Raw genomic sequence first — 144,179 nt, 5'->3', positions numbered from 1 at the left:
TCAACAGAACTTGCTGCACAGACAAATTTAAAGGCACCTCACTTCACCTGCTTCTCCAATCTCAGCTCCAAATCATACACTCCATTCTATATCAGCCATCTTTCTGTCCAACTTAATCAACCCTCATCTCATACTACTCCCCTACAAGACATCTCCGAAGCTCATCCCAAGATCTACCAAATGTTTACAAACCCAAGTCAAAAACTGGGGGCAACTTGTATAGTTACCACCCCTCTATTGCATGGAACAATCTCCCACTACAAATTAGGACCCTTACACACCCCAAACAATTTAAGTCAGCCACCAAAGAGTACTTTAAAAAGCATAGAACCTGCCTCTGTACTCACCCTCTCTGACCACAACTATCTTACATAACAACCATCTACCTCCATTACTCCTTACTATCCTTCCCACAATCATCCTATCTCTGCAGACCTAACTGCACTATCCCTTTTCCCCTAACTACCTCTAATTTACTTTCTTATTTCCATATCTATAAATATCACTGAAGTTACTCTAATTTACTTTCTTATTTCCATACCTATAAATACCTCTGAAGTTACTGTAACAATTTATGTAATGCATAATCTGAAGGCTATACAACTTACTCTCTATGCTCTTGATGTAAGTTAATAAGCCTTTGTTACCAGCTAATTGCTCTTAGATTTGTAAAATCTGTTTATTACCTCATGTTACTTACTATGCTTAGTTGCTATCTGTCTTTCATTTTTATATTTCTAAATGTTTGTAACTACTGTAAGTGATTTTAAATTACCATGATATTTCTATGCTTTTTTAAACTGTTTGTACTACTTGGAGCTTTTCTCCCTGGGCCTCCACTGAAAAAGGGCATTAGCTCACTCAGACATTCCCAGTCAACAAATGTAAAATAAAATAAATAAATAAAAATAAATGTGTCTTAGAGAGGTTGCCCCACCTTTGGAACAAGCTTGCTATTCATGTTAAACAAAGCCCCTCAATGGCCCTATTTAAGCGCAATTTGGATGATTCGATGGGTAACCAGAAATTCACCCCAGGAGTTCCACCTGTGACCCTCTTGGGCAGGGGCAATAGGTGCTGATTTTAGCATCTGCTTGAACCAGACACCCTTGAGAACTTGGATTGAATTTGGCTAGGCTTGTAAGGGCCCTGGGGCTGTTAGCTTAGTAACCTCCTATGATCCTATGATTGCTTGGATTTTAAGGAAGACCATGTTTTTCATGGCCTAGAACTACTTCTATTGTTATCAATGGGAGTTCAGTTAATGAGACTATTGGTAAATCAAGTATGCCTGCCATGGAACAGGCCAGTTTGTCATCTTCTTCTACCGATAAGTTGACTGGTTCCAGCATTACTGAGGAGCAACAACCTAAACAAATGGCTGTTCAAAGGAAGACAGCTCCTGTGGATCAGGATCAGGTTTTTCCATCCCTATGGCTGCCTATCAGGCAGAAGAGATCAACTATGAAGGATCATTCTCTAAGCAGAGGAAGAAAAAGAAGGAAACTGTTTCTCAATGTGAATTCACATAGAACCATCAAATGGATGTTGCAGCAAACAGCAAGTCCATAGTATGGAATACATCCAGTCAAAGGCTATCTGATTCAGAGGTCTCTGTATTACAGAGAAGTCTATCTTTTATCCCAGCTCAGAAAGCTGATGTAAGTGATATTGTTATTGACTTGAGACTTTTCATTAGAAATGTGATGCTTAAGACTATTTTTCCATAGAGTGCTGATGTTAATGTCTTTAAGGAGCCTAGTGCTTTTAATGCCAGCTATGCATCTGCTTCTGTAGAACTTTTTCAGAACTTGTAAGAATGATTTGCATATGAGTTTGAACAATGATAAATGGAGTAAAAGGTTTTTTCACCTCACAAGAGCTGAAGAAGAAACATTGACTGCATTACAGAATGACTCTGAGATTATTGTGCACCCAGCAGATAAAGGGGGCACAGTTGTTGTACTGGATCATGAATTTTATAGTTCAGCAATTAAACAAATGTTATCTGATATTTTGACTTATGTGCAGATTGTGAGAGTCTATATTGAGTTGATTGTTGGTGTTGTGCATAGAGCTGCTTAAGGCTGTCTGCTTAGCAGATTGATTACATTAGAGTTTTCGGAATATCTTACTGTTGAGTTTCCTTTGGTACTAACTTTCCAAGGGCTACCTAAAATTCATAAAGATTTGTTCAAGCCACCCTTTCAACCTATAGTTTTGAGTAAGGGATGACTCACTGAGCCTTTTTCCATATACGTTCAGAAACAACTGAGGCCCATATTGGATATGTCTGAGACAGCATTAAGGGATACTAAGCATTTTTTACAAGATTTGTTTAGGTATACTAGTGAGAGTCATTTAACAAAGAATTGCTATATGGTGACCATGGACATTGTTTCTTTGTTCATGGTCATTCCCAACTTACAAGCAATACAATCAGTTAGATTGTATTTAATGTCCAATAGTCAAGTGGCAACACTTATATTGATTTAATATGTTTGTTTCTGGAGCTCATTTTAGAAAACAATGTTTTCACTTTTGAAGGGCATTATAATCTGCAGAAGTCTGGCATAGCTATGGCACTCTTTATGCCAATAGCTATGCCAATATGGTTTTAGCCCAATGAGAGCATAGCTATGTGGTGAATATTGAGCAGTTTTTACCATATATTAAATTCTGTAAGAGGTTTGTCAATGACATATGCATATTGTGCAAAGGCACCTTAGATCTCTTGGAAGAGTTTATAAGATATCTACATGGCACAACTAATTATTTAAAATTATGCTTCATTATTCTATGGATTCAACTGAGTTTTTAGTTGTAAAGATTAGACATTGCCTAAAAAGGGTACCATGGGGATGGATTATTAGATTGCAATCAGACAGTGGTTTGAGTCTCAATGGGAAGTTAACTTTGAAACCTGTATTGAAATCAAGGAATTTGTTTAAATGATTCCTGCTTGGTTAATATGTTTCTAATTTTATGCATGAATACATGTATATAGTTTATGTGATATGACTGGTGCTGTTTGAGCATGTGATCTTTTATCTTTATTATTTACTACATTTTTATGAATGATTTATTGGAATGGAAAGTCTTGAAATTGGTATTTTTTGATCATATGATTTCTGACATTATATATATATATATATATATATATATATATATATATATATATATATATATATAAATGTTTGTTTTTTAAATGATTTTTGGTCTGAAGAAGTGCCAATTCAAGGGCATGAAAACACTTAGTGTTTGTTTTCATATATTAAACTTTCACTTTTAGCTGTGCCTCAGTTTCCAGTTTCATTTGTTCTTGTTTCATTTTTTGGATTTTGGGAATGGTTTATTCCTGAGGAAGACTTCCTCTTAAACATAAATGGTATTTGCTTTATCACCACTTCTAGTTTGGTGAAGGAGTTCAAAGAATGCTGGGTCACATACTCTTTTGAGCCATAACTTGAAAGTACAGAAACAAAAACAACCAACATCAATATTCAAGAAACTTATAATACAGAAGTACAAATGCAAAGTCAAATGGTTTAAAAGCTTGTGTGACAAACTCATGCTTGTTGCAAATCATTATGCTAGTTACAGAGCCTTATGTACAGAGAAGCATTGCAGATAGGGAGTTAATAGTAAAACAAAGTTGTTGATAGTATTTAAGTCCATTTTGAATTTTAAAATTTCAGGAAATGAGGAGGTCAACATCTAAGATAACAATTAACGAAAGACTCTTGTGCTAGAGGTAACTTGCTATTAGAATTCAACATTTCACTGTGGCTGTCTTCCTGGAAGAAGCATGCTGTTTGATATATAATACAAAGCATGTAAGTATCATATATAAAATATAATTCATAATGAAAAATTGCAGATATCCATTTTTAGGGATATTAAGGCACCCAACTTTCATTTGGGTTTATGCCTCAACCCCCCTGGGCATGCAATAATATCTATACTGTGTACACTTCCTTGTGCTTATTACCCACAACCACAACCACAACTACAACTACAACTACCCCCCCCACACACACACACACACACACACATGCCCATATGTTGCTGCAACCACTCAACCATCATCATTTTGGAAGGTGAGAGGAAATGAATACCTGGAGAAAAAAGCACAGACAAAGTGAGAGTGGAACAGACAAATCTCCTTGTAGTCAGTAATAGGACTGACTGCTGATCCCTGGAGCTGTAAGGTTAGATCTTGCTGTGGCATCCCCACACTGGGCCAGTAATCACGGAACCACTGACACTGGACAGGGATGTTTACTTGGAATACAAATGGATACACTCAGTATTTCCAGATGCAGACCTCTCTGCATCAAGCACAATTTTCCTTCAGAGCACACAGGGAACACACTCTGCCCAGGATCTGGGATTCTCTGTCTCCCTCCAGGTCCCCAGTAAGACTCCCCACTGGCAAAGCTGTAGAGTTAGGTCCTCAACTAATTGTCCAAGCCAAGTCCTCCAGAAGCCTGTCTGTGAAACCAGTGCTTCATGTCCCTGCTCTCAGTAGCTGATGCACACTCTCTTTTAGATTTAATTTTCACACACACACACACACACACACACACACACACACACACACACACACACACACACACACACAAACACTTGGGAAAGGGTGGAACAGACTACCCATTATACCAACTTTGCCCAGACTATAAGGTAGATTCACTGCCACCAGTCAGTTACTATAAGGCTCTTAAAAGGTATCCAATTATACTGTTGACCAAACAGCCGGGCTTCAGGAATGGCCACAGTTATCACCAAATAAATATATGCAAATACTCTCAAAGCTTAAATATATAAAATATAAACAAAGAGAAGTTTAAATATATTTAATAATAAATAATCAAAGGACATGAAAATACTAAATATCTATTTATAGTAAACACCAGAGGTTCAGACACAGGAAATATAAAAAATAACACAGCTGGAAAGATTCACACAGTTACAGGAAAAACAACTATTCTCACTATATTTTCCTGACTAATCTAAAAAATACTAGTCATTGGTCACTTACTAGTGCAAGGCAAGATTAAGTGGGTGAGTGGTCTTACTCCTTTGCCAGGTTCCAAAAACAGACTGCTCCTGAGACTTCATTCTCATCTAATATCAAAACATTATTTCTGTACAGAATGACATCAAATACATTAAATACATCTGCTCATCTGACTTCTGGTTCCCATGCAACCCCCATTACTAGAAGCTGTCAGGATTTAGCACCTATGTGTTACCATACACACAGATAGGGCTTTGTTCAGATCTGCTGCTGCTACTAGATATCATAAAACCATTTCAAACCTTTACCCTCCCAGAGTAGAAAGGCTTCCTAATAGTTTGCAAGACATGTTGTCTCTGGCTGCAACCAGAACTGTAAGATACAATCTTTATGGATATTTTAATTTCAACTATTTTTCAGAGTTTCTGCAGCTGGATTGTGATTAACCTCTTCTTTTCTAGTATCCTCTGTTAAAACATATACATTAAATTCAGCTGCAATAATCATGTACATTTCTTTTCTTTCCAGCAGGACACTGTTGATACATGTTAATACAAGTTTACAAATACATTTTTCAACACAAGCATCTGTGCAAACGAGATTGATATACAAATGACATATAATTCTTTACAAAATTCCAGCTAGCTGTGCCGGCATATGTTACACATCCACTGCCCTACTTCTCCTGGCATAGCTGGCAGCACCTCCTATCATCACACTTACCATCATGCTTTGATTATTTATTGTGGTCTCATTAATAAAAACATGGCAGCTCTTTCACCTTAGAATCTTGAATGAAAATAAATGCAAAAAGGTTCTCATATGACAGAACACAAGGAAGGTGAAAAAACAGTTCAAGACAACTAAATCATGTTTTAAAACTAATGCATTGATACAGCTATGTGCACTAAATAGATGATTATTTTAAAACAGTAATTCTTAACTAGAACTCACCTCCTCCAATCATTTGAAAGGGAAATGCATTGAAGGAAAATGAGGTAGCTCAAAGCCTGAAGATGTGTATTGGTGATTTAGCACAGAAAATAAAATCCGGGAGGAACAGTCCTGCAAACCTTTACTGTATAAACAAAAAGACTACAATAAGGCAAGGCATTGCATTAATAAAATTTGTTCACTCCACTCTGGTCAGTTTCATTCTCTTGCTCAGAAAAATTGTAACATATGGTTGCTGTGGGAAAAAGTGATTTTCTATTTAAAACAACATTTGTCATCTTCTGTTTATCTATAATTCACAGTTGCCTGATCCTATTTGATGTTTTATTTAACAGGATTCCTGTGAAAAATGGTTTCACCCTGCAGAGTATGAGGGCAATCATATGAATATTAACTCCTGCTCTGGACTCAGTGACCTGCTTAAAGTATAAGGAAGGCTGTTAATTGTTCTTGTCCTCAACAAAGTTCAGTGTGATTTCATGGAGCATGAAGGTGAGGGATGACAAAAGGGCTGTTGTGTTGTCTGCAGCAAATATGTCAGTGCTTTGCCAAGACAGTGACATATGCAAATGTAAATGGGTTTTAAAAATATGCCTTTTAGGCAGCAGTAGAATGACAATTTACCCTTTTCCATAAAAGAATGGTACACATTCCAAGCCTGAATTATTGGCCAAAGGAGCATGTGCGAAGGGTAGGTTTATTAACATAAATTATCATATCAATTAAGCTATGGGCTTGATCCTTTACTTATTGTAAGCATTTAAACTACCAATGAATTTGATAATCTGCCAGCAAAAGGAATTGTTTTGTTCTAGGGGCTAATTCCAGACTGAAACAAAAGAAGGCAGGAACAAAGTAATTTCACGTGTAATGAACAAATCAATGAGTGAAAAACTAAAGGCGTTTTCCCAAGCTTTTTTCATTTAATACTAGAATTGATGGCTCTATTTCACAGATCGGTAGTTCAAACAGGTTTTTCCCTATTGACTGACTTTTAAAAAATATATGTAGGTATTAGAATGCACCATAACTCTTGAATAATCATTTAAGAGAATATGTGTCAGTGCAGAAACTTGTTTTAGCTTTTGCTTCAGTGAATGAGTTGTTTGCAGGTGAAAAAGTATGCTGTTTTGTATAGTACTAGTTCTGGAGAGGATGTCATGGCTTTTTTAAACATTTTCTGAAAGGTATTATCAAAAGCAGTTTAAAACAAAAGCAAACTTTTTTAAGTTTGGAAGATATTAACTTCACAGGGCATAATCTAGTCAAGAGAGAGCATTTTTGCATTTTTACAGTGCATGTTTTGTTTATTTGTTTATTTCAGTTAGTTTTAATAAGCAGATTAGTTAGTAACTGTACCAAACACTCAGTTACAAGGAATATCCTGACATATAAGCGGCACTGTATAAACTAAATTTGGGGTAGCTAATCAAATTAAGCAACACTGATTGGATACATGTATTCTATGACTGTCCTATTCAATTGTATTGGAATAATATTGCAGATTTGAGTTTTTAAGAGAAATGACAGGGTTCAACCCAACCAAAGTGCAATAGAAGATCCTCACCCTGGGGAACCACCTTTTTGATCATGGCATCCCCTCTGCCAGGTAACCTTATGGTTAAATTCCTTCTCTTTAACAAAAGTTTGAGTTTTATTTAATGTCATAGAATATTACAGTAAAAGAATGAAAACTGCTACCTATTATGGATAATTTTTAGCTGTGGTAAGAAAAAAACATAAGAAAATATTACAAAATCTACACCACCTCAATTTGAAGAATTCCTGACTTCTCTTTGTGAGATACCTGCCAGAGAAACCATAATAATACAAACAGGATATACCCTGGAGCATTCACCAAAAATCCATGGTCATAAGTCTCATCTCCAGTTGATTTTTTCAGTATGATCTCACCTCTACATACCAAAGAATTATAAAAGATACTTAGCAATATTTTGTCTAATGGTTTTTAAACTGCTATTTACAACTTTAGAATTTGTTCTGTATATACTTTTAACCATGTATTCATTTCAGGCATGAAGTAATTATTGTAAATAGTTAACAAAGTTACTGCCCTGATTTCTTACATGTTTTACTTTGATCTGTCTTATTATGATATATATAACTCTTTAATAATCTCAATAAAATTTTGCAGTAAATCAATCAGTATCTGTTTTGGATGTGGCAGTAAGATGGAGTATCCAAATAAGGCTGATATGTCCAGGAAGAACAAGCAAACTGTATAAAGACAACATTAAGAAGGCCAGAGCTATAACCAGCACCCTGGAGCTAAGAGGCTGGTTGTATCTCACCAGGGGAAAAAAATTCTAAAGAGGTCATGTTTCTCTCCTAAAGTTGAACAAAGAATATGTTGCTAAAATTTGATATTCTTATGTCCTCAACATATTAATCTGGAATTTTAATAACATTTATTTATTTATTCATTTATTTATTTCCAGACTGATGACCGGGGAGGTCCACTGGGCTCAGGGAGCCCGTTTTCAGTGGAGGCCCGGGGAGAAAAGGTTCGCATTACATAGTTTAGTTACATATACAATCATAGTAAAGAAGACACAATTACAATTTAATTTCATGCTAGAGAACAGGAATAAATTATTTGGTTACATAGTATCTAAATATTTAGGATGGCAGTGGTAACTTAATTGACAGGGAGAATAAAGACTTAGAAGGAAAAGAGAGAAAAAAGGTGGGATGGGTTATTTATAATACGCACAATTATGTTATTTACAATGTGTACATTTATGTTAGGTTAGCTTGTACTCAAAGTTAGTCAGGAGTTTAAGGGGTGGATTGATTATTAGGCTAGGTGGGGAGAGTGCAGTTGCATTTCCTGTAGGAGGAAAGGAATTTACTGTAAATGAAATAATAAGTGATTATCCTGTAAATGAAATATTAAACCATTGCTCCTTCTATGTATCTGCAGTGACCTTCAGGTAGGTGTTAGCAGTTATTTGAAATGTATCTTAAGATTAAACGGTTAGACTCAGTTGTTTATGAACCAAGTCACCTCTTCTTTCTTAGACTAGAGGCTGACGTCCTTTTTTATTCTTTTGGTAAATTGGTTTATTGGATGCTTACTGTTATAGCAATATATGGAGTCTATCTATCATTATTTATTTATTTATATTTTTAACCAGAAAGCTTCATCTGATGACATCCAGATAATAGTGTGTCCAAGAACAATGCATAAGGAAAAACTGTTAAAAAATAGGTGTACAAAAGCACAACTTTACTATAATGATAACACAGTAATTTGCTATTAACGAAAGTGTCTAGTATACATACAAACTGCAATTTTGCAGTGATACAGCTGAAATCAGGGAATAATCCATAATAGCAGTTGTAACAGAAGTTGCACAGGTTATAACTTAACAGCAATATCTGCAATAGTTCAATAATCATAATGCGAGCTAGTTACACTAACAGGTAATTTAAACAGGTAAGGACAGAACGTGCTAAAAATGCATTAAAACATTGTTTGCTGTTATTAAAGTTTGGAAGTATTTGCAAAATGCACAATTTAAACTATGAATGATATAACCAGGCAAGATGTCAGTTATGTAGAAACTGAGAGATGCTGAGAGAGGACAATGAAAAGAACCAAGAAACCACGGAGTATAAAACAAAAACAACAGAAACATAGGAAGGGTGCATTTGGGAGGGGCGTATAGGAGTATGGAAATTTATATTGCGTTGTAAGTAAGGGGTGGCATGAGAACAGGACAGGAGGATAAAACACAGAGGGAGCTAGAGATAATAATAAGAGGACAAGAAAGGCCTAGGAAAAGAAGTAAGACAGTGAACAAGGAGTGCAAAGTGGGAAATGAAGAACGACAAGGAAAGGATGGAAGGCAAAGAATAGCAAAGAGAATAGAGTTTTAACTAATGAGGACATATAAAAGGAAGAGAATTCCAGTATCAAATGGGTGGAGTTGATAGCCGGTAATGGGTATCAATGCCAGCATGTGACAGTCATGCACCAATCCCATGGCAGAGAAGGATAAATCTCCAATCTGATCCACAGGATTCTGGATCAATTAAAAACATAGCTCAGAAGAAGCTGACCATGAGAGGTGGGAATGAACGGCTGACATCAGCATGCCCATACTGCGGAAAGCAAGGTGATCAACTTCACAGCTTTACTGACACCTTGTGGAGATGAGACTGCAAAACAGGGTAGGACAGGAACCAAGGCATGTTGCCCAGACTGTCAAGTAGACAGTAGTGGTGCATGTAGATTTTGGCACATACAGGAAAGAATGCACATGTCAATAGGCCTTTATTGCAGACCCCACCTTGGTGATGCACATGTCAGGCACTTAAGAAAGGGCTAAAGACCAAGCACAACAATCCTTTTTCTCTACAAAGGTGATGACCTTGTTTCCCTGCTGTCACCTTCCTTTCTCCATGTTTTCAGATGCTGGGAAGGCAAAATAACCCAAGTAACAAGTCACCATCACATAATATCACAGCTGCAGGACCATTTCTTCAGTAAATGTCTCACAGCAGCATACAGGAATCCCAGTTTAGAGGCATTTTGCTGGACCCTAAGGGGATGTTCATTGCACATCTTGTACTAATACTGAAAAACATGAATTTCCATACCTTTTTTTTAGGAAACAAGCATCTGTCTTGAATAAAGCAGGTTTTGGATAAATGGTATATATATAAATGGAGCATTCTACACTGCGTGTAATCTTCAGAGGTGTCTATCACTGCAAGGTTGGCTGTCCTGAATAGGTAGCAAGCTTAGCATGCTACACTAATAATCAACACTCATACTGTCAATTACTGAAATGTACATCTGGGAATTTCACTGTGAATGTCAACCTGCAATGTCTCTTCGATTTTTATTTTCCCCAAGATGCGCTGATACCAGATTTAGAATAATAATAATAATAATTATACAACACCCATTACTTAACTAGCTAGGCTAACTGGGCTCACAGTACCTTTCAGGGGCAACCTGGGAACAATGTCTTGTTAAGTGATTTGAATAAAGTTATACAGTAGGCAAATAAGGGATGAGGGAATCAAACCGTGTAACACAGAAACTCTAGCTTAGTCTTAACCCTCTACACCAACTGCCAGACAGATTGAATCATCTTTAATTAGCAGGGGATATGAGGGATGCAGCTATCTATACTGGGGATAATGCATAAAGGGTTTGTCTCAGTGCAAAAACATCTTGTGTTTTATCAGTCTCAACTGTGGCTGGCAGTTGTGTGATTCCAAGATTTTGTGTTCACTGTTCTGTGACTCAATCATAAACTCATCAAAGTTTAATTAGGAAGCCAGGATGGGCACTTTGGAGAATGAAGAAGTTCATTAATTAGCATATACCCTTGGACTACTACTATATGGTAATGTAGCTGAATGTTCTCAAATTTCCATCATGGTGTGAGCTCTTGATAGCCCTCTAAATGCAAATCAAGCAATGTTTCTCATACTTTGCAACACTGAGGTTGGTAAAGGTATAGCAAGCTTTTATTTCTTAACTAGTCAGCCTACAGGACATAAGTGTTCTTTGCCAGAGCTAATGCAGGAGCAATGACTGATTAGGAAAGTTGTATAACAGAAGACCAAGTGAAGGAAATTAATTAATGGGTAAGCCCATTCATAAAGGAGCTGGGTCTGATAACCATTGATATTAGTTTTAACAACAAACATGTTTGTGTGTAAATGAGGTATGAGCTCCCTATCAGTTCTAAGGTTCAGCAATTTGACCATGTTTATTTTCTCTGTGATGGTATTGTAAGGCCATGAGTATAAAAGTAAAAGGCATGAAGCAGCTTTACTTATTACGCAATATATGGTTCAAGTGTTGGGATCAGAGTTCAGCAGCAGCTTCTGGATCTTATGAAAGTGTGCTGCAAATCATTTTCAACAAAAATTATGTTGGTAGCAAGGCAAACAATGTCAGAGTCATCAGAGTATAGGACTAGACTTGATGCAACACAGTATTCTGATGTATTATTTACACAGGCTGCAGTTAGAGTGAGGATAGGCATGGAAATTCTGTGGAACATTGCATGTTAGTGCTCAGAGAGGTGGGGTTCTAGATTATTACCACCCAGCAGGTAAAGATTAGCCTTCAACACAGCTTTATACAACCATTAGACAGACCAGTGTTTGTACACCTACCTGAAAGAAGTGGTTGAAAGTGTCAAAAACCTTGGGTAAATCAAGGTATAACGTACTGATAATGTTATCCAGATTTAGTTGATTCCACATACATTTTCTAACTTCCTAGAGAAGAGTTCCTGTGCTGTGTCCTGGCCTGAATCTACACTGCAGCTGAAAGAATAACTTACAGGTGTTTAAGAATTGTAGTAGTTGAATTTGAATAAATACCTTGTGGGTTATAAAAACAAAAAGAACAAAACAATAGGGTAGAACTTACTGGCATCATATGCTGCACCACTACTGTGAAAAATGGACTGAGTCACTTATTCCACAGAAATGTACCCTGTCCCAGCAAACAGTCACAGATATGGAGTCCATCCCAGCAAACAGTTACAGATATGTACCCTGTCCCAGCAAACACTCACAGATATGGAGCTTGTGCAAGCAAACAGTCGCAGATATGGAACCTGCCCCAGCAAACACTCACAGATATGGAGTCTGTCCCAACAAACAGTCACAAATAAGGAGTCTGTCCCAGCAAACAATCACAAATATGGGCCTGTGCAAGCAAACAGTCACAGATATGAAGCCTGTCCCAGCAAACAGTCACATATAAGGAGTCCGTCCCAGCAAACAGTCACAGATATGGAGTCCATCCCAGCAAACAGCCATGGAGTCTGTCCCAGCAAACAGTCAGAGATATGGAACCTGCCCCAGCAAACACTCACAGATATGGAGTCTGTCCCAACAAACAGTCACAAATATGGAGTCTGTCCCAGCAAACAGTCACAGATATGGAGCTTGTGCAAGCAAACAGTCACAGATATGTACCCTGCCCCAGCAAACAATCACAGATATGGAGCTTGTACAAGCAAACAGTCACAGATATGGAACCTGCCCCAGCAAACACTCACAGATATGGAGTCTGTCCCAACAAACAGTCACAAATATGGAGTCTGTCCCAGCAAACACTCACAAATATGGGCCTGTGCAAGCAAACAGTCACATATAAGGAGTCCGTCCCAGCAAACAGTCACAGATATGTACCCTGTCCCAGCAAACAATCACAGATATGGAGCTTGTGCAAGCAAACAGTCACAGATATGGAGTCCATCCCAGCAAACAGTCACAGATATGGAACCTGCCCCAGCAAACAATCACAGATATGGAGTCTGTCCCAACAAACAGTCACAGATATGGAGTCCATCCCAGCAAACAGTCACAGATATGGAACCTGCCCCAGCAAACAATCACAGATATGGAGTCTGTCCCAACAAACAGTCACAAATAAGGAGTCTGTCCCAGCAAACAATTACAAATATGGGCCTGTGCAAGCAAACAGTCACAGATATGTACCCTGTCCCAGCAAACAATCACAGATATGGAGCTTGTGCAAGCAAACAGTCACAGATATGGAGTCCATCCCAGCAAACAGTCACAGATATGGAACCTGCCCCAGCAAACAATCACAGATATGGAGTCTGTCCCAACAAACAGTCACAGATATGGAGTCCATCCCAGCAAACAGTCACAGATATGGAACCTGCCCCAGCAAACAATCACAGATATGGAGTCTGTCCCAACAAACAGTCACAAATAAGGAGTCTGTCCCAGCAAACAATCACAAATATGGGCCTGTGCAAGCAAACAGTCACAGATATGAAGCCTGTCCCAGCAAACAGTCACATATAAGGAGTCCGTCCCAGCAAACAGTCACAGATATGGAGTCCATCCCAGCAAACAGCCATGGAGTCTGTCCCAGCAAACAGTCAGAGATATGGAACCTGCCCCAGCAAACACTCACAGATATGGAGTCTGTCCCAACAAACAGTCACAAATATGGAGTCTGTCCCAGAAAACAGTCACAGATATGGAGTCTGTCCCAACAAACAGTCACAAATATGGAGTCTGTCCCAGAAAACAGTCACAGATATGGAGTCCATCCCAGCAAACAGTCACAGATATGTACCCTGTCCCAGCAAACAATCACAGATATGGAGCTTGTGCAAGCAAACAGTCACAGATATGGAACCTGCCCCAGCAAACACTCACAGATATGGAGTCTGTCCCAACAAACAGTCACAAATATGGAGTCTGTCCCAGAAAACAGTCACAGATATGGAGCCCATCCCAGCAAACAGTCACAGATATGGAGCCCATCCCAGCAAACAGTCATGGAGTCTGTCCCAGCAAACAATCACAAATATGGGCCTGTGCAAGCAAACAGTCACAGATATGAAGCCTGTCCCAGCAAACAGTCACCTATAAGGAGTCCGTCCCAGCAAACAGTCACAGATATGGAGTCCATCCCAGCAAACAGTCACAGATATGGAGCCCATCCCAGCAAACAGTCACAGATATGGAGTCCATCCCAGCAAACAGTCACAGATATGAAGCCTGTCCCAGCAAACAGTCACAGATATGGAGTCCATCCCAGCAAACAGTCACATATAAGGAGTCCGTCCCAGCAAACAGTCACAGATATGGAGTCCATCCCAGCAAACAGTCACAGATATGAAGCCTGTCCCAGCAAACAGTCACAGATATGGAGTCCATCCCAGCAAACAGTCACATATAAGGAGTCCGTCCCAGCAAACAGTCACAGATATGGAGTCCATCCCAGCAAACAGTCACAGATATGAAGCCTGTCCCAGCAAACAGTCACATATAAGGAGTCCGTCCCAGCAAACAGTCACAGATATGGAGTCCATCCCAGCAAACAGTCACAGATATGAAGCCTGTCCCAGCAAACAGTCACATATAAGGAGTCCGTCCCAGCAAACAGTCACAGATATGGAGTCCATCCCAGCAAACAGTCACAGATATGAAGCCCATCCCAGCAAACAGTCACGGATATGGAGCCCATCCCAGCAAACATTCATGGAGCCTGTCCCAGCAAACAGTCACAGATATGGAGCCTGTGCAAGTAAACAGTCACAGATAAGGAGGCTATCCCAGCAAACAGTCACAGAACCTGTCCTAGCAAACAGTCACAGATATGAAGCCCATCCCAGCAAACAGTCACAGATATGAAGCCTGTCCCAGCAAACAGTCACCTATAAGGAGTCCGCCCCAGCAAACAGTCACAGATATGAAGCCCATCCCAGCAAACAGTCACAGATATGAAGCCTGTCCCAGCAAACAGTCACCTATAAGGAGTCCGCCCCAGCAAACAGTCACAGATATGAAGCCCATCCCAGCAAACAGTCACAGATATGGAGCCCATCCCAGCAAACAGTCACAGATATGAAGCCTGTCCCAGCAAACAGTCACATATAAGGAGTCCGTCCCAGCAAACAGTCACAGATATGGAGTCCATCCCAGCAAACAGTCACAGATATGGAGCCCATCCCAGCAAACAGTCACAGATATGGAGCCCATCCCAGCAAACAGCCATGGAGTCTGTCCCAGCAAACAGTCAGAGATATGGAACCTGTCCCACAAGCAGTCACGGATATGGAGCCCATCCCAGCAAACATTCATGGAGCCTGTCCCAGCAAACAGTCACAGATATGGAGCCTGTGCAAGTAAACAGTCACAGATAAGGAGGCTATCCCAGCAAACAGTCACAGAACCTGTCCTAGCAAACAGTCACAGATATGAAGCCCATCCCAGCAAACAGTCACAGATATGAAGCCTGTCCCAGCAAACAGTCACCTATAAGGAGTCCGCCCCAGCAAACAGTCACAGATATGAAGCCTGTCCCAGCAAACAGTCACCTATAAGGAGTCCGCCCCAGCAAACAGTCACAGATATGAAGCCCATCCCAGCAAACAGTCACAGATATGGAGCCTATCCCAGCAAACAGTCACATATAAGGAGTCCGTCCCAGCAAACAGTCTTATGGAGTCCATCCCAGCAAACAGTCACAGATATGAAGCCCATCCCAGCAAACAGTCACAGATATGGAGCCCATCCCAGCAAACAGCCATGGAGTCTGTCCCAGCAAACAGTCAGAGATATGGAACCTGTCCCACAAGCAGTCACGGATATGGAGCCCATCCCAGCAAACATTCATGGAGCCTGTCCCAGCATACAGTCACAGATATGGAGCCTGTGCAAGTAAACAGTCACAGATAAGGAGGCTATCCCAGCAAACAGTCACAGAACCTGTCCTAGCAAACAGTCACAGATATGGAGCCTGCACAAGCAAACAGTCACAGATAACGAGCCTGTCCCAGCAAACAATCACAGATATGGAGCCTGTCACAACAAACAGTCACAGAACCTGTCCCAGCAAACTGTCACAGATATGCAGCCTATTCCAATACGCAGTCACAGAACCTGTCCCACCAAACAGTCATGGAGCCTGTCCCAGCAAACAGTGGGCAAAGGGCAGGGAAACAGCCCTAAATGGGATGACAGCAAATTGCAGGATACACACACACACACACACACACACACACACACACACACACACACACACACACACACACACACACACACACACACACCTATAGGTGGTTTGGAGGATTACCATTTCACCTATCTGCATGTCTTTGGAATGTGAGAGGAAACAGGAAATATCAAAACCCCATGCAACACAGTGAGCACATTACACAGGGAACACCTCAGCTGGCAATGCAACCAAACTAGAAAATCAAATACTGTGAGGCAGCAGCAGGGATAGACAAGCATAGTGCTGCATCACCAGATAGCAGAAACATCTAGCATTTGGAAACATGGAAGCAGATATCAGCCATAAAAGAGCATGGCTTGAGCTTCAACATGAGATTCCATATAACACAAAAAAGAGAGGCCTGAAGCAATGTAATGACAACAGACAGGAAACATGTTTTCATTATCTTGCCTGAAGCTTGAAATGAAAAGCTTAGGAATTATGCAGATGAAGAATGTGATAAACTAGAGTGAAAATGTGGAATAGGACACTGTGAAAGTGACTAGACTGCATAATTTTTGCCTGGATGAAGTGACTGATACCTATGCAAAATTATTCAAGTTTGCTATTTAGTAATTTTTGAAAATATTCTTCTTTTGTTAATAATGGAAATATTTTGTGATGTTTAACGTTAGCCAAGGATATTAGATACATTATTTTATGATACTTTTTCCAGTGTTTGCTTCTTCTGGACTTCATGACTTTAATATTCATAGTAATCCAGAACAATGTTGCTGTTCTTGCCTGCTGTTTCTGTGTAGGTGTCATACTATCAAGGATTTAAAAGATGTCTTAATAAAATAACGTACTCTCAAATCTAGTAGAAGAGAGTACAGTAGAGACCGGTTTATACAGCATTGAACTGCTAGCTGTCAACATTCCTTGTGTATACACAAATATCATGCTCTGTTGTAGTTGGCAGCAAAAGCTGTCAGGTAAATACACTGAATGAGTCAGGCTTCAAACTGACCACAGTGATACTACCAGAAATTCGGATCTATAGTGTGGTCCTCATCAGAGGCCTTATCAGTCCTAGAGGTAAGTTGAATGAGCTGGCTGGTAGCATATAGCTGACATAAGTGATGGGAATTGCTCACTGGATAGTTTAACTCACCCATGGTTATCTTATTTTTAAACAGTGTTTTTAACTATTTGTTTTGAGGAATAGTGGGGTCACATAAATAGAGAACAGAATTATATTTTTGCTCTGCTGCTCTAGGATGCAACAAACACAGAGTACCCCTGCATTATGTGATGGAGTGGCAGGGACCATAGGGAATGCCTAAGACATTCATGGTGAATGACTGATATTTCTTGGCACTAGTAAGTTTTCAATCAATATACTGTGTCAGGTGACAGGATGTGAGTCATAAGGATGTGCAAACAAAGCCAAGTTTCATTAACAACCAAGTATGGCTTGTGTAGAAGGAGTCATCCTTTGTGAAGTTTTTTGTTTTATTTGCAAAAACTGAGTGCATTAAATTGTACCGTTTAAAAGCACATGGCTTGGTCCAGATATCATGCTAACAAATCTGATAAGATACAGATGTCTAGGAGTGACCAGAAATGGGTTGCTATTTACTGCATAGCATCATCAAATCACATCAGTGTAAAAAGTTAACTTATACTTGAATACACAGTGTCTAAATGGGACAGTGCTATGTGTCATGATCATCTTGGTTCTAATCCTTTTTTCTATACTTTTTGTCTTCTCCCTGCATACTGACTATCAGCCCTTAGCAATCAATAAACCCATTCCTTCCCAGTAGGACAAGAGCCAGTTGCAGAGGTTGTCATTTGTGCAGTCATCTGGGGGGTTTCTGTCAGGCCCTAACTACACTCCTATCTCTTGTTGACTGTCATGGATGTTGATATCAGTGTGAGGACATACTATGATCTCCTCTTGCATGTCAATGATCCCATCCACAAACTAATGAGGGCTGCCACCACTGGCTTGGCAAGTGAAGTCCACATCTCTGTCTGTTTTGCCTGTATCCCCTCACTTGTATGTTGTAAAAAAAAATACAGACCACCAGTAATTTCCCACAGAGTAGTTGTGCCAGCATTTGCCGGTGACATCTCTCTTCCACTGTCTGGTATTTTCAGCTACTGAGCTGCTAACTGCACTCTGGTAATCTAAGAGTTGAACCTAATCTTAGTGTAGGTGGTATGAGGGTTTAACAACTTTTGTCTTGGGGCTTCATTGTATATATATATATATATATATATATATATATATATATATATATATATATATATATATATATAAAGTTCAGGGGGTTTAACAGAAGGGAGGTTTCTGGAGAGATGGTTAGGCACAGATATGTAGGTTGAAAAAAGTCAGCAGTAGATGATATCAATCCGAAGTTACAGGTTTTAAAATATGTTAAAAATATATAGCGTGTGGTAACTTGCTGGAGAGGGATGGAGTACTGGCTATGAAACTACATAAAGAGAAGCCTTTCTGGTTGGTAGGTTGGTTGGGAGTGAGGATGGGATGAAGAAAGTAGACATGTGCCACAAGTCTTTATTCGACTGATCATTATAGCATTGATGATTGCATCACTGTTCTTGACCACAAACTGTGGAAAGTCATCCCCTCCTATCTCAAAGATAACTCCTCTTAACCCACATTCCACTTGCAACGTAAAACTCATCTCAAGTTAAATGTAAGTGGTCTCCTTTGGGATATACTAAATAACTCAGACAATCCCTACACTCAGTGCTCTCCTTTGGGATATACCACCTAACTCAGCCACTCCTACCCTCAGTACTCTAATTTGGGATACACCTCCTAATGCAGCCAGTCCCTACCCTCAGTGTTCTCCTTTGGGATATACCACCTAACTTAGCCAACCCCTACCTTCAGTGCTCTCCTTTGCGATATACTACCTAACTCAGCCAACACCTACCCCCAGTGCTCTCCTTTGGGATATACCACCAAACTCAACAAATTCCTACCCTCAGTGCTTTCCTTTGGGATATACCACCTAACTCGACCAATCCCTCCCCTCAGTGCTCTCCTTTGGGATATACCAACTACCTCAACCAACCCCTACCTGTACATACTGCTTCAGTATCTTATTCTGTCCTCAGTATTGTTCTGTATAACTTCAAAATAACTTTTACTCCTGCCTCCTTCATCTGCATTGGATCATTCCATGGATGCATAAATACTGTAAATAGTTTGCTGCTATGTGCTATTATTCCTTCTTTTACTTTTATTGTTTTATGTACTTTGTTGTTGGGATTTACTTGTTGCACCTTGTTTTTTTTTGTTGTACTTACAGGCTGAGACTGAAATTGGTCCACAGTTATCAGTTCTCTACCCTGGTTACCAAATTTAAAATAAATGAATTATTTAAAATAAAATGAAATGTGTGCACTTCTTTGGAGCAGCAACAAAATAGATTGTCTGTGCCCTAATGATTTAACCAAAATCGGGGAACTTATACATCCTGTATGGCTACTGTAGCTCAACTGATAGATTTTGCCAGTGGAAGAGAGGTACATAACAGTGAATTATCTGCCTCTAGCAGCTGATAATGTTTTTGCATTTCTGAATGTACAACGTGTGATTAGATGTTTTTAGTTGAAAACTTGTTTCTTTCTGGGTTTTCCAAATAGAGACTGAAGGGCCATTGCTTATTATTTTCTGCAGCAATGCCAGTTTGAGTTTGTATTTGTGGGTAGTAGCAGCCATCTGGTTAAGTACAGATATCCCTGTAGGGTCTACTGTAAGGATCCCTACCTGGCTATAAGAGAAAGGGATACCAACAAAAAGTCTAAGAAAAAGGACTATTGATATTACTTAGTTAAGAGATTATAATGCAAATATAACACCACAACAGTGAAGTGAATAAAATGATGCAAGATCCGACTAGTGGATTTAGAAAAGAAAATAGCACAAGTATTGCAGGGAGATAAACAAATCCAGCACAACAGACGTAGGTTATTGGAAGATTCTAGCTACAGATGATCAACTTAGACATACCGTATAGTAGGAGAAATTCCTAGGTTTTCTTTTAAAAAACAGACCGAATTTAAAAAGACTTTTGTGTTACAAAGGAGGAATTGATCAGAGTGAGATGACTACTGGAAATGGTACGTATCCATGTAGAAAATGCAAGGCCTGCCAGTATATTGAGTCTAGCAATTGTTTTATTTATTTATTTATTTATTCATTCATTTATTTATTTATTTATTTATTTTGACATTTGTTGACCGGGCTAGTCTAACTGGATATATGTCCAATTTCAGTAGAGGCCCGAGGAGAAAAGCTCCGAGACAAACATAATTACACATAGAGTCCACAATAAAAGACAGTGGAAACAACAATTGCATAAGTAAGAAGCTGATTAGCATATGTTTTAGCAACAGTTATAAGGTTACACTTAAGAAGACATATTGTTATTATGCAGAACATTTTATGTACATGAGTTTACGCAGGGCAGTAAGGAAGTAAAGAAGAATTAATTAATTCCAGCACAATGTAGAGAATAGAAAAGTATCAGAAAAAATGTTTTTAGTTGAGAAGTATTAAGACAAAAGGAGAACAGTATCAGTCTGGAATGGAGCAAGGGCAGAGCCACTAGTTTTTCATGAAGATTCTCAAATGTTTCTTGAAAAGGTTTGTGGAAGTAAGGGATGTTATTTCTCTTGGAAGTTTGTTGCAAGTATTGCCAACAGCATTAGAGAACAGACAGTCCCCGGATTTGTTGTTGGATTTTATGGTGGCTACTTGTAGCTTCTTAGCGGATCTTAGAGTTGGTAGATTTTTATAGAAATTGAAGAGGTTACAGAGTATGGGAGTATTTGTAGGATGATGTAAGATTTTGTGGATAAAAATGAGTTGCTGGAAAAGTAGTTGGTTTTGAACCTTCAGCCATCCTAGAAGTTTAAGATTATGGCAATGGTGGGTTCGAAAAGGGGCACCGGTGGCAAATTTGGCTATGTTGTAGGAGGTTGCTAGTTTATTCAGATTGCTTTTGGATAGGTTAGTACAGACAGGGGAGGCATAGAAAAGGGTGGAAATGAGGTGGGTTTGGGCAATAGAAATCTTAGCTGTGGCTGTGAGAAAGGGCTTTATTCTGTAAAGGAATCCAAGTTTTCTATTAACTGATTTAATAGTTGAATTAATGTGTGTGTCAGAGTTGAGATTGTTATCTATTGTTACACCCTGGAGTTTGGTGGTGGTGTCAGGAGCAATTTCTGTGCCATTATTTGATTATTTTAGACATCCCTTTACTGGATATGAGTACCATTTGAAAACCTACATGGACTGTGAAACAAGAAATATCATATGTTACCATCTGTGACAAATGTGAAGGGTTCTATGTTGGGAAAAAAGACCCTTTAAAGTAAGAATATTATGTCATCTTAGTGATATCAGTCTCAAAGCACACACTAATGCCCTTTCACAGCATTTACAGAATAATCCTGGACACAAGTTTCATTTCCTGGCCTTGGAAAAGATCAATGATAGTATAAGAGGAGAGGACTTATCAAATAGAACTGAAATTAATGAAACAAGTTGGATCGCTGACTTACAAGCTGACAAGAGTCCTGGAGTAAACAGGATAGTCCCTTTAAAACCGGTTCTTAAGGGCAGGAACCTCAGGAGATAATCTAATAATATGATTAGATGAAGCATATTACATAAGATGTAGGCAGAAAACTAGTTAATTAAGGATCTGATGAAGGCATACCCAAAAGTGCTTATCACTACTTCATTTTTTAATATTTGAATAAAGAATTTTATGTGATTTTATCCTGCTTTGAGCTTTAGCATATCTCTCTGTGGTGATACTGCAAGCTTTTACTTTGTTTGTGTTTCTTTTAGCATGGCAGTCTTTAGTGGACGACAAGTCTTTATTTTGTTCTACTTATTCTGTTCAGGGATGTGGGGGATCATTGGAGCCAATAGACTATCTCATGTTTCTTAAACTGCTGCAATTGTTAAAACCATGAGGAAGGACCTGTAACTTGAAAAAGTGAAGAATAACATTTCTCTGTTTACAACAAACCTATTGACTAACCTGTAGACATCACTAAGTGAAACAAAAGTTTAAACAAAACAAAACAAAATACAAGGGTCACAAATCATATGTTAATAATATAATACAGTAAGTAACTTACAGTAACATCGGAGTGACAGGGATCTATCTATATCTCATCTACAGACATTACATAAGTATGTGTGTGTGTGTGTGTGTGTGTGTGTGTGTGTGTGTGTGTGTGTGTGTGTGTGTGTGTGTGTGTGTATGTGTGTGTCTTTTAGCATGGCAGTCTTTAGTGGACGACAAGTCTTTATTTTGTTCTACTTATTCTGTTCAGGGATGTGGGGGATCATTGGAGCCAATAGACTATCTCATGTTTCTTAAACTGCTGCAATTGTTAAAACCATGAGGAAGGACCTGTAACTTGAAAAAGTGAAGAATAACATTTCTCTGTTTACAACAAACCTATTGACTAACCTGTAGACATCACTAAGTGAAACAAAAGTTTAAACAAAACAAAACAAAATACAAGGGTCACAAATCATATGTTAATAATATAATACAGTAAGTAACTTACAGTAACATCGGAGTGACAGGGATCTATCTATATCTCATCTACAGACATTACATAAGTATGTGTGTGTGTGTGTGTGTGTGTGTGTGTGTGTGTGTGTGTGTGTGTGTGTGTGTGTGTGTTGAAAACATACATCTGAAGAGATTAAATGATCAAACCTTCATTTGACTGCAAACAAATCCTATCCTTTTGCGATCAGTTAACCAAAACCCTACCACTAACTTCAGACAGACCTTGTCTGAACAGTGGTAGTATTATGAGAAGGTTTTTTTTGGTAAAGTAAGGTGTAGGATTATGGTTAGTGGCAGGGACAGGGTAAGGGCTGGGGTTATCACGCATCAGTAATGATGGGCAGATGAGGTGGAAGAATTTCAATAGGGCTGTTTAATGCATGTTTAATAAGAAAATCATGCTAAACCGATAAGAATTCTTCTATACTGGGATGGTAAACCGGACCAGAGAAATATACCCTTGTTGAATTATGCACTCAATAGTACTTCTTTGATTTGTGAATCTGATTTTATGTATCACTGGGTAAAAAATTAGGTGGTCTGGGACTTGTTTAGAAATATTTACCTCCACCAAAATACACAAAATGGAAATTAAAATGCCCATAAAAATAAAAACTAAACTGCAGCTGAGTTAACATTAATAATCAATGGTGATAGTTTGAACTGTACACTGCTGACTCGTGTTTTTTTTTTCTTTAGACTTCTGAGACTTAATCCCTGATATCTTACTCCAGCAGTTGTGGGTAAATATGGTACAACCCACAGCAATCTGATACATACTCTACTTACTCTGTCATATACTTTTCCCAGCCTAAAAACTCCTTTATGACTTTTGGGAACATTTCTGAAATCAGTTTCTCTAGTTAACACCTTCCAACTTCCACAGGAAGGCTGTTCCAAGCATTATTCTCTCTTCTGTGAAAATACTTTCAGTGAGTTGTCACTTGTTTTACTTCTAATAATTCTGTACTTTTGCTAAGGCAAATTATAGGTGCCATTTCAACTCTATTTATTTACTTTATGTACTAATATTTGTTAGCACATTCTCCTCTCAAGAATATATGCAAAATGTTTTAGTCACTTTTTATATGACTTGTGATACATACAATGCAAAACATATGATATGACTTGTGATACCAAGCATACACCAATCTTTGACTGCTCCTTAAATGGCTTCATTTTGTCTATGTCCCTGAAAAGACTATCACCTGGATTCAGCAAGCTCTGCATGGAGTGTAGGAATAGTGCAAGAGCTGCTGCATGCAATATGGTCGACAAACGATCCAGAAACGAGCTCCCAGGATGTGCACGAGTGCTCCTACACATTCCTGCACAGACACCACTGCTATATGCTAATTACCTCATTTGCTGGTGTAAACCATGCAAATGAGGTGAATTAGTGATTCAGGAAGCAGACAGGCATCTGTGCAGGAATAGTGTAACCTGCAGAAATGTATTCGGTTACTAACCAAATACATTTCTGCAAATTACAAAACGGAGGCATGACAGCTCCAAAGAAAGCATGTATTCAATGTAGTAGGCATGCCAATGGCCAAATATATGGCCATTGCCATGATAAATAGTTTCAAAATTATAAAAAAAAAAAACTTTTATTTTTTTGGCCGATTTCGGATGTTTAAGTATAGGGCAGCAGTGCACAAACGGGATTGGCCCAAAAATAAGAAAAAAGTTGGAAATAAGCTTTTAAACCCAAATCAGCATTTTGCCATAATAGTCAATGGCATGCATAAGACAACAATACCAGGGAATAGTGGTTGCTAAGGGGGAAAGCTCAGTGTGAGTGTAGTAACTATGAATTAGCATTCTGTTTTATGCAAATGAGAGGACTGATACTGAATCACAGATTTCCACTCAGGGTTAGCTTGTACCCAACCGTGTAGGTGCAGCAACACCATTGTATAATTATAAGAGGTGGATGACCTCATAAGGGGGAGTGTCATGCATCCTGTAAGCTTATTGGATCTCTGTGGCCTGTGTTTCCCCTTAGCTAAGCACAGCTAAGGAAAGGGGAGTGTCTGAGGTTGCCTAGCAGTGTTTACATTGCATAAACGGGTTTTAAAAAAAACAGGAAATAGCAGCTCTGTTCTCATCTGAGCACTGGGTATGTGCGCGTGCCTTGGTGCTTAAACGGGAAGGCAATGGGAAGGGAAAACAGCAGTAGGAAGCCAATCAAGGAGAACTAGCATAGCTGGCAGGAGAAATGTATCAGAATCAGCCAATTACACATGGAATAGCCTAGCACACTACTATAAACTATGCAAACACCTTCCAGTCTGGATTTTCCCATAAACTCTACACCACCGGTGTACACAGATGGGGAAATTTTACCTGACAAAACTAACAAAATGTTAGGGGCTGCAGTTGCTCTCATACATCAATATGTGCAAGAGGCTGAGGGTGGTGAGGATATGAATGCTGATGGCCAACCCACAGTGAGGAGAAGGAGAAGAATGTACAGACCCAGGGTAACCTACCAGGGGCTACATGAGTTGGAGCTAGTGAGGCACTATAGGGTGGACAGGGACATTCTACAGCAAATTGTTGAGCTGTGCCGGCCACGCATCACACACAGAACCAACAGAAGGGAACCCATCCCAGTTGATACCAAGGTATGTGTAGGCTTAAGAATACTAGCCACAGGTACCTTCCAAAGGGCAACTGGGGATATCATGGGGATCTCACAGGCATCAGCTTCCAGGGTGCCATGTCAGCACATGCCGGTGAGCACATATATTTCCTCAACACCTGTGCGGCGTTGACCAGCAATATGCATCTCTTCCACCAAATAGCAGAATACGTTGAGGTAGTGGGTGCTATAGACTGCATGCATATACACATCAAAGCACCACCCGGTGAGCAGGGTAGGGTCTACATAAACCGCAAGGGCTTCCCCTCCATCAACTGCCAGGTTGTGTACAATGCCAGGGCATTATCTTGAATGTGTGTGCTGGCAGCCCTGGAAGCTATCACGACTCCCACATCTGGCATATGACACAGCTGTACCAGTCATTTGCCAGTGGGGACATCCCATATGGCCACCTAGTGGGGGACGCTGGTTACACACTGGAGCCTTGGCTGATGACACCCATCAGAAATGGACACACACCTGAACAAAAACTCCATAATGAGGCACATGCGCAAACCAGAATCATAATAGAGTGTGTGTTTTGGATGCTCAAGTCATGGTTCTGCTGCTGGACATATCTGGTGGAGCCTTGCAGTACTCTCCAGCTACATGTACACAAATGATCATAGTATGTGCCATGCTACATAATATAATCCTGTGCAAACAGCTGCAGCAGGAAAAGCATGGGGCAATTCCACACAGCCCCCCTACCATTGCCATGGCCATCACAGGCACAGAGGGACTTGGAGGAGGAATAACCTGAGCCTGCCTATGTTGGCAGAAAAAGGCGTGCCCAGTATGCCCAGGCTTTGGCAAAGAAGAAACGCATAGCACATACACTGACACGGTAGGGACCCAGGGAATGACACCTCTCTCTGACTCACACATACAGTAAAAGGGATGCCAAACATGACACTACCTGTGCTTTACCGTGTATAGGGAGTGTACTATGTGCATCCGACATACTCAGCCCTCCAGCACCTTTCTCAATACTGGCAACCACAAGGTAAGTCACTCTTCCTATCAATTGCTGAATAGAGTAGTATGTTCTGATAGTTGTATCTGTGGTATGGACGTGAGCATGCAAGGGAATCAGGTGGCTGAATGGGATGGCAGCAGATAGTGGACACCTATATGGGCAGCATGAAATCTATAACAAATACTGCTGTCAACATACTAGGCAGTACTAGACAAGGTGACAAATCCCACTGCAGTACATGTTGCGGCCCAAATGTGTGTCCATAGGACACACACATGCATGTCAGTGAGGACACATACCCACCACCAACCTCAGCCACCTAAACAGGTGTAGATGACCATAAAGAAAGGCTGGGCTAAGTCCTCCATTGATGAAAGCGTTTAACAGCCCCCCTCCAAACCTACACAGACAGACTACAACAGGTCTGGCAGTTGTATGTTAGTTCTGAAGGGTAAGAAGTCTGAAACTAAAATGTAGGACAATAAAACCTAAGATATATACTCTACTGATATGCCTCCAGTCTGCATGATAGGTCAGAATACAATATGAAATGGAACCCAACAGAGTACCTAAAATACCAGTACAGTCATAGCAAATGTTTAAAGTCATCAGGTGCCCCCCCCCCCCCACAATCCTGTGTAGAAATGCAGTAACATGTACCTTAAATGCACAACCATTGACTGGAATTAGTGAAGTTTCTAATGTCAATGTGAATATCAATGAATTTGTGCCCGTTGAGGAGAGATTAGGGGCTAAACGGAAATCCAATGCTGCGCCAGTGAGTGTTTTGGATATCAGAGAAGCAGGTAATTTGAACAAGAAGGCTTCCCTAGATAGAGGTGACCAAGTGGAGAGAAAAGAGCAACCACCATCTACGCAGGAAGCAGTATTGCAAGTGACAGGATCGCCTAAGGAGAAGCAGGTATTTCTAACGCTGCCTATCCGGTTGGACAAAGATCCGACTCCCAGAGATGGAAGCAGAAGTCGGATGAGACGAAAACTATCACAGGACTTTCCAGGCCGTACGTGGCAGAATGACAGAAGGAGAACTTAGAGCTGCACATAGATGTTCCAGCACTGACTATTGATAGCAGCATTTCCTTTACAGAATTACAGAGTCCCAGACTGGGAATTTCAGCTGAAAGTCCACAAGAAATGAATGGAAATGAGTGTCAACTAGAACGATCTAGTCACAGCCACATGGGAATATTGGATGACAACCTTGTTTGGAACATTTCTCAGAAAACTTTGACTAATGCTCAATGTGTATTATTAAACAAAGGACTATCGTTTATACCGTCCAGGAGGACAGAAGTAACAGAAACTTTGTTTAACCTTAAAATGTTTAATAGGAATGTGTTGTTAGAGATTATGTTTAAAGATGAAGGGGAGGTTGCACATGAGTATAGGAAATAGAGTACTTTTATACCACCCATTAATACAACGGTTGAGGCTTTCTCACTGTTCATAGGTTCATAGGTTCATACTAGGCTATCTGCCATAGGGCATTTATAAGCCTAGCCAGAGTGTGTTTGGCTTTCACCACCCATTTTAAATTAATTTTGCTATGCCCTTTTTTGAGGTTAGTATACTGTGCCTCTGTCTAACAGTGACACAGAAGTGATACCCAGGGTAAACCTGTGATCCCCCATCCACTCATCAAGATTCCTCTTGAAGAGAGTCAATGAGGGACTCTGCCTAACCTGGACTGGGATTTTATTCCAGAGTAAAGGGAGCCTCTAGGTTATGAATCTGTCCCTCCAGCATGTCCTATTTATTTCAGTGCTGAGGTTCAAGTCTCTCGAGCACGTAGCTCGATGGGATTTGGATTTTCTGAGGTGCAGCATGTCCATTAATTCCGGGTTGGACATGGCTTTATATGTCAGGCACAGATCGCCTCTGAGCAGGTGGTATGCCACTGAGTAGAGCTGAAGTTTCTTTAACCAGGCAGCATATGGCATCTGTTTGAGCCCTTTGATCCTCTTGGTGAGGTACTTTTGGGGTCTTTCCAGTTGCTGCAGGTGTCTGGTAAGGTACATCCCAAAAGGGGTATTGTACTCAATTATGGGCCTGATGAGGGATGAGTAAAGAGGCACGATGACCTCCCCTGATCTAGATGTGAATCCCTTCATGATTAGGTGGGCTATATAAAATGTTTTTCTAACCACTTTGGCCACGTGGTTGTCAAATGAGAGATTGCTATCAACTTGGGTCCCCAGGTCCCTAACTACTTCTTCCGTGCTTAATGGATTACCACTTATGTGGTAATTTGTGGGCACTTTGTTTTTGCCAAAGGGGATGACTATACACTTTTTGGCGTTTAGCTTGAGGCCATGGCTCTGGCACCAGTTGTCTGTTTCTATGAGGCCCCTTTGGAGGATGCTTGTGTCGGCTGGGGAGTTGATTATGGCGCCCAGTTTACAGTCATCTGCAAACTTGGTTAGCCACAGTCCTTCCGTGTTGGCCTGTACCTCTGAGAAATATATACCGAACAAGAGAGGTCCCAAGACTGAGCCTTGTGGGATGCCACTTGTAACTGGTTTGGAGTCTGACATGGCTCCAGCAATTCTAACCATGTGGGTTCTGTCCTTGAGCCAGTTTGCAACCCATCTAGTGACATAGGGGGTTATATTTAAGCTGGTGAGCTTATCTATAAGCGTTCAATTAAAGTTTTTAAAAAACGTTTTTTGGCAGTCCGGCCGTGGTATCTTTTGCTTTCATTCGTTTGGAGATAATAGTGATTTTAGAGCTTATCTATAATGCCTGAGTGGGGTATTGCATCGAAGGCTTTTTGGCCTTGGTGACTGTTTCAAAGAAATCGACCAGGTTTAAGAGGCAGGATCTGCCCTTAACAAAGCCGAACTGGGTAGGATCCAGTGTCTGTAGGTCCCCAATATCTTTATTTATAAGGTCCATGATGATCCTTTCCATAGCTTTGCAGACCAAGCTAGTCAGGCTTATGGGGCGATACTTTCCAGGATCCGTTGAGGCACCACCTTTGTGGAGAGGGACCACTGTTGCTGTATGCCACTCTTTGGGTATATATCCTGTAGTAAGGCTGAGATTGAACAGTAGTTTTATGTTTGGGTTTAGCTCTTCTTGGAGTTCATGTAGGGGCAGCCGGGACACCGTCTGGTCCCATTGATGCTGTGCTTTTTGCTTTGGAGAGGGCGGCTCTTACCTGAGCATCTGAGATGTCAGGGGGCAGCACTCTGCTGGGATAGATATTTACCCTTTTGGTGGGGAGGGGGGTAGAAGTTTGCGCTGAACCTGTCAGCTAGGATGTTGGCAATGTCTGTGGGTTCGGTGTATTTTTTGTCATTTTGGACTAATTCTGAGCATATCTGGGAATTCCCACCCAGGTTCCTAACATAACTAAAGAAAGCCTCGTGATTATCCTTAGTGTCCTGTGCAATTTTTCTCTCGAAGCTGGCCTTAGACGATTTTATGAGTGCCTATAGTTTTTTGCTAATACTGATCAGAGATGCCTTCCCTTTTTGGGATTTTGCTCTATCATGCAGTAGCTTCCTCCTTCTATTGTATAGTTTGTTTATGGCTGGGGTCCACCAGACAGGACATCTGCCTTTGGAGGATTGGGTCTTGGTTTTATTTGGGATTGCATGATCCATGCATTCCTGAAGGTGTTCATAGAATGCGTTTATAAAGGATTCTGTGGTCTGGGCCATATTTTCCACAGGCCCGGGGGCTTTGAAGGATTCCACCTCGGTTTTGAGGAGTGTGAAATTTGCTTTAGAGAAGTTTTTCACTGTGGTTTTCTGGGCAGGGAGTGGGGTTGGGATGTGAATATCCAGTGAGATTAGTTTATGGTCTGATCTTACCAGTGAGGGATACACTTCTGGTCTGGAGCATAGAGTCCCCATGTTGGTGATGATTAGGTCCAGTATGTTTTCCCCTCTTGTGGGAGTGGTAACAAGTTGTTCCATAGCATTTGAGTTTATAAATTCTAGGAACCTTTGGGCTAGGGTATTGGAGCTAGAGTAATGCTCCCAGTCTATGTTTGGGTAGTTGAAGTCGCCCAATATAATGGTGTTTGGAGAGACCTTCATATTTTCCAGTGTTCTCAGGAAGGCCGAGTGGAGTTCCTGGGTTTGGGAGGGTGGTCTGTAGCAGGCTATAAACTGGAAGGCAGTTTTACCCACTGTTAGTTGCACATGGATAGTCTCTGATGCTTCGTGCTGTGCCACCAACCTGGAGGTGTGGGTATCTTTGTGAATATTGATACTCCCCTCCTTTTGTGGTTCGGTCCAAGTTTTGGGGCGAAAAGCATGGTATGAGGTATAACCTGGTAGTGCTGGGGTGCTCTCGGGAGCCTTGAACCAGGTTTCTGTTACTGCACAGATATCGATGTTCTCCATGCTAAGGAGAGTTTTGAGTGCATGCATCTTGAGGTTTAGGCTTCTGGCGTTGAGTAGCATTACTCTTAGTTTCTTATCCCTTGTGATACCTATGGAGGTGGGTTTGTCTTTTGAGCCTTGCCTAAAAAGGCACTATGGGGGTAGCAAGAGCCTTTGCCAATATCCGAAAGCCCAGGGGTGATAGGTGCAAGCCGTCCCTAGCAAAGCATCGTGGCTTGTCGAGCATGTCATCCCAGGCTGACAGGCATTGGATCCCCTTTGAATGACACCAATACTTAAGCCAATTGTTGAAATTGATCATCTTGTCTTCATATTGTGGCATCATTCTTGGTGAGGGTAAGATGCTACTCAAGGTCAGGGTCATACCGGCCTGGACTACATGCTCAGAGAGCTCCTCTATGTCTCTTTTCATGTAGTCCAGGGAGGTATGTCTCAGGTCATTCACACCAGCATGGACAATGACTGAGTCATATTTGTACTTGCCTTGGAGTGACCTGAGTGCTTTTGTTATGTGGTGGATCCTAGCGCCCGACAGGCAGCTCACCGTGACCTTCTCCTTGTTCAGCGTGGTGAGCGGGACGTCAGTGTGCCTGACGATAGAGTCACCTATTACAAGTGTATCAGGTGTGTTGTTTAGTGACTGTTCGGCACACTGGCTTTGTGAGCTATGTATGGCACGAGTTTTATTTTGGGGTAGCGGTTGCTTGGGTGTCTGCTTTGGAGGTCTCTGCTGCTTAGGCAGATTTTTATTTAGAGCCTCCGAGTATGTTTTTGTGTGTTTATGTGTTTGGTTTGCTGTCTTGGTAGGTCTATGTGAGACTGGAATTGTAGTGAGTGTGGTTTCCTTTTCCTCCTGACTGGTTACGCCAGTACTGAGTTGAGAGAGCTTAGCCTCCAGTTTGGCTATATGGTTGCATCTCTCACATGTGTTGGAATTTGTTGGGAGGAGGAGAGGGTTGTCTGTGTACATGAGGCAGTTGTAACATTGCCTCAAGATTCCCAGATTCACTAGCTGGACCAGAGAGGAGATTGACAACTGACCTTTGGACATGCTAGAATAGTATTGGGAATTCCTTTATAATTGAAAAAAAGGGCCAATGGGGAACAAGGTACTCGTTTGTGAGGGTGTAGTGCTTTTAATTTTTTAGTGCTGACCTATATAATTGCTTTAGTGAGCAAGTGCCAGGTAACTTAAATGCAATGTGTTACAGGTAACGTAAATGCAAAAATGACAAACAGTAACTTTCTTTCAAGTGAAACAAGGAAATAAGTACAGTAAGCAATGCAGATATCACTAGGGATCCACAGAAGTGCTGAAAAGCCGCGTTTTAGGTGGAATTAGCATTTCAGGGAAATAACAAGCAAACAAACAACAAGCATACAAACAAAGCTAGATTCAGCAGGCCTGGATCTAGTCTGTGCTACAGCAAACAAGGTGTACCAATTTCAGTAAGAAACAGTTCAAATATGCAGGCACTATAAGCCTTTAACCAGAAATTCCCAGCTGAGAAGGGCAGAGTCCAGCCTCTCCTCCCACAAGAGTGCAGACCACGAACCTTCTTAATGTAAAATAACTGGCCTGAAGCCAAAGTGCTTAAACCAGAACTAATACACTTTTAGAATAACAGAAACTGAGCCCTCAATCAGCAGTTCCCAACTTAGAAGGATGTAAGCTACCTGTCCTGCCACCACAGTGCAGGCCACAAACCTTCTTAATGTAAAACAACTGGTCTGAAGCCCAAGTGCTTAATCCAAAAGACTTAGAATGATAGCTACACTTTAATCAAGTTACTACCAAGCAGAGTTATGTGAAGCAGAGTTATTTGATAAGCTTAATGGACAGAGAAAGGGAGGATTTTTTAACATGAGTAAGTCAGACGAGGAAGCTCTAACTAAGTTACAGCAGGATGCTGAAATTATTTTGAAACCGGCGGACAAGGGGGGCCCAATAGTAATCATGGATACTGATTACTATAATAAGACCATGCATCAATTGTTATCAGATCACAATGTGTACAGTGAGATCAGTTTCACTGAAGTAAGGAAACTGATCCCCAAAGTAGAACATCTCTGTTATGATATGATGTTAGAACATACTATTGACTCAGATTTATATGATTATTTTAAAGTAGGAAAACCTATGATACTGGTGATAAATAGCTTACCCAAGATTCATAAAAATGCAGCTTACCCACCTTTGAGGCCTATAGTCTCTGGGAGAAATTGGATTACTGAGCCTTGCTCCATTTATGTGGAGAAGAAGTTGAGACCAGTAGTCAATAAAAACTTGAATATTCTCAGAGATTCCAAACAGCTTTTGGAAGATCTGTTTAGATTCAACAAAACTTCCCTATTAATGCAGGGTGAAGTGATCTTTGTCACTTTAGACGTAAAGTCTTTGTTTACATGTATCCCCAATGGACAGGGGGTTGAAATGCTGAGAGATTATTTACTTGATGATCGGAGCTATGATGGGAGACAAATTGATTTACTTACTCATCTAATGATGATTATTTTGGAGAACAATGTATTGATGTTTCAACATAAGTTATACTTGCAACTAGAGGGCGTAGCTATGGGCACGTCTTGTACCAACAGCTACGCTAATTTAGTAATGGCTAGTTGGGAAAAACAGTTTGTATTGTTGAACAGTATGTGGAGTCAGGTTATCTTCTACAAACATTTTGTAGATGACCTCTTCATTTTATGGAATGGTAATTTAACAGGATTGAGTAATTTTTGTGAATATATAAATGGCACCACAAATTTTCTTGAATTTGAGGTTAGTCTTTCACATGACGAAATGAACTTTCTTGATGTATGTGTATACTGGGATGATAAAGGGATACTCTCTACCAAGATACATAGGAAAGAATGTCATAGGAATCATCTATTGCATAGGACTAGCATGCACCCCCACCACATTTTCAGTAATGTGGTTAAGGGGCAGGCATTAAGAACCTCCAGACTGACCACTGAGGAAGGGAGATTCAATACTGAGATGGAGGTATTAGAAGAGAGGTTTGTTAATAGGGGATATAATAAAGCAGAAGTCTCTGAAGTAGTTTCCAATGTCGGGGAGCTTAGGAGTGATACAGGGAAACATTATTTCTCTGAAAGGGAGATGGTCAGTAATGGTGAGCATGCAAAAGGTGGAAGACCTAAGAAGAGGTATGTGAGAGCACCCATTGATTATTCTAGTGATGTGAGAGTTGTCACTGATGTCATTCGGAAATATTGGCCAATACTCACACAGGATCCTCAGATAGGATCAATAGTGGGCAATAGACCATCGTTTCTATATAAAAATGAGAAATCCTTGAAACAAATGTTGTTATCCCAAAGATAAACAAGAGCCCAAGCTTTATGGTGATAGGATGAGGATGGTCCCATGTTTGAATTGTAATCAGTGTCGATATATCGACACAAATAATGTGTTTTCACATCCGGACCTTAGGAGAGATTTTTTCTTCAAGGTGAAGGCAAATTGCAATAGTATTAATATTGTTTATTTGGCTGTATGTAACATATGCTCCGCTTACTATGTGGGTAAAACCAATAGAAAGCTGAGATATAGAATCAGAGAGCACTTATTGAAAATTAGAAATAAAGGTAACACTAATGCATTGGCAAGGCATGTTAACAAGACTGATGCTAGTCACAGCTTCAGGTTCCAGGTAATAGAAATGGTATATGGTAATGAATGTGGTGATGATATAGTTAACCAGACTGAGACAACAGAGAGTAGGTGGATATTGAGGCTTCGAGCAGATAAGGGGAGGGGGTTGAATGAAAAGGTACCCCTCAAACCCATATTGAAGTCCAGACCAATACATAGGTAAACCTGCTGTTTTTAGGTCCTGTATTGGACTATGTATTGCTTAGGACAATAACTTTCTATTACGAACACAATATTATATTTTATAGCAGGCCTGTCAGTATTGATTATATAGGGAATTTTGCCTTGATATATTCGTATTTTACTGTAGTGCATATCAATGATACTAACACAATGTCTTTTTATATATTTTTATATGTTTTTAAAGAAGGTGAACATTGGATATGTACTAATTATGATGTGTTTTAGTTTTTATTTTCTATTTTGTGCTTATTTTTATATATGATTATTGAGTATAACTCTGTTTTTAGGCACTGTGAGTTTAGCACACAGTGGAATGATGACACTTGAAAAGATTTGGATGTGTCTGTGATTAAATGGTATTTAAGCAGTGTTTAGTATAGTTGTTTTTTAGGTCTGAAGAAGTGGTGTGTCAACACCATGAAAGTGCTCACCAATAAATTCATTGATTTTATATGTAGCCGTTGAGTAGTGCTTTGGATGTGCTTGTGGCGAATACTATTAGATATTGTGTCCAGAGACTACGCTCTACTGACCATCACTTTGATTGTGTTTAGAGTGCATAAAATGTAACTGTCAAGTGCACCCACCTTTGGAATTGTACATACAGGTTAGCAGCACATTAGTTGTCTGTGTAGTATGGAATACTGATGTAGTCTGGCCAATCAGTGTCAGACCACAAAAGGCACAGTTATGAAGTAATGAGAGACTGCCTATGTCCCCACACAAGGCAGAATAAGGGGAATGTCCCATGTATATCTGTGAGTCAGCTGCAAGAAGCTTCCGTATCACACATGCACTCAGCTCACCCCACCATCAGCTACAGGTGGGTCTATATTAGAACATTGACTTTTAAAAACGTCGAATGTTCTAATATCGACCCCTATTCAGTGAATGCTGACAACATCGAACATGCAGAACAGCAAATTTTTTCCAAGGGAAAAAAATTTGCTGTTCCAACACACATACACACAACACAAATACACCAAACAAACAGCAATCCACACACATACACCTAAAATCCTACATCTAACCTTACATTAAACTGTACACACACCACTAGCTATCCACTTACCTTAACGCAAACCCTAACCCTAAGGTCCGTCACTATCGCACACTCACCTGACCTGCGCCCTAACCCTAACTCACCTACCCCACCCTAACCCTCATGTCCACGCAATCGCACACTTACCTGACCCATGCCCTAACCCTAACTCACCCACCCCACTCCCTAACCCTCACGTCCACACAGTGGCACACTTACCTGATCCCAACCTGTAAATTTCCACAACAGTGCTGAACATAGCAAAGCCACAGGAACGGCCAACCGAATTCCTTCCCTAGGAAGAAATTCGGTGTTCCACAGCTTCATTATTTTCAGCGTTCAATGAATAGGGGTCGATATTAGAACATTCGAAGTTGTGAAACTTCGATGTTCTAATATAGACCCACCACAGGTTTATCACAGGTCATATCCTTGCTGTTGGGAATGAGTACAGTATGACCCCCCACTTCCATATGGGAATACCCACAGAATGCAGCATGCTGAAGAGGTGTCCTATGCAGGTGTGTCCTTAGCTGTAAGCAGCACCCTGCCAGCATCCAGACCAATAGATTAATATGGACAGGAACTATTGCCATTAACACCTCGCACACTTACCCTGTCACCCCAGGGGGAATCCAATGGCTCGCAGCCAGGGAATGAAGGAGTGATAGAATGCACTGGCCTGTTACAGATGGCCTGCATCATTACCAATTGGCCTACAGTCCTCTGTCAAAGACCTGTGCCTCACCCGTAGTGCCAATGTATGTTATCTCATGCGGTCCCAACTAACAATATAACACAGTCAACAGAACACAAATGCAAGGCCATGTTGACAAATCCCAGTAGCATGCCCACCATGTCCTACTGTTTGAACTGTGGACCAACCCCTAAATACCGCTGGGATGAAGGGACAACTATAGGGATACTTCTCAGATATCACTTGCATAATGTTAGGAAGAGGATAGACTAACAGAGTGGGGATGGGTGTAGAAGCATGGACGTCATGGAGTGCGTGAAGTCTGAAATTCTGATGTATGCCCATACTACCCATGCCTGTAAACCCAGTAATGGGTGGCTACAAACCTGCTCATAAACCACAGTGTGAAGGGGAACTGACCAGATATATGAGCCCTGCCTCTTGGTAACCTGGGTGAATCTGTATAGCTGAGAGGTATGGCCACAGCAGGATATGGCCATTCTGTTATGCCGATATATGTACAAGAAGGAGATCCTCAGCCACCACAGTACCAAGGTGCTGGACCATTTACACAGACCCATCAGCAAGTATCTGCAGCTACCCCTCCAGAATGGCATGAGTGTGCAAGAATATGTAGGCTGCAGACCACAATACCGGACACATCTTCATTCATCTTGTATTTCCCAGGAAATAACTGTGAGCAAATAAGTATATCTGTCAGTAGTTGATGACATAATACTTCGCAATGTAAAACAATATATATGTCTGAATATCTCTGCTAACACTAACCATGTAACACAAGCAGCGCAGACATCAATAGTTACAAGTATCCCACGCTCTGTCGCCCATTGTGACTCCATATTGTCAACCTATCTACAGATATCCTCCAGGAACAGGTTGCTAGCTGTAGGTGTAGATCACCAAACCCTGGACTGGAGTACAACCTACCTGGAATGGATTCACACACTCAATACAGTAGGTCATACTGGGCATGCTCCTACACTTAGAGAAATGAAGCTCATTTCTGACAGCACAGTGGACTATACATATCTGTCAGTCGCAGATGTCTGTGCACACATACCACATTGTACACCAGTCATGCTTTGCAGACACATTGGATAGGAATACTCACACATATCCAAGGCCAGCACACTATAATATGTCAAACATACACACACAGAGATGTGGGGAAGAGAGAGACAGACAGTGACAGAGAGAGTTCCATTATGAGTCCTGTCCCACCCACCACACATCCAAGTGGCTGATATCACATGATGTGCTGATGTCAATCACTACACACATTACTTTTGATAGCCCTCAGCCCCATAGTGTCTGTGGGGCTTGTGATAACTGTGTAACATGATAGTACAAATCAGTATTCATCTAGCACTTGTATACCCAGTCCTGTCAAATGTAAATTTGTGTGTGACTGAGTGTGTGTGTGTGTGTGTGTGTGTGTGTGTGTGTGTGTGTGTGTGTGTGTGTGTGTGTGTGTGTGTTTCCAGAGGAATGATTTATGGACCATTCACACACGCACTGCACTTCCCATTGCCCATGTTAGCACTCCTGCTGATTTCAGTCACCTTGAAATAACCCTCTGGCCAAGTCTCAGCTCTATAAGCTGTGTGGCACTTGCAATATGTGTGTAATACTGTAGTGTAGAAAACTAGTTAGATAAGAGTTCTAATCTGAGACATGGCAACTGTGAAACTCTGTGTGTGTGTGTGTGTGTGTGTGTGTGTGTGTGTGTGTGTGTGTGTGTGTGTGTGTGTGTGTGTGTGTGTGTGTGTGTGTGTGTGTGTGTAGATGAATAACTTTGAGGCCATTCACACTCACTACACCTCCCATTGCCATACTTTGGCATGCCTGCTGATGTCAGTCTCCTTGAAATAACCCTTTGGAGAAATGCCAGCCTTATAAGCTCTGTGGCACTTGTAATAATTGAGTAATGCTGTAGTGTTGCATACTATTTAGGTAGGAGTTCTAATCCCAGACATGGCAACTGTAAAACTATGCATGTTTGTGTGAGAGTGTGTGTGTGTATTTGATGATACCTGATTTTATGGACATTGACACTTACTACTCTCCCCTTGCCCCTCCTTTAACACTGCTGCTGATGTTAGTCACCTTCAAAGATACCTTTGGACAGCTTCTAACATATAAGCTCTGTGACGCTGATGATAACTGTGTAATACTATCGTATAACATACCTAGTTAAGTAGGTGTTCTAATCCTAGACATAGCAACTATGAAACAGTGTGTGTTTGTGTAAGACAGTGTGTGTTTGTGTGTGTGTGTGTGTGTGTGTGTGTGTGTGTGTGTGTGTGTGTGTGTGTGTGTGTGTGTGTGTGTGTGTGTGTGTGTGTGTGTGAGTGTGTGTGTGTGTGTGTGTGAGTGTGTGTGTGTGTGTGTGTGTGTCTTGGATAATATTGGATTTTATGGAGATTGACACTTACTACTCTCCCCTTACCCCTCCTTTAGCACTGCTGCTGTTAGTCAGCATCAAAGATACCTTTGGAGAGCTCTCCAACATATAAGATCTATGGCGCTTGAGATAACTGTGTAATGCTATAGTATAGCATACTAGTTAGGTAGGCATTCTAATCCCAGACATAGCATCTGTGAAACTGTGTGTGTTTGTGTGAGAGAGTGTGCGTGTCTTTGATGATACTTGATTTTTATGGACATTGACACTTACTACTCTCCTTGTACCCCTCCTTTAGCACTGCTGCTGATGTTATTTACCTTCGAAGATACATTGGCATAGGTCTCCAACATATAAGCTCCATAGTGCATGCTGTAAATCTGGAACAATGTTGTAGCAGTAACTACATAGGTATGGGTTTGAATCTCATCCATGGCAAGTGCTTATGTGTGTACATATGTATGTCTGTACCTCAAAGAGTTTGGCTTCATTTACACCCAGTACACATCTCAGTGCCTGACTTTAGCAGTCCTGCAGATGTCATCCACCTTAGAAGTACCTGTTGCCATCTCTAAACCATGTTAGGTCAGTGGTGCATGTGGTAAATGTGCAACCATAATGGTCTGTAAAGATCCTCAGATAAAGGTTTGAACCTCACCCGTGGCAAATGTAGATGTGTGTGTAGGGTAAAATTATTTTTGGGATCTCTCACCCACTACATCACCCATGCCAGTATTTACAAGGGCTAGTGATGTTCCTCACCTTAGAAGTACCTTGGGACAACATGCATCCTATAAGATCCATGGCATATGCGATAAATGCAGTACAGTATAGTAGTAATACATAGCTAGGTAGGGGTTCCAATCTCAGTACTGGCAAGTGTGTCTGTTATCAGTATCCTGTGGTGGGGTTGTTGTGATTGTGTAATAACAGGATCCATTGTGGGATGGGTTTTGCTAAATTATTATGTTGAGGACCTAGTATATGCCACAATGTCCACCTTACAGGGCCAACAGATATCAAACACCAGTGAGGTCGGTGCAGAAAATCCATGACCCTATATGTGACAGTATGGATTAGTGAACAATATAGGCAACCCTTCTATTACTCAGAGAACACTCTCCCCCCACATCTCATACACAAACACACTTGGCTAGGCAATAGCCACTATACTGGTAGTTCCCTGTATATTGCCTCACAGATAGTAACCACGGTGTGATTGCAGTGGACTACATGCCTGTTGGCCACAACAGTGCCACTGACATCAGAAAGTACTTTGATGTGTTACATCTCCTGACCAGTGTGTGTTATCCAGCAAGTAAAAGGACATGGCACCCTGTTCCATCTCTTCAGTAGCTAAGCAAATGTGTAGAGTGGCCCTTTTGCCATGTTCCCCACTGGATGCCTGCAACAATTGTAGAGTCTGCAAATGTACACCACAAAAGGAATACCATGCCATATACACATGCCCTGTATGGACAGATACCACTAACTCCACTGAATATCTGTATCATGCTGTCAATGTAGGTGCAAGCACAACCTCAGTTACATGGCCAGGTCTCACCAAATGAGGTCAGGAATGCTACATCAGAAGATAATAATCTGTCCACACAACATACCTCAGAGACCTCAAGTAGACTTCCACACGTCAAAGAACAAGTGCACAACCCAGACACTGTCCATGTTAGGGAATATAACTCACATACATGGGAAGCAGTGCACATCACTGACCACCCACAATAGTAACCCAGATGAGTGGATGGTGAATACAATACCCACCCTTGGGGACCACTCCGGGGACTACACCCCTGAGCCACACTGGGGAGTATTGTCATGTGGCCTGACGCCAAGGTATTTCCTTGACCTAGCCTTGTAGAGCCTTCAGGCCCATTCATCTACTACACACCTGTGAAGCAATGAACCTATGGATCTCAGTACTGGCAAGTGTGTGCCTGTGTGTGTGTGTGTGTGTGTGTGTGTGTGTGTGTGTGTGTGTGTGTGTGTGTGTGTATGTGTGGAGATGAATGATTTTGAGACCATTCACACTCACTACACCTCCCATTGCCCTACTTTAGCATGCCTGCTGATGTCAGTCACCTTGAAATAACCCTTTGGCAACATTTCAGCTCTATAAGCTCTGTGGCAATTACGATAACTGCATAATACTGTCGTGTAGAAAACTAGTTAGGTAGGAGTTCTAATCCTGGTTCTGCTAACTGTGTTAATGTGTGCATTTGTGTCAGAGAGTGTGGGTGTGTCTTTGTTGACACCTGATTTTGTGGACATTCACACTTACTACACTTCCCTTACCCCTCCTTTAGCACTGCTGATGATGTTATTCACCTTCAAAGATACCTTTAGATAGCTCTACTAGATGTAAGTTCTGTGGTACTTGCAATAACTGTATAACACTGTAATAGCAATACATAGCCAGGTAGAGGTTTGAAACTCAGCACTGGTGTGTGTGTGTGTGTGTGTGTGTGTGTGTGTGTGTGTGTGTGTGTGTGTGTGTGTGTGTGTGTGTGTGTGTGATCCCTATCTTGTGTGGGTGTTGGGGTGATTGTGTAATGACAGGATCCATTGCAGTGTGGGTTTTGCTACATTATTTTATTGAGGACCTATATGTTCCAATGTCCACATTGCAAGGCCAACAGTTTTAAAACACCATAGAGGTTGCTGTATCCAATCCAGAGCCATAAATGTGTACTACCATGTGCAATTACTATGTGACAGTATGGATTTGTAAACAATATAGGCAACCGTTATAATACCCAGATACCACTCTCCACCCACAGATCATACACAAACACACTTGGCTCTTTCTCCCTTTCTTTCTTACTTTCTCTCTATCTCTCTCACTCTCTCCCTCTCTGGTAGATGTGGAAAAATACATCTGTTTTGCATAGGCAGCAGCTTGAATTTTGTAGGCAATGCTCATGATCAGCTGATGGCCTGTGCACGAATTGGAGTCCCCCACTTGCTAATTGCATATGGAACAGCTGTGGTATCATTCCTATAGCCAATTGCATGGAAACACACTCCTATAACTAAGCACTTCATGTGGGTGTTGGCCCTTTTCCTTCACTGTCAGCAGGACCATATGTGGGTGTCTGACAAACATCACAGAGGGTAGTTGGAAATACCTCCTATAACATAAACTGTGGAGACAGACCAACAAACAGGAGGGGGATGTTCCAGACATGGGGATAGAATGTAAGTATTGCTGTTCTAGATTTGAAGTAATGTTGTTTTATCAGGGTTTTTGTGGTTATGGCCGTTCTGCATGATTTAAAATCTGCCATGACAGTGTTATGTGGTTGAGGAAACTCTCACATGTAGGGCTATCTGCAGACTGGCCAGTGTTTGGATTCTTAGATGTGATGTGTTACTCACACATGTCCTGTCTTTAGAAATGCAGTGGCATACTCTGATGATTGCAGTGAGTAAATGGTGAGATCCATGTGTGTTACTGACATCATATCCATCAAAAGAGATATGTCACAACAAACCCTGTTAAACCAGCAATTTTCTCAGTTTATCACAGCAATATGTCAATATTGGCCCTGTGTTTGTGAATCTGTTCCCCAAGTCTGTCACCCTTTGTCCATATGTCATGCAGTAAGAGGTGGATATGTACAGTATATCATTATTTACTGACATCATTCCTGATAACAAGCCAGTGATATATCAGACTGCCAGGCATGTTATGTATAGTAGGCCTTATATTTGAGGACAAAACCTGGACATTCTGTTGTAGTTTGCACATGAGGTCTGTGTACTTATGGTGATTGTTGATAGAGTGTCAGTACTGTGTAGCGGTGTATTGTGAATATGTTACTTGGCCTGTGTACAGACTGTGGTAGATGTCAGTGTTCTTGGTCCTGTTCTATCTGACATTGCATGCTGCTCCAGTCTCTGGTACCCTATCAGCATATATGTTTGTAGCACCAGACTGAGACATGTCCTATACCACAGTCAGGCATCAGACTACACTGTGAATTTGGCCAGTATATGTAGGGTTAGTGTGTGAGTGGCAAATATGAGGATGGCTTTGTTCACACAGTCCATATACTGTACTGTTAATTAGGCTTACCATAATGTGACTGTGTTGAGATTGGTTGTGGGTATACACTTTCACACTGGTGTCTGTTACTCCATGCTGTTACATGCCTGTAGTGCCTGCTATTTCTGAATTACATGTGTATTTCCCCATAGGAAACTTGGGTGAGTGTTGTGGCAGTTTGCCTATAGTTTACACAATGCTTGGTGACATGCTTAGCAGCTCAGTATATTTACCTAGTGTGATGTTATGTCCAGATATTTGTCAGCTGTACTGTTGCCTGGCCACCACATGTGTTGTGTATTTCTAAAAAAAGCAGTGAGATGCTGTGAAGATGTATGTCACTAACTAGTTGGAAGTATGTGGACTTGGGACCTCTGCTCCTCCAGTTAATATGTGTTAGGACAGACAGAAGGGTGTGAATGCATCAAATGTGTGAGCTTATCTACTCCAGTATTTGCATTATATTCCCCATTTTCATGGCTGTAAACATCCCCTTTGTCAGGCTTGGTCCACACGTCTTGCACTAAGGTGTTCTGTGTATACCTCTGGACTGACCAGATTGTTTCAGACTGTCCACATTTATTGATAATATTTCTGCTGTATTCCACAGGATCATGATGATTTTATGATGTCTGTCAGTAACTGATGGAGTACATGTCAATATCAGAAGAGCCTTCCTACGCAACATGTCTGTTGACACAACCTCTGTTACTGCAGCAACATTCTACATTTATAACTGAAATACTTACATTATGTTCCCTTGCACTAAGAGGTTGTGAGTTATGGTGCTGAGGTATGACTCCACTACATGTTATGGGCATATGTTATATAGGTATACATGCATATATAGCTATATATATATATATATATATATATATATATATATATATATATATATATATATATGTATATATCTATATGTATATGCTTATATATATATATATATATATATATATATATATATATATATATATATATGAATATGCTTATATATATATATATATATATATATATATATATATATATATATATATATATATATATATATATATATATATATATATATATATATATATATATATATATATATATATATATATACCAACTCCGAGATCGCATTACATAGGGGAAACACGTAAATTCCCTTTCCCCACTGTAGTGTGCTTCAGCATCTGTGTTCCTTAACGGTTTTTTGAACCGTACTTTGCAGAAATGCACTTTCACTTAAGTGCCCTTTCGTGTAACTGAGGATTCATTGTTCTTTTTTGAACAAGTGGATTTTCGGTCTTTTACAGTAGACCCATTTATATATATATATATATATATATATATATATATATATATATATATATATATATACATATATATATATATATATATATATATATATATATATATATATATATATATATATATATATATATATATATATGCACATAGGGACATATTTTAAATATTGCTCTTATAAACTTTTAGACAGTTGCTAGAGTAACAGGATTTGTTTTAATATACATTTTATGAAGGATTTGAGGTCTGACACTCAAATGTATGTCATTATTTGGTGATTACAATCCTGAGATCATCCCAGTGATTTGCCAGGAAAAAAGAGGAACAGGCCAAAAATATAAGCCAATTATCTAGACATTCTGGGAAAATCTGTACAATTGAGAGGTATAATTATGTATACACATTACTACCACTCCCAGGATTCGAACCCTGGCTGTGTCTGCTAAAAATACAACAATTTCTGTTTCATCAGAGTGAGCTATTTAGAAATTGCTGTCTGTTCCTTCAGTGTTTTCTTTCTAAGTCTCTCTTGATTGTACAATCTGACCTTGTAATTACAACAGTCTTATACAGACATTCATAGACATATTTTTATGTAGCACAGTGTGAGAAACAGTGGTTGACACAACAGTACTATTCTAATATCAGGTCTTGGTGAATGCTACATGTCAGGCAATACAATACCAGAGTAAACACAACCAGTCCAGGATTTAAAACTTTATTGCCAGGCAGTTAGCTTTCTTATCTAAAAGACCTGTGGAGGGAATGTTTGTTAACACTACTTGACTGTTTCTACACATATTCCCAGATTCCTATTTAAAATTATTATGCATACAGCTTACTACCAATCCCAGGATTCAAGCCATAGCTGTGTGTGCTAAAAATACGACAATTTGTGTTTCATCAGAGCGAGCTATCTAGAAACTGCTGTCTGTTCCTTCAGTGTTTTCTTTCTAAGTCTCTCTTGGTTGTACAATCTGATCTTGTACTTACAACAGTCTTATACAGAAATTCCTAGACATATTTTTTATGTAACACAGTGTGGATAAAAAGAAGTTATGTTCTTACCATAATGTTCCATGTGGAGTGTTCATCTCGCCTTTGTTCTTACACACGGGTTCGGAGCTGATCCTCGGCTCCGAGTCGGCCACATAGCAAAGCTCTGCATCTTAGAGAAGCTCGAGACCAGGCTATATCCCACAATCCTCCCTGCCATTACTCAGATCTAGTTTGCAGGCAAACCAGACTAACAATAAACCTGAGGTGCTAAGGCTACATACTGCTACAAAAATTCAGAGACACCATCTCACTGACAAATAAACTAAAGGGTAACGAATATATACCCTATGAGGTAAAAAGTAATATATATATATACCCGGAAGAGGTAAAGACATGTGGACCAGACTCTAGTCCTACTCATTCTTCCAAACACGTGAGGGAGGGAAGGGGGGGAATGTAAGAACAAAGGCAAGATGAACACTCCACATGGAACATTATGGTAAGAACATAACTTCTTTATGTGAGAGTGTTCAATCTCGCCATTTGTTCTTACACACGGGTAGCGTCCCTAGCTCCGTCACCCTGAGTGACTCATGGAAGAACGTTCCTGAGCACAGTGGAACCAAAAGATGTCCTGTCTTTGGAGGCTTTGTCAACCCTATAATGAGCGATGAAAGTATGTGGTTTAGACCACGTGGCTGCTGCACAAATCGTGTCCAAAAGCAGGTGAGCTGCATGAGCCAAGGAAGTGGAAACGGACCTAGTAGAATGGCCTTTAGGTTTGGTGGGCAAGGCCTGATTTGACTTAGAATACACAAAGGCTATACAATCAGTAAGCCATTTAGAAAGCGTACGTTTTGTAACTGCCATGCCCTTTTTATTGTCTGCAAATGCAACAAAAAGTTGATCTGTTTTTCTGTAGTCTTTAGTCCTGTCCAAATAAAATCTTAGCTGTCTGTGGACATCTAACTTGTGCAGCATATATTCCAACTTGCTGGTATGGTTTTTGAAGAAAGTAGGGAGTTCAATGGACTGATTAATATTTATGACAGAACATACCTTAGGAAGGAAGGACGGATTTGTTCAGAAGAAACTCTATCTGGGTGGAAAATTAAGTAAGGCGGTTTAATTGACAGTGCTTGCAGCTCTGACACTCTCCGAGCTGAAGTAACCGCTACAAGAAAAAGAGTCTTCCACGACAAAAACTTCAGGAGGCAAGAAGAGGCTGGTTTGAAGGGTGGCAACATTAGTTGTGACAACAACAAATTTAAATTCCATGGGAATAAAGGGTCTCTGACGGGTGGTCGAAGATGGAAGGAACCTTTCATAAATGCCTTACAAAGCCTGTGGGACATAATAGAAGAACCGTCCTCACCAACATGGAAGTTGGATATGGCCGCCAACTGTACTCTTAATGTGGAAGTAGAGGCTCCTTCGTGGAAAAGGATGGATAGAAATTCTAGAACTTTATGTAAAGGAGCAACCAGGGGGTCCAAGTGTTGACTAGATGCCCAGTACACAAAGCGTTTCCATTTACTCTTGTAGAGTTTTGTGGTGGAAGCCTTATGAGAGGCAACCAAAATGCGTTGAACTGCTGGAGAAAGTAGATCAGACCTGGCTAGGCGGGGAAGTGGAGCAGCCAAGCTGCTAGTTTGAGGGATAGAAGAGACGGGTGAGGAACTCCCGACGAATGTGTCAGTAGATCTGGTACTGGGTCCAGGATCCACGGTTCCTCTGTTTGATGGGCTCGAAGAAAGGGGAACCATATCTGTCGAGGCCAGAATGGGGCTATGAGTATAATTGTCCTTTCCAGGTTCATGGCTTTCTGAAGAAATTTGGGAATCAAGGGGGTAGGTGGGAATGCATATAGGAGACCCGGGGGCCAATCGTGTATCAGTGCGTCCCTGGGGACATCCCCTGGAGGGGGTAGAAGGGCAAAATAGCTTCTGCATTTGGTATTCATCGGGGAGGTGAATAGATCGCAGCAAGGCTGGCCCCATTTGCGGAAAATTCTTTCCGCCACCTGTAGTTTGAGGGACCACTCGTGAGGTAACAGGATGGCTCTGCTCAACCTGTCCGCAATGATGTTGGATGACCCCGGGATGTGCATTGCTATCAGAAAGCGACCCGTGGACTCTGCCCATTGCCAAATTCTCATGGCCTCTCTGCATAATGGGTAAGATCTGGTTCCCCCTTGTTTGTTTATGTACCAGACTACAGACATGTTGTCTGTCTGAACTGCTACTGTTCCTAGAGGTAGGAGGGTTTGAAAGTGTTGCAACGCCAAGAACACCGCCCTCATTTCCAGAACATTTATGTGCAGGTTGTACTCCATGTTGGACCATTCCCCTTGGACTGTTCTTCCCTGAAAAAGTCCCCCCCACCCTATCAGGGAAGCGTCCTTGGTTATAGTGGCCGTCGGATTCGGTAAAACAAATGGACGACCCATAGTGAGATCCTGACTGGACACCCACCATGAGAGGTCTCGCTTGCAAGAATCTGTTATCAGAATCTCGTGCGTTAGGGGTAACTGCTGGAACGACCACTGCATGAACAGCAGCCATTGGAGGAGCCTCATGTGCAATCTCCCCATGGGAACCGCAATCAGGGACGCTGCCATGAGTCCCAAAACCTTCAACACCAATTTGGTCGGGGCTTTCCTGCATTGCAGTAGAAGAAGAACCTGTTCCTTGAGGGATGAAGCCCTTACTTGAGGGAGCTTTACCAATGTTAAGAGCGTATCTAGGTCTGCTCCGATGAATGAAATATGCTGTGAGGGCAGTAAGACAGATTTTTCGAAGTTTATGGAAATCCCTAGGTGGGAACAAAGGTTGACTGTATAGTCTCTGGCTTGTATGAGGCGACGCTCGGTGGTGGTGGTGAGGAGCCAGTCGTCCAGATAGGGAAACACCCAGAATCCTAGACATCTCATGTGAGACGCTACCACTGCCATGCATTTGGTGAATACCCTGGGGGCTGAGGTGACCCCAAAGGGCAGGGCTCGAAATTGAAAATGACTGGCTCCCAGCCAGAAGCGCAGGTGATCTCTGGACGGTCTGGCCATCTTGATGTGGTAGTACGCGTCCTTGAGATCTATCGAGCACATCCAGTCGTCCTTCTGCAAAAATGGAAGGATCGATTGAAGCGTGACCATCCGGAACTTTTCCTTCTTCACGAAGGTATTGAGATTGCTGAGATCCAAAATGGGTCTCCAGTCCCCTGTCTTTTTTGGAACTAAAAAGAACCTTGAGTAAGTTCCGGATCCTTTTTGGTCCGCCGGGACTGGCTGAATGACTCTTTTTTTGAGCAGCTTTGAAATTTCTATTGCTGCTGGGCCTCGCAGATGGGGTGGCACATCTGGAGACCTTCTTTGTTGGCGTGGAGTTGACATAAAGGTTATTTTGTATCCTCTGGTTACAATGCTTTTTACCCAGGAGTCTGAGGTGAGAGTTAGCCAGGCCTGTGGGTATAAAGCCAAGCGACCCCCGACTGCCTCCAGAGCAGGACAGTCGGGCCCCCATTCAGGAGTGCTGGAAAGGCTTACCAGGGATAGTATCCCTGTTGCCTTGGTTCTGCGGACCCCCTCTGCCACCGGGGCGGCATCTTCCATGTCTGCCCCCCCCCTCTGCCTCTGGGGGGGGTTCACTCTGTGTGGCCTGGAAAGATCCCTGAGTTCTACGGAACCACATTTTTCCGCCTCGTTGCCCTTTGGGGTATGGTCTAGATGGAACGGAAAAACGGACTCCGACTGCAGACAGAGTCTTTCCTTCCTGCTCACACTGAGTTAATGTCTCTTTCACTTTGGGCCCAAAAAGAGTGGCACCATCAAAGGGGGCGTTGGCGAAAGAAGACTTGAAGGCTTCCGCAAAAGAGCACAGCCACATCCAGGATTGTCTTCGTAGAGCAATCGCTGAAGCTGCGGCCCTACTCGACCCTTCAGCCGCATACGAGATGAGCCTCATGGATGAGTTCACTACGGAGGTAAGGGTGTTAAGTTGTGCTGTTACCTTATCTGAAACAGCAGCATCTGTGTTACCCTGGAGGGTATCTCCCAGCTCCTTGATGAGATCCCTCTGTAGTCGTGTAAAATGTGTCAAATAGTTTAGCGAACGCATGGAAAAAGTCACTGAACTAAAAACGCGCTTCCCGTATCTGTCCATAGTCCTAGAATCCTTATTAGGAGGATGAACAGAAGAGGAAGACTCCGACATCTCCTTTTTAGTGGCTGTGGCCACCACCATAGCGTCAACCGGGACTCCTTTGGTGAGATAAGTCTTGTCCTGGGGAGCGGTAATATATTTGCTTGGTTTTTGAGGGACCGGTTCCACTGTGTCCGGTGTCTCCCACGCCCTTCGAGCAATCAAATCCATTAACTCATCGAAGGGCGGAGTAACCCAGGAGGTAGAAGGTTGAGCACCAAATGCCTTCAGCAACACCGACTCGTCCTCAGTGGGGGCTAGGGACTGCCAATCACCCCTCTGTTTTAATATCTCTAAGATGTCCACAATCACCCCTCTGTTTTAATATCTCCAAGATGTCTGCAAATGAGACATCCTCGGAGGGGGATTTTGGGGACCCCGCTGACTCATCCAAGTCAGTGTCAGAAGTTAGAGATTCCTGTGGGGAATCTAAGTGCCTCCTCTTGCACAATCTTTTCCTCGGAACCTCATCGGAGGGAGATTCCGGTGAGGCCTCCGAGGAACAGGGGGCATCCTCTGGGGATGGCTGAGACAATGGTGCTCCACGCTTTGGATGTGTCGTGGGAATAGAAACAGAGAGCGGCTCCTTAAGGGAGGGAGAAGACGCGTCCGATGAAGTGTTTGTCTGTGTAGACAAAACCTTCCTCATAAGGTCAAAAACCCCTGAACCTCGGGTCAAGGACTTCCCCCGGTTCTGAAAAACATGGAAGAATCCGAGACACGGGGCCCATGGGTCTCGACCCGGAGGACGGAGCCGAGCCGATCTGCGCCAAGGCCCCGAGAGGGAGAGTCGGCACCGAAAGGTCGGTACGACTCTTGGTCCCGGAACCAAGGCGAGATCGTCGACTCCGTGACTCACCTATAGGTTCCGATGGAGTCGAGGTAAATGGTGTCGATCGTGCAATGGATGGTTTCGGCACCGAGGGCTCCACTATCATCGGCTCATCCTCTTCCGGCTCCGAAGACTGGATGGGTCTCGAAGGAGGACCTGTTGGAGATAAGGGAAGGCCTTCTAGTTTCGACACCAATTGGGAGGAAACTGCAATCAATTTGGAAAGGGCCGTGTTCTCCATAAGTTTCTGCATGACACGATCCACATCAGTATCGGATAATGGTCTGGAAGATCGGGTCGAAGGGGCCGAAGATGGCACCAACCGAAGAATAGACGGTGGCGGTAGTTCCGACACCGGTTCCAAGACCTGGGGCTCAGTGAGAGATAAACGTTCGACGCTCGGCCCCGAAGTCTGTGGAACCGGCGAACGAACTTTAGAAGATGTACTCGGAGCCGATGACATGGGCTCCGACATCTTCGACCCCTTCGAGGACTTAGAAGCCTGGTCAGACTTGTCCAAGGCCTCCTGGAAGGCAGGCTTAAGAAGTCCCCTGTCAATAAGTTTCCTGTGTCTATCTGTCATGACCCTCCCACTGAAGGAATGGCAAATAGAGCAATCCTCTTGCAAGTGGAGAGGGCCAAGACAGTAGACGCAGGAAGTGTGGTTGTCAGTGATGGACATTTTCTGTCCACACTGACACCTTTTAAAACCAGACTTGGCTTTTTCAGACATAACAGTAAACTCACTGTAAAAGAAGAGAGAATTTAACACTAGCTAATATTAAGGAAGAAATTAAAGCTATAGGTTAAAGAAGGGTAGGCCCCAAAAGGGAAACCTATAAAAAACTAACTACAATACACAAACACACACTATAGTATATAAATAAAATATCAAAAACTATAGGACTATAAGAACTTTTGACAACAAAAAAAGACTATCTTATCTGTCTAACAACAGTTTTCTCTGGTCCGAGCTCTCTGAACGATGTGACCCGTTGCAGCAGCAAACTAGATCTGAGTAATGGCAGGGAGGATTGTGGGATATAGCCTGGTCTCGAGCTTCTCTAAGATGCAGAGCTTTGCTATGCGGCCGACTCGGAGCCGAGGATCAGCTCCGAACCCGTGTGTAAGAACAAACGGCGAGATTGGACACTCTCACATCAGTGGTTAACACAACATGACTATTCAGAGAATGCAACACTAAATGCCATACAATAACATAACCAGTCCTGGATTTAGAACTTTTTTGCCAGGTAGTTACGGTTTTATTTAAATATCAACTATATGGGACTATTACTGTCATATTGTCTGGTTTATTCAGTACAACCCATACACAGTTTTTATACTGCCAGGTGACTTTCTACTACTTTATATTTATTTGGTATGACTACTGCAAGCAGGATTGTTACTCACCAGCCTCGCGATGCAGCCTTTGCAACCTATTGGCATGGGCTTTCTGATTCACAGCCCGCTCAGCTGCAGCTGTATAGGGAATATATAAATATTTAGGCATACCTATCCATCACATACACAGGCTGGACTTTGGTAAACAGTTATTGATATAAATACTTACACACTGCTGGGACATCACCCCTCTGCCTTGCTTCTTGTACCCACTTGTCCAAGAGCTCCTTCTTCCTCTGCTTCAAGTCGGCCTAGTGGTGCTGGACCTGCTCACCCATCCAAGGGATACCAGTGGAACTGGTGAGATTACGGGCCAGATGGTCCCAGGCTTCCTCTTTATATTGGGAGCCCTGGTACTGGCCCTGTAGCAGTCTCTCATCATGGATTTTACCAGGAGTCCTACCATGACCTTGGACTCCTGTATGCCCCAGCACTGTGCCCGAAAGCGCATGCTCTTGCCAGCACCTGCCATACTGCCTCTAGTGGAAAGCTGCAACTACTTATGTGCTGTATTCCCACCTGCGGTGTTTAAATACGGCCAATTTCCCTCCCTTTGCCGTGATTGGACAGTTTTGAATATGCTGAGCTAAGCTAAGCTATGGGCAAACCTGCTTAGCTAAAGTTGGCAGTGTTAAAGGGGCAGGTTCAGCACTGCTTACCAATGGGCAAATCCACTTAGCTGAGCTACTCATTGCTTAGTATGCATATGTACACAATGCTTACACCTGGTAAGCAGAGCTGTGCAATGCTTAGCATTGCTTATTTTTTTATTTTATAGACTATCTGCTGTATGGGATTTATTCATCATTCATTACATATTATAAATTTGTTTACTGTCTCTGACATCCCCCAATGTGCTTTCATTACATTTATTCATGTGTGACTATACTATATGGGGCACTTGTGTTTATATGGGGGTTTCACAACTTTATTAAACTGACACCTCACACCTGGATCTACTACAGTACTCTGGTTAACAAATATATGCTATTTAGTAGCTAATTATAAAAAAATATGTTTATGTACTGCTTTCACATGTAAAATGCAAATCGGTTACTGTGGGGATCGAACTAGGAATGGCTGTTTACAAAGCATACAATCTAACCACTATACTATTGCACTACTGCTTATGTTGGATGTCTCTTGCTATTTAACTTGTGCTGTTTAAGATGGACAAAGCATACCTAAGCAATGACCACACCCACGCAGCTGCACTTAAACTTTATTGCATGTTTAAAAAAAAATGTATTTGTTATGTTTTTTTATTTGTACCCTTCAGAATATCCATGCTAATGCTGAACCTGTTATTCTATCAACTTTCTGCTTTGTGGAACGATTGTCCCTTATGGCTTTGTCCACATTCCTTACTCTGATGCGTTGGGAGGTGTGTGCTATGTGCTTATGCTACATCTGTTATTCGATCAGCTTTTGGCTTGGTAGGGACAATTGTCCCTTATGACTTTGACCAGATTTCTTACCCTGAAGGGTTGGGGGTGTTACGAGCGTTCTTGCTCATTTTAAATTGCCAAAAGGCAATTCTGAAGTGCAGGGGGCATGTGCATTGTGAGAGGTCTACTCTCAGACACACCCCCTGTGCTCATACATGGAACCATCTCTGTTTTAGAGCACAGCAGCGTGCCTTCATACATATGCATGGCGCGCTGCCATGCTGAACAGGAGCGGTCCCTGCCGTGCAGGAATTACTTATTCCTGCACTGCTGCTTGCTGAATCCGGAGGTATATTCATAATTCTGTGCAGTACTCAACATGGTTCTTGACAGCTATCTCACTTGAGAGAGAGAGAGAGAGAGAGAGAGAGAAACTAGGAAAGACTGGCAAAAAGAAAACAGTTTCAGGCTTTCTGTTAATCATTATTTATTTTCCTGTGCATATGTCAGTATTATCTGATATGCTCTGTGTATACATAAGTAATATCTCACATGCTCTGTGCATACATCAGTAGTATGTCACATGTATGTGCATACATCAGTAGTATATCACATGACTGTGCATATAGCAGTAGCATCTCACATGCTTTATTTGTAAATCAGTAGAATCTCACATATCTATGCATATATCAGTAGTATCTCACATGGTCTATATGTACATCAGTAGTATCTGAAATGCTCTGTGAGTGCATCAGTAGTTTCTCTAATGTCTGTGCTTATATCAGTAGTATCTCAGATATCCTGTTCATTTATCAGTGGTATTTTACATATCTGTGACTATACCAGTGGTGTTGTACATGCCCTGTTCATTTATCATTGGTATCTTCCATGTCTGTGAATATACAAGTGGTATCTTACATGCTCTGAGCAATATATCAGTGGTATCTCACTTGTTTGTGCATATACCAGTAGTGTCTCACATTTTCTGTGTGTATGCATTAGCATTATATCATGTCTGTGCATGTATCAGTGGTAACCTGTGTGTCTGTGCATATATCAATAGTATCTCACATCCTCTGTGCATATATCAGTGGTATCTTACATGGCTATGCCTATATCAGTAGTATTTCATATTTGTGCATGTATCAGTTATATTTCTCACGCTCTGTGCATATATAGCAGTAGTATCTCACATTTGTGCATATATCAGTAGTAGCTCTCATATCTATGCATATATCAGTATTATCTCACGTCTCTCTCTCTCTCTCTCTCTATATATATATATATATATATATATATATATATATATATAAAATCAGTAGTATCTCACATGTTCTATGTGTATACCACTAATGTATCACGTCTGTGTATATATCAGCAGTATCTCATGCTCTTGCTGATGTTACTACATGCTCCGTGTTCATCTTTAAGTAATCTAATATGACTGCCTATTTAAGTACTGCTACTACTACTTCTTCATATGTGTGCAACTTTCTTGATATTTTATTTCCCACATGGATTATTCTGCTTTTGTTTTCTTTGAATTTAAGCAGTTATGTGTCTATGTGATTTTTTTCCCCTGGTGCTTCAGTCTTCCTCAGTGTCTTACAGATGCTCCATAGCAGAACTGATTTTCTTCAAAACTGGACATAAGTATACATGTTTTGTGTGTGTGTGTGTGTGTGTGTGTGTGTGTGTGTGTGTGTGTGTGTGTGTGTGTGTGTGTGTGTGTGTGTGTGTGCGTGTGTGCGTGTGTGTGTGTGTTTGTATGTGTGTGTTTGTATGTGGATGTTTGTCTGTGTGTGTATGTCCTGTAACAGACTGGTACCCTATCCAGGATTTGTTTCTATGCCTTACACCCAATGAGTGCCAAGGCTCTGACTGGCCCATGACTCTGAATTGAATAAATCAAGTAATCAGATAATTACCCATTCATAAAACTCTTGAGTTATGTGACATGACTCCCTGCCGTGAATTCGTGTTACACTGAGCTCCATGGCCCAATGACTTTTAGTTATACCATACTTCATTCTTCAGAATGGATCCCATGATTTTACTCTGTCACCAGTGTCAAATGGCAAATTAGCAGTTTCACATGCCACCACTCCTGTGAAGAAGAATAAAATCTGCCCTCTTCCAGATGTTAAATTTATTACCCTTTGCCTGTAATTTGTTAAAAACATAAGTGCTATTACCAGTTCTCTGCATAGTTCTCCATGAATTCCAGAATGTATCTCATCAGGGCATTTTGCAATGTTTATCTTCTAGTTTTTCAATATTTGCTCAGAATCTGTGGAAAGACTGGGACCAATCCATTTATCCTGAGCACATCTACTGATAGATTCTGGAAACAAATGTTTCCTGTCTTCCTTTCTGAGTACCAACCATGAGTATTCCATTAATATTTTGGCTTTTCTCTGTCCATCTCTGCTCATCATATAGTTACTTTATTAAATTTCAGTATCCATTTTTTTTTTCATTTTTATTATTGATATAAGCAATATTAGCACTTGTTTCACTGAAATGGCTACATTTTTCTGAAACCGAACTTCTGCTATTCTTTCTGCTTTCATTGCTTCATTCAAATGTTTGCATTGTTTTTTAACCCCTCCTTTAGAGTTTCCTTATATTTCTTTAATTCTAGTTTCACCTAACCTTTACAGCATTGTCTTTTCAGAAACAGCATATTTTTGTTTTAATAATACCAGCATGGGACATAGTATTAAAAGCCTTTTACAGGCCATGATAGGCAGCATGCTTTGAGTGCCCACTGTCCACAACCTCTATAAACATTTTAAAGATGCTTACTAATTCAAGGAGGTAGGACCTGCCCTTCACAAAACCAAGCTGATTGAGCTCTAGATCAGTTAATTTGCCTATGTCTGCATAAATGAGTTCTGCTATGCTATGTTCCATGGCTTTGCAGATAAGATTAATGAGGCTGATGGGGCAATAATTACCTAGATTTATAGATGGGCCACCCTTGAGTAGAGGGGTCACAGTGGCTGTTCTCCATGCATCAGGGACAAACCTTGGTAGATAAGCTGAGGTTGAACATTTTCACTAGATGCTCAGATAGTACATAAATCTGCAAAAGCAACTGAGACTTCTGAAGCAGACACCTAAGCAACCTCCACACCCCATCACAAACCATGAAACACATACTTCACATAATCAGTGTGCCACACAATCACAGCCCTTAAGGCAAAATAACATACCCAACACACTAGTAATAGGCGACTCTATAGTCAGGCACAGTGTTGTCCCACTAACTAGGCTGGACAAGAAGAAGGTTACAGTTAGCTGCCTGTCAGGCGCCAGGATCCACCACATAACACAAGCACTTAGGTCACCCCAGAACAAGTACAAATATGACTCTGTCATTGTCCATGTTAGTGTGAATGACCTGAGATGTACCTCCCTGGACTACATGAAAAGAGACATGGAAGAGCTCTCTGATCACATAGCCCAGGCCGGTATGACCCTGACCCTGAGTAGCATCCTGCCTTCACCAAGAATGATGCCACGGTATAAAGAAAAAAATATCAATTTCAACAATTGGCTAAGTTTCTGGTGTCATTCAAAGGGGATCCAGTATCTGTCCACCTGGGATGACATGCTTGATAAGCCATGTTGCTTTGCAAGAGATGGCTTGCACATGTCACCCTTAGGCTTTTGAATACTGGTCAAGGCTTTTGCCACCCCCATAGTGCCTTTTTTAGGCAAGGCTCAAAAGACAAACCCACCACTGTAAATAGCACAAGTAACCAAAAACTGAATGTAATGCTACTCAATGCCAGAAGTCTAAACCTCAAAATGCATGCACCCAAGGCACTCCTCAGTATGGAGAACATCGATATCTGTGCAGTAACAGAAACCTGGTTTAAGGCTCCAGTGAGCACCCCAACACTACCAGGCTATAACTCATACCATACTTTTCGGCCACAGAACCCGGACCGAAACACAAAAGGTGGGGGTGTATCCATATTCATCAGGGATACCCACACCTCCAGGTTAGTGGCACAGAATACACTGAACCAACTGATATTGCCAACATTCTGGCAGACAGGTTTAGTGCAAACTTCACCCCCTTTCACCCCTAAGGGGCCCATAACCATACCAGAAGAATGTAGTGCCTCAGCAATCACTGACTGACAGGTTAAAACAGCCCTATCCAAAGCAAAAAATACAGCTTCAATGGGACCAGACAGTGTCCCAGGCTGTGTCTTACATGAGCTCTAAAATGAACTAACTCCTCACCTAAACACACTGTTCAAACTCAGCCTCTCTACAGGCTACGTACCCATAGAGTGGCGCACAGCAGCAGTTATCCCACTCCACAAAGGTGGAGCCAAAACGGACCCCGGGAACTATCACCCTATAAGCCTGACTAGCCTGGTCTGCAAGGCTATGGAGCGCATCATCATGGAATTCATTAACAGAGACATTGGGAACCTTCAAACATTGGACCCTACCCAGTTTAGCTTTGTTAGGGGCAGATCATGCCTCCTAAACCTGGTGGACTTCCTTGAGACAGTTACCAAGGCTTTAGATGAGGGAAAGGAGGTCCACACAGCCTACCTAGACCTCGCAAAGGCTTTTGACACCATTCCCCATTCTGGTATTATAGACAAGCTCATCAGCCTGAACATAAGCCCCTATGTCATGAGATGGGTTGTCAGTTGGCCACCGGATAGAACCCACATGGTGAGAGTTGCAGCCTCTAGGTCCGACTCTAAACCAGTTACAAGTGGCGTCCCCCAGGGCTCAGTCCTGGGACCCCTCCTGTTCGGTATATACTTCTCAGAGGTACAGGCAAGCACAGGAGGACTATGGCTGACCAAGTTCACAGACGACTGCAAACTGGGGGCCATAACTGACTCTCCAGCTGATAAAGACATCCTCCAGAAGGGTCTCACTGAGTGTCAAAATCATGGCCTCAAGATAAATTCCAAAAAGTGCATAGTCATCCCCTTTGGAAAAAAACAAAGTACCTGCAAACTACCACATACGTGGTAGTCCCCTAAATACAGAAAATGTAATAAGGGATCTGGGGACCCAAGTAGATAGTAATCTCTCCTTTGATAATCATATTGCCAAGGTGATTAGAAAATCCTTCTATGTGGCCCACCTAGTCACAAAAGGGTTTGCATCTAGAAGGAAAAGAGGTTATTATGCCCCTCTTCGCATCACTCATCAGACCCATCATAGAGTACGACGCCCCATTTGGGATGTACTTTACAAGACACCTGCAACAGCTGGAAAGACCACAGAAGTACCTCACCAAGAGGATTACTGGCCTCAAACATATGCCCTATGCAGCCCGACTGAAGAAACTCCAGCTGTACTCAGTTGTATACCGCTTAATCAGAAGTGATCTCTGCCTGACATACAAGGCCATGTCCAACCCAGAATTGATGGACATGCTCCACCTAAAAAAAAAAATCCCCAAGAGCCACACGCTCTAGGGATCTAAACCTCACCACAACGATAAATAGGACATGCTGGAGGGATAGATTCCTATCCCAGAGACTCCCCATGCTTTGGAACAGGATTCCAATCTACATTAGGCAGAGCCCCTCACTAACACTCTTCAAAAGAAACCTTGACGAGTGGATGGGAAACAGAAAATTTACCCCAGGGATCACTGCAGTGGCTCTGCTGGACAGAGGCACAGGGAACTAATGACTCTGCTGGACTAAGGCACAGGGAACTAATCTAAGGGGGCGGCGAAAGCCAACACATTCTGGCTAGGCTTATAGATGCCCTTGGGCAGATAGCCTAGTACTTACCTATGAACCTATACCTGGCAGTGATGAGAATGCAGCTTGGTATGTTATCTGGTTCCATAGAAACATTATTTTTAGCCTTTGACAGGGATTCTAAGACTTATTCCACAGAGACTTCAGCAGAAACTACATTTTCAGGGATTCTGGGGGCAACAATGTGGGTAGGTTGAGTAAAGTTAACACTAAATTTGTTTGTTAATATCTTGGCTATATCCTTGGTATTGGAATATGTGATATTATTACAGATGAGCTCAGTATATTTTGGGGCATTATTCCTTAATTTCCTGATAAAACAGAAGATTTGTAGTTTCCTTTTCCGTCTATAGAAACTATAATCTCATACTCTGTTTTACATTTTGCAATAGTACTCTTAAGATCCTAGCTAGCATGTTTCATTCTGGTCCTCAGATGAGGGGATCAGAATTTCTTACAATGTTTCATACTTTACCTAGGGACATTCATTTTTCCAAGGAAAATACTGGTAAATCCCAAATCTGGACTGTCTGAGAACTGACAAATAAAACAGGATTTTAGGCTACAGAATGAATTTACCACAAGTTCTATTTCCCCTCATATTTGTTATTTATAATGTTGTCAGCTAGCGTTATTCAGTGTTCTATGCATAGACTGTGATTTAATTTTCAATAAATATTGATGTGTAAGAAAATTATAATGAAATCACAATAATGAATGGAAATTACATTTAAACATCACAGATGTAATTTCCAGATTTCATCCCTTGAAAATGGAATTTCTTTTTTTTGAAAACTGAAACTGAAAATCAGAGTTGTTGGGAATTTTACCTAGATTTTCTACAAGCTTAAGCAGTTTTGCCCTGGTGAAGTCCATGAACAATATTACTTGGTATCTGGGTGGTACCACTGGGCTTGTCAGAGAAGATGACTGATTTGTAGTCTAATTCAATGAGGATGACTCAGCGGATGAGGTAAAGGTGAAGGGCTAGGGTGGTAAGAACATGTCAAGGTTATTAGAGCTTCTAGTGGGTAGTTTTAAAATGTGTTCCAGCACATTGGCATTAACAAATAATAGGTTTTACTGAGTATATCCATTATTAGAGGTGTAAGTGTGACGATTAATACTTGGGTAATTGAAGTGCCCTTGAAAGAAGGTATTTGGTTTGATATTTAGCCCCTCGGTATTATTAAGGTAATTTTAATGATAATTAGGGCATATTTATAGGGATCTGTAACTAGCAATGAGATATTAGATTTGTTAATGATGAGTTGAATCTTCAAGAGCTCTGAGTTAGGGTCATGTTTTAATTTAACATGGCATAATAGTATTTCTGACATATATAGGTACACCCTTAGTTATCTAAACCCTGGTGTAGAAGGTGTCTTGCTAATGTACTGAAACCATATCTTAGTATCTGCACAACTACAAATATGTTTGAGCTGCCAGAGGGTCTCAAATTAAAGTGTCTTTCTATTTAGACTCCTACCATGGTATTATCCAAATCTAAGTTTAAATTTGCTGGGTAGGAATGCCCACTAAGGAGACTATGCCTAAACAAGGCACTATGGGGTGGAGAGGTTTTAGCCATTATGCAGATACCCTAGTATGAGAGATGTAAGCTATTTCTGGTGAAACAGTAAGCCTTATCTACCATGTCATCTTAGGCCAGTACATATACAAGCTCCCATTAGAATAACATTAACTACTTAGCCAGTTGTTACAGTCAGCAGTCTTGCCTTGATATGAAGGCATTATTGTTGGTGAAGCAAGATACTAATCAATATCAGTGTTTTTCCTGCATCTAACACATGCATATAAAGTGCCATTGTGTATCTGTTCATATTCCCTGGTTTCAGCGTCTCAGATCATTCACTCCCATATGGCCCACCAGTAAGTTGTAGTCATATTTGTCCTCTAGTGAGATGACAGATCCTGACACTGGACAAGGAGCTTACAGTCACCCTATTCATGTCCACTCTGGTGAGTATGGAGTCTGCATGCCTAACTATAAAGTCACCTGTAACTAAAACACTTCCCAGTGTGGAAGCTGACTTAGTGGGCCTTATGGGCCTAAGTCTGCTTTCCTGGTGACTCTTGGGTAAGCTGTATGAAGTTGCAGTATATGTGAGTGAAGGAGTAAGTTTTGCGTTCTGTTCTGGATGCTGGGATCTTTTATCATGTGTTCTTGGATACTTTGGCATTTTTTACAGCCTTAGCATAATTTACAGGCCTAGTGGTGCATTATGACACATGTCGCACAGGAGATATGCTGCTTACCAATAGTGGCTTTATGTGAAGGTTTTGCCTCCATGTTTCATAAATATTTACATCTTTTGCAGGTTAGACTTATCAACTGTAGAAGCAGTGAACAGTTGGCAGTGACTGATCTCAAGATGGATTGTGAGTAGTCCTGTTTTGTGAAAACTTATTCCTACAGAGTCTTCTGGTTCCAGGTCAAAGGTTGTATCTCCATCCCTATTTCCCAGGACAGGTCTGTTCTCCTTTTGGCTGATATCAAGTGCAACATATTTAAGGTAAGCCTCATGTAGGTCATCAAGAATTGAACTCTTATTACCTTTCAACCCCTTTTTTAACTCTTTATTTCTAATTCTAGCAAACTTTACCCAGCTTCCTTCTTCTCTGTCTACTCTCTCCTGCCTGCTCTGTGTACTTCTTTATATGCCTAGATGAACACATATAATATATGGCAAGCCTATTATATTACATACATGTGATACTCTGATGGTGCATTGGCTGCTGTCATTGCATGACTCTGCAAATGGCCACTAAGGGCATGCTGCCTACTAGATGTATAGTCACTCTTCTCTGTAACTTGTACTATTCATGATTCCTAACTGATTTTGATGACTCTGTTGGTTTTAATGGCACAAATATTGTACTGCCTTATTTTCCACGGTTTATTCCTATCTGGAAGGTACTTTCAAGTACTGTGTTGTATACTCATAATTGTATTTCTGTTCATTGGAGCTTTTCTCCCATGGCCTCTCCTGAAAATAGGCCACCAGCCCAGTTGGACTTACCTGGTAAACAAATGCAAAATAAAATAAATAAATGTAGCTGCATTCAAGCTGGTCCAATTAACATCTCCTTCTTTAAGTCCCCTACCAACACATTTTCCTTTTTCTTTTGTCATCTTAAGGACAACTCCTGCAGTTTTCTTGCTAGTGCCCCTCCACAAAAGGATATGTATTTATGTATACATCTTCTTGCAGTCTTCTGCTATATCATGTTTGTTTTTTGACTTACGGAGGTACCTCTATGGTAGTTTTTCTGTTCTGTCTTTTGTTTCTTTGAATTATTTTCTGTATATAATGGGCTACATTTTGTTACTGTCTACTTTCCCAAGCATCCATGTTGGCATATATACAGTTATGCTTACACCCAGTTAAACTGCAGTATCCTGTTCTTTACTCAGATTATGTTTTGCTTATGTAACCAGTTAATAAACATACAGAGATAATATAAATAAGTTATTAATGCAGTTAGCACAGTAAAAGCGGAGCACAGAATAGCATGCATTTATGAGATATTCTTCTAAAAGCAAATAAATGAAGTGGCCTATACTTAGACACAGAATCCAAGTGCTCACTAGGAAAAAGGCAGTAGAAACTCTTCAGTGTGATGACACTCCCTTTTTTCAGGACTCACTCACTCACTCACTCACTCACTCACTCACTCACTCACTCACTCACTCAAACAGTGCACAAAACAACATCCATTCACCTATGGAAACTCTATAATGCACTTATAAAAATATGCTGTAGATAATGGCCTATATGGACATACATGTAGAAATACACACGCATTTTCTACTGATGACAGCAAACCTTATAAGTTTTAATGTGGCTTCATTTAGTGATAAAGTAAATTCGCTCAAGTCAGGCCCCATGAAGTTCTCACGGCATATTGCAGAAGTTGTTCGGCAGGCATTTTTTTTTTTTTTTGCACAGATACTCATGCTGGCCATTTGTACCCAGTTTCAAACCCAAGTCTTTTAGTTAGTAATCCTGTGCCTTAACCTTTATGCTATCAGTCTGGATGCATTTATTGACATTATTTTATATATTGGTTCATAAACTAAAATACTCTACATGTGTATACACTGTCTCCTTATATCCTGGCTGTTACATTGTGAATGTACTCTTTCCTGTAAATTCGCAAAAGCATGCTGGATAAGGAGCTAATGTAAACCACCCATGCAGATAGCTTTTGTTCTTAGACTTACAACCTGAGCCATTTCTGAAAATGTTTCACAAGAATCAACCCCCTTAACAAATTATTAAAGAAGTGCACAAGAAACACCCACATTGTTTTAATAAGCTTTCTTGAAAAATGTTAAAAACTGATCATGGCAGGAATACATCAAGGAGAAAGGAAAATATACATATCCACACTTAAATATAAACAATAAAGAAATGGGTCTTTTGTACTGATTTAACTTCACAAAAGGTAACTGTCATAGTCCGTGATACTGCTATATTTTTCTGGGTGTGTGTATGGTGTGCAGGGAGACCTGGCTTCTTGTTCTGCTTCAGGCTGTACTCGTAGACAGGAAAATATACATTTCCAGTGTTTACAGTCTTTTCAAACAGAATCATATAGAAAAAGGGGATTTCTGATTATCACTAGTGTCGGACATCTGCTAATTGACTGAGACTTCAAATAAATACTTCACTTTATGTGTGGTCCTGCAGATAATGAAGTCTGCTTTTAGCTGACTACGATCAATTATTAAGTGATGTCTGACTATAACATGTTTTTAGAATTTATACTCAGTTAATTACAGTAATTAGTGAGTCTGAATAGCAACTGTAACTGTGGGTACACCATTTGGTATTTAATCATATCTTTTGATTCAACCTTTTTAATACCCTTTTTTAATTACTGAAGTATTATCTGATCTCTTATGTCATATATTAATGTATTGAGTGATTTATGACAATCTGTAAGCTGCCATACTAATAAACAATAATAACTCTTGTTACATTTAGTAACTACTAAGAAAAAACAAAATTTTCCTCCCAACACTTTTACTAGTTAGTACATCTTGTCCATCTTAACTTATCACATAGTACTATCTGGTGACAGTCGTTGTGACACAGTGATTTTTCTTAGATTTACATTTCAGTATCCAGTTAAGCAGGTTAGGTTACATGTATTCAGATATTAAAGGATCTATATGCACATAGCTCATTATCAGGATGTACTTATTTTTTTTTCCTGTTTACAGTTGTCTGAGTGCCACCCTTAAATGGTTATACTCTTATATCAGAGTAACTAATTTAGAAATAAATCAGAACTATACTTCCTTAGACTAAGATCAGTTGTGACATTGTGTTGTATGTTTGTGGTCTTTCTGTCCCATCCGTGTACTTTGACTGTGATTTTGTTGTTGTTTTTCCTTCATATATAATTCGTCTCCTTATCACTCTCTCAGCCTTGAATTTGACATCATTAATCTGTCTATTTGGATGTTAAGAGACAAAGGTTTTCCTCTGAAAATTTAGTACCTCAATTTGTTTCACTTGGGATCTTGAGTCTTCTCACATTCCTCTTGGCTTGTTATACATTTCCAGTGTTTACAGTCTTTTCAAACAGAATCATACAAAATTGCACTTACCTTATAGAAGCTGGAATTAATGGTGTTTGCTGAGACCTTCATATTCTCCAATGTTCTCAGGAATGCTGTGTGGAGTCCTATATATTATTGTCTATAGTATAGTGTGACACACGTTAGCCTTAACCACTCCATAGGTATGCAATACCTCAGAGAAAGCTATAGCGTGTGCATTTTACCTAACGTTACCATCTCATGTTCATTAACCACTTCCACTTCTTACAGTTTTATGACCCCTTTCTTGGTCAGTCTATCTGCCCATCTGTAGACAATAACACATAGTTTTCTATGTTTTCAGCAGCTGCCATGATGCTAATGACTTATTTTCTCTCCCACTTCCACTCATCTTACCAGACCTTATTTGTCTTTCTTCTTCTTCTAGTCCCTTATGCCTACTGCTAGCAAATGAGTCCTGACGTGCAGCTGTTTTCCAATCCTGTAGGGTCCTTTGTCACTTTCCTGTGAGTCCTCACTCTAGTAGATCCCAGTACCATTCATGATTAATACTGCCTCTAGAGAAGAACTGATCTTTGCACAGACAGCTTAAGAAAAGCAGAAAGGTGACCACACTCACTCCCAAAGATCCCACCATAGCCCAGCTGTCCTCATTCTATACAATCCCTGCAGTAGCAGTAGTTTTTTTTATGATTCTTGCATAAGAGAAGATGGCCATGGCCATATTCTGACCATTTTTAAGAGATGAAAACCCTTCTAAGAGATGTCTGTCCACATGGATCGATACCATTTTATCCAGAACTTCTTTGTGCTACACTGACACTGCAATGCACAACTCCCACTGTATTTATGTGGATGATTACTGCTGTCTGCTTTCATATTTAAATGTTTTTGAGTTGACATTTATAATACTCTTACAGTGGGACTCAGGTGATGATGATACAGACAAGTGTGGGGGGGCATTAACATAAAAGAATTTGTGAAAGAACAGTGCCACTGGATGTCGGCATGTGTGAAGCACTGGGTCTGTGGTGGTGTGAGTGTGTGTCTGGAAGGTCACAACCACCACAGTAGTCACAGCACCTTGGCTGATTCTACTGAACAGATCCATGGCATGTATGGTACTCTGCTGAGCATATTATCAATGCCCCTGCCCAGCAGTGTTGCCTCTGTCAGGAGTTGGAATGGATGTACCATGGCCCTGGCTAGATGTTGGCATGTAATGTGACTGAGAACAATGTCCATTACTAGACATCTCACTGCAATGACTGTCATGACCCCAGAGATGTCCTCTCCTGGCCATAGCAGATGTAACTGTATAGGTTCTAGTGCTGCATGATCATGACCTCTGCTGGCAACAGCCATGATGGCCACTACCCATGGAGGTAGCCGTGGAATACGTTTGCATATGGCAACAGACTCAAAGCAGGGGAACTTGAATGGGCATGACACATTCAAATGTGTGATTTGGTCTGTCCAAACAATCACACATATGGGACATGCACTTCTGGAAGTCACCTCTCGCACCCTACATCTGCCCTAATAACCCAACATGGCTGTGGTGGTACTACCCTATGCTTTAAAAATGACCATGCACATACTCTGGGTTACAGCCATTGATACAGCAACTTCAGTTAGAGATCTCCAATGATCACCATTACCCATACCTTGTGTGTACCTCCCCAGTAGGGCTCTAGAGAAATCTTGACACATGTCTAGTTGAGTTCACCTCACTTTCCTGACTACTAGGTTCCCAAGTAATCTATCCTTTGTCTGTGGCATTTGTCTTCCTGGTGTCTGCAGGCATTGAGGCTGTATCTATGGTTTGTGTAGGGGATCTGGTGGTCACATTCCAGTGTCAAACATACAGACTGTACTCTTTGACCATGCTAGTTTTTCACTGCCATCCTCATCAGAGGTTGCAGATCCTCCAATGTCAGGCAGTGACAATTCAGCAGTGGTGGTGGTGATGTTGGATAGAGATTCACCTGTGAACACAGAAAATCACAATACCATGTGTAATTATAACCCAGCACCAACCAGAAGCATACATCAAAGTCAGATACAAAAATATTGTTTGAAAACCAAGCAGGTAAATATCGTACTTATGCAGATGGTCTTGTGGGTGCACACCCTGATATCCCAGTATAACCCAATTCAGACAGCTTTAATAAGCTTGTAATGGGATGAGAAGAATTATGGTTACTGCTACAGAGGAAGACTGCTACATACCTGGGAGACCTCTGCTGGGTACTCACATTGTATGATAAAGCTCTGTGCAAATGTCCAGCACCACACTGTTGAATTATGTAGAGGTGACACTGCCTCTGACAAGACAAGAACCTCTTCCATCCCCATCAGAGGTGGCTCAACAATTGGTCAACAACCCTTGACCTTCCTTCCTGTGCCAGGTGGGAAGGTCTTTTTTCTGCAGCATGAGTAATGTTAGTGGCCCTGTGGCAGACGATTTCCTAATTACAGTCATGGCCACAAACTGCATTATTGCCTCCACAAGATGTTTCCAGGTATGTTTCTGGCAGGCATGGTCAGCAACACCCTACCAAAGGAGCTGTTTGCCATGAGGACAGAGGGCTTGAAGTGGCACCTCATTGTCTGCCTCAGAGATCTTTTGCTTTGTAGGTAGCTTTTCCAGCAGAGTCACCAGTGTGTTTTGTTTGCTAACCTTCTTAGGTTTCACTCTGTAGGCATGGCAAACAGTGCTATTAGCATGGTAGTCATGAGTGACCCAGACAATCCCGTAGTACACTTGTGTCCTCCTTGCTGTATACCATGCTGCTGGTGTGTCTGACAGTCATATTGCAGTTTACCTAATATCAGGCACATAACTTTATTGACCAAATGCCCCCTACATTATTACAGCCTTAAAACTGCCACTCACTGAGGTGACATGACTACTTTCTCTCATTCTTAAAAGACTTTTGCACGTGTGATATAGAACAAGCAAATATTTAGAACCAAAGTGCTAATATGAGGCCAACTTGAATGTGTTCATGTGTGCTCTAAGCACTTGCTGATGAGTGTGTTTCCCATAAATCTTGATAATCTTTCAGCACAACAGCTACCTTGTCCTCATTGTGCCCTCTTACAAAAACAAAAAAGTAATGCTACAGCTAGTGCATTACGTAGTTAAGTAACACAACAGCTAACAGTAACCGTAGCTGAAAAACTGAAGCTAGAAAAGTTGCACTTACCTTATAGATGCTGTAATTAAGCACCTCTAATCAATCAGTACAGGAATAGCCTGTTGCTGGTTTAGATGTTGCAGCTCCATGAATCCTTCTGTACACAATGAGGCTCAGTGCCTTCTCTCATGCTTATATCTCACAAGTTCAGGTTTCTTGATATGGTACTTTTGCAAATGAGGACTCAACTACTCTCTCTCTCTCTCTCTCTCTCTCTCTCTCAATCTTTGAATTGCTCACTCTCCATATCATGTTTGCTGGCCAGCCTTCATGTGGTATTGTATACAGTGTCAAGCATATGCCTTGGCACCTCAAGGCAGCAGCAAGCATGTATGGTTGATTCTATGTCTCTGAAGAATAGGTAATATCACACCTTACCTCAAGACAATTGAAGCTCTATAATGCATACTTTATTAAAAGCACAGATGCAGAGGCAAGGCTGCCATGTTTCACACCATACAGTCCATTTTCCAAACTTTGTAATATAGTACATATATTGCTCTGTTCCACCACACATTCTAAAAATGAGGTGCCCCACTTGCTTGCAAAATAGAGGCCAGGTGTATATGTGCGGGTATGAGGAACAAGCCATATTTCTCTTTTCCCAGTGCAGAGTCAAGTCCTCTGAGGGAGAATAGAATTTATCTTTCAGGCACAGAGGTGGTTCATGGTGGAGTCAAAAATCCTCTTCTACCTCCTCTACAGCCACTGGCTACTGGCAAAGGGGTATGAAGGCCTTCAGTGCAACACTAACCCTAAAATTGTATAGCACAGACTGTCACACATGTGGCAAGTATCTCACACAGAGGTGAGCACTATCACCACCATTATAGCAACATGCAGCAATAACATCCTAACATCCTTCACCAGTGGTTAGACAAGGGTAAAGCTGCAGCACCATAAATGTACTATAAGTAACCCTTGTCTTACCTGCACAAGCAACCTCCCGGTATGTGCTGCCCACATATGTTGCACACTCCTACTTCTCACTCCATAGCCCCAGATGCTATAGCAGAGAATACGCAGCTGCACAAGAGGAGGATAGTGTGCCCTAAAAGATGTCAGGTGAGTACACCTGCTTCATACATTACATGTTTGAATGTTAACAGTATGCTGACCTAGTACAGGTGTAGTTTGCAAGAGTATGGGATACGTCCCTTAATGACAATTCTCTGCAAAGTTCTGTACTTGAAAGAAAGGTGTATGACTGTTTTATGCTGTAACTGAGTGTGTGTGTGTGTGTGTGTGAGTATGTGTGTGTGTGTGTGTGTGTGTGTGTGTGTGTGTGTGTGTGTGTGTGTGTGTGTGTGTGTGTGCACGTGTATGCATGTGTGCGTGTGTGTGCACATGTGCATGTGTGCGTGTGTGTGCGCGTGTATGCGTGTGCACGTGTTTGTGTGTGTGTGTGTGTGTGTGTGTGTGCACGCGCCGCACACATGCGCGTGCATGTATGTATGCTTTGGAAGAATTATCCAAGTAGTTCAACACATTAAGGCATTGCCTTTTAGATTGCATGTGCCTATGCCTGTGGGTTCTATCACTCTCATCCTTGGTTGTCTATTGTGCCATCACTGGTAATTTGGGTCTGGGTGGGTTTTTGTTGTTAAAGTGAAAATTTGTATGAGCTGCATTTTTTGATTATATGTGTCAGTTTCTCTCCCTCACACTCTGTCACTGTCTTTTGTGTAACATACATTTATTTTGTTTATTATTTGTTTTTCTGTTTATTTTACAGTTAGATATTGCCAATTCTACACTTGCACTCATCACTCCAACAAGCCTGTCAGCCCCCCCCCCCACATGTCTGTCAGTTGCCATGAGAGTTTAGGCTGTGAGCTGCAGTTCTTGTAGTACAGGGTTTGATTCCCTCAGCCCTTATTCACCTACTTTGCAACTTTGAACAAGTCATTTAACCAGACAGTGCTTGGGAGAAACTGAGAATTTGGTTCAAGCACCTCAGTTGTCCCCTGAACTGTAAGTCTAGTCACTACCTATGAACCTGTATGGCATCACCACCTTCCACAACATCTGCATGCCAGGTCACCACAGACATCTTGACACATATAAGCCCAGTAGCAGTGGACACAACAGACAACCCTGCACTGGAGTTTCTGGCTGTTATCCCCACTAGTAGTAGTGGAAGTGGAGTTAACAGATTTGTGACCCACCGGCAGTTGACCAACATCATTGACTGGTGGCTAGATACTTAGAGCTAGAGAATGTCCTCCTGAGTTGTATTCCTGCCCCACACTGGCTCCTCCATCTAAGGCAAGACCCAGTGGTTATGGAGTCCAGGGTGGTGAGTAAGCTCCCACTTAGCCCTGTCTTACACCAATCCTGGGTATTACTCTCCCTTTTGTGTCAGTGGACACCCATGTTTCTATGTCAAATCCTCTCAATAAACATTGTCTACCCTCTGAATATCTGAGGTTTCCTTCTCCAATGTGCTCCTCCCTTCCTTATTCTATCAGCACATCCATGTCAGTCTTGTCTGACTTCTATGCTTGCTTATTTGTTTCTGTGCCCCTGTACCTACTTTGACCCTCTTTTCCTCCTCTTACCTTCCGCACAGCATTCACCCCCACTTATCTTCTCATCATATGTCTCGAATGGAAAGGATTTGGAGGGCCACTACATTTGTTGTACCAATTTTGCTGCATTCCTGTTAAAACTGGGCTTTATTTAGGTCATTCTAAGTAAATATAACCAGCATTTAAATTCTGGTCTTCATTTGCAATGTCTACCATAATTTTTTTTTGTTTTACCCCCTACCTCTGTAGGTGATAGTTGAGAGGTATGACTTATCTTTCTCTGTATATATGTATATATATATATATATATATATATATATATATATATATATATATATATATATATATATATATTTGGTCGTACTGCCAATTGTCAAACAGGACATTCTCTGAACTTAAATATCAAAGATTTAGATGTTGAACGGTCGTAATGTCGTATAAAATTCGAAATTTGACATTTCCGACTGCTCTACCACCATAACAAGCACTACCATGGGTCAAAAAGGGGGGATGTTTGGCGTTTCGACATAATTGCATTTGCAATTATGCCGTACTGGCATTCTGCAGTTTGACATGGTGCATTCGACAATTGGCCGTACAACCAAATCTATGCATACCTATATATATATACATACACACACACACACACACACACACACACACACACACACACACACACACACACACACACCTTCTCCACCTCCATCCTGTTCATTCATTAGTTTTTCTTCTTATGTTCCACCCTCTGCTTGCGTCCCCTTTATCATCACTTTCCTATATTCACACTTCTTCCCTTTAGTTTGGTCAAAAACGTGATGAGCACACCACCATTATACTTCCTATATCAGCTTTGTTCATGACTTCTTTCTGTGCATGATTGTGCAGAGGCTCATCGAGGAATGTGCACAACTGTCAATCATTGCTTATCCTTGTATTTTCCTGTGGCTGAACCTCAGTACTACGTGCAAACCTTGCAGACCCTGCTGCAGTCATGTGCAGGATATTTAATAAGATCACCTACGTGCACTCATTTCCCTCACTTTTAATTGTCAGTGAGCTCCAGGCTTCGTTATGCAGACAAGGTAAACAGTGGTGTGTTGGCTGCAACCATGACCACTGTCTCTCTGAAACCCAGCCAAAGACTCCGTAATTTCTGTCATATGTCAAAAAAATTAGTGTTCTTAGTGTTTTCTTCTTAGTGGACAGAGCATAGACCTCCAAATACTGGAGGAGTTGTTGCAAAGTAGGGGTCAATCAATATATGGATATTTCTGCAGTATAGTATTGTTGCTGCCAAACCGTACATTCCTATGTAAAGATGAAGAATGATTCTTAACTGACTGGTCACATATAGACAGATATGTCAGAAAGAAAGGAAATAGTGAGCAAATAAATAAATACATATATAAATAATACATATATAAATAATACATATATAAATAATACATATATAAATACATATATAAATACATATAATACATATATAAATACATATATAAATAATACATATATAAATACATATATAAATAATACATATATAAATAATACATATATAAATAATACATATATAAATACATATATAAATACATATAATACATATATAAATACATATATAAATAATACATATATAAATACATATATAAATAATACATATATAAATAATACATATATAAATAATACCTATATAAATACATATATAAATAATACATATATAAATACATATATAAATAATGGTTCCCATTCAGAAGCCTGAAACATCATAAGCCTGAAAATCAAAATCCTGAAACCAAAAGCCTGAAAATTCAGAATCCTGAAAACTCAAAATCCTGAAAGCCCAAAATCCTGAAAGACCAAAATCCTGAAACTCAAAATCCTGAAAACACAAAATAGACATACTGATGTCATTGTGGCTTTGCTATTGTTAGCCCTGTGGTGTTAGGTCATGCGTTGGGGTCAGGTAAGTGTGCGGTTGGTTTTATTTTAGGGTTAGGGGCGGTTTAAGTGAGTTAGGGTTAGGGCAGGTTAGGCATGTATGCAATAGTGACAAATATTGGGGTTAGGGGCGGTTTAAGTGAGTTAGGTTTAGGGCGCGGGTCACGTGAGTGTGCGATAGTGACGGACCTTAGGGTTAGGGTTAGGGTCAGGGTCAGTTGGTAGATATTAGTGTCTTTATAGTGACATATTAGCATTATTTGTGTTTTCAGGATTTTGAGTTTCAGGATTTTGGTCTTTCAGTATTTTGGGCTTTCAGGATTTTGAGTTTTCAGGATTCTGAATTTTCAGGCTTTTGGTTTCAGGATTTTGATTTTCAGGCTTATGATGTTTCAGGCTTCTGAATGGGAACCATAAATAATACATATATAAATAATACATATATAAATAATACATATATAAATAATACATATATAAATACATATATAAATACATATAATACATATATAAATACATATATAAATAATACATATATAAATACATATATAAATAATACATATATAAATAATACATATATAAATAATACATATATAAATACATATATAAATAATACATATATAAATAATATATATATAAATAATACATATATAAATACATATATAAATAATACATATATAAATACATATATAAATAATACATATCCCTAATGAGTTATTTAATTTTGATTTCATGACACTTGCCAAAGACTCAGAATGATATTGAATACTAGCCTCAGTGTCATGGATATTTGTAAAAGAGAAATGAACTTATATATGTCTGCACTAAATTACATTTCCAGGCATTGCCCTGATTCTAGGCATGCATAATTTAGGTTATTTGGGACTTAACAAAGTCCTTCCTTCTGACATTCAAATATTTAGAACCACAGTTGTAGCCAAAATGACACACAGCAGCCCCTTAAGTACAGACTAGACTGCTAAGCAGTTGTAATTTAATCTGTTAATAGATTCCAGTTAAATCCATGTTACGGATTTTTATTTCTTTGAATATACTGTAAGCCACACATGTACCACACAGCTGCTCACAGTTCAGTGCAAATTCTGCAAAGACACATTTAGCACAACACTTGTTAGAAGCCACAGTCTGATGTTTGAAAAAATTACCCGATACAAGTATGTTAAGTAGTATTTGGTTGTTATAATTTCTAGAAATTATTATTATTATGACATAACATGCTCAAACACAGCTGCACACTATAGACCATCAATCGAGGCAGCAGCAAAGTTCATAAAATGATATATTTATAGTGAGAGCGTATCAGAATAAAACAATATCAGTGTGGCAGACTGTGGCCCCTAAACTCTACAACACACCTTCTCCACATGTAGACCAATGAAATGCAAAGTCTGAAAACAGCACTGAAGACACCTTTAATTGATTATTCAAAGTCTGTATCAACAGCACAAACACATGTCTGTTCTCTCTATAATCTGTAATAACACTCACACTAATGCCAAATTCCAGAAAGTGGAAAGTAAATACTAGAGCAACCTGTATCTCCACCTTGAAAAAATTTTCAAGCAGTTCCACACAGTTTTTTTTTTAAATCTTGGTGACTTAAATCAAATATAAAGATTTTAATTGTTCTGTCAACCAGTACTAAAATTATACTGTCAGCAATTCTAAAAAGAGATTAAAGGTTTCCAAGAAAAAAAAACAAGTTTCTCCTACCAATGATATAAATGACTCGGCTCTAAGGCAGTGACAACTGCAAATGAAGGAAAGGATGCCTCATTGCTCCGATGTGAATAGCACATGCATCTGTTAAATCTTCCCTTAACAACACATTGCCAGTAAGTTCACTTTGTCTATATGTAAGAAAAAAATAAAGAAATGCTATGTTGGTCCACTGACAGAAAATACAAAGACACTGGAACACAGATGTGATGTAATACCTTTTATAAAAGTTAGTGTTTAAGTCTTTGTCTTTCTGTTTCTTTCTATTAGTTCTTTAAATTGTCTCTTACTTCAAAGCTGATACTGTAAACTGCCGTATGGCTTTGACATTTGCATAACATCAAGAGGAATGAAGCACATCCTGATAGTGACTTATTCTTCTTATCTCAGTGCAAAAAAGAACACAATTCCCAAAGGCTTAGTTGTAAAGAATCCCTTGAGGAATACCTACAACTCTTTACACGTAGAACAGCTCTGCAGAAAAACTTCTGAGAAATTGAGGAACTACACGATTCATTCGGTTTATGCAAGGAAGAATCTCTTACAGTAACAATACTGTAACACACTTTCCTCACTAGAAAGGATGTCTGTGAGGCAGCTCTTTTCTTTCAATAAATGGTATTACATCATGTCTGTGTTCCGCTGCCTTTGTGTTCTCATCTAGCTGAGAATTTCAGGGGGAAGAGAGATCGCTTCTTTTAGATCAGGCAGAAGAAACTTAATGAAGATTGACCAGCCCTTTTTTTCATCAGACGGGAAAGCTAAGAATGCTATTACATTTAAAGTTATGAATGTTATTGAACCGAATTTTTGGAAGCACAATTCACAAAGGAATTTCTGAATCAGACATTTCACCATTTGTGAGGTAATGTAAGGACTTGTGAAGGATGAATATTTACATGGCCCTCTGTAATGTGCTTCATTATGTAAGTAAGAGGTACAATGTTCACAAGACTGTGACAGACACAAGAAGATCTATTTGTTGCAACCATGAAAGATTCTAGATGCTTCTTACATCAAGTGTGGCCAGAATTAGCCATTTATTACTGTACCATGTGCAAATTCTACAAATGCAGCTTATAATGGAAGCAAACCCAACAAAGTGTCTATATGATGTCTGTTGCAAGATGTAATTGCATTACTTTGTCAGCACAGTATATAACATCGAAAAATATTCAGTTTTCATTCTGACAGTTAACTCATACTAATCCATGATGAAGAGGTTACAGAAAGTCAGGTCCAGAATCAAACCTTGCAGACCCAACTTCAAGTGTTTGTAGTGAGTGGAATGGGCTTACCAACTGGGCTCAATATTAATATTGGACATGTATTCTTTGATGGACTTTTATTGAGTGTCACACATCGTTATGTTGGATTTTTGAGTTTTTATTACCAATTTTCCATCAATCAGATAATTCAATCCACAGCACAAATCTTGTTATAGAGTGGGCTGCTCAAAGGATACAAATGATGTTGTGCAAACTGAGTGGGAGTTCATTTATGAAAAAAAAGAAAGGATCCAATTTTGATCCTCTAACAACCTTGGAGAAATCAGCTGTCCCTGAATATGATGCACTCAGTGAGTCTAAAGCAAAACAAAGTCAAAGAAAGACAAGTCTATCTATCTGAATGACAGAACATTTGTTCACCTGGAATGCTTAAGGGTTTTAAACATATCTCTCAACCTCACCATATTAAACATTAAAAGCACTGGCTTCTAAGAGTCATAACAAAGGGTAAAAAATGGGAGTACTTGGTTTTCAAAACACAGTATCTTCAAATACATTACAATATATAATTAATGCTATGGAATCTATGTGCAGGTTTATTTCTGTTATTTAACAATTTATGCATCTCTAAAAAGGTTAACTTTTAAAAACAAGTGAAAATCTAAGAGCAAAAAAGTCACAGCATTTTGCTTAAAATCAATATTAAAGTCAGTTTCATCTTGTTATTCTGGCACATTATCTTCTGCTAATGTGAACATTTAGCCAATACAGAAAAAAACAGATATAAGGAATTTTGCAAGCAGAACTCAAGGAAAATAAAACAACTAGTAAAAAAAATAATACCATGACGTTGGTGTGACAGAAATGAAAGAAATGCAAGAGAAAAGACTACAACTAGGGGTGAGTCTAATTCAGTGAGGAACAAGGACAAGGTGATATTGAGTAACAAATTGGAGCTCATAAATTGTATAGCAGCATTAAGTCTATATGTAGCCATGTAGTAATGCTGAGATCAAAGATTTCTGGATTAAACACTCTGTCCCCAGCCCACAAATCCAGTTCTCGCTTAAAGGATGCTAAGTTCTTACTGTCACTAATTTGAAATGGTAATTTACTCCATAGTATCACCGATCTTTGAGTTAAGTAAGAGTGATATAGTTGTGTCCTCAGAGTATCTAAATCAAACTTCAGTGATGTCTCCATGTTAAACTACAGATGTAAATGTCTATTTCCAAAACCTTGTAAATTAGAGTCATGAAAGACTTTGAACTCAAATATTTACCTACCATGGATGTAATGATAATGAATAGAAAATAAATTGTGGTATGTGTATCTATTATTGTAACTATAATCTTTATGAAGTAAAATCACCTTGGTGAATTTTCTTTGTACTGTCTCAAGATGATTCAACTGACTTGCATTGTGTATACAAAAAACTGTATTGTACTTTAGGACTGGCCTAATATATTTGTATATAGTAACGGAAGACACATGTAATAAAAAATATTAAACATGTATCCCATTAGATAAATAGCTTTATTACATATCATTTGAGCATGTGTGTCAAAAGAAAGTGATATTTCTAACTGCTTATATTGGATATCCACCTTTAGGGGATGTTCTAGTAGGTACACAGCAATTGAACTATTGCCTTTGAAAAATACACTACATAACATTTGTCATAACTAAAATGTATATCTATGTTGTGAGCTCAGTCACTAATCTCTCTCACATAAGAATTTAAATGTTCAATATTAGGTTCATTTTGTACAATGAACCCAATACTACAATCATCTGCATACCAATTTTTTCAACCTGTCTTAGCTCTATGAATGGATACAAATATAATATTAAATAACATTGGTATAAGAATTGAACCTTGCAGATCTCCAACATAGATAGGAAGAGAGTCAGACCTAATATTAAATAGCATTGGTATAAGAATTCAACCTTGCAGATCTCCGATATAGATGGGAAGAGAGTCAGAGCTAATATTAAATAACATTTGTATAAGAATTGAACCTTGGAGATCTCCAACATACATGGGAAGAGAGTCAGAGCTAATATTAAATAACATTGGTATAAGAATTGAACCTTGCTGATATCCAACATACATGGGAAGAGAGTCAGAGCTAATATTAAATAACATTGGTATAAGAATTGAACCTTGCAGATCTCCGATATAGATGGGAAGAGAGTCAGAGCTAATATTAAATAACATTTGTATAAGAATTGAACCTTGGAGATCTCCAGCATACATGGGAAGAGAGTCAGAGCTAATATTAAATAACATTGGTATAAGAATTGAACCTTGCTGATCTCCGACATACATGGGAAGAGAGTCAGAGCTAATATTAAATAACATTGGTATAAGAATTCAACCTTGCAAATCTCCAACATACATGGGAAGAGAGTCAGAGCTAATATTAAATAACATTGGTATAAGAATTGAACCTTGCAAACCTCCAACATACATGGGAAGAGAGTCAGAGTTAATATTAAATAACATTGGTATAAGAATTGAACCTAGCAGATCTCCAACATAGATAGGAAGAGAGAGCTAATATTAAATAACATTGGTATAAGAATTGAACCTTGCAGATCTCCGACATAGATGGTAAGAGAGTCAGAGCTAATATTAAATAACATTGGTATAAGAATTGAACCCTGCAGATCTCTGACATACATGGGAAGAGAGTCAGAGCTAATATTAAATAACATTGGTATAAGAATTGAACCTTGCAGATCTCCCACATAGATAGGAAGAGAGTCACAGCTAATATTAAATAACATTGGTATAAGAATTGAACCTTGCAGATCTCCGACATAGATGGGAAGAGAGTCAGAGCTAATATTAAATAACATTGGTATAAGAACTGAATCTTGCAGATCTCCGACATAGATGGGAAAAGAGGCAGAGCTAATATTAAATAACATTGGTATAAGAATTGAACCTTGCTGATCTCCAACATAGATGGGAAGAGAGTCAGAGCTAATATTAAATAACATTGGTATAAGAACTGAACCTTGCAGATCTCCGACATAGATGGGAAGAGAGTCAGAGCTAATATTAAAAAACATTGGTATAAGAATTGAACCTTGCAGATCTCCAACATAAATGGGAAGAGAGTCAGAGCTAATATTAAATAACATTGGTATGAGAATTGAAACTTGCAGATCTCCAACATACATGAGAAGAGAGTCAGAGCTAATATTAAAAAACATTGGTATAAGAATTTAACCTTGCAGATCTCTGACATACACGGGAAGAGAGTCAGAGCTAATATTAAATAACATTGGTATAAGAATTGCACCTTGCAGATCTCCGACATACACGGGAAGAGAGTCAGAGTTAATATTAAATAACATTGGTATAAGAATTGAACCTTGCAGATCTCCGACATACATGGGAAGAGAGTCAGAGCCAATATTAAATAACATTGGTATAAGAATTGAACCTTGTAAATCTCCAACATACATGGGAAGAGAGTCAGAGCTAATATTAAATAACATTGGTATAAGAATTGAACCTTGAAAACCTCCAACATACATGGGAAGAGAGTCAGAGCTAATATTAAATAACATTGGTATAAGAAATGAACCTAGCAGATCTCCAACATAGATAGGAAGAGAGTCAGAGCTAATATTAAATAACATCGGTATAAGAATTGAACCTTGCAGATCTCCGACATAGATGGGAAGAGAGTCAGAGCTAATATTAAATAACATTGGTATAAGAATTGAACCTTGCAAATCTCCAACATACATGGGAAGAGAGTCAGAGCTAATATTAAATAACATCGGTATAAGAATTGAACCTTGCATATCTCTGATATACATTCAAAGAGAGTCAGAGCTAATATTAAATAACATTGGTATAAGAAGTGAACCTTACAGTTCTCTGACATACATGGGAAGAAAGTCAGAGCTAATATTAAATAACATTGGTATAAGAATTGAACCTTGCAGATCTCCGACATAGATGGGAAGAGAGTCAGAGCTAATATTAAATAACATTGGTATAAGAATTGAACCTTGCAGATCTCCGACATACATGGGAAGAGAGTCAGAGCTAATATTAAATAACATTGGTATAAGAATTGAACCTTGCAGATCTCCAACATACATGGGAAGAGAGTCAGAGCAAATATTAAATAACATTGGTATAAGAATTGAACCTGGCAGATCTCCGACATACATGGGAAGAGAGTCAGAGCTAATATTAAATAACATTGGTATAAGAATTGAAACTTACAGTTCTCCGACATACATGGGAAGAGAGTCAGAGCTAATGTTAAATAACATTGGTATAAGAATTGCTCCTTGCAGATCTCCGACATACATGGGAAGAGAGTCAGAGCTAATATTAAATAACATTGGTATAAGAATTGAACCTTGCAGATCTCCGACATAGATGGGAAGAGAGTCAGAGCTAATATTAAATAACATTGGTATAAGAATTGAACCTTGCAGATCTCTGACATACATGGGAAGAGAGTCAGAGCTGATATTAAATAACATTGGTATAAGAATTGAACCTTGCAGATCTCCGACATACATGGGAAGAGAGTCAGAGCTAATATTAAATAACATTGGTATAAGAATTGCACCTTGCAGATCTCCAACATAGATGGGAAGAGAGTCAGAGCTAATATTAAATAACATTGGTATAAGAATTGCACCTTGCAGATCTCCAACATAGATGGGAAGAGAGTCAGAGCTAATATTAAATAACATTGGTATAAGAATTGAACCTTGCAGATCTCTGACATAGATGGGAAGAGAGTCAGAGCTAATATTAAATAACATTGGTATAAGAATTGAACCTTGCAGATCTCTGACATAGATGGGAAGAGAGTCAGAGCTAATATTAAATAACATTGGTATAAGAATTGAACGTTGCAGATCTCCGACATACATGGGAAGAGAATCAGAGCTAATATTAAATAACATTGGTATAACAATTGCACCTTGCAGATCTCCGACATACATGGGAAGAGAGTCAGAGCTAATATTAAATAACATTGGTATAAGAATTGAACCTTGCAGATCTCTGACATACATGGGAAGAGAGTCAGAGCTAATATTAAATAACATTGGTATAAGAATTGAACCTTGCAGATCTCCGACATACATGGGAAGAGAGTCAGAGCTAATATTAAATAACATTGGTATAAGAATTGAACCTTGCAGATCTCCGACATACATGGGAAGAGAGTCAGAGCTAATATTAAATAACATTGGTATAAGAATTGAACCTTGCAGATCTCCGACATACATGGGAAGAGAGTCAGAGCTAATGTTAAATAACATTGGTATAAGAATTGAACCTTGCAAATCTCCAACATACATGGGAAGAGAGTCAAAGCTAATATTAAATAACATTGGTATAAGAATTGAACCATGCAAATCTCCAACATACATGGGAAGAGAGTCAGAGCTAATATTAAATAACATTGGTATAAGAAATGAACCTAGCAGATCTCCAACATAGATAGGAAGAGAGTCAGAGCTAATATTAAATAACATTGGTATAAGAATTGAACCTTGCAAGTCTCCAACATACATGGGAAGAGAGTCAGAGCTAATATTAAATAACATTGGTATAAGAATTGAACCTTGCAGATCTCCGACATACATGGGAAGAGAGTCAGAGCTAATATTAAATAACATTGGTATAAGAATTGAACCTTGCAAATCTCCAACATACATGGTAAGAGAGTCAGAGCTAATATTAAATAACATTGGTATAAGAATTGAACCTTGCAAATCTCCAACATACATGGGAAGAGAGTCAGAGCTAATATTAAATAACATTGGTATAAGAATTGAACCTTGCAGATCTCCAACATACATGGGAAGAGAGTCAGAGCTAATATTAAATAACATTGGTATGAGAATTGAAACTTGCAGATCTCCAACATACATGAGAAGAGAGTCAGAGCTAATATTAAATAACATTGGTATAAGAATTGAACCTTGCAGATCTCTGACATACACGGGAAGAGAGTCAGAGCTAATATTAAATAACATTGGTATAAGAATTGCACCTTGCAGATCTCCGACATACACGGGAAGAGAGTCAGAGTTAATATTAAATAACATTGGTATAAGAATTGAACCTTGCAGATCTCCGACATACATGGGAAGAGAGTCAGAGCCAATATTAAATAACATTGGTATAAGAATTGAACCTTGCAAATCTCCAACATACATGGGAAGAGAGTCAGAGCTAATATTAAATAACATTGGTATAAGAATTGAACCTTGCAAATCTCCAACATACATGGGAAGAGAGTCAGAGCTAATATTAAATAACATTGGTATAAGAAATGAACCTAGCAGATCTCCAACATAGATAGGAAGAGAGTCAGAGCTAATATTAAATAACATCGGTATAAGAATTGAACCTTGCAGATCTCCGACATAGATGGGAAGAGAGTCAGAGCTAATATTAAATAACATTGGTATAAGAATTGAACCTTGCAAATCTCCAACATACATGGGAAGAGAGTCAGAGCTAATATTAAATAACATCGGTATAAGAATTGAACCTTGCATATCTCTGATATACATTCAAAGAGAGTCAGAGCTAATATTAAATAACATTGGTATAAGAAGTGAACCTTACAGTTCTCTGACATACATGGGAAGAAAGTCAGAGCTAATATTAAATAACATTGGTATAAGAATTGAACCTTGCAGATCTCCGACATAGATGGGAAGAGAGTCAGAGCTAATATTAAATAACATTGGTATAAGAATTGAACGTTGCAGATCTCCGACATAGATGGGAAGAGAGTCAGAGCTAATATTAAATAACATTGGTATAAGAATTGAACCTTGCAGATCTCCAACATACATGGGAAGAGAGTCAGAGCTAATATTAAATAACATTGGTATAAGAATTGAACCTGGCAGATCTCCGACATACATGGGAAGAGAGTCAGAGCTAATATTAAATAACATTGGTATAAGAATTGAACCTTACAGTTCTCCGACATACATGGGAAGAGAGTCAGAGCTAATATTAAATAACATTGGTATAAGAATTGCTCCTTGCAGATCTCCGACATACATGGGAAGAGAGTCAGAGCTAATATTAAATAACATTGGTATAAGAACTGAATCTTGCAGATCTCCGACATAGATGGGAAAAGAGGCAGAGCTAATATTAAATAACATTGGTATAAGAATTGAACCTTGCTGATCTCCAACATAGATGGGAAGAGAGTCAGAGCTAATATTAAATAACATTGGTATAAGAACTGAACCTTGCAGATCTCCGACATAGATGGGAAGAGAGTCAGAGCTAATATTAAAAAACATTGGTACAAGAATTGAACCTTGCAGATCTCCAACATAAATGGGAAGAGAGTCAGAGCTAATATTAAATAACATTGGTATGAGAATTGAAACTTGCAGATCTCCAACATACATGAGAAGAGAGTCAGAGCTAATATTAAAAAACATTGGTATAAGAATTTAACCTTGCAGATCTCTGACATACACGGGAAGAGAGTCAGAGCTAATATTAAATAACATTGGTATAAGAATTGCACCTTGCAGATCTCCGACATACACGGGAAGAGAGTCAGAGTTAATATTAAATAACATTGGTATAAGAATTGAACCTTGCAGATCTCCGACATACATGGGAAGAGAGTCAGAGCCAATATTAAATAACATTGGTATAAGAATTGAACCTTGTAAATCTCCAACATACATGGGAAGAGAGTCGGAGCTAATATTAAATAACATTGGTATAAGAATTGAACCTTGAAAACCTCCAACATACATGGGAAGAGAGTCAGAGCTAATATTAAATAACATTGGTATAAGAAATGAACCTAGCAGATCTCCAACATAGATAGGAAGAGAGTCAGAGCTAATATTAAATAACATCGGTATAAGAATTGAACCTTGCAGATCTCCGACATAGATGGGAAGAGAGTCAGAGCTAATATTAAATAACATTGGTATAAGAATTGAACCTTGCAAATCTCCAACATACATGGGAAGAGAGTCAGAGCTAATATTAAATAACATCGGTATAAGAATTGAACCTTGCATATCTCTGATATACATTCAAAGAGAGTCAGAGCTAATATTAAATAACATTGGTATAAGAAGTGAACCTTACAGTTCTCTGACATACATGGGAAGAAAGTCAGAGCTAATATTAAATAACATTGGTATAAGAATTGAACCTTGCAGATCTCCGACATAGATGGGAAGAGAGTCAGAGCTAATATTAAATAACATTGGTATAAGAATTGAACCTTGCAGATCTCCGACATACATGGGAAGAGAGTCAGAGCTAATATTAAATAACATTGGTATAAGAATTGAACCTTGCAGATCTCCAACATACATGGGAAGAGAATCAGAGAAAATATTAAATAACATTGGTATAAGAATTGAACCTGGCAGATCTCCGACATACATGGGAAGAGAGTCAGAGCTAATATTAAATAACATTGGTATAAGAATTGAAACTTACAGTTCTCTGACATACATGGGAAGAGAGTCAGAGCTAATGTTAAATAACATTGGTATAAGAATTGCTCCTTGCAGATCTCCGACATACATGGGAAGAGAGTCAGAGCTAATATTAAATAACATTGGTATAAGAATTGAACCTTGCAGATCTCCGACATAGATGGGAAGAGAGTCAGAGCTAATATTAAATAACATTGGTATAAGAATTGAACCTTGCAGATCTCTGACATACATGGGAAGAGAGTCAGAGCTGATATTAAATAACATTGGTATAAGAATTGAACCTTGCAGATCTCCGACATACATGGGAAGAGAGTCAGAGCTAATATTAAATAACATTGGTATAAGAATTGAACCTTGCAGATCTCCAACATAGATGGGAAGAGAGTCAGAGCTAATATTAAATAACATTGGTATAAGAATTGCACCTTGCAGATCTCCAACATAGATGGGAAGAGAGTCAGAGCTAATATTAAATAACATTGGTATAAGAATTGAACCTTGCAGATCTCTGACATAGATGGGAAGAGAGTCAGAGCTAATATTAAATAACATTGGTATAAGAATTGAACCTTGCAGATCTCTGACATAGATGGGAAGAGAGTCAGAGCTAATATTAAATAACATTGGTATAAGAATTGAACGTTGCAGATCTCCGACATACATGGGAAGAGAATCAGAGCTAATATTAAATAACATTGGTATAATAATTGCACCTTGCAGATCTCCGACATACATGGGAAGAGAGTCAGAGCTAATATTAAATAACATTGGTATAAGAATTGAACCTTGCAGATCTCTGACATACATGGGAAGAGAGTCAGAGCTAATATTAAATAACATTGGTATAAGAATTGAACCTTGCAGATCTCCGACATACATGGGAAGAGAGTCAGAGCTAATATTAAATAACATTGGTATAAGAATTGAACCTTGCAGATCTCCGACATACATGGGAAGAGAGTCAGAGCTAATATTAAATAACATTGGTATAAGAATTGAACCTTGCAGATCTCCGACATACATGGGAAGAGAGTCAGAGCTAATGTTAAATAACATTGGTATAAGAATTGAACCTTGCAAATCTCCAACATACATGGGAAGAGAGTCAAAGCTAATATTAAATAACATTGGTATAAGAATTGAACCATGCAAATCTCCAACATACATGGGAAGAGAGTCAGAGCTAATATTAAATAACATTGGTATAAGAAATGAACCTAGCAGATCTCCAACATAGAAAGGAAGAGAGTCAGAGCTAATATTAAATAACATTGGTATAAGAATTGAACCTTGCAAGTCTCCAACATACATGGGAAGAGAGTCAGAGCTAATATTAAATAACATTGGTATAAGAATTGAACCTTGCAGATCTCCGACATACATGGGAAGAGAGTCAGAGCTAATATTAAATAACATTGGTATAAGAATTGAACCTTGCAAATCTCCAACATACATGGTAAGAGAGTCAGAGCTAATATTAAATAACATTGGTATAAGAATTGAACCTTGCAAATCTCCAACATACATGGGAAGAGAGTCAGAGCTAATATTAAATAACATTGGTATAAGAATTGAACCTTGCAGATCTCCAACATACATGGGAAGAGAGTCAGAGCTAATATTAAATAACATTGGTATGAGAATTGAAACTTGCAGATCTCCAACATACATGAGAAGAGAGTCAGAGCTAATATTAAATAACATTGGTATAAGAATTGAACCTTGCAGATCTCTGACATACACGGGAAGAGAGTCAGAGCTAATATTAAATAACATTGGTATAAGAATTGCACCTTGCAGATCTCCGACATACACGGGAAGAGAGTCAGAGTTAATATTAAATAACATTGGTATAAGAATTGAACCTTGCAGATCTCCGACATACATGGGAAGAGAGTCAGAGCCAATATTAAATAACATTGGTATAAGAATTGAACCTTGCAAATCTCCAACATACATGGGAAGAGAGTCAGAGCTAATATTAAATAACATTGGTATAAGAATTGAACCTTGCAAATCTCCAACATACATGGGAAGAGAGTCAGAGCTAATATTAAATAACATTGGTATAAGAAATGAACCTAGCAGATCTCCAACATAGATAGGAAGAGAGTCAGAGCTAATATTAAATAACATCGGTATAAGAATTGAACCTTGCAGATCTCCGACATAGATGGGAAGAGAGTCAGAGCTAATATTAAATAACATTGGTATAAGAATTGAACCTTGCAAATCTCCAACATACATGGGAAGAGAGTCAGAGCTAATATTAAATAACATCGGTATAAGAATTGAACCTTGCATATCTCTGATATACATTCAAAGAGAGTCAGAGCTAATATTAAATAACATTGGTATAAGAAGTGAACCTTACAGTTCTCTGACATACATGGGAAGAAAGTCAGAGCTAATATTAAATAACATTGGTATAAGAATTGAACCTTGCAGATCTCCGACATACATGTGAAGAGAGTCAGAGCTAATATTAAATAACATTGGTATAAGAATTGAACCTTGCAAATCTCCAACATACATGGGAAGAGAGTAAGAGCTAATATTAAATAACATTGGTATAAGAAATGAACCTTGCAAATCTCTGATATACATGGGAAGAGAGTCAGAGCTAATATTAAATAACATTGGTATAAGAAGTGAACCTTGCAGTTCTCTGACATACATGGGAAGAGAGTCAGAGCTAATATTAAATAACATTGGTATAAGAATTGAACCTTGCAGATCTCCGACATAGATGGGAAGAGAGTCAGAGCTAATATTAAATAACATTTGTATAAGAATTGAACCTTGCAGATCTCCGACATAGATGGGAAGAGAGTCAGAGCTAATGTTAAATAACATTGGTATAAGAATTGAAACTTGCAGATCTCCAACATACATGGGAAGAGAGTCAGAGCTAATATTAAATAACATTGGTATAAGAAGTGAACCTTGCAAATCTCCAACATACATGGGAAGAGAGTCAGAGCTAATATTAAATAACATTGGTATAAGAATTGCACCTTGCAGATCTCCAACACAGATGGGAAGAGAGTCAGAGCTAATATTAAATAACATTGGTATAAGAATTGAACCTTGCAGATCTCCGACATAGATGGGAAGAGAGTCAGAGCTAATATTAAATAACATTGGTATAAGAATTGAACCTTGCAGATCTCCGACATACATGTGAAGAGAGTCAGAGCTAATATTAAATAACGTTGGTATAAGAATTCAACCTTGCAGATCTCCGACATACATGGGAAGAGAGTCAGAGCTAATATTAAATGACATTGGTATAAGAATTGAACCTTGCAGATCTCCGACATACATGGGAAGAGAGTCAGAGCTAATATTAAATAACATTGGTATAAGAATTGAACCTTGCAGATCTCTGACATACATGGGAAGAGAGTCAGAGCTAATATTAAATAACATTGGTATAAGAATTGAACCTTGCAGATCTCCGACATACCTGGGAAGAGAGTCAGAGCTAATATTAAACAACATTGGTATAAGAATTGCTCCTTGCAGATCTCCGACATACATGGGAAGAGAGTCAGAGCTAATATTAAATAACATTAGTATAAGAATTGAACCTTGCAGATCTCCGACATACATGGGAAGAGAGTCAGAGCTAATATTAAATAACATTGGTATAAGAATTGAACCTTGCAGATCTCGGACATACATGGGAAGAGAGTCAGAGCTAATATTAAATAACATTGGTATAAGAATTGAACCTTGCAGATCTCCGACATACATGGGAAGAGAGTCATCGCTAATATTAAATAACATTGGTATAAGAATTGAACCTTGCAGATCTCCGACATAGATGGGAAGAGAGTCAGAGCTAATATTAAATAACATTGGTATAAGAATTGAACCTTGCAGATATCCGACATACATGGGAATAGAGTCAGAGCTAATATTAAATAACATTGGTATAAGAATTGAACCTTGCAGATCTCCGACATACATGGGAAGAGAGTTAAAGCGAATATTAAATAACATTGGTATAGGAATTGAACCTTGCAGATCTCTGACATACATGGGAAGAGAGTCAGAGCTAATATTAAATAACATTGGTATAAGAATTGAACCTTGCAGATCTCCGACATACATGGGAAGAGAGTCAGAGCTAATATTAAATAACATTGGTATAAGAATTGAACCTGGCAAATCTCCGACATACCTGGGAAGAGAGTCAGAGCTAATATTAAATAACATTGGTATAAGAATTGAACCTTGCAGATCTCCGACATACATGGGAAGAGAGTCAGTGCTAATATTAAATAACATTGGTATAAGAATTGAACCTTGCAGATCTCTGACATACATGGGAAGAGAATCAGAGCTAATATTAAATAACATTGATATAAGAATTGCACCTTGCAGATCTCCAACATAGATGGGAAGAGAGTCAGAGCTAATATTAAATGACATTGGTATAAGAATTGAACCTTGCAGATCTCCGACATACATGTGAAGAGAGTCAGAGCTAATATTAAATAACCTTGGTATAAGAATTGAACCTTGCAGATCTCCGACATACATGGGAAGAGAGTCAGAGCTAATATTAAATGACATTGGTATAAGAATTGCACCTTGCAGATCTCCGACATACATGGGAAGAGAGTCAGAGCTAATATTAAATAACATTGGTATAAGAATTGAACCTTGCAGATCTCTGACATACATGGGAAGAGAGTCAGAGCTAATATTAAATAACATTGGTATAAGAATTGCACCTTGCAGATCTCCGACATACATGGGAAGAGAGTCAGAGCTAATATTAAATAACATTGGTATAAGAATTGAACCTTGCAGATCTCTGACATACATGGGAAGAGAGTCAGAGCTAATATTAAATAACATTGGTATAAGAATTGAACCTTGCAGATCTCTGACATACATGGGGAGAGAGTCAGAGCTAATATTAAATAACATTGGTATAAGAATTGAACCTTGCAGATCTCCGACATACATGGGAAGAGAGTCAGAGCTAATATTAAATAACATTGGTATAAGAATTGAACCTTGCAGTTCTCCGACATACATGGGAAGAGAGTCAGAGCTAATATTAAATAACATTGGTATAAGAATTGAACCTTGCAGATCTCCGACATACATGGGAAGAGAGTCAGAGCTAATATTAAATAAAATTGGTATAAGAATTGCACCTTGCAGATCTCCGACATACATGGGAAGAGAGTCAGAGCTAATATTAAATAACATTGGTATAAGAACTGAACCTTGCAGATCTCTGACATACATGGGAAGAGAATCAGAACTAATATTAAATAACATTGGTATAAGAATTGAACCTTGCAGATCTCTGACATACATGGGAAGAGAGTCAGAGCTAATATTAAATAACATTGGTATAAGAATTGAACCTTGCAGATCTCCGACATAGATGGGAAGAGAGTCAGAGCTAATATTAAATAACATTGGTATAAGAATTGAACCTTGCAGATCTCTGACATAGATGGGAAGAGAGTCAGAGCTAATATTAAATAACATTGGTATAAGAATTGAACCTTGCAAATCTCCAACATACATAGGAAGAAAGTCAGAGCTAATATTAAATAACATTGGTATAAGAATTGAGCCTAGCAGATCTCCAACATACATAGGAAGAGAGTCAGAGCTAATATTAAATAACATTGGTATAAGAATTGAACCTTGCAGATCTCCGACATACATGGGAAGAGAGTCAGAGCTAATATTAAATAACATTGGTATAAGAATTGAACCTTGCAGATCTCCAACATACATGGGAAGAGAGTCAGAGCTAATATTAAATAACATTGGTATAAGAATTGAACCTTGCAAATCTCCAACATACATGGGAAGAGAGTCAGAGCTAATATTAAATAACATTGGTATAAGAATTGAACCTTGCAGATCTCTGATATACATGGGAAGAGAGTCAGAGCTAATATTAAATAACATTGGTATAAGAAGTGAACCTTGCAGTTCTCTGACATACATGGGAAGAGAGTCAGAGCTAATATTAAATAACATTGGTATAAGAATTGAACCTTGCAAATCTCCAACATACATGGGAAGAGAGTCAGAGCTAATATTAAATAACATTGGTATAAGAAATGAACCTAGCAGATCTGCAACATAGATAGGAAGAGAGTCAGAGCTAATATTAAATAACATTGGTATAAGAATTGAACCTTGCAAATCTCCAACATACATGGGAAGAGAGTCAGAGCTAATATTAAATAACATTGGTATAAGAATTGAACCTTGCAGATCTCTGATATACATGGGAAGAGAGTCAGAGCTAATATTAAATAACATTGGTATAAGAAGTGAACCTTGCAGTTCTCTGACATACATGGGAAGAGAGTCAGAGCTAATATTAAATAACATTGGTATAGGAATTGAACCTTGCAGATCTCCGACTTAGATGGGAAGAGAGTCAGAGCTAATATTAAATAACATTTGTATAAGAATTGAACCTTGCAGATCTCCAACATAGATGGGAAGAGAGTCAGAGCTAATGTTAAATAACATTGGTATAAGAATTGAACCTTGCAGATCTCCAACATACATGGGAAGAGAGTCAGAGCTAATATTAAATAACATTGGTATAAGAATTGAACCTTGCAGTTCTCCAACATACATGGGAAGAGAGTCAGAACTAATATTAAATAACATTGGTATAAGAATTGAACCTGGCAGATCTCCGACATACCTGGGAAGAGAGTCAGAGCTAATATTAAATAACATTGGTATAAGAATTGAACCTTGCAGATCTCCGACATACATGGGAAGAGAGTCAGAGCTAATATTAAATAACATTGGTATAAGAATTGCAGCTTGCAGATCTCCAACATAGATGGGAAGAGAGTCAGAGCTAATATTAAATAACATTGGTATAAGAATTGAACCTTGCAGATCTCCGACATAGATGGGAAGAGAGTCAGAGCTAATATTAAATAACATTGGTATAAGAATTGAACCTTGCAGATCTCCGACATACATGTGAAGAGAGTCAGAGCTAATATTAAATAACCTTGGTATAAGAATTGAACCTTGCAGATCTCCGACATACATGGGAAGAGAGTCAGAGCTAATATTAAATGACATTGGTATAAGAATTGCACCTTGCAGATCTCCGACATACATGGGAAGAGAGTCAGAGCTAATATTAAATAACATTGGTATAAGAATTGAACCTTGCAGATCTCTGACATACATGGGAAGAGAGTCAGAGCTAATATTAAATAACATTGGTATAAGAATTGAACCTTGCAGATCTCCGACATACATGGGAAGAGAGTCAGAGCTAATATTAAATAACATTGGTATAAGAATTGCTCCTTGCAGATCTCCGACATACATGGGAAGAGAGTCAGAGCTAATATTAAATAACATTGGTATAAGAATTGAACCTTGCAGATCTCCAACATACATGGGAAGAGAGTCAGAGCTAATATTAAATAACATTGGTATAAGAATTGAACCTTGCAGATCTCCGACATACATGGGAAGAGAGTCAGAGCTAATATTAAATAACATTGGTATAAGAATTGAACCTTGCAGATCTCCGACATAGATGGGAAGAGAGTCAGAGCTAATATTAAATAACATTGGTATAAGAATTGAACCTTGAAGATCTCTGACATACATGGGAAGAGAGTCAGAGCTAATATTAAATAACATTGGTATAAGAATTGAACCTTGCAGATATCCGACATACATGGGAATAGAGTCAGAGCTAATATTAAATAACATTGGTATAAGAATTGAACCTTGCAGTTCTCCAACATACATGGGAAGAGAGTCAGAACTAATATTAAATAACATTGGTATAAGAATTGAACCTGGCAGATCTCCGACATACCTGGGAAGAGAGTCAGAGCTAATATTAAATAACATTGGTATAAGAATTGAACCTTGCAGATCTCCGACATACATGGGAAGAGAGTCAGAGCTAATATTAAATAACATTTGTATAAGAATTGAACTTTGCAGATCTCCGACATACATGTGAAGAGAGTCAGAGCTAATATTAAATAACCTTGGTATAAGAATTGAACCTTGCAGATCTCCGACATACATGGGAAGAGAGTCAGAGCTAATATTAAATGACATTGGTATAAGAATTGCACCTTGCAGATCTCCGACATACATGGGAAGAGAGTCAGAGCTAATATTAAATAACATTGGTATAAGAATTGAACCTTGCAGATCTCTGACATACATGGGAAGAGAGTCAGAGCTAATATTAAATAACCTTGGTATAAGAATTGAACCTTGCAGATCTCCGACATAGATGGGAAGAGAGTCAGAGCTAATATTAAATAACATTGGTATAAGAATTGAACCTTGCAGATCTCTGACATACATGGGAAGAGAGTCAGAGCTAATATTAAATAACATTGGTATAAGAATTGCTCCTTGCCGTTCTCCGACATACATGGGAAGAGAGTCAGAGCTAATATTAAATAATATTGGTATAAGAATTGAACCTTGCAGATCTCCGACATACATAGGAAGAGAGTCAGAGCTAATATTAAATAACATTGGTATAAGAATTGAACCTTGTAGATCTCCGACATACATGGGAAGAGAGTCAGAGCTAATATTAAATAACATTGGTATAAGAATTGAACCTAGCAGATCTCCGACATACATGGGAAGAGAGTTAAAGCTAATATTAAATAACATTGGTATAGGAATTGAACCTTGCAAATCTCTGACATACATGGGAAGAGAGTCAGAGCTAATATTAAATAACATTCTTATAAGAATTGAACCTTGCAGATCTCTGACATACATGGGAAGAGAGTCAGAGCTAATATTAAATAACATTGGTATAAGAATTGAACCTTGCAGATCTCTGACATACATGGGAAGAGAGTCAGAGCTAATATTAAATAACATTGGTATAAGAATCGAACCTGGCAGATCTCCGACATACCTGGGAAGAGAGTCAGAGCTAATATTAAATAACATTGGTATAAGAATTGAACCTTGCAGATCTCCGACATACATGGGAAGAGAGTCAGAGCTAATATTAAATAACATTGGTATAAGAATTGAACCTTGCAGATCTCTGACGTACATGGGAAGAGAATCAGACCTAATATTAAATAACATTGGTATAAGAATTGCACCTTGCAGATCTCCAACATAGATGGGAAGAGAGTCAGAGCTAATATTAAATAAAATTGGTATAAGAATTGAACCTTGCAGATCTCCGACATAGATGGGAAGAGAGTCAGAGCTAATATTAAATAACATTGGTATAAGAATTGAACCTTGCCGTTCTCCGACATACATGGGAAGAGAGTCAGAGCTAATATTAAATAACATTGGTATAAGAATTGAACCTTGCAGATCTCCGACATACATGGGAAGGGAGTCAGAGCTAATATTAAATAACATTGGTATAAGAATTGAACCTTGCAGATCTCCGACATAGATGGGAAGAGAGTCAGAGCTAATATTAAATAACATTGGTATAAGAATTGAACCTTGCAGATCTCCGACATACATGGGAAGAGAGTCAGAGCTAATATTAAATAACATTGGTATAAGAATTGAACCTTGCAGATCTCCGACATACATGGGAAGAGAGTCAGAGCTAATATTAAATAACATTGGTATAAGAATTGAACCTTGCAGATCTCCGACATACATGGGAAGAGAGTCAGAGCTAATATTAAATAACATTAGTATAAGAATTGAACCTTGCAGATCTCTGACATAGATGGGAAGTGAGTCAGAGCTAATTCCCTATTTTTACACATCAGGATCTGTTGGTTCACAATAACATACTCCATCTTACCAGGACTATATTGACCTTAACCTTGATAAGGCTTTGGTAGATTACATGCTGAGGAAAGAAATCAAAGCGCTTGGTTAAGTCTAAGAAAATTATTTCACATGAAAGTCCTACATTCAGGGCCTTAGTAATCTGATCATAAAAACTTAGTAAACTTGTCAACACAGATCTACCCTTTGCAAAGCACGTTTATCTAAGACCAAAACCGTGATATCTTTGTTGCTGTTCCTCGGTATTTCAGTAATGCATCTTTCGAAGCGTTTGTCGCGAGCAGAAGTGAGGCTAGTAGAACTACAGCTGTTAACTTCAATGTTATTACATTTTTTATATACTGGTGTTGTAGCAGATGTTTTCCACAAGCTGAAAACAGTGGCTGTTTATAATAGCTTGTTAATATTAAATGTAATACTGGTAGTAAGTGATTTTTAATTGTTAGTGACTATATGGAGGGGAACAAATCAGGATCCAAGGAAGCTGTTATTTATTTTACTAAATCTTTTTCTGCCATCCCCTGAGATGTAGGGTACGTTGAGCTGTCAGAAATTAGAATGTTAACTGATAATCTGTCAGAATTAGATCTAACAGTGAACAGTATTGCTTAGTGATGGTTGATTATGTACACTGTGTTCAGAGGATCATGTAGGGTACTGCCATCATATTATATAAAATGTACTGGCTGATAAGAATTGTTGATACTGTATTATAGTTATGATATATCTTCTTATTGTTAGTGTCCACTACAAGTTTATCTTCAAAACCTTTCTCTGTTCTCATTTTCCTTTTGATGGGTCTACTGATGTCTGTTGCAAGATGCAATTGCATTTTTTGTCAGTACATTGTATAATGTGGAAAACTGTGCAGTTTTCATTCTTGGTTGCTATTGTTGGGTGCTTGTAAACCATATATATATATATATCTATATATCTATATATATATATATATATATATATATATTTTTTTTTTTTTTTTTTTTTTTTTACACAGTTTAAAAAGATCCAATTTCAACCAGCAATAATATGTATTTTTATGAAAACTATGTTTATAAGTAACTGTGGATTCAAAGCTGTTAAGAAGTAAATCATGCAAACTGTTATAGCAAAATCTTTCTTTGTGATTCAACAAACATGAGTGCCAGTCTGTTAAGTGTGCTGATTCTATTACAGTCCTATAATTTATAATTTGTTAATTGTGTTTTATGAACTCTTAGTGCTGGAGTCTGTTTTTTAACAGAAACTTCAGTGAGCTGTGATCTGAAAGTCCAAGGGGTGCCCCAAATATTAAGTTGTCAATAATCCCAGTGTTATCATCTGAACCAGATCAAGAATATGTGCCCCTCTGGACCCTTCAGTAACAAGTTGAGTCAGTCCCCATTATGATATGATATTGACAAATTTTCTTTCATTAGTAGTTTTTGTAAAAAGATTTGCCCAAGAAATAGAAGGACAATTGAAGTTGCCCATTAGTATAATGTATTTCAATGGTAAGTTATTATTTAAACAGATGATGTAACCACAACCATATTTTCAGTATTTGGTTAGGACAACTTTGCACAGTATAAAAAAGTAAGTAACATCTGAAAGCCTTTTTGGCAATCTTAATATGTCAACTTCTAGCAACCCAACATATGAAAGACCTGGTACACCTTTTAACTATTTTTATTGCAATGTCCAAAGTCTTGGCAACAAGTTTGTTGAATTAATTGTCATAGTTACTAAACATATCTACACAGCAGTAGCAACTGTGGTATCTTGGAACACATTAGCACTACAAATTTCAAAGTAAACAAAAATGAATGCCTCAGAGAGACCTTAAGGGCTTTGGTAAATAAATAGTCATCCCAGTCTGTGGATGGTATTATTTCACTTAGTATAAGACTAACAGAAACTTCTTCAAGTGCTTATGATATTTACAGAATGCCATTTCATACAGTAAAGTGATGTTGAGCTTAGCTCATTGGTTCTTGCATGGACAAAGATCAGATTGTAACATGTCTTTTAATGAGTTGGTTTTGTTATCATGTATTTTACATCTAATAGTTTTAAACCAGCTAGAGCTCTCACAGTAATATGGTTGTTGTTTAGGCCACTTAAACTTCTATTTTTCAGGTATAAGCATAAATCAATCATGCTTAACACTTATTTAAGAACAGATAAATTAGATGCAGCTGAATGTATAGCATTTGTATTTTTCGAACTTTCTCCCAAATGTACATCTTTTGTATTTCTTTATTTTGTACAATAAATATCCCATGGCAGAGGAGTTGTCATACTGGTTAAGGTCTTTAACTTGCCAATACAAGGTACAGTGTTTGATTCTAACCCCTGATTATTGGCTAGCCTTGTAATAGTCTGCAGACTAATAGCCTAGTATTTGCCTATGAACCCATTAGCAGAAGCAGTATTATTAATATTTTTTACTTCTTTTCCTAACCTTTTTGTCCATTGTGGGGTCATGAGTGCAAGAAATGCATGTTTTCCCAGGGGAAAGAATCAATTGCAGCTTCTGAAGATAGTACATTGTCAGCCATTACAACATCATGTGATTTGTTAATTCTCACATTGGTTAGCCTGATTAATGGTTCCTTGTCTAAAATTGTGGTATCAGCAGACATCTAGCTTGATCAGCTACCTAATTCTGCCTGAGGTGGAAGAGTCTGACAAATTTGTAATGTTATGCTGAGGAGCCAAGATTAACTAATGAACCAGGGCTAGGATGAGATAGCATGATATTCTTAGCTAATCTATCTCACAGAAGTAGTATGGACTGCATAAGTATTCTGTCCTTTATCACTGAATTATTTCATTCCAAGCTGAGGTTATGACTGCCAAAGTTTATTTATTCTGAGCAGTAACATGGAAATGTAAACTCTGTAAGGTCACCAGTTGTTAAAGCTTTACAGGATAGACAAAATTAATCTGTTAGCAAGAGATGAGTTAGACTGTAAGTATTCAGAGGTTTTAACTTACTTTATTATGCCAGCTATTTCACATGAAGAATTACTTAGTATATTGCCTTTGAGCTGATTGTAACTTATCAATATTAGTTATGGCATCCAGATATAAAGGGGGTGCATTTGATAGAAGCCTTAATTCTATTTATAATAGTTCAAACTAAAAAAAGACAGATGAAGTTACCAATTTAAATATAAGAGCAATGTTTCTAAGTTCTTTCTTCCTTGTTATGCTGATGTAAACTCTTTATGTGTGCTTGTCAGAGATGATTGTGCTTGAGTTTTCTTTATAAAGTGTGCATTAGGCAATTTAATTTTGACTGGACAGATACGATAATTCTTATAATGAGCCAAAAATCCATCTCTGTACTAACCCAATTCGTCGTATCTACAACCAAAACTGAAAAAAGATCCAGAAGAAAAGGTACTCTAAAATGGGTAATTTCCTCACCAGCAAGTAACAGTGAGTTTTCAGAATTAATCATACCATCTCTAAGTGACCAAAAAACACACAAAACTTTGGCCAACCAACCTACCAACAGTCCATTAATACTTTAACCAGTCACAGCAATCTACAACATATGGCATGATATGAAACATTCACTGTTACTTGGTGAGAGAATGGTCCATTTGGGGTACCTTTTCTTCTGGATCTTTTAGCTGTTTTGTTGCGGATATGATAGGAAATCACTAAAATATAATTAAACCAGGTTTCTCTTTCTGCTGATAACCTTTTCTCAGAATATCTGCAGCTATTAGGAGATACAGTTACCTACCCAATCTATAAAATGATCAATGTACATCCACAAATCTAGAGGCAAGACATAGTGAATCCATGTCATAAACAGGAGTTTACATGTTCTTAGGATGCATTCTGTTCTTATTTTGCATTCCCTCTCCAGTTTCTAAAATTCTTAAAAATGTGTCCATCTCCAACTCACCAAATAACTAATGAAACAAAACATGCTTTCCGCTTCCCACCATGGCTTCTGCATTAGTCACAGTACATAATCAGCTCTATTTTTATTCATTGAACATCAGAAAAAAACTAAATGCTAGTTAATCTTCAATACACCTTTCTCAGAATTTTCAAAAGCATTCAGTACGGTAAATAATTATTACTCTTATATACATATCACCAGGTGTAGACTGCACCAGTAGTCTATTTCCAGTTTTAATGGCTACTTATCTCATCTGACACTTTCTGTGGGGTACACTGATGTCCTCCATCTTCCTTTACCATGTCAGTTTGGAGTGCTTCATGGCTCTATCTGTGGCCCACTCCTGTTCACTGTTTTCAATAATGACATGTACTTCAGTTGTCAATTTTTTAAAATCACACGTAGAAAGATAACACATCACAGGTCACTGTTATAAGCTCTCTTATGCTTAATGTTTGTTGTACAATATCAAAAATAGAGAAAAATATATAAGGTACAAGTAAAAAAGTTAACATATATGCTGAAAGTAAGAATAGACTTAGAGACAACATAGTAATTTGATTGACATGAATAAAGTCACAATTCAGACATCTGTACTACATAAATTATTAGCCTTTGAGGTTTTATGTAAATATGTATATATAGATGATGATGATGATGTATATAGTAAGGCAATAAAGAGAGAGATCAGGTTTGGGTTATACTAAAAGTAAAAACTTAAAAGCTAGGTGAGTGTGGTGCTATACAGAGGAACGAAAAAGGAGGAGAGGAGAGCCATTTCTTGGTTAGGTGTTCCTTGAGGAGCAGTTTGAATTTGGAAGAGTTAGCAGTGTTAAGTATTTGATGGGGAATGGAGTTCTAGGTCTTTGATATTTGGTCAGAGAACAGGGAATCCCCAAAACTATTGTTGGCTTTAGTGATCTTTAGTGGAAGTTTGTTGAATAACCGCAGGGATCTACTATTAGAGTAAGGTTGAACTAGGTTTTTGAGGGCAGGGCAGTTGTCTGGTTGGTGAATAATGGTGTGGGCAATTGTAAGTTGATTGAGAGATAGAAGATTTGGTAATTTGATCCATTGAGAGATAGAAGATTTGGTAATTCAATCCACTTTATGTGGTGGAGATCTGAGCAGTGGTGTGATCTATTAGGGTGGCTAGTCGCAAATCTGGCTATTTTATAGTAGCACGTTAATAATTTGTTTAGGTCTGATTTTCTAAGGTTTGTAAAAATGGGAGAGGTGTACAGCAGCATGGATAGTAGATGTATCCTGGCTACAGACTGTCTGGAGGTATGAGTGAGTAATAGATTGGCTCTGTACAGTGACACAAGTTTGATGTGGACCTTTTTGATGGATAGGGCTCTGTGTCATATTTTAGGGAGGCGTATGTAAAAAACACAAGGAACGTTCCACCACAGTAAAATAGACGTAGAACTTTAATTGATAAAACAAACTTATTCTTACAGAACCAGGACAAGCACTTTTGGCAATATGCCTTCTTCAGATCCTGATCAGGATCAGGTTGAGAAACCATAAAATGGCTGAATGGGAGAGGTTTAAGTTGGCTGGTTCGTTGAGAAGTTTTTGATGGGATACTGTATTGAAAGCCTTAGACATGTCAAGCAATATAGATGATGTAAATTGGCCATTGTTTCTAAGCTGGTTGATTGTGTCTGTAAAGCTTATAAGAGTGGTTGTTATACTGTCTTTTGGTCTAAAACCATGCAGGGAGTTGGAGAAAAAGCTGTTGTTTAATAGATAAGGCAGGAGTTGTGAATGCATGCATTATTTGAGAATTTTGGCTAGGGGGAGATTATTCCAATTAGCCTATAGTTTGAGAATTCTATAGATGAGCCACCTTAATGCAAGGGGATGATATGAGAGATCTTCCAAAGTTTGGGAAAATATTGTTTAGAGATAGAATGATTGATTAGTATGGAGACTGGATATGAGATGCGGTCTGCTGCCAGCTTAAGAAATTCACTGTGAAGTAGGTCTGCGGCAAGTGATGCAGGTTTTAGTTTGTGTAGGAGTTTATTTATGGAGCTAGTTTGGATTGCTCTAATAGTGAAAGACTTGAGTTGAGAAGTAAAACTAGTGGGAACAATTGGTGGGGTATTGTTGTTGCTATTTACTAGGAACAGAATTGAACTTACGAAATGTTAGTTAAATTGGGTAGATATGGTCTTGTTGGTATTTGGGGATGTAGGGGTTGGGGAAGTGCATTGTCCTGAGTATAAAACTTGTTTTATGGCACCCCAGAATTTTTGTGGGTTGTTTTGATTTGTTTGTTAGATTATTGTACAGTATGATTTTTTGTCATTTTTATTTGATTTTTCGCTAAATTTCTTAACTGGCGATATTTTAGAAGTGGAGTTTGGTCTTTGGTTATTTGATATTGCAACCAGGCTCTATCTCTCTGTTTCATAAGTAGTTTAATATCTTTTTTTTATAGCCATATTATTGGTTTTTATTTTACACAAATTCTTCTAAGAGTTGCCAGGCTATAAAGTGTACTGAGGAATTTATTATTACAGTACTGGACTGCATTATTTAACTGAGGATGTTTTGAGTGGTCTAGTTGCAATGTTTTAGCAGGAAGTTAAGGATTTCCACAGAGAAATTTATTTTACCTTGGATATACTTATATGTGAGGTTTTTAGTAGGGCATATTCTGCTCCGGAGAAGATAGGTGGATATATGTCCATAAGAGTATCTGGGAGGCAGCCAGAGTGGTGACATAGGGAGGGCCTGTTAGTAAGAGTCCAGTCCAGGATGGAATGTTTGTTACTGTGCTTGTCAATTCTGGTTGGAGAGATTACTTGAGAGAAACTGAAGAGATTAATGAAGTTGGTTGGATTATCAGAGGTGCAGGTGAACCAGTCTAGGCTAAAATCTCGTAGGATAATCGTTTCTTGGTTAAATGTGGAGGCAGCCCAACAAAGAAGGTTTTTGATTATGGAGGTATTGTTACCAGGAGGAGATATAAGCTGCTATAATGATAATGCTTTCCTTAATGTTTAGCTAGAGACGGGAGATTAATATTTCTGAATCTGTATGATCAGGGGGTTGCTTTCTATATGTTCCAGGGTAAGTGTATCCTCGTAGATAATGGCTATGCCGCCACATTTATAAACCATATCAAGTCTATGGATATTGTACCCCTGGGTTAGGATTTTGCTGTCTTTAATATGGTATTTTAACCAGGTCTCGGTTAATACTGCAATATCTGGGGAGTATAGGAAGAGGGTAGCCTGAAAATCATGGATTTTGTTAAGAATGCTTCTTAGATTCATATTTATGATTAGGAGATCAGAACTGTTTTGTGGGTGATTGAAGAGGTTCTGAAGGACAGAATTTTCATGTAGATGGGAAGCCTGTTGTTGGAGTTCAGGGCCTGGATTTGGGTGTATGTCCCTGCCTAGATTAAGTAGAGATAATCTGAAGAGAAATAAGTGAGAGTTTTTATATCAGTTTAGCATATTTGCATAGTAGATGTGGGACAATCGGTCTGTATGTATAAGTAAAAAGAGCTCTCTGTAGGGATTATTATATAGGTGTAGTAATATTACGATGTCAGGGGAGATACTGTTTGTTGGAATGTTGATTGGTTTTGCAGGAGAGAAACTGTATGTGACTTGTAGATTATGGTAGGAGGTAATTAGATAGGTTGTAGTGAATATACTGAGCAGAAGTGTGTGTGAGCAATATTTTAGCTATACTAGGTGTAGAGTAAAGTACTGAGTAGGTAAGGTATAGAAGGCACAAGTTAAATAGAAGGAGAAGCTTTTTAGGGGCGGTATTAATTAATTACTATGTTATAGGAAAATTAAGAGTAGTGGTGGTTGGAACTGGTGATTAGATGGTTTGTATGATATGAATGGCTTATAGGATTGGGGCTGTGTTTGTCTTTTATCTATAAGTGTAGGAGTGTTGGGGATGGCTGGGATTTAAGGGTAGATAAGGGAGCAGTGTGAGCTCATGCGTAGCAAGGACGAACAGAGCAGGTTACGGAGCCGAAAAAAGTTATCAGAGACCTTTAAATTCAAAGGTAGGTTCCAAGGAGCTGTAAAACTCCTATCCCTAATTATTTCATAGGCAGTGTACCTTTAAATGATAGATATTGATCCCAGAATGTCAACTATAAGACGGGTAAAAACTGTAACACAAGCCATGTGTTGGGTATTCAGAGACAGATGTATATTGATGATGTCTTGATGTGAAACACGCGTACAACACAAATTTATTGTGCTCCCTGCATTTAGTGTTAAGCTACAGTGCTACTTTGTGTTCACTGTGTATCATATCATGGGAATTGTTGTTCACTACTGCTGTTCCTACAATATGTGCATAATATGCTGTATGAAGGCAGGGAATAATAGTGAATAGTGCACAGGTTAATTATGTCTAGGTAGCCATGATCGCACTGACTTGTTCTAAGGCTTAGAGTATAGGTGCTACATGTAGGCATCTGACACATAATAATGTTTTGTAATTCTCAAATATTAACAAAGTCTCTTAAGAAATAGTGCAATGCCTGTATGATCCCATATATTGCATGCATATATACTTAACATGTATGCATATATGTATGTATGCTACATACATACATACTATGTTTCAGACCTGCTTGCGCCATACATCCCCCAGCATCTTTTAGATGAGACTGGCCAGGTGTGCATGGTTTAAAACTTTGAATCACTAAAGATCAAACTTCAGTGATCAAAGTCTTAAACCATCGAAACCAAAAAAAAAAAAAATACTAAATTAAAAAAATAAATAAATAAATAAATAGCATGTAGGCGGGGGGGGGGCAAGCACCTCTGCACCCCCCACAACCCCCTACTTAAATATACCAACTCCGAGAATGCACTACATTGAAGTAAACGGAAATAGCCCCCTACAGAGATTTTCCGTTTAAAAGTTCGATGTAGCTCGCTTTCGGTATTCTCGTGTCAACAATATCATATTCGCTATTGTCAGACTTTGAGATTTTAATATAGACCCAGAGGGGGATGATGGGGTATGATATTAGGAACCTGCCAAGTGTGCTGAGCATATGCAGATTCCAGATGGTGATAGCTGTACTGGGGCTATGGCAAGAGCATTCAATGTTATTGCCAATCATACTGCAACTATAGCTTAGCCACAAAATAAAATGGGTTCTATCACTTTCAGTGTTCTTCTGTTGTATGTTCAATGTACTACAGTACGGCTGCTTTATATTATTTGTTTTCCCAATTTCTTGGCCTTTTCTTCTGCTTACTCACCCTTTCCCTAATTCTTCTCCTACTAATGCCCATTTTTATAATCCATGATTTAAATGCCACCATATTCTGAAAAGGTGAATTATGATTGTGCCATGAACAGTTTTGAACAATTAACCTTCCTAACTACTTGGTCAGTAATAGTCAAAGGACTGTGTAATACAACAGGGGTAGGGTATATTTGATTACTTTTTTTATTTACATTATTGCTTGTTTCTGTGCATATGATTCTATATCTGCCTTAGCCCCTTTAAAAGCACTTGACATATGTTTTCCCACTTTTAATACAGTTTGGAAAAATTTTTAGAAAGTGTACCAATGGATGTCAGACACTTTTGTATTCCTGCTTGTATTAAGTCTCATTTGTTGTAGTACTAGATTCTTTGAGCCCTGTTTTAACATCTTTTAATTTTGCTCTGCATTCTAAATAAACTGTTTTTGCAGATTGCATATGATTTATTTTGCAGATGATAGGTTCATAGGTTCATACTAGGCTATCTGCCCTAGGGCATTTATAAGCCTAGCCAGAATGTGTTTGGCTTTCACCACCCATTTTAAATTTATTTTGCTATGCCCTTTTTCGAAGTTAGTATACTGTGCCTCTGTCTAAAAGTGACACAGAAGTGATACCCGGGGTAAACCTACGATCTCCCATCCACTCATCAAGATTCCTCTTGAAGAGAGTCATTGAGGGACTCTGCCTAACCTGGACTGGGATTTTATTCCAGAGTGAAGGGAGCCTCTGGGTTATGAATCTGTCCCTCCAGCATGTCCTATTTATTTCAGTGCTGAGGTTTAAGTCTCTTGAGCGCGTAGCTCGATGGGATTTGGATTTTCTGAGGTGCAGCATGTCTATTAATTCCGGGTTGGACATGGCTTTATACGTCAGGCACAGATCGCCTCTGAACAGGCGGTATGCCACTGAGTAGAGCTGGAGTTTCTTTAACCGGGCAGCATATGGCATCTGTTTGAGCCCTTTGATCCTCTTGGTGAGGTACTTTTGGGGTCTTTCCAGTTGCTGCAGGTGTCTGGTAAGGTACATCCCAAAAGGGGCATTGTACTCAATTATGGGCCTGATGGGGATGAGTAAAGAGGCACGATGACGTCCCCTGATCTAGATGTGAATCCCTTCATGATTAGGTGGGCTATATAAAATGTTTTTCTAACCACTTTGGCCACGTGGTTGTCAAATGAGAGATTGCTATCAACTTGGGTCCCCAGGTCCCTAATTACTTCTTCTGTACTTAATGGATTACCACCTATGTGGTAATTTGTGGGCACTTTGTTTTGCCAAAGGGATGACTATACACTTTTTGGCATTTAGCTTGAGGCCATGGCTCTGGCACCAGTTGTCTGTTTCTATGAGGCCCTTTTGGAGGATGCTTGTGTCGGCTGGAGAGTCGATTATGGCACCCAGTTTGCAGTCATCTGCAAACTTGGTCAGCCACAGTCCTTCCGTGTTGGCCTGTACCTCTGAGAAATATATATCGAGCAAGAGAGGTCCCAGGACTGAGCCTTGTGGGACACCACTTGTAACTGGTTTGGAGTCTGACATGGCTCCAGCAATTCTAACCATGTGGGTTCTGTCCTTGAGCCAATTTGAAATCCATCTAGTGACATAGGGGTTTATATTTAAGCTGGTGAGCTTATCTATAATGCCCGAGTGGGGTATTGTATCGAAGGCTTTTGCGAGGTCCAGGTAGGCTGTGTGGACCACCTTCCCCTCGTCAATGGCCTTGGTGACTGTTTCAAAGAAATCAACCAGGTTAAAGAGGCAGGATCTGCCCTTAACAAAGCCGAACTGGGTAGGATCCAGTGTTTGTAGGTCCCCAATATCTTTATTTATGAGGTCCATGATGATCCTTTCCATAGCTTTGCAGACCAAGCTAGTCAGGCTTATGGGGCGATAGTTTCCAGGATCCGTTGAGGCACCACCTTTATGGAGAGGGACCACTGTTGCTGCACGCCACTCTTTGGGCACATATCCTGTAGTAAGGCTGAGATTGAACAGTAGTTTTATGTTTGGGTTTAGCTCTTCTTGGAGTTCATGTAGGGCAGCCGGGACACCGTCTGGTCCCATTGATGCTGTGTTTTTGCTTTGGAGAGGCGGCTCTTACCTGAGCATCTGAGATGTCAGGGGCAGCACTCTGCTGGGATAGATATTTGCCCTTTTGGTGGGGAGTGGGGAGAAGTTTGCGCTGAACCTGTCAGCTAGGATGTTGGCAATGTCTGTGGGTTTGGTGTATTTTTGTCATTTTGGACTAATTCTGAGCATATCTGGGAATTACCACCCAGGTTCCTAACATAACTAAAGAAAGCCTTGTGTTTATCCTTAGTGTCATGTGCAATTTTTCTCTCAAGCTGGCCTTAGACAATTTTATGTGTGCCCGTAGTTTTTTGCTAATACTGATCAGTGATGCCTTCCCTTTTTGGGATTTTGCTTTATCATTTAGTAGCTTCCTCCTTCTATTGTATAGTTTGTTTATGGCTGGGGTCCACCAGACAGGACGTCTGCCTTTGGAGGATTGGGTCTTGGTTTTATTTGGGATCGCATGATCCATGCATTCCTGAAGGTGTTCATAGAATGCGTTTATAAAGGATTCTGCGGTCTGGGCCGTATTTTCCACAGGCCTGGGGGCTTTGAAGGATTCCACCTCAGTTTTGAGGAGTGAGAAATTTGCTTTAGAGAAGTTTTTCACTGTGGTTTTCTGGGCAGAGGGTGGGATCGGGATGTGAATATCCAGTGAGATTAGTTTATGGTCTGATCTTACCAGTGAAGGATACACTTCTGGTCTGGAGCATAGAGTCCCCATGTTGGTGATGATCAGGTCCAGTATGTTTTCCCCTCTTGTGGGAGTGGTAACAAGTTGTTCCATCCCATTTGAGTTTATAAATTCTAGGAACCTTTGGGCTAGGGTGTTGGAGCTAGAGTAATGCTCCCAGTCTATGTTTGGGTAGTTGAAGTCACCCAATATAATGGTGTTTGGAGAGATCTTCATATTTTCCAGTGTTCTCAGGAAGGCCGAGTGGGGTTCCTGGGTTTGAGAGGGTGGTCTGTAGCAGGCTATAAACTGGAAGGCAGTTTTACCCACTGTTAGTTGCACATGGATAGTCTCTGATGCTTCGTGCTTTGCCACCAACCTGGAGGTGTGGGTATCTTTGATGAATATCGATACTCCTCCTCCTTTCGTGGTTTGGTCCAAGTTTTGGGGCCGAAAACCATGGTATGAGGTATAACCTGGTAGTGCTGGGGTGCTATCTGGAGCCCTGAACCAGGTTTCTGTTACTGCACAGATATCGATGTTCTCCATGCTAAGGAGAGTTTCGAGTGCATGCATCTTGAGGTTTAGACTTCTGGCGTTGAGTAGCATTACTCTTAGTTTCTTATCCCTTGTGATACCTATGGAGGTGGGTTTGTCTTTTGAGCCTTGCCTAAAAAAGGCACTATGGGGGTAGCAAGAGCCTTTGCCAATATCCGAAAGCCCAGGGGTGACAGGTGCAAGCCGTCCCTAGCGAAGCATCGTGGCTTGTCGAGCATATCATCCCAAGCTGACAGGCATTGGATCCCCTTTAAATGACACCAGTACTTAAGCCAATTGTTGAAATTGATCATCTTGTCTTCATACTGTGGCATCATTCTTGGTGATGGTAAGATGCTACTCAAGGTCAGGGTCATACCGGCCTGGGCTACATGCTCAGAGAGCTCCTTTATGTCTCTTTTCATGTAGCCCAGGAAGGTACGTCTCAGATCATTCACACCAGCATGGACAATGACTGAGTCATATTTGTACTTGCCTTGGAGTGACCTGAGTGCTTGTGTTATGTGGCGGATCCTAGCGCCCGACAGGCTGCTCACCGTGACCCTCTCCTTGTTCAGCCTGGTGAGCGGGACGTCAGTGTGCCTGACAATAGAGTCACCTATTACAAGTGTATCAGGTGTGTTGTTTAGTCTTAAGGGCTGTGACTGTTCGGCACACTGGCTTTGTGAGCTATGTGTTGCACGTGTTTTGTTTTGGGGTAGCGGCTGCTTGGGTGTCTGCTTTGGAGGTCTCTGCTGCTTCAGCAGATCTTTATTTAGAGCCTCAGTATGTTTTGTGTGATTATGTGTTTGGTTTGCTGTCGTGGTAGGTCTATGTGAGACTGGAATTGTAGTGAGTGTGGTTTCCTTCTCCTCCTGACTGGTTATGCCAGTACTGAGTTGAGAGAGCTTAGCCTCCATTTTGGCTATATGGTTGCATCTCTCACATGTGTTGGAATTTGTTGGGAGGAGGAGAGGGTTGTCTGTGTACATGAGGCAGTTGTAACATTGCCTCAAGATTCCCAGATTCACCAGCTGGACCGGAGAGGAGATTGACAACTCACCTTTGGACATGCTAGAATAATATTGGGAATTCCTTAATAATTGAAAACCAGGGCCAGTGGGGAGTGAGGGTGTAGTGCTTTTAATTTTTAGTGCTGACTTATATAATTGCTTTAGTGAGCAAGTGCCATGTAACTTAAGTGCAATGTGTTACAGGTAACTTAAATGCAAAAACGACAAACAGTAACTTTCTTTCAAGTGAAACAAGGAAATAAGTACAGTAAGCAATGCAGATATCACTAGTGATCCACAGAAGCGCTGAGAAGATGCGTATTAGGTGGAATTAGCGTTCCAGGGAAATAACAAGCAAACAAACAACAAGCATATAAACAAAGCTAGATTAGATTCAGCTGGCCTGGATCTAGTCTATGCTACAGCAAACAAGGTATACCAATTTCAGTAAGATGATGATGTATGAAACACAGCTGTATGCCATTGTTGCATAATGTTATTATACAAATAAATAAACTTTGCCATGCAATTGGCCTTATCTTTGCTAGTACCTGAATTGTGCGTATCTATTACTTGAACATTTTTAGACATGTGCCATTAATACATTTCAAATCTGAAAAGCATCAACATTATCTTTATAGTCAGGAAAATCTCCTTTGAACTTTTGATTAAGCTTCTTTTATATACTCCATTGTAAATATATAATTTTTAAACAAATGAAGCTTACAGCCTGATTTTTTTCCAATGAGATGAGAAATACAGACGTATAGATGTGGCACCTTAATTCCAATGTCTTCCTCTGACTAAAAACTCACTGTCATAAGCAATGTCCAGCTGCTCCTCATTACCCTCCAACATGACATTCTTATAGGTTCATAGGTTCATACTAGGCTATCTGCCCTAGGGCATTTATAAGCCTAGCCAGAGTGTGTTTGGCTTTCGCCACCCATTTTAAATTAATTTTGCTATGCCCTTTTTCAAGGTTAGTATACTGTGCCTCTGTCTAACAGTGACACAGAAGTGATACCCGGGGTAAACTTATGATCTCCCATCTACTCATCAAGATTCCTCTTGAAGAGAGTCAATGAGGGACTCTGCCTAACCTGGACTGGGATTTTATTCCAGAGTGAAGGGAGCCTCTGGGTTATGAATCTGTCCCTCCAGCATGTCCTATTTATTTCAGTGCTGAGGTTCAAGTCTCTCGAGCGCGTAGCTCGATGGGATTTGGATTTTCTGAGGTGCAGCATGTCCATTAATTCCGGGTTGGACATGGCTTTATACGTCAGGCACAGATCGCCTCTGAGCAGGCGGTATGCCACTGAGTAGAGCTGCAGTTTCTTTAACCGGGCAGCATATGGCATCTGTTTGAGCCCTTTGATCCTCTTGGTGAGGTAATTTTGGGGTCTTTCCAGTTGCTGCAGGTGTCTGGTAAGGTACATCCCAAAAGGGGCATTGTACTCAATTATGGGCCTGATGAGGGATGAGTAAAGAGGCACGATGACCTCCCTGATCTAGATGTGAATCCCTTCATGATTAGGTGGGCTATATAAAATGTTTTTCTAACCACTTTGGCCACGTGGTTGTCAAATGAGAGATTGCTATCAACTTGGGTCCCCAGGTCCCTAATTACGTCTTCTGTACTTAATGGATTACCACCTATGTGGTAATTTGTGGGCACTTTGTTTTTGCCAAAGGGGACGACTATACACTTCTTGGCATTTAGCTTGAGGCCATGGCTCTGGCACCAGTTGTCTGTTTCTATGAGGCCCTTTTGGAGGATGCTTGTGTCAGCTGGAGAGTCGATTATAGCGCCCAGTTTGCAGTCATCTGCGAACTTGATCAGCCACAGTCCTTCCGTGTTGGCCTGTACCTCCGAGAAATATATACCGAACAGGAGAGGTCCCAGGACTGAGCCTTGTGGGATGCCACTTGTAACTGGTTTGGAGTCTGACATGGCTTCAGCAATTCTAACCATGTGGGTTCTGTCCTTGAGCCAGTTTGCAACCCATCTAGTGACATAGGTTTATATTTAAGCTGGTGAGCTTATTTATAATGCCCGAGTGGGGTACTGTATCGAAGGCTTTTGCGAGGTCCAGGTAGGCTGGGTGGACCACCTTCCCCTCGTCAATGGCCTTGGTAACTGTTTCAAAGAAATTGACCAGGTTTAAGAGGCAGGATCTGCCCTTAACAAAGCCAAACTGGGTAGGATCCAGTGTCTGTAGGTCCCCAATATCTTTTTTTATGAGGTCCATGATGATCCTTTCCATAGCTTTGCAGACCAAGCTAGTCAGGCTTATGGGGCGATAGTTTCCAGGATCCGTTGAGGCACCACCTTTGTGGAGAGGGGCCACTGTTGTTGTACGCCACTCTTTGGGTACATATCCTGTGGTAAGGCTGAAATTGAACAGTAGTTTTATGTTTGGGTTTAGCTCTTCTTGGAGTTCATGTAGGACGCATCCCGGGACACCGTCTTTTCCTACTGATGCTGTGTTTTTTGCTTTGGAGAGGGCAGCTTTTACCTGAGCATCTGAGATGTCAGGGGGGCAGCACTCTGCTGGGATAGATATTTGCCCTTTTGGTGGGGGGGGCGGAGTTTGCACTGAACCTGTCAGCTAGGATGTTGGCAATGTCTGTGGGTTCAGTGTATTTTTTGTCATTTTGGACCAATTCTGAGCATATCTGGGAATTCCCACCCAGGTTCCTAACATAACTAAAGAAAGCCTTGTGATTATCCTTAGTGTCCTGTGCAATTTTTCTCTCGAAGCTGGCCATAGATGATTTTATGAGTGCCCATAGTTTTTTGCTAACACTGATCAGAGATGCCTTCCCTTTTTGGGATTTTGCTCTATCATGTAGTAGCTTCCTCCTTCTATTGTATTGAGTGTGGTTTCCTTCTCCTCCTGACTGGTTATGCCAGTACTGAGTTGAGAGAGCTTAGCCTCCAGTTTGACTATATGGTTGCATCTCTCACATGTGTTGGAATTTGTTGGGAGGAGGAGAGGGTTGTCTGTGTACATGAGGCAGTTGTAACATTGCCTCAAGATTCCCAGATTCACTAGCTGGACCGGAGAGGAGATTGACAACTGACCTTTGGACATGGTAGAATAGTATTGGGAATTCCTTTATAATTGAAAAAAGGGCCAATGGGGAACAAGGTACTCAAGGGGAGTTTGTGAGGGTGTAGTGCTTTTAATTTTTTAGTGCTGACTTATATAATTGCTTTAGTGAGCAAGTGCCAGGTAACTTAAATGCAATGTGTTACAGGTAACGTAAATGCAAAAATGACAAACAGTAACTTTCTTTCAAGTGAAACAAGGAAATAAGTACAGTAAGCAATGCAGATGTCACTAGGGATCCACAGAAGGGCTGAAAAGCTGCGTTTTAGGTGGAATTAGCATTTCAGGGAAATAACAAGCAAACAAACAACAAGCATACAAACAAAGCTAGATTCAGCAGGCCTGGATCTAGTCTATGCTACAGCAAACAAGGTGTACCAATTTCAGTAAGAAACAGTTCAAATATGCAGGCACTATAAGTCTTTAACCGGAAATTCCCAGCACAGAAGGGCAGAGTCCAGCCTCTCCTCCTACAAGAGTGCAGACCACGAACCTTGATAGGTTCACCCTTGAGGGACTTGTTTGCCAACTTAGAGAATTTGGGAGTCACTCATCTAGCTGTATCTATATCCTTTTTTTTGCTGCAATGAAATAGTACTCTTTGTCAGATTGCATTGCCTTCTGGTTTCCAGCAAGGAATTATTACTCTAAAATGTATCACCTTTGTCTGCCTTCTTCATGGAACCTACTGTGAATTCAACCTACTGCTCATGACACTGCAGGTCCTGAAGTTCCCCTCTGATCCGGCTGTCTCGCAGTTATTAAATACAGAATGAAATTCTTTACATGAAGACTTATTGCCAAAGCAGATTTTTATTCACAAAGAGTGTACAGTTATTATATCCTGAGAAGTGCTAACAAGTGAATCCAAGCAACTATCCTTAAATCAGTAAACTGCTGTGTGACATTTTTAGCAGGAATGTTTGGCAGGCTACACAGATGGTTAAGGATCCTCTCCATCACTTTTTAAACTTCTTATCCTTTTCCTTGGGTATGACCAGTTGATTCATCTACCCTGCAAATTAAATGTCTTACTCAAGAACAAGTGGGACTGCTCTGTCTCAAACTTTCTTATCACCTGGCTACATGTTTTCTTATCTGCAGAGCTATGTGTTAATTATGTGATTCATGGTGCCTAGCAATGGCCATCTCCTTAGTTAATGATAACCACGCTTCCATTTTCCTATATACTTATACATAAGGAGAGAATACTGTAGCAAATTAGTATAGTAACCTAACTTTATTTACTTAATTCCCTCTAAAATTAAGGGACGTCCATACCTGAGCTGGCCTATGAGTAGGTTATTTCATGTTGCTGATCTTATTTCTAATGTTAAGAAATGTGAAATTCTCCAAATCCAGACTAGAAGATTGGTTAACTTTGTCCTTTTTATTTCTATGTTCTGTAATGTTTTTGAGGGGTGTGATTTTTTTTTTTGGTGGGGGGATTAAAGGAATTAATTTACTATAGGCCTTAACTTTATGGCATTCTGTTCCTTTTCCACTTACATTTTGAATGCATCTGGAAGGTTGTCAGACTTGTAGATCACTCTGCCATCTGTATATAGATTGCATCTACAGGGTCTCTTTCCTTAGCTGGATCTAAGCTGGGTGAGGTTTTGGGTTTACAAAACCCCCACACATTATCTTCTCACTGCTCTACTACTTATGATAAAATATATCTAATGTTAACTGGTAAAATATCAATGTCAAAATGACAAAATGCTGATGGTGACACAGCGTATGCATGTGCTGAGAAACAGCCTTGGTGCATGCAAAATTTACTAGTTAAAAAAATAAAAATAAATATTTTTTTGTTGGTGGGGCAAGCCCCCCTGCTAAATATATACACTCTGAGATTGCACAGATACTGGGTAAGGACATATTCACCAACCTCAGGAATTGTGCAGTCTTGCACACCTGTTGATCTGTTGCCTGGTCGACCATATATGGTCAACTAAACATTTGTTGATCCCACACTGCTTGCATACTGCAGAGCACTTATAAATATATATATAAATGTCGTCCACAAAACTGTTTTATTTAGTGACTTATTTGTTTGTTTGTTGGAACCATGGCTGAGAATACTGATATGGACTTGAATTGTACTCCAACTATAAGATTAAATGGATCTATGCTAAAAGAAAAAGAAGGACATATAATTGCTGTGTCTACTTCGAAGTCTTCAGGTAATGCTAATCCTCTTATCAGCGTTTCCTTTAGAGAAGAGGATGTTGCAGCCACTAATGTTGATTTCAATGAAATGCATGCGTTGAAAAAACTCTTAAACAACTAGAGGATAAAATGTTCAAACACAAGCGCTTGTTATGGCAACGCTTCCATGAGGACTTCTTGTATTAAAAATGCCATCTTATGGTGATAGATTTCCGGAGCTATTGAAAAGATGGCAAGTTTTAAATCTACAGCTGAGTATTGACTGTATGATGCTGCTGAATGAATTTTTATGCCCTGAGGAAGAGTCTTTAGCCAAGGATATAAATGAGCTGACAACCCATTTAACTGGATCATTTAAAGGTGAGGCATTTGAACAATTGTTGGATGAATTACTGTTAAATATTTCTCTCTATGAAAGAAAACTTGAGAAAGAAAAGACCAAGAAGCTCCATAGAGAATATGCCAACTTCCGTGATGGTACCATCTTCACATGGCCAAGGAGCGTTCAACCAATTGGATTGCCAGGAAGTCTAACAACAGAGCAAAGTTTTGCAGCCATGGCTCCAAATGCTGCTACAACAGTATGTAGAACAGTACGACAATCTCCAATGGATGTGGATCTCTCTGCCTCTATTTCTTTGAATGGAGATCGACAACTAACTACAACTATGCCAGTGGCTGTATCTACTAATATGCAGATGTTATAACTAGACCCTTTGGCAGATATTGTCAGAGCAACATGCAACGCTAAAAATAACAAAGGTGACTGAATTTAGTCAATTTTCTTGTAATATTATGAATGTCTCTATTTGCACTGATATTGAGATTGTCAGTACTGACAAAATTGACAATGTGACCTGTGCTAATGACATTAATTCTGCTGGCAATGATGAAAAATGTGATAGTCTGCCTGTTAATTTAAATTGTGAAGATGTCATTGTAATGAATTTGAACTCTACATCTATTTTGAATGTTGATACTATAACTAGTGACAACCGCAAATCTGTTTTAATGAATTTAGACTGTACTATAGATAGTACTAAAGCCACTACAAGTACTGATACTGTAGTAAGACCTAAAGTTCCGACGTTAATGAGAGCAAATAATGATTACTGTATAACAGCTACTCAAAATAGAGGTACTACTTTCAATTCTGCTGGTTTTTTGGAAAAAGCACTACCCATCAGGCTGGAAAAACGGATAGGGAGGTCACGCAGTCACAAAAGAAGCGGCAGACTCCAATACGACCCCCCTGTCCCCATCAAAGCTCCATAAACACACAGTCAGAGATAGATAATTTAGTTTTTAATTTATCATCAATTGAACTTAATGAAAACCAGTTATCTGTATTAAATAAAGGTCTATCATTTGTTCCAGCTACAAAAATGAACTTAGTTGAGACTATTTTAGATTTGAAAATGTTTGCTAGAAGTATCCCACAATTGGCTTAATTACTGGTGTCATTCTAAGGGGATCCAATATCTGTCCACTTGGGATGATATGCTTGACAAGCCACGCTGCTTCGCAAGGGATGGCTTGCACCTGTCACCCCTGGGCTTCCGGATATTGGCCAAGGTTCTTGCCACCCCCATAGTGCCTTTTTTAGGCAAGGCTCAAAAGACAAACCCACCTACCTAGAAAACACAAGTGAAAAAACACTAAGGGTAATGCTGCTCAATGCCAGAAGTCTAAACCTCAAGATGCACACTCTCGACGCCCTCCTCAGTATGGAGAACATTGATGTTTGCGCAGTGACTGAAACCTGGTTCAAGGCTCCTGAGAGCACCCCAGCACTACCAGGTTATACCTCATATCCTGCTTTCCGGCCCCAAAACTTGGACCGAACCACAAAAGGAGGGGGAGTATCCATATTCATCAAAGATACCCACACCTCCAGGTTAGTGGCAACGCACGAAGCATCGGAGACCATCCAGGTGCAACTAACCATAGGCAAAACTGCCCTACAGTTTGTAGCATACTACAGACCACCCTCTCAAACTCAGGAACCCCACTCAGCCTTCCTGAAGACACTGGAGAGTATGAATGTCTCTCCAAATACCATCATATTGGGAGACTTCAACTACCCAAACATAGACTGGGAACATTACTCAAGCCCCAACACCCTAGCCCAAAGGTTCCTAGAATTCATAAACTCAAATGGGATGGAACAACTAGTCACCACTCCCACAAGAGGAGATAATATACTAGACCTGATCATCACAAACATGGGGACAAAATGCTCCACACCGGAAGTATACCCCTCATTGGTGAGATCAGACCATAAATTAATCTCACTGGAAATCTACATCCCACCCCACCCCCTGCACAGAAGACCACAGTGAAAAATTTCTCAAAAGCCAACTTCACACTTCTTAAGACTGAAGTGGTATCTTTCAAGGCCCCTGGGCCAGTGGAAACCACAACCCACACTGCTGAATCCTTTATAAATGCCTTCTACGGACACCTTCAAGAATGCATGGATCATGCAATCCCTAATAAAACCAAGACCCATTCCCACAAAGGCAGGCGTCCTGTCTGGTGGACCCCAGCTATTAACAAACTTTACAACAGGAGGAGGAAGCTACTACATGACAGAGCAAAATCCCCAAAAGGGAAGGCATCTCTGATCAGTACTAGCAAAAAACTTCAATCACTCATAAAATCATCCAAGGCCAACTTTGAGAGAAAAATCACAAAAGACACAAAAGACAATCACAAGGCCTTTTTTAGCTATGTTAGAAACCTGGGTGGAAACTCCCAGATATGTTCAGAGTTAGTCCAAAATGACACAAAATACACTGAACCCACAGATATTGCCAACATTCTGGCAGACAGGTTCAATGCAAATTTCTCTGCCCCCCCCCCCCAAAAGGAGAAATATCTATCCCAACAGAGTGTAGCCTCCCTAACATCTCAGATGCCCAGGTGAGAGCTGCCCTCTCCAAAGCTAAAAACACAGCATCAATGGGACCGGACGGTGTCCCGGGCTGCATGCTACATGAACTCCAAGAGGAACTAAACCCGCACATAAGGCTGCTGTTTAATCTTAGCCTTACTACAGGATATGTACCCAAAGAGTGGCGTACAGCAACAGTGGTCCCACTCCACAAAGGAGGTGCTTCTACGGACCCTGGAAATTACCGCCCCATAAGCTTGACGAGCCTGGTCTGCAAAGCTATGGAAAGGATCATTATGGAACTCATAAACAAAGACATTGGGGACCTACAGACATTGGATCCTACCCAATTCGGCTTTGTCAAAGGCAGATCCTGCCTTTTGAACCTAGTCGACTTTTTTGAAACAGTCACTAAGGCCATTGATGAGGGTAAGGCAGTTCACACAGCCTACCTTGACCTTGCAAAAGCCTTCGACACAATACCCCACTCGGGCATCATTGACAAACTCACCAGCTTAAATGTAAACCCATATGTCACAAGATGGGTTGCAAACTGGCTCAAGGACAGAACCCACAAGGTCAGAATTGCTGGAGCCATGTCAGACTCTAAGCCAGTCACAAGCGGTGTACCACAGGGCTCAGTCCTGGGACCCCTCTTGTTCGGCATTTATTTTTCCGAGGTACAAGCAAACATAGGAGGATTGTGGCTGACAAAGTTCGCAGATGACTGCAAACTGGGCGCCATAATTGATACTCCAGCGGACACAAGCATCCTTCAGAAAGGCCTCATAGAAACGGATAATTGGTGCCAGAGCCATGGCCTTAAACTGAACGCCAAAAAATGTATAGTCATACCTTTTGGGAAAAACAAGGTACCCACAAATTACCACATAGGTGGTAATCCATTAAGTACGGAAGAGGTAATCAGGGACTTAGGGACCTAAGTCGACAGTAACCTCTCATTTGACACTCACATTGCCAAGGTGGTTGGGAGGACCTTCTATATTGCCCACCTTATCATGAAGGGATTCACATCTAGATCAAGACCTCAGAAAATCCAAATCCATCAGAGCCACGAGAGCAAGAGATTTGAACCTCAACACAGAAATAAGTAGGACGTGCTGGAGGGACAGATTCATAACCCAGAGGCTCCCTACACTCTGGAACAGAATCCCAGTCCATGTTAGGCAGAGCCCCTCACTAACTCTCTTCAAGAGAAATCTTGATGAGTGGATGGGAGATCTTAGGTTTACCCCAGAGGTCATCTCTGTGTCACTACTAGACAGAGGCACAGTAAACTAAACCCTAAATGGACGTAGTATTCTCATCCTAAGGGGTGGCAAAAGCCACACACACTCTGGCTAGGCTTATAAATGCCCTAGGGCAGATAGCCTAGTATGAACCTATGAACCTATGAACCTATGCTGAAAACTACCTTTATAGATAGTATTATGAGAATATAAAATGCTCATAGGTTCATGAAACCCAGCACCTTTACACCAGACAATTCTCAAGCTATGGAAGCTTTTATTAAAATCTGTGAGAAAGATTTAAGGAAGTATTTAACCGACAATTGTAAGAATGGCTATTTTAATTTGACTGCAAAGGAGTATGAGGCTCTTAATATGTTGACTAGGGCTGAACATCTGTCTATTAGACCTGCAGACAAAGGTGGTGGTATAGTTGTCTTTGACAAATCAGATTACAAGATTGGTTAACTTTGTCCTTTTTATTTCTATGTGTCATTGGCGATTTTGTATTTGTTCTAGCCAGAGTACCAAGTAGCAGAATCATGTTACAGTTTTCACGAACAGGAATGGGTTGATATTAATTTGCCAGTTCTTAGAAGTTCTGTAATGTTTTTGAGGGGTGTGATTTTTTTTTGGTGGGAGGATTAAAGGAATGAATTTACTATAAGCCTTAACTTTATAGCATTCTGTACCTTTTCCACTTACATTTTGAATGCATCTGGAAGGTTGTCAGACATGTAGATCACTCTGCCATCTGTATATAGATTGCATTTACAGGGTCGCTTTCCTTAGCTGGATCTAAGCTGGGTGAGGTTTTGGGTTTACAAAACCCCCACACATTATCTTCTCACTGCTCTACTACTTATGATAAAATATATCTAATGTTAACTGGTAAAATATCAATGTCAAAATGACAAAATGCTGATGGTGACACAGCGTATGCATATGCGGAGAAACAACCTTGGTGCATGCAAAATTTACTAGTTAAAAAAATAAAAATAAATAACTTTTTTGTTGGTGGGGCAAGCCCCCCTGCTAATGATATACACTCAGATTGCACAGATACTGGGTAAGGACATATTCGTCAACCTCAGGAATTGTGCAGTCTGTTGATCTGTTGCCTGGTCGACCATATATGGTCAACTAAACATTTGCTGACCCCACACTGCTGGCATACTGCAGAGCACTTATAAATATATATATATATATATATATATATATATATATATATATATATATATATATATATATATATATATAAATGTCGTCCACAAAACTGTTTTATTTAGTGACTTATTTGTTTGTTTGTTGGAACCATGGCTGAGAGTACTGATATCGACTTGAATTGTACTCCAACTATAAGATTACATGGATCTATGCTGAAAGAAAAAGAAGGACATATAATTGCTGTGTCTACTTCGAAGTCTTCAGGTAATGCTAATCCTCTTATCAGCGTTTCCTTTAGTGAAGAAGATGTTGCAGCCACTAATGTTGATTTCAATGAAATGCATGCGTTTAAAAAACTCTTAAACAACTAGAGGATAAAATGTTCAAACACAAGCGCTTGTTATGGCAACGCTTCCATTTTGAGGCTGCTATCTTTCATAAGATAATTCCATGAGTATTCCTTGTATTAAAAATGCCATCTTATGGTGATAGCTTTCCGAGCTATTGAAAAGATGGCAAGTTTTAAATCTACAGCTGAGTATTGACTATATGATGCTGCTGAATGAATTTTTATGCCCTGAGGAAGAGTCTTTAGCCAAGGATATAAATGAGCTGACAACCCATTTAACTGGATCATTTAAAGGTGAGGCATTTGAACAATTGTTGGATGAGTTACTGTTAAATATTTCTCTCAATGAGAGAAAACTTGAGAAAAAAAAGACCAAGAAGCTCCATAGAGACTATGCTGACTTCCATGATGGTACCGTCTTCTCATGGCCGAAGAGCGTTCAACCAATTGGATTGCCAAGAAGTCTGACAACAGAGCAATGTTCTGCGGCCATGGCTCCAAATGCTGCTACAACAGTACATAGAACAGTATGACAATCTCCAATGGATGGGGATCTCTCTGGCTCTATATCTTTGAATGGAGATCGACAACTAACTACAACTATGACAGTGGCTGCATCTACTAATATGCAGATTTTACAACTAGACCCTGGGGCTGATATCATCAGAACAACATGCAAGACCAAAAACAACAAAGGTGACTGAATTTAGTCAATTTTCTGGTAATATTATGAATGGCTCTATTTGCACTGATATTGAGACTGTCAGTACTGACAAAAATGACAATGTGACCTGTGCTAATGACATTAATTCTGCTGGCAATGATGAAAAATGTGATAGTCTGCCTGTTAATTTAAATTGTGAAGATGTCATTGTAATGAATTTGAACTCTACATCTATTTTGAATGTTGATACTATAACTAGTGACAACTGCAAATCTGTTTTAATGTATATAGACTGTACTATAGATAGTACTAAAGCCACTACAAGTACTGATCCTGTAGTAAGACCAAAAGTTCCGACTGTAATGAGAGCAAATAATGATTACTGTATAACAGCTACTCAAAATAGAGGTACTACTGTCAATTCTGCTATTTTTTTGGAAAAAGCACTACCCATCAGGCTGGAAAAATGGATAGGGAGGTCACGCAGTCACAAAAGAAGCGGCAGACTCCAATCCGACATCCCTGTCCCCATCAAAGCTCCACAAACACACAGTCGGAGATAGATAATTTAGTTTTTAATTTATCATCAATTGAACTTAATGAAGACCAATTATCTATATTAAATAAAGGTCTATCATTTGTTCCAGCTACAAAAATGAATTTAGTTGAGACTATTTTAGATTTGAAAATGTTTGCTAGGAGTATCATGCTGAAAACTACCTTTATAGATAGTTTTATGAGAATATAAAATGCTCATAGGTTCAAGAAACCCAGCACCTTTACACCAGACAATTCTCCAGCTATGGAAGCTTTTATTAAAATCTGTGAGGAAGATTTAAGGAAGTCGTTAACTGACAATTGTAAGAATGGCTATTTTAATTTGACTGCAAAGGAGCATGAGGCTCTTAATATGTTGACTAGGGCTGAACATCTGTCTATTAGACCTGTAGACAAAGGTGGTGGTATAGTTGTTTTTGACAAATCAGATTACAAGATTGGTTAACTTTGTCCTTTTTATTTCTATGTGGCATTGGCGATTTTGTATTTGTTCTAGCCAGAGTACCAGGTAGCAGAATCATGTTACAGTTTTCATGGACAGGAATGGGTTAACATTAATTTGCCTGTTTTAGAAGTTCTGGAAAGTTTTTAAGGGGTGTGATTTTTTTCTGGTGGGGGGGGGTTAAAGGAATTAATTTACTATAAGCTTTAACTTTATGACATTCTGTTCCTTTTCCACTTGCATTTTGAATGCATCTGGAAGGTTGTCAGACTTGTAGATCACTCTGCCATCTGTATATAGATTGCATCTACAGGGTCGCTTTCCTTGGCTGGATCTAAGCTGGGTGAGGTTTTGGGTTTACAAAACCCCCACATATTATCTTCTCACTGCTCTACTACTTATGATAAAATATATCTAATGTTAACTAGTAAAATATCAACGTCAAAATGACAAAATGCTGATGGTGACACAGCTTATGCATGTGCTGAGAAACAGCCTTGGTGCATGCAAAATTTACTAGTTAAAAAAATAAAAATAAATATTTTTTTTTGTTGGTGAGGCAAGCCCCCCTGCTAATTATATACACTCAGAGATTGCACAAATACTGGGTAAGGACATATTCGCCGACCACAGGAATTTTGCAGTTTTGCACACCTGTTAATCTGTTGCCTGGTCGACCATATATGGTCAACTAAACATTTGTTGACCCCACACTGCTTGCATACTGCAGAGCACTTATAAATATATATATAAATGTCATCCATAAAACTGTTTTATTTAGTGACTTATTTGTTTGTTTGTTGGAACCATGGCTGAGAATACTGATATGGACTTGAATTGTACTCCAACTATAAGATTAAATGGATCTATGCTAAAAGAAAAGAAGGACAAATAATTGCTGTGTCTACTTCAAAGTCTACAGGTAATGCTAATCCTCTTATCAGTGTTTCCTTTAGTGAAGAGGATGTTGCAGCCACTAATGTCGATTTCAATGAAATGCATACGTTTAAAAAAACTCTTAAACAACTAGAGGATAAAATGTTCAAACACAAGTGTTTGTTATGGCAACGCTTCCATTTTGAGGCTTCTATCTTTCATAAGATAATTCCATGAGGACTCCGTGTATTAAAAATGCCATCTTATGGTGATAGCTTTCTGGAGCTATTGAAAATATGGCAAGTTTTAAATCTACAGCAGAGTATTGACTATATGATGCTGCTGAATGAATTTTTTCGCCCTGAGTAAGAGTCTTTAGTCAAGGATATAAATGAGCTAACAACCCATTTAACTGGATCATTTAAAGGTGAGGCATTTGAAGAATTGTTGGATGAATTACTGTTAAATATTTCTCTCTATGAGAGAAAAATTGAGAAAGAAAAGGCCAAGAAGCTCCGTAGAGACTATGCCGACTTCCGTGATGGTACCATCTTCTCATGGCCGAGGAGCGGTCAACCAATTGGGTTGCTAGGAAGTCTGACATCTGAACAACGTTCTGCGGCCATGGCTCCGAATGTTGTTACAACAGTACATAGAGCAGTACGACAATCTCCAATGGATGTGGATCTCTCTGCCTCTATTTCTTTGAATGGAGATCGACAACTAACTACAACTATGCCAGTGGCTGCATCTACTAATATGCAAATGTTACAACTAGACCCTGGGGCCAATATAAATCTGTCGGAACAACATACAAGGCAAAAAACAACAAAGGTGACTGAATTTAGTCAATTTTCTGGTAATATTAAGCATGGCTCTATTTGCACTGATATTGAGACTGTCAGTAGTGACAAAATTGACAATGTGACCTGGGCTAATGACATTAATTTTGCTGGCAATGATGAAAAATGTGATAGTCTTCCTGTTAATTTAAATTGTGAAGATATCATTGTAATGAATTTGAACTCTGCATTTATTTTTATGTTGATACTATAACTAGTGACAACTGCAAATCTGTTTTCATGGATTTAGACTGTACTATAGATAGTACTAAAGCCACTACAAGTACTGATCCTGTAGTAAGACCTAAAGTTCCGACTTTAATGAGAGCAAATAATGATTACTGTATAACAGCTACTCAAAATAGAGGTACTACTTTCAATTCTGCTGTTATTTTGGAAAAAGCACTACCCATCAGGCAGGAAAAACGGATAGAGAGGTCACGCAGTCACAAAAGAAGAGGCAGACTCCAATCTGACTACCCTGTCCCCATCAAAGCTCCACAAACACACAGTCAGGGATAGATAATTTAGTTTTTAATTCATCATCAATTGAACTTAATGAAGACTAGTTATCTGTATTAAATAAAGGTCTATCATTTATTCCAGCTATAAAAATGAATTTAGTTGAGACTATTTTAGATTTGAAAATGTTTGCTAGGAGTATCATGCTGAAAACTACCTTTATAAATAGTGTTATGGGAATATAAAATCCTCATAGGTTCAAGAAACCCAGCACCTTTACACCAGACAATTCTCCAGCTATGGAAGCTTTTATTAAAATCTGTGAGGAAGATTTAAAGAAGTCGTTAACTGACAATTGTAAGAATGGCTATTTTAATTTGACTGCAAAGGAGCATGAGGCTCTTAATATGTTGACTAGGGCTGAGCATCTGTCTATTAGACCTGCAGACAAAGGTGGTGGTATAGTTGTCTTTGAAAAATCAGATTACATGGATAAAATGCATGAGATGCTACATGATAATACTGTGTATGTTGTATTACAGACGTTTCAGGTGAATGGCATCATTGAAAGATTGAACTTCTACCTAGATGATCTGCTAATGACAGACCAAATAGATTACGCCTTATACACATACTTTTCCATTGAACATTCCACTATACCAGTGATATATGGATTGCCCAAAATACATAAAGATATCCCAAATCCTCCCCTCCATCCTATAGTTTCAGGAAGAGGGTGGCTCACTGAGGCTATATCCATATATATTGAGAAACAGCTTAGGAGTATATTGGATACAGTTAATACGATCCTAAAAGATAGTAAGCAATTTCTGGAAGAACTGTATTTTGGGCCAAGGAAGGGGATGAAAATGAGATCAGGAAAGTATTTCTTGTAACTTTAGATGTGAACTCACTCTTCACTGTCATTCCCAATGAGGATGGCATAAATAATGTGAGACAGTTTCTAACCAAGGAAAGTAGTTTCTCCCACTCTAAAGTTAACATGATCTGTGCCCTGTTAGATCTGATTTTGGAGAACAATGTGCTCCTTCTTGAATCTGAATACTTTCTCCAAACTGTTGGCATAGCAATGGACACAGTGTGTGCCACCACGTATGCCAATATTGTTATGAAAAATTGGGAGAAAGAATGTGTTTTGTTACTGAAATGTTTAGATCTCATGTCACCTTTTACAAACGTTTTTGTGGATGACATCTTTTTGTTTGGGATAGCAGTGAAGAGGAGCTTCATACATTTGTATGTTTTTTGGGAAGCACAACTACACATTTGTTCTTTTCCTTGCATTATTCATTAGATACTATTGACTTTTTGGATACAAGCATTAGTAAGAATATGCTAGGAAATCTTTCTACTAAGATGTATAAGAAAAAATGTAGGAAGAATAATGCACTACATCACTCTAGTATGCATCCTACCATATTGACAGAAATATAGTTAAAAATCAGATACTTAGATGTATGAGATTACACACGGATCCTGAAGATTTAGAGGAGGCTTTTAATACATTACATACAGACCTGCTAAAGAGAGGCTATAAAATTGGAAAAATTCAAAGAGCTATGACAGAAATAAGTAAGTTAGAGAGAAAGAAAATAAAACCATATTTCTCTGAGAAACCCTCTGATATATCAGTGTAAAATACTAATATTGATACCAAGGGAGTGAACAGGGTCTGTCTAACATTCTTTGGTCAAGTCAATAAGATCTGTGACATTGTCAAAATAAATTGGCCAATTTTATTGACAGATCCAGCAATAAGTAAGTTTATAGAACCTGTACCTAAGTTTAGTTTTAAGAATAATAAGAATTTGAAACAATGCTTATGTTATAATCATAATAGTCCTTATACACACGCCATTTCACAATGTAGGGGTACATATGCATGCAGACCATGCAAAGCATGCAGCAGTGTTTGGTCAACACATATGATTACACACCCCCTAAACTCAAGACTGATATAATTTTCTTGCTATGCAGATTGCTGTACTAAAAATATAGTATACATGGCTAAGTGCAATCTATGTGATTGCTATTACATAGGTAAGACTAATCATATGTTTAAGGAGAGAGTGTTAGAACATCAGAATGACATACATAATAATAAACATACGAATGCACTAGCTAAACATGTATTTGAAGCTGGGGTTAATCATAGTTTTAAATATTTAGTTTTACAGAAGGTCAATGTAAGTCTAAGGGAAGGTGATCTATATAATGAGACAAAATATATTGAATTGAAATGGATTGTTGATTTTAAAACAATATTCTTTCCTGGTTTGAATAGTGCTGTCTCTTTAAAACCCCTACTCAAGAAAAGGGGTTTACCTCACTAACTCGGACTGTTTTTATTGGATGCTTATAGTATTTAAACTGTTGTTATTTTGTAATTATTGTAATTGCTTTTTAATTATAAGGTTTTTTTTTTTTTTTTTTTTTTTTTTTCCTTTTTTATGTGTATTTCTGTGTGGAGCTTTTCTCCCCGGGCCTCTACTGAAAATGGAAATATATCCAGCTAGACTAGCCCGGTCAACAAATGTAAAATAATAATAATAATAATCATTTTATTAAGGTCTGAAGAAATGGGCAACCGTAAAAGCGCTAACCTACCTCTGTGCTTGTGTTCTTTTTATATTAAACTCATGTTACTCTCAGCCCTTGACGTCTTTTTACTTATTAAGGATTTATCTTTTTGGGCTTGTCTGGTTTCTTCACATTCTGTTTTATTTCATAAACCTAAGTTCCCTGATTACTCCCTAACCCTGAAACTCCCTAATCCTAAACCTCTCTCCCACTCCTTAATCGTAAACTCCCCTTCCCACTCCCTAATCCTAAAACACCCCTCCCACTCCCTAATCCTAAACCCACCCCCACTCCCTAATCCTAAACCCCCTCCCACTCCCTAATGCTAAAACTGCCCTCCCATTCCCTAATCCTAAAACACCCCTCCCAATCCCTAATCCTGAACACCCCTCCCACTCCCTAATCCTAAAATACCACTCCCACCCCTTCCCCCTAATCCTAAACTCTCTCTCCTGCTCCTTAATCCTAACCTCTGCCCACTCCCTAATACTAACCCCCCCTCCCTAACCTTAAAACATCCCTCCCATTCCATAATCCTAACCCCCACTCCCTAATACTAAAACACCCCATCCCACTCCTTAGTCCTAAAACATCCCTTCTGCTCCTCAATCCTCAATTCTCCCTCCCACTCTCTAATCCTAAAACATTCCTCCTACTCCCTAATCCTGAAATAGCCCTCACACTCCATCCCTACTGCTGTTTGCCAAAACCCCTATTCAAGTTTGAGAGAGAGCAGCAACCTACTAAGGTACAAGACACTCAAGCCCCTGGCTTTTAAACAGGTGGTTTTGAGGGCTTGAGACTCGAACATCTTGTAGTAGAACTATGGCATACGTATTGCCTTTATTTAATTGGGTTTCTATGGTAAGTTTTATGCATGTTTGTCTTCTATATTAATACACATTTGTATTCATGTTGTTTTTTTTTTTTAAGTAATGTACTGTCAAACAATGCCTGGTATTCTTTTTATTGTGTAATTTGAGTCCTAAATTCAGTGTGGCTGCTTTTTTTTAACATGACTATGTTTGCATTTTGTTATTCACCTTCCATCTCTTCCTACAATGCTTCATTTTCTGTTTATAGAGTTTATGCTTACATTTTCTCCATGACAATGTGTTTTTACCTTTTTGGATGGGTTTACTATTGCTAATTTGGTAATCCACATATATTTGAGCTTGTTCATGCTTTTATTACTGTAAAATGTTTACTTTGTAACAAAGTCCTGAATCCTGTTTTGTTCTTTCATTTTTTTAACATTTTTTATGAAGATTTACTAATTTATTTGAGTTGGATATGCTTATTTTTAGTGTTTATGCTTTTCACTGAGTGACTATTTTTTAGTGTTTCTGTGTTTGACAGTTCTTCCTTGTTAAATGGCTTTTCAATATGGTGGCAATTTGTTTAATTTTGAAGTCTATAAGAGGATGGCTCTGTGAGTGATGGAGATTAATGGACTGAGGTAAGGATATGTTATGCCCCAGGGAGGAGTCATAGTGTAATAAAGCTGTTGTATTAAGAGCTATCTTATCTACGTCACATGGAGAGATGCTCTCTTTCTTTCTGAGCTATTTTAGGAAAATTCTTGGAAGACTCCTGGACAAATAAACTTGTATGTACAGGCTTATCTTATTGTAGCATGGCTGTTTAGTATGTTGTTGAGTCTTTCGGCTTTTCCCGGTTAGGGGTCACCACAGCGGAACTCTGGTCCTCTAATGATTGGCAGTAGATTTTTACATGCCGAGTTGCCGGCCTTGACGCACAACCTTCAACGAAGTTACGCCCATTCACGCATGTCTCCACGCAGAAGACAGTCTAGCTGAGAATTGAACAGGACGTCTTACTGTGAGGCGACAACACTACCGCAGCACCACCACCGCAGTCATGGCTGTTTAGTATGTAAAGTATGTATATTGTATGATCTCTGCTTTATCTTATACCAGTTTTTATAACAGGTACAATAAAAAGAAACCTGAAGCACTGACTTTGGCGATAGCTCTGTTTGTGCTATCCTAGTATTTACTACACGCTGTTGTTATTATCATCTCAGCACCACCTGTTTCTTCTGGAGTTTGCATATCATGGCATTGCCAAGTCTGCCACATAGCATGAAAGCTATTTGACTTACCCAACATTATAACAAATATTGAATGTCACTGTGTTAGTCTGGGAATAATTGTTTTGCATTTAACAGTCAGTGCAGGTGCTTCAGAAAGTGCAAAGTAATGAATACCATTTATTTAATTTTTAATTTTCTTTTCACACCATTGCAGCATTGCTGACTGTCATTTATGTTGTGTTCCTTAACTGCTTCTCTTCTGGCATTTCATTCCCTGTACTATTTATGTTCTTGAACATATTTTCACCTTACCTGACACTTTCACATGTACAAACCTTGCATCCTGTTTATCCTTAATTTAGTTTAAATGCTTTTACACAACTTCCTAATGTTTCCCTACTAGACCCCCTTTTTTGTGCCCACTACATAATTTGCTTTGTAGTTTCTTTACATATAACTTGCATCATATCTGACTGATTTTCTGATACTCCCTGTTAATTTTTACTGTTTTGAACCACATCATTTCCCAGTATTGCACAACAACAATAGGTATTATTAATTCCAGTGAGATCACGGGGTAACTAAAACACGAACAACTACATATACAGTAAGTAGTGCCTCTATCAGATCCACAATGTGATGTATCTAATAGGAATATTTGTTTGACACCAAGTATGCTAACAATTATAAATAGATAATTAAGGCTATGGGCTACTGGTTAACTTTATCCTGTAGTGTTAGATTTGATCCCTTGGTCTCCAAATGCTATGTGAGCATAAGAAAGCTGGTTAATAAATAAAGTAATTGGCACATCAAAGAGACGTCATTTCAGTCTTAATATTTCTTTTTCATTTAATTGCAAGAAATTCAGGTGATACCATTTCAAAATGTTAACAACAATAATTCAACAGGATGTTTCATGAGAAATATAAGTTTAATATTTCTGGATTTTCTGTCTTTTCAGTAGCTCTCAAAACAAAGTAGAATTTGTTCAGTTGTCCTGGCTAAATGATTTCCTCAGCTGAAGCCAACAGCAGTTCACTTGTTAGCAGAAACTGTTTTCAGGTTCACTTTGTCTAAAAGACTAAAAAGAGGGTACTGTTTAAAAATGTGAGACTTTTGATTAAAAAAATAATTTGACTAATAAAATGCTTGTTTAGGAGGATACAACAAACTTTTCTACATTTTTTGGAAGCTTGGAAAAAAGCACTTTGTGGAATCCATACCAGGGCACGCACGCACACAAATGCATACACATGTACAAAGGATTATTGTTCTGCAGTAGTCATGCTCTTGCAGTAAATAAAACCTAAAATTATTGTTCAAGATATTATTTGTGGTGGCTTCCGGGTGTGAAGCCACAAAGTTCTGAATGAAATTTCCACATTGCATTGAGACGTTACTCAGTACTGAGTTATTGAGTATGATAGGTTTATTAATAATGGAGAAAACAATGGATGATATGGAACCAGAAATACTAACTCATGTGAAACAGCTGGAAATTAAGGGTACTATCTGGAATGGTACAAGCTAAATAATCAAGAAATAAGACTTAAAATGTATTATTCAGCAGATTACAGAGTAGTACAGCATGTATTGCAGAATGTATTCTTTTAGAAAGTGTGCTTTTCCTACAGCAGCAAATAATTTCATATCTGTTCTACATTCTTTAGTTAATTTAGCTGACAAAATATTTGCCTCAACCCCAAACTACCAAACTAGCATTAAGATGTTTCCTTTATTGAAGAAGACAGAATGCTTCTGGAAATGCATACATAATTTTCCATCCAATTAATATATTTTTCCTGCCATGCTTTTCTTGTCCATGTCTCAATCCACAGAATAACTCACTCCTATGTTGTCCTTTATTTCTCTCAGGCTGGAGCAGGTACCTATCACCTAATGCAGCTTGAGTCAATGAAAAATGGTGCTGGCCGCTTCTATTTGCAATGCAACAAACCCCGATTAAGGCAAAATTTCTTAACTGCCCCCTGCAAAAAAAAAAAAAAATGGCAGGCAGAACTGCAACAAAGTCAAACTGTCACATTCTTTATAGTAACACATGTCTAAATACTGAATAGTGAAAAAAAAACAAATGTAAAAACCAAAAACCCCACAAGGAAAGAACTGTGTCACCAAAATATGTAGAAAGACCAAAAGAATATATTAGTAACAACAGAAACACTGCAGAGACAAGCAAGTAGATAAGAACGAACCAACTTTAATAAAAAAACGAAAAAACAGGTAAGTGCTTTCTCACCCTAAAGGTGCTTCTTCAGACCATAAAAATTACAATATAACAAACCATGACATCACAGATATTCAATAAATGCTTAAAAACAATTAGGAGTCGGGTGGGGGATAAAACGTGTTTTTAGATATAGAAACAATAAATCACTGAAGAGGCTATTGTGTTATACAACACATCACAAGTCTATCTCAGATGCAATTAGAATCCATGGCACATGACCATGTTGTTCCTGCAATTATTGAAGATACATTAATACTTCAAATGTGTTTATACATCCAGTTTTGGGAGTTACACATAGTTTTGGAATTACAGTGAATTGTTACACCTGTGATATTGTTTATTCAGCTATCTGCAATACCTGCAACTGTTTCACTGTTGGTAAAACCAATTGCCCTTTTTTGAGGGCATTAGGTAACATCTATATAGTATACGTACAGCTGATGATAGGAATAAACTTTCTAAACATGTCATTAATTATGATAATTCACATTACTTTAGTTTTATGGTAATAGAGGAAGTAGAACGTGGCACACGTTTGGGTGATTTTAAGAACTACATGGAGAAGAGAGAGTTAAACTGGATTATTAAGCTACAAGCAGACAAGATACCTGGTTTAAATGGCAGAGTTTCTGTTAAGCCCATTTTGAAATCCAGAGATCTTCTTTGTTGAATTTTAATTGTTTTTTAGCATTTATTGGATATCTGTGATGTCATGGTTTGTTATATTGTATATAACTGTTTTCTGCTTTTGTATTTTTTATGGTCTGAAGAAGCACCTTTAGGGTGAGAAAGCGCTTACATGTTTTTTCGTTTTCTTTGCTGCTTTATTAAAGTTGGTTCATTCTTATCTACCTGCTTGTCTCTGCTGTGTTTCTGTTGTTGCTAAAAAAAAAAAAAAAAAAAACAGCCCAACTGAGTAAATCAACTTCTTTTTAAACTGGGACTGAAATAGGAGCATCTATAATAAAATATATAGCGTTTCAACTACTAAAAATTAGATTTTTATCTTCTGTTTAAATGGGAAAGTCAACTATTTAAGATAAAAATAAATTAAAACAAACAAACAAAAAAAACAGAGAGACTGCAGTTCAGCTTCTCACTACTTTGAGCTGTCCTGATATTAAACCTCAGAGGTGTTTAGTGTTTGTCTCATAAGAAGACTACTGAAGAAAGGGGGGAAAGGTAATGGGTTGTCACCTAAATACATGCAGCTTATATAAACGTATATTTCTCTCCTTGTGTTACAAGGCTAAGAAAGTGACTTATCCTTAAAGTCAATGTCTGGCCAGGCATATTATACTGTTATGCAGAGAAGGGAAGAGAAACTTGCTGTCTAGGTTTAGGTCCATTTCAAATCTCAGTTTTCTAACTAGACTTCTTAAATAGTGTGTGTACAATGTATGGATTATCTTCCAGAGTACTCAAAACTATTTAATACTCAGCAATTTTTTTTTAAAGTTGGACAAGAATTTAGCACTAACTTCTGATCTTGCTAGGTATTATCACCTCAAACTGGCATAACAGAAATTATATGGTGCCATTACTACTGGATATTTCAAAAGGTGTTCAGTATAATGAACCACTAACTTCTGCAAAAAATGAATCTGGATTTGTTAAACCAGCTCATCAGTGTTACAATGATTACTTCATTAACAGAACTGTCGAGATTGAATGCTTTCACATTTGGTGGTCTTTACTAAGGTAAATATCCAAGGGACACTATTAAGGCCTTCACTATTTTCTGTTTTATCAACAACTTCTATAAGCTCTGTGGAGAAAGTAAAGCCATCCAACATGTAGCTGATAATATATTTCTAAAGTTAAATGCTTCCCGTCATAAAATAAGGCAGTTGGGGATTGGCATAATTGCTAGAATGTTTACCTCACAGATACAGGGTACAATGTTTGATTCTCACCCCTGAGTGAATTTCTCTCAAGCTACATCTTTTTCATAGCCTGCAAGAGCAGGCTGGCTAGTACTTAACTATGAATCTATATATAATGACAACACCAGGAAGGTTTCACAACTCTGGCTACTGGCTGAAAGATAGTAATCTCTTGAACAAAGCATCTAGAAGTGAAATTATACTGTGCAGCCTTAACTTTTAGCCCAAAACAATGCAGATATATTTATGGCATGTATTTTCAGAAGAAAAAACATACATATCGTTTATATATTTGTCAGGACGTTCAATAAAATTCATAAATACTGTTGATGTGTTTCAGGCCTCCATGAGGTCTTTACTCTAACTGCTTCCAGAATGAAGTGTGCCACATGCCATACACTTCCTTTAACTGTGAATTACCATACTTAGAGATGTATACCCATTAGAGTACCTCCCCTTTTTTCCACTTACAGAACATGCAGCTTTACACATAATCTGTCAAGTATTACACTTTATTTACAGTAATTATTTGAATTATGCTTAACTGTATATTAAGCTTGTCATAGGTTTTCAAATCAAGCACCGCTTATTCATTGACAAAAATAACTGCAACTTTCTGTTCCTGGTATCAGTATCAACACTCAGACTGTCCATACATCTTGGTGGTTTCTTCATTGGCCTTACAGACCTGGAATAATTAATAAGATCATTCACTCTAGACATCGAATCTTTTTGGGACAACTCTTGCTGTTTAATGATTTTGTTGGGAGTCGTGACTGGAGGAGTCACGTCTGAAAGATACTATTTTTCTTCTGACAGTGCTGTTTGTGAAAACACAGCCAGCACTGCCATAATAAAAATCCTACATTTTTGGTATTCCCTTCCATTACAATATATGCATCGATTGTACAATTCAACTTACACTCATTGTGTCTACAAACTTGATCTCTTCAGGGAACATGAAATAATGATTTTATGCTGGCTGTGACAACTCTGCCTGCTCTTCTTCCTTGAACTTTCATGCAACTATATTTGATAAATATGTGTGATTCCTGCTCTACAACTTTCCATCTTCCACATAAATGACCAAAGACTGTGATTCAGCTGTCTGATCAACTACCACAGCTTCAGGATACGGTCTTTTAGTGGTTTTAGTATTTGTACTGTGCTTCCTACTGTCACATCTGTAAATCTTCTGGATTTTATATCATGATACTCTTTCTCTGCTGATTTTCTCAGTTTCATTCACTTTGTATTGATTTTCAAGCATCACTAAGATAGTTGAAGAATCCGCGGTGGTGCAGCGGTAGCGCTGTTGCCTCACAGCAAGAGGTTCTCCTGTTTGATTCTCGGCTGGAGTGCAGGGAGTGCCTTCTGTGTGGAGTCTGCATGTCCTTCCCACGGTTGGGTGGGCATTCGAAAGACATGCATAAATGGGCGTGCCTTCGTTGAAGGTTGGGCGTCGAGCTGGCACCTCGGCATTCGTGAAAATCTACTGCCAATCATTAGCGGACCGGAGTTCCGCTGTGGCGACCCCTAACCAGGAAAAGCCGAAAGACAAACAAAATAAACTAACTTAGTTGAAGAAAGTAAATTTCTTTCCTGCCTTCTGCCCATTAACAATTAGGTTGGAGAGAGACTGAGCCTCTGTAATACACTGTGAGATGACTATCTTCATAGCATTTTTCTGCCATTCTTTCTCATGAGATTTTTTACTGTTCAGATAGCTCTCTCTGCTTGCTCATTTGACTGCAGATGCTACAGACTGGATGTTATGTTTAATTTCCCATATTTATTTATTTATTTATTTATTTATTTAACATTTGTAGAACAGGAAAGTCCGACTAGGTTCCACAGATCCTGTTTTCAGTGGAGTCCCGGGGAGAAACGCTCCAGAAGTACACACAAATGTTCTGAATATCCTACTTTTTATTGCAGGTACCCCCTTTCTTTTGAATATACACTTTGATTCAGTAATCACAATTGTACCCACTGTGTGTATCAATATAGTCTCTTCAGGGAACTTGTAACAATAATCTATACAATCTTTAAACTGAAAGAAATCTGTGCCACTACCTACATAACACCATGTATGACATGGTACTGGGTTTGCTATCATGTCTTCCCTTGGATTGCTTTTATGATGTATTACATGTGATGCAAATTTCTGCTACTCGTACTACCTGAGTTGACATTCTTGATCAATAGATTGTTCTTTATATTTAAGTAAATAGACTACAGTCCAGAAAACTGGACTTTTGTTTTGTTGCACATATACAGTGTCAACTGACCTGGACTGAGAGACAAATGCTGCAATATGTATATATTCTGCTTTGTCCTTCTGCCCCATGATCATCTGAATGATCAATACAACATACATTTTAAAAGGTGATAGGTGGTGTGCTGCATAGCCACAGTGTCGAAGGGTACTAGATGAAGTGCAGGCTACAGAAGGGTACAGAACAGGGTGCTGGATAGAGACACACACACACACACACACACACACACACACACACACACACACACACACACACACACACACATATATATATATATATATATATATATATATAGAGAGAGAGAGAGAGAGAGATGTATAGATGTAATTTCAGGCACTTTAGCTCCCTGTACAAGTTGTCATGGCTGTCCATGTATTCCCGTAGTGACTCTAGCAATGCAACCTGTAGTGGGGGGAGTGCAGTGGCTAGGCATAGGAGACATGCATACACCTACACTCACTCACACACACACAGATAGACACATACACTTTTATTCTTCCCCCAGAGGAGGCTGTCACCTCAGAAGCAGATTGCTGCAGCTCATGGACTACAGTAGTGCAGACATCAATCTAAGCCATTTAGAAATACATTAAGCTCATTGGCCATGCTTGCAGACAGTTACTTTACTTCCTTCCTTGCATTATAGTCATGGGAACCAGTTTCAAACAGATCCCTTTGAAGGGAGCAGTGTAGGTTTTGGGGTTGATGGGAGCAGCTGGGCTAGCAGGTTGGACTGTACCATAGTGGGCAGCATAACCAGTGGCATTTTGCTGCCACAAAAAAGCAGATCGTTTTTGGTCTTTTTTTACTGTTGCTGCAGATGTTGTACACATCAGCATCACCATATGAGAAAGCTCACTATGTACTGTACAGACATGACAACTGGCTGTATGTGGTTCTGGTGCTGTGATGTAACCAGATGGGCAAGCGTATACACCAAAACATGACCCATTCACCTCAGACATGTCAGCCCTACCTTGCATGCATTATTGTTCAACTTCATATTAAGCTGCCTCACTGTGTTGAGGAGGTGAATTGTTCTCTTGTTATGCGGTTCCTGTGCATGCTGCTTCACTGTGTTGAGGAGGTGAATTGTTCTCTTGTTATGCGGTTCCTGTGCATGCTGCTTCACTGTGTTGAGGAGGTGAATTGTTCTCTTGTTATGCGGTTCCTGTGCATGCTGCTTCACTGTGTTGAGGAGGTGAATTGTTCTCTTGTTATGCGGTTCCTGTGCATGCTGCTTCACTGTGTTGAGGAGGTGAATTGTTCTCTTGTTATGCGGTTCCTGTGCATGACACATACTAATAGAGCATCATCGTTCATGTCCACAACACCCTCAAGGACTTCAAGCACTTGTGCAAGAGACTCTGTGCATCACCTCTAGTGTTCATAAAACTCTAAACACAAGTCCATAAAATCTAGATCCTCATAACAGTACATGAAATGCTCATAGTTTGCCTCATAATGGTACATGAAATGCCCACCATTTGGAGCATTCTTCATCTAATCTGCCATAATCTGACTTATCCAGGGAAGGAGATGCCAGGGAAATAGTTCAAGAAAAATGATATTTGTAACTACCAGGCCAGGAATATTAAGACTCTAGTGGATTTGTTAACAATCTGTTCTAGGGGGCTTTTGTTTATGAAATCTAAGTACTTTTGATTGTATCCTACTTTTGAGGTACAGGTGTTCCATTTTATTGATGGGTAGATAAAGCCTCCCAAAATACTGATGTTTCTGTTTATAGGGACTTTCTGTTACATCTAGCAGCCTTAGATGTTTTTCAGGAGATACAGACAGACCTCTGTAACAGGCTAAAAGCTGATTGTTGGTTTTGCTTAGTGTGATCCGTAGCTCAATGAGTTTTTCTATGGCTCCCTGTGTATCTGTCTAGAGGTGATATTGGCCCTAATCAATATGGAGACACAACCAATATTGCTACTGAGCCTGAAAGCATGGTTGGTATGGAGGGAGTGTTTTCTGAACACTTCAACTAAGTTTTAGTAATTAAACAGACATGGAAATGTTTCAAAATGCAAGACAGTCTCAAGGTCAGACAAATCATACAAAGACATGCATCTGAAGTGTTTCTCCCTCGGTCTCCGCTGAAAATTGGCTTGTTCCAAGTCAGACCTTCCTGGAAAACAAATTTTAAAATAAAAATAAATAAATAAATAAAAATTGTGTTGTTGAGAATTTTGTCATTTTGCAGAGCCACATTAATGAGATTCTGTTTTGGATTTTATATATTAAGTAAGCTGGGATATGCATCAGCTGGACTCTGCCTAAAAAGACACTATAGGGTAGCAATGGCTTTAGCCAGCATATGGAATCCTTGGAAAGAAAGGTGCAGGCCATCCTTGGTAAAGCAAGTTGGGCTGTTGCGCATCTTGTCAAAAACTGACACATACTGGATTCTCCTGGAACGATACCAGCTATTTAGTCAATTGTTGAAGCCAATTATCTTTTATTTGTAATCAGATATCATTCTTGGACAAGGAAAGATTTTGCTGTGAACCAGAGTCTTGCATGCATTTGTGACCCTCATGAAGAGTTCCAACATGTGTGTCACTTAGAGTTTGCATGCCACGTCATTCACTGCCACATGGACCAACACCACATCATAGTCATATTTGCCAGGTGAAATGGTCTTAATGGTCCCTCAATTATCAGGGATCCTGGTACCTGAAAGACAACTCACCACTGCACTATCTTTGTCCAACCTAGTGAGAGGAGCATGAGTGTATCCAATCACTAAAATGTTTTTATTTGTATAGTGGTCGAGTGTGCTGGACCTAAGATGATTTAAAATCCTTGTAACTCTTTGCTGGAAGTGTGCCAGAAGGTGAAGTGGTATTAGATTTTTACTAAGACCTAGTCTTTGTGGATCTAGGAGGCTTTAGCAAGGGCATTTTTATAGCCCCAGCATAAGACGTTTTAGTGCGGATTTGTGCAGAATGTGGAAGAGTGTGATGCTCACAGTCAGTGTCTTTTAGTGAGAGTGAAGCCCATGTTGGTTAAATACTTGCATTTATCACAAGAAGAATGCATTGTACTAAGTAAAAGTGCATTGCCTGTGAGTATTAGATAGTTTATACACTGCCTAATAATATAAAGAGCTATGATCCTGCAACAGAAGGAGGACAAGCATGTTAACACTCCATATTAGTCCAGGTATTTGGAGAATTTGTTTGAAACACAGAGAGTAAAATAATAAACTTACTGGACTTTACTGTGGAGCAAACAACTAGTTGTGCCTAATACTTATTGAATATCCATTATGCAGAGTAACTACTACCTGCTATGAGCAATGTGTAGCAACTACAAGCTAATTTTGATAAAGCACAGCAGCTATGGGCAGTTAGATGCTATGCAGAGCAACTACTGGGTCCTACAAACAACATGGAACAACTACAAGCTAATTCTGATAAAATAGAACAGCTATGGGCAGTTAGATGCTACTATGCAAACTAGTGTGTGCAGTACAGCTCATTGTACAACTGCAGGCAGCTGTCCATACTACACATATTGCTAATCACACTAAACATTATTGATTTGGAAAGGATAGATGGTATAGAGAAAAATATGGCTCAAAATACATGCATCTATCCATGCACAGTTAACCACTGTTACAGTAAAACTCAGGAAGAGCACAAAAGTCTTTATCTCAAGTCCCGCAGGGCTAATTTTTAGTAATATTTGCTGGAAAATTGTCACAATCAGTAGCTTTGCAGCCTAGTGTGTAGCAGCTTGCAGCAAATGGGCTATAGGTTGTGCAAAAGCAGGCACAGAAAAGCTGAAACTATTTGAATGAGCATACTGGCCAATAGCAAAACAACACTCCTTAAGTTTCTGCAGCAATCAGAGAACTAGGAATGCCTAGGTTCTTTCAATACTCTGACAAGAGTTAAACCTAAGCAATTCTTAGCTAGATTACTAGAAAAATCACCAAAAAGTGGACAGCTATTACAGCAAAACTCAGAAAAAAGCACTAAAATACCTACATCAAATGACTTCATATTAATGATGCACACCTTCTCCTCCCCAATGGTAAAATTATAATTTATAATCCTACATACTATCATCTTTTACATTATTAATGAATAACTTCTATCAACAGTTTGTCATTTAAACAGTTGTATAGTAACATGCTCTAACATTATCATATTTCAAATATTGAGTCCCAGCACCTTCCCCATCCCTCACATGAGTACCCACTATATGTTTATGACTCAAAGAATGCAACAGCATACATCAAACAGTGGCATATCTAGTATATATATATATATATATATATATATATATATATACACGTTGCATATGCCAACATTGTCTTGCATCCATTATCCAGTCTCATCTTCAACAAACATCTGTGGGTAGCAAATTGTCCAATAGCTCATTGATGCTACATATTGGGTAGATGGATAGCATCCATATGCTTAGGAAACTATTGCTTCTATCATGACAATGACATAAAAATATAAACTAGGCATGTATCAATGGCTAAAACCCATCAAGCAGCAACATTTGACCATTCCTTTGACAACACTCATTTTCACTCTTCTTAATTTCTTCATCCTATGCACTTCATTTCCTCCCTCCTTCTTACCTTCCTCTTTAACAAGTGCTCAGCAAAGGTCAAGTTAAGGAGAAATAGAAAAGCAAAACAGAACGCACAATCATGAATAAAATAGCCAACATTGTCCTAATTCCTCTACTGTCCAGTTTACTTCTACCTTTGTCAAGTGGTCAAATAATACAAGAAGGTAGGAGGGGGGTGACATTGTTAACAAAACTGAATATGCAGAGCTCAAATGGATTTTAAATTTGACAGCAGACACAGCACCAGGTCTTAACAATTGTGTTCCTTTAAAATCAGCCTTGAAAAAAGGCGGGTGAAATGTAAAAGTTAATTGTTTAATTGTTTAATGAGTTTTTAATTGTATATAAGATGCTTTAGAATCAATTTATGTTGTCTGCGCTAACCTGCATTTTTTAATAAATCTTCTTATATTGGCTTGGTCTGAACTCGATCTTCTTTCTGCCTGCAAAGGTCAAGTTAGGGAGAAATAGAAAAGAAAAACAGAACGCACAATCATGAACAAAATAGCCAACATTGTCCTGATTCCTCTACTGTCCAGTTTACTTCTACCTTTGTCAAGTGGTCAGCAGATCCGCATCAACAAATCCATCAGCAGCTCTTTCTTCACCACTTTCTGACTGTCCTCTTTGCATCCTATTGCTGTCCAGTCATTCTTTATTTCATCATGTCCTTTCTTTGTCCCCCATGAAGCTACTATCCCTGACTTGTCCATTTCAAAAGTATCCACTCAGATCAAGTCCTTCCAGACCTTATTTTTCTGTTCAGAGGACTCAAAGGAATTTGTCTCTAACCTGACGTATATCTTGATCTCTTTCCACACTGAATCCCCACTAGTTTCACTTCCTTTCTGTTAATGTTTGGCTGCTGGGATCTGTTTGTCCCACACTTCACTCCTCGCATGTTTCTCTGTCTGTCACATCCTCCAGTGTCTCAGTGCTCTGCACCCCCAGCACTCCATTTTTCAGCTTCTGTGTCTCCTCACTGTATAATGCCATGGCTTCCTCAACTTAGTTAATCTGCAGTGTCGCTGTTTCAAGTAATCAGTCAGGGAAGCAATCTTTTCCATCATATTCACTCACTTAAAACACTACAATGACCAATTATATTCCTGGCATGTATACATTTCAGGCCAGAAATCTTTCCCATGTATTGTCTTGTGCCCTGACACTAACTGTCCTTTTAAATCTCCAACCTCTTCAAAATCCATAACTTGGATTTAAAGCTATGGAATTCTCTTTCTGTAAATATGTAAATTATTGGGTTACAGTTCATTACGAAATGTGAACAATGCTGCCACTGCACAATGTTATGAATCTATACTATAATGTAAAACATGGAAGAAAAAGCACATTAACTTACTGTACAACATGGAAGAACATGTGGATTCATTCATGGCCTAACAGCAACTGCTTCCTATACCTAAGCTTTTCTGTATCTGAATTATTTTCATTTGTATTACTCAAGGACTCTTATTTCTGCTGTATCTCTGGAAGTGTACATGTTGCCAAGTTTATGTTTGAAAAGGGTCCTAGGCCTACCTACCAAGTCAACAAAATAAAAATAAAAAATCAGTGGGTTAAGTGATAAGTGCCAGGAAGAAAAAGCTAAGCGATGCTTTATTTTATGTGTGCCAATGTATCAGTCATCTTATATGGAGTAAAATATACCAAGCGATAAGGAAATATTGTACTTTGGATATATTTTTCCTTTAAACAGTGTAGATCAACAGTAGATGCCAAGGAGAAAACAGTATAACTGTATTATTGTAGATGTATCTATGGGTGCTATCTTAATGTCTTAAACAAGATCTTAACTATGAAGTTTTAAACCAACTTCATAGTATTCATGTTTTAGTAATCAGACACTAGAAATGCTGCATATTTTTGTCCAGGCCTTTTGTGAATGTGTTATTATTATTATTTATTTCAACAAAGTACATGCATATTCTTGGAAGTTTAAACCATTCTGATGCAGAGCAAGACAAGCAGTCATTTAAAATTCAGTAAGGGCTCAGTAAGGTTTTGCTGCATTTTTTCATTTCTTAAATCACATATTTTACATTCCAAATGTATTATAAGGCACTGATATTTAATAACCATCTTTGTTTGAAAGCCAAAACTTTATTTAGTAAAACAAACCATATTACATTATGCTTTGTTATATTTCATACAAATATGTAAAATATTATTAGCAGCTGACCAGACACTGTACTACTGTATCCGTTAATATTTATTTGTATTAGTACAAATTCTTGCCAAACAGTTAATACTGTCAGAGTTATTTCAATTCCATTATAACACAGCTAGACACAAAGTAATGACTGATGTACACTCAGTCATAGATGTCACTTGTTGTTTGTCTTTTGGCTTTTCCCAGTTAGGGGTCGGCACAGCGGAACTCCGGTCCGCTAATGATTGGTAGTAGATTTTTTTCACAAACGCCGAGGTGCCAGCTCGACGTCTAACCTTCAACAAAGGCACACCCATTTATGCATGTCTTTAGAATACCCATCCAACCGCAGGGAGGACATGCAGACTCCACACAGAAGGCACTCCCCGCACTTCAGCCGAGAATCGAACGGGAGAACCTCTTGCTGTGAGGCAACAACGCTCAGTCATTAAAGATAATTGTCAAAAGCAAACAAAGCTATCACATATTGAAACTTATCTGAATGATATAGATGGGAGACTAAAAGAAGATGAACAACAATGTAAATTTCTTCTACAACAGAACACTAGGCTAATAAATAAAGTTGATGATATAGAAAATAGAGAAAGAAGAACTAACATAAGGATTTTTGGTCTTCCAGAGAAATCTGAAGGAGAGGACATCATCTTATTCTTGAATTCTTGATTAGCTGAAATATTAGATCTGAAAGAAGGTCTTTCTTATGGATTGAGAGAGCATATAGAGCTATTGGAAAATCATAATATACCACATCTAATTCACCTCTGAGCTCCATTATAGTTAAATTCCAATAATTTATGGACAAAGAACTTGTTCTGAGATCTGCTAGGAGAAAAAATCCAATAATCTATAAACAATGTCAAATAAGATTTGATAATGATTACTCTTCGAAATTATTAGACCTAAGAAAGAAAACCTGGCCCCTGGTGAAATTCCTCAAGCAAAACAAAATAAAGGCACAACTTGTCCATCCTGCCAAAATTAGAATTCATCATAACAATGACATGAGAACATTCAATAATATTGAAGAAGCTACTTCCTTTATTAGAAACAACAACATAATTTCAATACCTGAAGAAATGGATTGGTCAAACTCTACTACTTTGAAGAGATCTTCTGAGAAAAATACATGGACTGATGTAAGGAAAAAAAAAACAAAGAACTGATATTAAAATTATTGACACCTCTAAATCTCTCAAAGCTTCAACTAAGGTATGAATTCTCATAAGATTTCCTTTATTCTTTTTATTAAAATAGCACACTGTCTTAAACATTACATATATAAAGCTTATTTGTATAACTTAATGTTGTATTTGATACTCTACACAGATTAAGGTGTAGGAATGAACAGACATTTATGGTTTAACAAACTCAAGTTTATTGCTTAATTTTATTTATATAGCATTATTTTGGGGGGTTCTTTAGAATGAGAAAAAAAACTTGTTCATATGAGTTCAGCAGCTTAGAAGGTGTACATTTGTTTTAAACTAAGAATAATACATGCATTATTCATTAAAATAGATATTTATAGGGGTTATTTCTCTTCTTTTTTTTACTTAAATACTTCAAATTGATGTGTTTGTATATTTCAGTGAAAGCTTCTTGGTTAATATGAGAAACAAGGAAATCTGCTCAACTAGCGGTGTAAAATTCCGAGAAGCCTTTTGTTGTCAATCTTCACTAAATATAGCCACAAACATTTAAATACCTTCAATCCTGTTCCTACACATGAAGAGATATTTGTTCATTAGTCTTTTTCTATTTAGAATGCATTACTTGTTTAATCTATTACACACCCACTTCAGCTATTGAGATTTGTTATGCTTTGCACATTTGTTTGATGGTAACCATGGAGACCGAACAAGCCTTTTGTTCGTATCCTATTAACTAAACTTGTTTTGATTGTAAAGAAGCTACATATAAAGTAATGTAAAGCATCAATTGAATTAAGGACATTCAATAATACATTTACACTCACCCTATACATTTTGAAAGAATAAAAGTGTTTGAAACATCTTGAGAACTACGATTGCTTTCTCATTATAAGAAAAGAAAATATTACAGAAATCTCTCATATATGCAGTCCTGTAAGGGTGCGATCTAGATCGCACATTAAACATCAAGAAGACAAAAAGTCTCTTATAAGCAGAAATCTAAACAATTGTAACATTATATACTCTACGATTTAAGTGTATTCTTATTTTAATTATTTTAACTGGAAACTTTAACATAGGGGTATTTTTTGATCTCAGAAACTCATGGTTTCAGAAGTACTCATTTCTTCATAGCAGTCATGCGCACAGTTGCTTCTGCATGTGCGGAAACAGTCAGTATTTATGCAGACAGAAACATATTAAAAATTAAAGCATAAAATTGTATACACGGTTCTCTGAGGAAGTAATTCCTGCATGACAATGACAAAGGAAAGGGATATTAGTGAGATTTTTTCTGATCCGAAAACAATTTGTTACAATTTCGGATAACTAGAAAAAAGGTGTTTTAAAGCACTATGACTTTGGATTAAGAAGTACAATTAGACTGTTTATCTAAAATGTATTACTTAATCACATATCCATACCTACAAGATGTTCATGCCTAAGTATTTGGGAATATATTTGTGCTCACAAGATTTCTGGAAAAAAGACATAAATTATGTTTTACTGACTAATGTATTGAAATTGCAATTGTAGTAACTAATTAGATAAAACATATCCTTCCTCTATTCGAGCACACTCTGAGATCATAAGAAACAAGTCATTCTCAAATGACCATATACTAATATATTACACCTTTAAAAGATACTGCATAATATGTAAATGTTCTTAGCCTGTATTTAGCTTTAACATATCTTTGAAGTAGAATATGTGCATTCAGGTATTCATCTAATTTATGTGTTACCTTAGAGTTAGCTATTCAATGTAGTAATTTTAAATTCTACTTTATGTTTCTCAAATAACTTGGTAGAGACAAGTCATGGCAAATTTGTCATAATTCATGCACAGGATACTTTTGAAGAAACTAATTCTTATACGCAAACATAATAATTCCTGTACTTATTATTTAATATTTACAGATAAATAGGAAGTATAAACACAATTACAACAATTCATCTCAATGTGTGATTTTGGCAATTATGCTATTTGAGTTTAAGATGACTTTTATGTTTTGTAAGGTCATTTTTCAATTAATGATTAGACTAGTTTTAAAGGCTTTGTATCCTATATCACATTGAAAGTTATTCAATGATGGGAGAAACTTTAATATCAAAGCACTATTGAAATGATGTTTTTATTGCAAGAAATATATAATTCAAGTTATGTTTCTATTACTAATGTGCTTAAAGAATATAAACTCTCTCAAGTAATTCACATCAGGCACAAAAGTATAACTCTATACTTATACAAGATATGATGTTTAAATAGAAGTAACTGAATCTGAAATGCTAAAAGATTAGTAACCTTATTCAAATCATCTGTGTATGCTACAGTATACATTATCCCATTAGCAATATGCTCATTAATATTTGAATTTGCATGAAATAAGAAATAACAGAATATTGTATTAGTTTTGATCTCTTCAAGCACATATTGTCATCTTTATAAAGTTTGAATAGAATACAGTATTTATTTAAACTCAAGATAAGATCTTATTTATCTTGGTTATCTCTGATTTTACAAGAAATAGTTTAAAAAGTTTGAAAAACTTCCACACTAAAATTTCTTAACTACATTCTTACTTAAAAATCAATATTAATGTAAACTTCTACTATGAGTAAGATGTCTTCAGGACACTAAACTTTGGAGCTCAGACCCACCTGCTTTTATCAAGCCTGTTAGTAAATGATGGTTAATCTGACTGAATATCTTTATTCTGTCAGATTAGGAATGGTTTTCATTCCATGTCAGTTAAAGGGTTTATTAAAGATTAATTTCTTTTTAAAAATCTTATTCTTTCTCAGGCCTCAACTTATTTTTAATTTATACTTTTTAATGGGAATTAACAACCTGTCATTAAAATATAGACTTTTTGAGAAGGTTATACAAGATTTAAATAATATAAATGCTTACTACTATATTATTCTAACATCTTTAGCCAATGAGTAAGTAAGATGGACCTAACTTTTCTTTCCTTAAATGTTAATGGCTTAAATAACCCAAGGAAAAGATTTAATTTACTAAAGTACCTAAAATTAAATAAGGCTCAAGTAGTCTTTATACAAGAAACTCACTTCAAAACAAATGATAGTTTTATTTGGAATCCAAATGAATACTTGAAACTTTCTAATTCTTCACACACTAAAAGAACTAGAGGAGTTATTTATTTATTTATTTATTTATTTCAGTTTGATTACCGGGGAAGTCCACTGGGCCAAGAAGTGCCCATTTTCAGTGGAGGCCCGGGGAGAAAAGCTCCACAAGCAATACAATGAAACATGGTTACAT

The 144,179-nt window shown here is 38.9% G+C and overlaps 1 pseudogene; it reads right to left on the bottom strand.

The window, feature by feature from the left end:
* Positions 1-7,464: 7,464 nt before the first annotated feature.
* LOC122792634 lies at positions 7,465-7,591 on the bottom strand (annotated as a pseudogene).
* Between the last annotated feature and the right edge of the window lie 136,588 nt (positions 7,592-144,179).

Source organism: Protopterus annectens, chromosome 1.part2 (assembly GCF_019279795.1).
Source record: "Protopterus annectens isolate FY-2018-M chromosome 1.part2, PAN1.0, whole genome shotgun sequence".
In the NCBI taxonomy this organism is placed as follows: Eukaryota; Metazoa; Chordata; order Ceratodontiformes; family Protopteridae; genus Protopterus; species Protopterus annectens.
Note: the sequence above shows the minus strand (reverse complement) of the source record. Positions and strands in the feature narration are given on the sequence as shown.